At 40.0% G+C, this 121,896-nt stretch overlaps 1 protein-coding gene across 8 annotated transcripts; it reads left to right on the top strand.

The window, feature by feature from the left end:
- Window positions 1-518: 518 nt before the first annotated feature.
- Window positions 519-89,161, top strand: MELK (maternal embryonic leucine zipper kinase). 8 transcript variants are annotated; one of them, XM_027615712.1, is made up of 18 exons: window positions 519-648; window positions 7,930-8,025; window positions 10,141-10,226; window positions 12,704-12,820; window positions 15,463-15,606; window positions 17,257-17,325; window positions 19,079-19,171; window positions 25,217-25,315; window positions 44,000-44,068; window positions 45,514-45,612; window positions 57,953-58,039; window positions 65,679-65,810; window positions 70,674-70,796; window positions 73,664-73,895; window positions 77,574-77,670; window positions 78,688-78,856; window positions 86,391-86,494; window positions 88,640-88,817. In XM_027615712.1, the coding sequence occupies exons 2-18, from the start codon at window positions 7,968-7,970 to the stop codon at window positions 88,815-88,817; spliced, it is 1,956 nt and encodes a 651-aa protein (XP_027471513.1). In that variant the 5' UTR covers window positions 519-648; window positions 7,930-7,967. The 8 variants fall into 8 exon arrangements, with proteins under 8 accessions (XP_027471513.1, XP_027471515.1, XP_027471516.1 ...); XM_027615714.1 differs by lacking the exon at window positions 44,000-44,068 and having other exon boundaries at window positions 88,640-89,161; XM_027615715.1 differs by lacking the exon at window positions 57,953-58,039 and having other exon boundaries at window positions 88,640-89,161.
- Window positions 89,162-121,896: the final 32,735 nt, after the last annotated feature.

Genomic DNA, 121,896 nt, shown 5'->3' with positions numbered 1-121,896 from the left:
GAAAGACTTCCACTGTGAGGCAGGGTTGGTGTTTATGGTACCTTGAGTTACCGAATGGACAATTAATTTGGCCCCTGGGGGTTTTATTCCAGGTGGCAGCACATTTTAGTAAGATTTGGCGAGAGGAGAGGTATACTTGTATTTGATGGGTGAAAGAAGGGCCACTGGGCACGGAGAGGACAAAATGAGAACCGTGAAGGCTAGCAACTTTTCTGCAGATCAGTTTTAGGAAGCGGGGCGTAAGAAGGCTGAATTATGTGGAAACTTTGTACGTCCACGCCTCCTGGAGAACCTTCACATGCCCTCGGGTGAAGGCAGACCCAGACGGAAGACTAACGCCTTACGTCACCGGCCCTGGCAGCCCCAGGACCACTCTGCAGACCCACTCCCTGTCCAGGCCTTCCGGCTGCTGGTCCGAACGCAACCGCGCGCCCCCGCTTCACCCAGACCGGCGCCCCGCGCGCCCCCGCAGCGCCCCGCCCCTTCCGGCCCGGGAGGTTTGATTTCCTTGGCGGGCGGAAGCGGCCAGAACCCGACGATTCCAAGGCCTCCTCGGGACTTTGGGCACTCGCCGCTTCGCTCGGGACGGCTGGCCGGCTCCAGTGTTCTTCTACCCCGCCCCGCCCCGCCCGGCCCTCCGCCCCTCAGGTCAGTGTCTCCCCGGGTAGGACCGGGGTCCGGGCTGTGCGCCGCGCGGGGGACCGGCAGCGTGAGCTCAGCTTGCTCCTGGCTCGCAGGAGACTGGAGAATTTACCCGGAGCCCCACCTTATGAGCCCACTTCTCGGATGACATAGTCAGGCTTTCCGACCCCCGGTTTTCTCCTCTGTAAGTGGGGATAATGATCGTACCTACCTCAGGGTTATTGGTGAGGGGCAGGCAAAGCGTTTGCCACTAAGTAGGCTGCGAGAGGTGTGAATTCCCATTGCACGTTATGTGTTACCCCTCCCTCTTCAGAGTCCAAATCCTTACTCTTCCTTCGCCTTCCTAAAGTAGTGGCTTAAGAGGCTCACACTAAAAGGGATATATCCAGCCTGCCAAAGCAGTAAAAGAAGCAGCACCACCAAGAAACTGGTGGGAAAAAGAAACTCCCAAAGGAGAGCATCTCAAGAAAGCGATCAGACCTGTAGCAGCTAGCCTGAGTAATTGTTCTTGAGCCTCACCTTTGGTATTTCTCTTTGGTAGTGGAATGGGGGAAAGTGGCGGCGGGTTTCAGAGGTACCTGGAGTTTTGCTTAGAAGCCAGTGTTCCTTAACTTTTTTGTTCATAATATGGTTTCTGTTTACTATGTTTGGGAGAAATCGGAAACTCCCTTACTGCACCATCATGGACTTCTTTCACCAGCGGATCTTACTTTCTTATGTATCTACTGTGGACCAACCAGATAGGCAGATGAGTCCCTTAACGCCTTTAGGGTGCGTTAAGGAATGCCTCTTCGTTGGTGCTCCCAGCATCCTCTGTAAAGGAGCAGGAGAGGATGTTAATTAAATGTATCAATTACAAGGCCACCTTACAAGCCATTCTGTATTCTACTTCTTATTTGAAATATCCTCGACGTCAGTATCTTAACCAAGCTCATAGATGAGGTAAATGTATTACCCAGCAGGTAATAGCATAGCCCCGCAGATACCATTAGTAAGAAATTGCCCCCAATTTATTGCTCTTCTATAAAACTTAATGATAAATCTTCCATTATCTAAGCACTTCCTTGTTGCCTCAGAGAAGTTCAAGATCCCAAATGTACATGCCCACAATTCTGTTTAGTCACACTGAGAAGGACATTCAGGTATCTGATTGGGGTCTAGTTTTCTTCTTCATTATCCACAGTTGAGAGACTGCCTTCCACATTGATCATATACCTCCTTTAAGCAGCTACAAAGTTGGGTTACTCCAGTCCCATCCTTCCTGTGTTCTATATTTCTAAACTCTAGAGGATAAACAGGGCACTTAAGAATATTTAGACCAGCTCTACAAAATTTAAAAACCAAGTAAACTCTGCTGTCATTATAGCAGTTTGCGATGCAAACACCAGTTTCCTTCTACAGTAGCAATAATGATGTTCCCTGGATTCAGTAGATATAATTGAGGCCCACATTTGTATTACTCAACCAAAAACATGGTATAATTTGAGGGGGCAGGCGGTAGATAAAGAAAAAGGAAGAAAGAGAAAGAGAAGGTGCTTGGTTTTGTCTTACACTGGCACAAGTTGATCTCTGCTAGTTGACTTGAGGCCATGACCTGGAAGTTCAAAACTCATCTGGGAGAAATCTGTCAAGTTAATTGTGAATTCTTATATCTCTGATCTGGGGAAGTGAATTCCAACGTCATACAAATGGTTGTCTCCTTTTGAGTATGGCAACAAAGTCCAGTCCTTTGTATGGAATTTAGACACATGCGGTTGGCAATTAGGATTCTTATATTTTGTGAGGCCTTTGTCCATTTCCATCTCATGGTTTTTAAGCTTTGAAATGTCCTTTTGTGTTTCCTTTTTAGCCCCTGTGTTCTGAATACCCCAATACTGCCTTAGTTGGGCTTTGAACAGATTTATAGCCTGACATTCCCCCATTTCTAATATCTTGCTCTTTCTCTTCTTCCTCATCAGGATCCCAAAGATTTCTTTTTCTTTTTTTCCTTTCTTTTAGAGAGAGAGTGTACGGGAGCAGTGGGGAGGAGCAGAGGGGAGAGAGAGAATCCTAAGCAGGCTCCACGCCCAGCACGGAGCCAGATGTGGGGCTAGATCCCATGACCCTGAAATCATGACCTGATCTGAAACCAAGAGTTGGATGCTTAACTGACTGAGTCACCCAAGTGCCCCCCCTTTTTTAAAAAGAGATTTTACTTTTAAGTAATCTCTACACCCAATGTGGGGCTCAAACTCACAACCACGAGATGAAGAGCTGCATGCCCCAACTACTGAGCCATCTAGGAGCCCCAGAATCCCAAAGATTTCTTGTGTTGACTTGTACTTTTACTGCTGTTGTTGTCTGTTTTGAAATTTCTTAGTCATATGAGCCCTGTCTTTTTGGGGTGTGATTCCACTTCATTCCCACCTTTGGCCCACTGACAAATACTCTTTATTTTTTATTATTTATTTATTTATTTGACAGAGAGAGACACAGTGAGAGAGGGAACACAAGCAGGGGGAGTGGGAGAGGGAGAAGCAGGCTTCCCACACAGCAGGGAGCCCGACGCGGGGCTCGATCCCAGGACCCCGGGATCACGACCTGAGCCGAAGGCAGACGCCTAACGACTGAGCCACCCAGGCGCCCCTGACAAATACTCTTTAAAAGATTTCTGAATTAGTACTGCTGTTAAGGATATTTTTAATCCTATGCCTCAGGTGCCGGTGAGAATAAATATGACCTCTGTGATGTCTCCTTGCCTGGAGTAACTTTTGCCACTGCAGCAGAAGCAGAATATTTTATATCCCAGCTTTCTGTGACCTGGCTTTGCTTCTTCCGTTGCCTTACCCCATTCATGCAGGTTCAGCTAGATTAAAAGTTCAGCCTAATTAAGTTGGCCCAATGCCATCTCTTCCTAGGAAATAGCTACTATTTATTGGATCAGAATGTCTTTTGTCCATGATCTTTATCTTTCTTGCTATAATAGCTTTGGCGTTGAGATTGAAACTGTTTAGTTTTTTTTAAGGCTGATATTTTCCTTGAGTTTTAATTTTCCTTCCAAAGCTTCTGCTCTAGTGTTCTGTTCACCGACCAAATTTTTGAAGGATTTTTACTTGCTGACAGTAATTTATATTTTATCTCTAAGTAAAATGATTCATGGAATCAGAGTGCTTTAGGCATTTTAAAAGGAGATTTAAAAGGATATTTTGAAAAAAATATCTTTTGCAGCTCTTGGGCTTTTGATTATTTCATTGACAGTTTTTTCTCTACCTCAATTTAAGAAGGTGCCCCATCCTCACCGTAGTAAGGATTTCCCCTTTTACTGTTTTTTTTTTTTTTTTTTTTTTAAATAAACTCACCACACTCCTGAGGTAGAACTTGCATTCTAGATCTTCCAAAGTCATGACCATTTTTAAGGCTTAGTAACATGCTGGCCACTCAGCTCTGGATGAGCGAGGAAGAGGAACAGAGAATATGAAGGTAGTCAACATGGTGCTGGCCACTCATCAATCCCAAGCCTTTGGCAGGGTTGTTAGAGCTCTGCCTGTTGGTGAAGGGAGACTATCTGGCCCTAGAAATGAGCATTAACACCAGGTTTCCACTACTGAGAGGCAGCAATCAAGATGGATAAGCTTTGCCCTTTCCAGGTGGAACTTAACTTCCCAAGTCCGAGTTGGATATGCATGTACTCACTTAATTTTTCGAGATGTTAGAGAGAATGGGGTCTGAGGATCCAGAACCCTATTCTGCCATAGGTAGTCCGCTGCAGGTGACCAAGGAAGATTTTTGCACAGGGGTCAGGCCAGCAAAGGAGGATTTCATTACTAGCTGGGTATTGGCCTCAAACCCCTTTGTGAACTCTAGAGTCCTGGGGTGCTGTGCTGGATTAAATGGGAGATTCTTTGTGCCTGACTCAGTGACCTCTACTTCCCTGGGCTTCCTGATTCCTGCTTGGCTTTCTAAGGGGTGTTGGGACATCTCTTCCCATGGTTGAAATCCCTAACCCTGTCGTTCCGCACCAGCCTCTGAGAAGGAGAGCCCCTTAGAGAAGCCATTTCTGTATAGGTTCAGAGATCTTTCACCCCATGTCTACCCATAAAGAAATCTCCACTTTGCAGTACTGAGACTCATGTTCTAGGACTTGACCTATATATGAACACTTTTAGAAAATTTTAGAAATCTACTTCCTCGAAACTTTCTTTTACTCATTTTACTTTTTTCTTCCTTCTTGGCTTCCATGAAACTATATTCTTCTAATTCTTTTCTTTTTCCTTTTTGCCTTTTCCCACTCTTAGCTATGGGACTGGTATGGGTAAGATCTTAGCTGTCTACATTTTAAAGATTTGTCTTTCACTTTTAAGTCTTTACACTAACTGTAATTGATTTTGTGTGTGGTATGAGAGATCCAGTATTCTTTTTTTCCATGTGGCTAACCAATTGTCCCAGCTCCAAATCTGCATTTCCATTTGCTGGTACCCCTAAAAGCAGTTTCAGTTCAGTACATGTAGATTTTTTTGTTGTTGTTGTTTATTTTAACCCTTGGAATCTTTGCACTTAAATTCCCTCTTTTTGGAATACTCTTTCTCTCCTTTTTGGGCTCACAACTCCTGTTGAGGCCTACTGACCAAAGACCACTAAACACATCTGGACTAAAAACATTAGGAAGCTTACCTGATTTTTGTGTTTTTTTTTTTTCCCATAGATTTATTGATATATATTAGCTTACCTGATTTTTGAAAAAACAAACAAAACAAAAACATTAGGTTTTCTTAGCTTGCTGCAGCAAGAGAAACCATACTCCCTAGGAACCGAAAAGGGGCTTACAGGATTTGAGCTGTGCTGGTGATTTTAAGAAAGGATTAGAGAAGCAAGGACCAGTTTTAGAATGGATATTGTCAAAGAGCTGTGGCGTTTCAGCAGGTGGGTATCTTAACAAAGCAGGATGTGGGAGGACAACATCGGTCAGAAAACACCAGTCAGTCTAAGAAAGGATCATTATCATTTTAATTTTTATTATTATTTTTTAAAGATTTTATTTATTTGACACAGAGAGAGGGAACACAAGAGGGGGAGTGGGAGAGGGGCTCATGACCTGAGTTGAAGGCAGATGCTTAACCACCTGAGCCACCCAGGCGCCCCAGGATCATTATCATCCCTCCAATTTGGTTACCTGAGGGCTGATTTTCTTTTTCTCACTTTTCATTCTTTGAATTGGATCTTGGCTTAAATATTACCTTCTCAGCAATCCATTCTGACCACTATTGCCTATTTCTTTCCCAGTATTTATGACAACTTTTAATTATTTATTATCTATTTGCTTTTTGTCTTCTCTGCTGGAATGCAAGATTCATGAGGGCAGGGACCACATTTCTTTTCTTCTCCATTATAGAGTTAGTGTAAAACACAGGTCTGACACAGCATAGGTGCTCAGTAAGCACATCTGTATGATAAATGAAAAAAAGAAAATGCAGGGTTCATAGTCTGATTGCAGTAGCACTTCTGCCTGATATACTGCTAATCTCTAGTTAAAGTCAACTAACAGCATATCCTCCACAAATGGGACAAAGCTGGTATGACTGTGACCTTAGATATTCATGTACACAATAGGGCCCTACTCATCCCCATGATTTTTTGTAATTCTACTTAATTTTAAAACAGAAAAAAATCAAATAATATCTACCTAAGACTTTTTTTACAGCTAATTTATATATACTTTTTTTTTTTAAAGATTTTATTTATTTATTTGACAGAGACACAGCGAGAGAGGGAACTCAAGCAGGGGGAGTGGGAGAGGGAGAAGCAGGCTTCCAGGGGAGCAGGGAGCCTGATGTGGGGCTGGATCCCAGGACCCTGGGATCATGACCTGAGCAGAAGGCAGACGCTTAACGACTGAGCCACCCAGGTGCCCCTATATATACTTTTTGATACATACTTAAAAGTATGTATCAACATGGTTTTGAAATGTGCGGGTCCACTTATACATGGATTTTTTTTTTAAAGATTTTATTTATTTATTTTTCAAAGAGAGAGCACAAGCAGGGAGAGTGGGAGGCAGAGGGAGAAGAAGCAGGCTCCCCACTGAGCAAGGAGCCTGATGGGGGACTCAGTCCCAGGACCCCGAGATCATGACCTGAACCAAAACCAAGAGTCAGATGCTTAACCGACTGAGCCACCCAGGCACTCGTCTTATGATTTTCTTAATAACATTTTCTTTTCTCTAATTTACCTTATTGTAAGAATTTAGTATATAATACATATGGCATACAACATATGTGTTAATTGACTGTTTATGCTATTGATAAGGCTTCCTGTCAACAGTAGGCTGTTAGTAGTTAAGTTTTGGGGGAGTCAAAAGTTATATGTGGATTTTTGACGGTGCAAGGAAGTCCTTGCCCTTAACCCCTGTATTGTTCGAGGACCAACTGTATATGTAACACATGTAAATTGTGGAGCATAGTAATAAAATATGTATCTATCTCATTATATGTTTCTTAAAATTGTTTATCATTGGAATCTTAATTTGCATTTTCCCAATGACTAATAAAACTGAATGTTTTTTCATGTTTTTATTGGTCATTTGTGTTTTTTTATGATATGCCTTTTTGTTTTATATGCTTTTTTCTTTTGGGTTGTCTTTTTCTATATTATATATAGTATATTCTGGATAAAAATCCATTGTTTATAAGTGTTAACAAATATTTTCTCACATTTATGGCTTTCTTTTTTTTAAGGTTATCTTTAGACATGCAAAAGTTCTGAATTTTAGGGGCACCTGGGTGGCGCAGTCGTTAAGCGTCTGCCTTTGGCTCAGGTCATGATCCCGGGGTCCTGGGATCGAGCCCCACATCGGGCTCCTTGCTCAGTGGGAAGTCTGCTTCTCCCTCTCTCCCTCCCTCTCCCTCTGCTTGTGTTTCCTCTCTTGCTATGTCTCTCTCTGTCAAATAAATAAATAAAATCTTAAAAAAAAAAAGTTCTGAACTTTAATGTTTAATGTATGATTTTTTTATGATTAGTACTTTCTATATTTAAAAGTTTCTCTTCTGTCTTAAAATCACACAATATTCTTTAAAAATTTTTAAAGGTTTATCTTTCATATATAAGTCTTTCCTTGATCTGAAGTTGATTTTTATATATGGTATGAGATAGGAAGCCAGTTGTTGTGTCTTTTTTTTTCTTAACCATATAGCCAATCAGTTTTTCTGGTATCATTTATATGCCTATGATGTATTTATATGTACACTTATAAGAGTGGAGGAGATAATCTCATAGTAGTTCCTTTTTTCATCATGTACTATTTCTATCTTGCAGGTTCTTTTTGTAATATTGTATAAACCTCCAGGAAGACTATGAAAGATTATGATGAACTTCTCAAATACTATGAATTATATGAAACTATTGGGACAGGTAATTGTTATTTTTTTCCCTGGAGGCAGAGGACAGATCAACTATTTGAGATTATAGTGCATTTGGGCAGTCATGAACTTTTCAGTTTAATTTTAAAATTCTTAAACCTACTTTAGAAAGAAAAAGTAGAGCAATAGAGAGGAGAGTAGTAGGAGAGGTCTTGTGGGTCCTTTTATTTAGAATAAAGGTCACTGGAGAGTTTTGAGCCAAGGAGTGATCTATCTGACCTTTGTTTTTTTTTAAGATTTTATTTATTTATTTGAGAGAGAGAGAGAGAGAGCACGTGCACCAGTGGGAGAAGGGAGGGAAAGGGAGAAGCAGGCTCCCTGCTAAGCAGGATCATGAGCTGAGCCGAAGGCAGATGCTTTTTTTTTTTTTTAAATATTTTATTATTTATTTTGACAGAGAGAGAGAGACAGTGAGAGAGGGAATACAAGCAGGGTTGGGAGAGGGAGAAGCAGGCTTCCCGCTGAGCAGAGAGCCCAATGTGGGGCTCGATCCCAGGACCCTGGGACCATGACCTGAGTGGAAGGCAGATGCTTAACGACTGAGCCACCCAGGTGCCCCCTGACCTTTGTTTTTAAGGGTCACTCTGGCTGCTTGGCTGTGAAAAGTTTGGGCTGGGAAAGGCAGGGGCAGAAGCAGAGAGTTGTTAGAAGTTTATTGCAATAATTCAGGTGAGTGATGCTGGAGATGATGGGGACTTGAATGAGGGTGATAGCAGTAAAGGTAGTGAAAGGGTGGGATTCTTTACACTGTGTGTGTGTGTGTGTGTGTGTGTATTTTAATTTATTGGTGTGTAACAAAATATACAAAATAAATTCGTCTTGATGGAGTTTTATGTACACATCCACCTACATGTTCCCTGTTCAGATTAAGACAGAAAGTTTCCAGTCAGTACCTCCCTCTTTCCCCCAAGGTAACACTGATGTGTTTTGAAGACAGAGCCAATGGGATTTGTTGATGGGTTGGATACGGAGTGCGTGACAAAAGAGAAGGGCTAAGGATGGCTCCTGGGTTTTTGGAAAATGTTGAGTTGCCATTTACTGAGATGGGGAAGACCATAAGAGGGACCACCAGGAGCTTCTTTTTAGAAATGTTACATTGGCAATTTTTTTTTTAAGATTTTATTTATTTATTTGACAGAGGGAGAGAGAGCACAAGCAGGGGGAGTTGGCAGACGGAGGCAGAGGGAGAAGCAGATTCCCCGTTGAGCAGGGAGTCTGATGTGGGACTCGATCCCAGGATCCTGGGATCATGACCTGAGCTGAAGGCAGTCACTTAACCAACTGAGCCACCCAGACACCTTTTTTTTTTTAAAGATTTTATTTATTTATTTGAGAGAGAAAGTGCACAAGCAGAGGGGGAGGGGTTGAGGGAGAGGGAGAAGCAGGCTCCCTGCATAGGGATGGATGTGGGGCTCCATCCCAGGACCCTGGGATCATGACCTGAGCTGAAGGCAGATGCTTAATCGACTGAGCCACCCAGGTGCCCCAAGTTGGCAATTTCTTTTAGATACTGATGTATAGACATTTATCCAGCTTTTGATCCAGTTTTGAAACATAATATCCTGCTTTTGATCCAGTTTTAAAACTGAGAGGCTGTTTCCTGTTGTCTTTTTTCTCAGCAACTTTATATTGTGTTCTATTAGTGTTAATTATAAAACGAATTTAATTGCAATGTTAATTGTTAAGCAAATTTCTAAGCAGCGAATTCTGTTTTCCTGTTTTCTTCAACCCAAAGTTAAAGATACTATCATGGTAAAAAACAATCTTCAGCTAGGCATTGGATGAGGAGACGTTAGGGTCATGGCTAACACTTTGGAAGCAACAGGAAGAAAGAGCCACAAATTTCCAGGAAAATCTGGATTGATAGAGCCTTTTAAAAGCGTATGGAGGGGTGCCTGGCTGGCTTAGTTGGAGTGTGCCACTCTTGATCTTGGGGCTGTGAGTTTGAGGCCCTCATTGGGTATAGAGGTTACTTAAACATAAAATGTTAAAAGAAAGAAAATAAAAGCATATGGAAAGAAATTTGTGCCTGAGTCCTCTGGTTGCTCTGATGATGATTTTAGGTTACTCTTGCTTATCTCTTTATAATACATTTTCCTATACTTAGGTGGCTTTGCAAAGGTCAAACTTGCCTGCCATATCCTCACCGGAGAAATGGTAGCTATAAAAATCATGGATAAAAATGCACTAGGGGTAAGTTTAAGATTATTTAAAAAATATGTATAGATCAGTTTTGTAAATTAACACCTGAATTTGCTCAAATGTCCTGGTTACTACTTTTATGAGAATCATCTTTCTATAGCTTTTCTTTTTTTGGCTTTTTAAAAAATTGCCAGTTATGTATAGAGTAATCTGGGGGAAGGGCAATTTAATTTTAATGCTGGGCAGTGGTACACATCTGGAGTCGGTAGGATCCATTTTCCTGCAGTTGTTTCATAGTCATACATGTGTTTCTGGATATTAATATCTCCCCATGACCCCCGTACTAAACATTGATCTCTTTTTACTGTGGATAGGTCTTGTCCTAGAATTTTATTCAAAGTGACCTTAGAAGTTATCTCATGAAATCCTTTTTGTAATCAGCCTTTTTCTCTTCTACACGGATGCTTCCAGGATTGAGCTGCTCATTACCTCCAAAAGCAGCCCATTCAATCAGTATGTGGTCTTGGTTTTAATGTACCTAAAGTACCTAAAGTTTTTTTTGTTTTTGTATTAAGGGAAGACGTGTCTCTTTGGATGGTCTTTTTGGGCCTGTTTTACCCTTTCTAGTGTTTGAAGTCACCCTGAGTGGTCTTTTGTTTCTAATTCTTTTACCATCCCACATATGGTTTGGTTTCTTTGTTTTTCTTTATTCTGGTCTCCTTCTGTTTGGAATTCACTAGTCTCGTGGTATGGATCTGTGGCCGTTTCTTTTTTCAACGGTGAATTAGAAAACTTTAAAAATCATTTTTTTCTCTAACCAAAAATCTCTGAGTGTTAAAATGTTTTTTCTTGTGGATTAAGTTAGCATTATAATTATTAGTAGTGTACATCTGAGTAAAACAGCACAAACATTTTATAAATGTTGATAATTATCAAACATAAAAAATAACAATTTACTGAAAATACATTTTAAAATTAGTCACATTGAACTTCTTTTGGTCTCCCTTGTTGAAATGAGACAATTTAACATTAATTATTACCTTATTTATTTTTATTTATTTTTCAACATATAAGTGCTGATTAACATACGTAAATAAGTCAGAGGGAACGTGAGGAGTTTTAGCATAGCAGTGTCACTCAATTCTTTGAACTCCTTCCAAGATAAATGCCAGAATCACACAGCGACCTAATCAGAACCTATTTTTAATAATCTATCAACCAACAATTCAGGTTCTCCTTCAGTATTTTTGTTTTTCATTGTTCAATATTGTATAAATAAATTGGATAGATAAAAAGGCATTTAAAACCATTTTTCTTGAGCATTTAAAGCAGATTACAAATCTGATTAATTCCTTTAAGCAATTTAAACTTCAATTATAACTTTAGTATGCCTTATTCATGTGAACACTACAAATGCTTTAATAGCAAACAGAATATGAACTGTTTGTTACAAAATGTATTACCACACTGATACTCAAAACTTATTCTAAAGCATCAATATAATGATGTTAATTCATTATTCCTACTTGTTTTTGTATTTTTTGTTGTTCGTATGCTTATTTTAATTGCTTCCTGGGACTTTAATAATGTTTTTATTACTCCCAGGGTTTTAGTCATCAGACTCCCACTCCTCCCAAAAAAGACAAAAAGATTGTCATTTTGAAATAGTCAAAGTTACAATTGATCCTGGTCAAGACCTGACATCTGTGGGGCGCCTGAGTGGCTCATTCGTTAGGCATCTGCCTTCAGCTCAGGTCATGATCCCAGGGTCCTGGGATCGAGCCCTGCATCGGGCTCCCTGCTCGGTGGGAAGCCTGCTTCTCCCTCTCATACTCCCCCTGCTTGTGTTCCCTCTCTTGCTGTCTCTCTCTCTCTGTCAAATAAATAAATAAAATCTTTAAAAAAAAAAAAGACCTGACATCTGTCAGGTCCTACCTAATTGGATGTTAAGCCACTGATCATTAGATTGAGCCTCTTTTTACAATAAAGTTTTACTTGTTATTTCATGGATATCTAGATTTCTGTCTTTAATATGGACTTGGAAATTTTTTCAACTTGGCTCTTCCTCCTTTCCAACTAACTTTTTGTTTTGAAAATTTTGAAGCCCATAGAAAAGGTGGAAGATTGAAACAGTGAAGACCTGTGTGTCTTTCACCTACGTCACCAGTTTTTAGCTCAGCATGCTTCTTAAGGGATGCTGCTAAGACTGAAAATGGTAGTGCAGGCATGTCTCTGTTATTTTCCTTGTTTAGAATGCTAACCTTCTAAGGGAGTCTGAGACTCTCTTGATTTTTCTGGATGTTGTACTATTGACCCACATCAAACTAGTCTTTCATAAAACCCTCAAGGCTTTTTTTTGTGTGTGTGTATGTGTACATAAAATAATTTTTGTTATATTTTTCTATGCTTTGAACAGTTCGTTTTGAGGCTGTTGGTTGTTTTTGCTACTCAGTATTAAAGCTGTTGATATTAATGCTTGGTGTACTTCCCAAATCGGTTTATTGCTCATGTAATGTGTTTTGTCACAGAGTGATTTGCCCCGGGTCAAAACAGAGATTGAGGCCTTGAAGAACCTGAGACATCAGCATATATGTCAACTCTACCATGTGCTAGAGACAGCCAACAAAATATTCATGGTTCTTGAGGTTAGTAGTATGGTCTAGAGATCTAAAGGTATTTGATCACTGTCTTAGTCTGTTTGGGCTGCTACAACAGATATCACAGATTGGGTAGTTTTTTTCTCACAGTTCTGGAGGCTGGGAATTCCAAGATCAAGGCGCTGGCATGATCAGGTGATGGCCCTCTCCCTGATTCCTAGCTGGTGCCTTCTTGCTGTGTCTTTACCAGTAGAGGGGCCAAGGGATCTTTCTGGAATCTCATTTATAAGAGAATTAATTCCACTCATGAGGGCTCCACCCTCATGTCCTAATCACTTCCCAAAGGCTCTACCTCCTAGAACCATCATCTTTTGGGGGTTAGGATTTTGACATACCAATTTTGGAGGGAAATCAAATATTCAGACCATTTCCATTCACTTTATCAATAGTTAAGGGAAAACTATGTTTCACCTAAAAGATTAAAATAAATGTTAAGCAGCTTACCTGTTTGAGTTCTGTCTATAACAATTTATTTCTTTATTTATTTTAAAGATTTTAAAAATTTATTTGAGAGAGAGAGTGAGCGAGAGAGAGCACAAGCAGAGTGAAGGGCAGAGGGAGAAGCAGACTCCCTGCGCAGTAGGGAGCCCGACATGGGACTCGATCCCAGGACTCCAGGATTATGACCTGAGCCAAAGGCAGACGCTTAACCAACTGAACCACCCAGGCACCGTCTGTAACAATTTAGATTAAGTAGACATATATAATAAGTTGGAGATTCATTGTAAATGCCCGCTTTCCAATATACTCCTAATGGAGTTAGGATTAATGAACAGAATATGTTAGAATTTGTTCCTAGAGGGAAGGATCCATTTCAGTTTTATATGACATATTAGTCTAGGCTGCCATAGCAAACTACCACAAAGTTGGTGGTTTAAAATGACAGAAATTTATTGTCTCACAGTTCTAGAAGCTAGGAGTCTGAAATCAAGGTGTGGGAAACGTTGGTTTCTTCTGGAGAATCTGTTCTGTGCTTCTTACCTAGTTTCTGATGGTTACTGACAATCTCTGGCATTTCTTAGCTTGTACCACTCCAATCTCTGCCTGTCTCTAAATCGCATTTTTTTTTTTTTTTTTAAGATTTTATTTATTTATTTGACAGAGACACAGCGAGAGAGGGAACACAAGCAGGGGGAGTGGGAGAGGGAGAAGCAGGCTTCCCGTGGAGCAGGGAGCCTGATGCAGGGCTCGATCCCAGGACCCTGGGATCATGACCCGAGCCAAAGGCAGACGCTTAACAACTAAGCCACCCAGGCGCCCCTCTAAATCGCATTTTCTTATCTGTGTGTCTGTGTCTTTGTCCAAATTTCCCTCTTCATGTAACAACACAGTCATTGGATTAGGGTTCACCCTGACCCAGTATGACTTCATTTGGACTTGATTACATCTACAAAGACCTAAATAAGGTCATCTTCATTGGTACCAGATGTTAGGATTTGCACATATCTTTTTGGGGGACATAGTTCAACTCATAGCCTATAGGTAGCTTTCAACACATGTGTTGTATGAATCAGACTCTTTTCAAGTTTCAACTGCCCTTTTGGGGCCTGAAACGTAAAGTCTTTAGAACTTCCATCGTTTATCTCATTTCATTTTCTTTAGTCTCACCCAAATAATTTGTAACTGCATATCATTTTCATAGATTAGTTCCATTTCAAAAGCACATTTTAAAATTCATAATGTTGGGGCACCTGGGTGGCTCAGTTGGTTAAGCAGCCAACTCTTGATTTCAGCTCAGGTCATGATCTTGGGGTCCTGGGATTGAGCCCTGCATCAGGCTCTGTGTTCAGCAGGGAGTCTGCTTGAGGATTCTCTCTCTCTCCCTCTGCCCCTTCCTCTGCTTGCATGCTCTCTCTCTCTCAAAAAATAAAAAAATAAATAAAAAGATGAGAATGGGTTTTAGTACTTTGCTATAGAAATATAAAACCCAGAATGGATTTAAAAATCACAGTGTTGGAGTGCCTGGGTGGCTCAGTCATTTGAGTATCTGATTCTTCTCTCTCTTTTTTTTTTTTTTTAAAGATTTTTATTTATTTATTCATGAGAGAAAGAGAGAGAGAGAGAGAGGCAGAGGGAGAAACAGGCTCCCTGCAGAGCAGGGAGCCCGATGCAGGACTTGATCCCAGGACCCTGGGATCATGACCTGAGCCGAAGGCAGACGCTTAACCATCTGAGCCACCCAGGCGCCCCTTGAGTATCTGATTCTTGATTTCAGCTCAGGTCACGATCTCAGGGTCTCTGGATGGAGCCCTGTGTTGGACCTCACACCCCGTGGGGAGTCTGCTAGAGATTCTCTCTCTCTTTGTCTCCCCTCCCCTGCTCTTGCGCTCTCACTCATTCTCTCTCAAATGAAGAAATCTTTCAAAAAAAAAATCACAGTGTTGGTTGGTTCTACTTCTACTTACTGGTCATAAAACTGCTTGAGACCAATAGCTATTGATCTCTTTCCTCGAATAATTGTTGACTTGTTTGATTTTGAGAGGGTATTTTTGAATATGCCTCACTTGTTTTCCTTGCCTTTAAGTTGAATTAATAATATCTCTGAGTTAAGTATAATTTTTTGTTTTAATTCCCCTGAAGTGATTTTTCTAGGTAGTAACAATATCTGTGTGTCTCTGTTGTTACTGAAGTATTGCCCTGGAGGAGAGCTGTTTGACTACATAATTTCCCAGGATCGCCTGTCTGAGGAGGAGACCCGAGTTGTCTTCCGTCAGATAGTTTCTGCAGTTGCTTACGTGCACAGCCAGGGCTATGCTCACAGGGACCTCAAACCAGTAAGTGACTGTCACACATGCTCTCCTGAGAGTTCAACACCATTTACTAGTAATTACTAGTTTTCCAAATGTTCTTCTTTTTATAATCTATCTTGGCTTTTTTTTTCTTCCACTCATAATGGATCACTTTTTTTTCCTTTTTTTGTTTTGACTGCTGGTAGGCTTTTTTGGATGTACTCGATTATTGGCATTCTAGATATTTGTCAGTTGTGGGCAACATTATGAATGTCTTTGTAATCAGCTGGGGAATATAAACCTCAGGATTTTATCTCTCGGAAAGAAGAGTTTTGAGTATTTTCTTCGAGAATATTGTCATTGAATATTTTCCCTTCCATACTCTTTTCCTCTCCTCATTTTCCTTTAATTTTAATTCCATTATGCCTCAGAAGGGAACAGTCCAATGGAATGGACAGACTCTAATTTTCGGGAACAGACTAAAAATGTGAAGTCTTAAGTCTGCAGGCTCTGACTAATACAGATGATGGTGAACGTGGATTTTATGTTACTTGATATTAGGGTCAGGGACCTAGAATTGGTTGGCAAAATATGGCAATGTTACTATCCTTTTCCCTCTGTTTATACCCAACCCTTTGATTTGAGTTCATTCTTTTGGTTTGGCACATGTTGTGTTTGCTTGTAGTTGAACCTGAGAGCACCAAGGAGAAAATGGTTTATGCTAAAGTGTCTTGAGGGGAAGCAGGACAGTTACCAACATTCCTCTTCTTTCCCCCTCTATACTTCTTGTCATTTCATTCTTTTTAAATGATTTTCATTCTGTTGTTCCCTGGCTGTGTAATATAAACAATCTTTAATCTTATTTATTGGTTTTGCTGCTGCCTGGTACATATATCACACAGAACCTTCAGTGGCAGGGTCTGCAGGCAGAAATGTAACTGTGACAAAGGGTTTTGGAAGAGTGGAAAATGCTTATATGGAAGCAGAGGCCTGCATTACATTTACTGAATTTGGAAAAATGCAAAGTATTTGTAACTTTCTTGTTGAAGAGCTAGATAGCTCTGCTCTCATCAACCCACTCCAGTTCTGTTGAGAATCTCAGATGGCAAGCCTGTCTGGTTGTGAAGCTTTACACCTGTGTGGTGTAAAGCTCAAAAAGTCTGTAACCTTGTTGGCCAAACTCTAGGAAAACCTTTATTCCTCAAAGAAGAAACAAAAGAATGGGAAGGCTAAATGGATGACACCCCACTCGTCCAGATTCTCAAGTTCATTAACTGCATAATAAAAAACGATAAGTGCAAAATATGCTGCTTCAAAAGTATTTATAACTCTTGAAGTAAAGGGGAAAGAGAAGAAAAAAAAAAATCTCTGAATTTCCAACCAAAATATATTGTGTTTCATCTTTTTATTTTTATACTTTTTATAATGTTTGTTTTTGTTCCGAATATATATACTATATAGTATATAAAGTGTTTCTCCCCCCAAAATCTGTCAATCCTTGAATAAGGTCCCCCAGAATACCTAAATTTCCTTTCTATTTTTAAAAGCTTACTATAGGAAATACTGTGGAAATAAATGTCTTATATGTGGAAAAAAATCTTATTTATTTAGAAATCGTTTTTAGAAATGGCTAGAGATAGGATGTGATATAAGGAAGTCAATACACAGTTAATGAAAATATCTTTGTTTTCCCAGGAAAATTTGTTGTTTGATGAATATCATAAAGTAAAGCTGATTGACTTTGGTCTCTGTGCGAAACCCAAGGTAATTACAGAAATCAAAATGCATTTATTTCCTTTGTAAATACATCTCTTAGGATGTTATCTTGCAATGACTTCCACTTAGCCTTTATTGAGCCTGGTTGCATCCATTAAAAATGTTAAATTTCATCCCTTTTAGAAGTTCTCTAGATGATTCTAATATGTAGCCAGGATTGAGAACCACTGCTCTAGGTGCAGGGTGGGTCCTGCTGGAGATCCCATGGGTGTGCTGTGAGAGAATTTGCAGTGCCGAGGTGACAGGAGGTCATTACAACATGAATTCTGAATTGATCATGTGTTTGCAGTTTGAGTATGTTGCCACTAGATGATGCTTTTGTTCATTTAAATAGGAGTTTTGGGAATTTAGTGCAAATCTTTCTTTGTTATCCAAATGGTTATATACTAACAGTTACATTTTGAGAGACAATCCGCTTTCTTTATAAAAGAAGAAGGAAGAAGTGCATGTGCACTTTTAATTTATACTGTTATATATTTCCTTAATTTGCACTCCACAGTTAAGCACTGGTGTTCTCCAGTGTATCTCCTCTTTGAGGTGACTTTGAACTTTCCAGCTGTGCTGTCTGCAGAGCTCCTGTGTGGCTGCCTGTTGGAGGCTTCCTCCTGAGTTCTCTAATGATGGCACTCACAGTCTCTAAAATGAGCTGTCTACACTCATTAAGAATGTTGAAATTGCAGACCTGTCTCAGCCCTTTGCAGTCCCATGATTATTCAGAATTAGCTAAATGCAAAAGGAAGCAGATTTTGCCCCTTCAGCTGAATGTTTGATTCTTTCTGATTTTCCTCTCCTTCCCTTGGCTCTTCAGAGATTGTCAGTGGAGCCTTGTGTCTGGGAGCCAAATGCTGTAAGGCATTTTTTTGATCGGCAGCCATATAAAGATAAAACATACTTTAAGCAGATAAACTGGTTTAAGTCATGTTCTCCACAGGAGGCAGTGGAGAAGGTTTGTGACAGACTCTATTAGCTGTTATTTGTGGCTGCCACAGATTCGACCCACACAGACACCATCTAAAAAAAGCAGGGTTGGCTGGGAGAGGATTGCCTCCACTTTCTGCCGAGGAGTTCACTTTTGGGCATGTGTTTGCAGTTGTAAATGAAATTTTGCAACTTCCCAAGTCGTTTGCAAGTTGTAAAATTACACAAGCGTTGGGTAGTTGTATCATTTTCATTATGTCTCGATATTTCTGTGGGAGAGCAGAGGATGTTGAGCAGATTCCTCATTTTCACAGGTCTGGAAGCTCAGGCTGTGATTTGCATTATAACTGGGTCTAGAAAACAGACTTCTAAGACACTATTCTATGCAGCAGATTCCTCTCTCCCCTCTCAGGGAGGAGAAGCTTCTGTATTTGTAAAGATTTGGTATTTGAGATAGGGTCCAGGAAAAAAATAGTCCCTTTTCTTTGAGTACTTGGGAGGTGAGAAGACATGGGTGCTTGGATGTCTGCTAAGCTAATTACTATGTGAATGGATGTCTAGGAAAGTATGAACCTGACTTGATTGAGCTAAGGAGAAAAGGATTTTGTTCATGCCAGGTTGCAGTGGTATTGGAAATCCAGAGAAGAGGGAACTACATGTGTGTGCGTGCATATAGGCAGAGTTTTGGGTTGGCTGCAGAGTCTCTTATTCTTTGGGGTTAATTCTTCATCTAGCTTCTCTTTGTGCTGAAAGAATGTTTATCAAGGTTTTAATTTCTTAAGTGCTGTAATTAATGAGTCTTTCATTTTTTTCTTATTGGCAGGGTAACAAGGATTACCATCTGCAGACATGCTGTGGGAGTCTTGCTTATGCAGCACCTGAATTAATACAAGGCAAATCCTATTTGGGGTCAGAGGTAATCATTCATTGATTAATTCAGTATATAATCTATATACATTTATTGGTGACCTATAGTAAGTCAGGCATTGTGCATTGGGGATATTACAATAAGGTAAGAAATAATCTTGTTCATCAAAGGGTTCAGTTTATTCAGAGAGTAAGATGTAAAGTAACATATGAAATGAATACCTTGCAGTATATAATAATACATAGTATACTTATGAAGAAAGGATACATTTCTGGTGTCCTTTTTGTGGTTGCTTTTGTGTTAAACTGTACCATAGTTTAGACTGGTTAGTCCAGCCAGGTAGAGCACGAGGCCAGGGTTGTAGGCTCAGTTTTCAGAGATGCTGGCTAGCCCTGAGAAAACTTGTACTTTGTTCATAACCAACTATCTGAGGCCACAGTCCTGTGTAGGAGGCCCAGGCTCAAAGGCTTGGGAATTGCCTCTTTTACTTACCATTTGCTACTACAAGCTAGGCAGTCCTTTCCAGTCTCTGGAGTACTAATTTTGCTGATATTAATATCATAAGGCAAACAAGGTTTAGTTATCAAAAGCTCGGGAAATGCTAGATTGAACAGTTTTCTTCAGTTCAGGACATCTCCAAATTTTTTTTTTTAAGTTTTTATTTATTTATTTGAGAGAGAGAGAGAGAACATAGAGGATAAGAGGCGGGGGTGCGCTGGGCGGAGGGAGAGGGAGAAGGGATGCGGGACCCAATCCCAGGACCCTGGGATCATAACCTGAGCTGAAGGCAGACCCTTAACGAACTGAGCCACCCAGGGGCCCCTGGACATCTCCAAATCTTCAGTACGTTCTTGTACAATGTTGTCCTTTGGGGAACATCACAGAGAGCAGCTGGTCATGATTTGCCTTGCCTACAGAGTCCCCTTTTTATGTGGAGCATCTTTTGGAGCTAGTGTTATGTCAGAGAAACTTTGACATGTGTCCATTTACTTAATTTATAACGAGAAGATGGGAACTGACTTGTTTTGGTGACTTTTTATTTGGATATAATCTCAAACTTTGAGAATAGTTGCAGATGTGGAATGAGGAACTTCTGTATACGTTTAGTCATATTCACAGTTGTTTACATTTTTCCCTATTTGCTTGATCATTCTCTATGTTTGTATATATGCATATTCTTTTTTTGAACCAAATGAAAGTGTTAGACCTCATACCCCTTTATCATTAAGTACTATATATATTTCCTAAAAGCGAGGACCTTCTCTTTTATATCCATACTTTAGTTCTCAAAATCAGGAAATGTAACATTGATGCATCTTATTTAATCCATAATTCATATTCCCATGCTGCTAATTGTACCACTGATGTCCTTAGCTATATTTTCCCTCCAATCCAGGATTCAGTTCAGGATCATGTCTTGCATTTAGTTGTTGTGTTTCTTTGATCTTTAATCTAGAAGAGTTCTTTAGCCTTTCTCCATCTTCTTTGACCTTGACGTTTTTGAGGAAGCCTGTTATTTTGTAGAAAGTCCCTCATTTTGAATTTGTGTATGATTAGATTCAGGTTATGCATTTTTGGTAGATACACCACAAAGGGGATGTTGTGGCCTTCTTAGTGAGTTGTAGGAAAAGGAACAAACTTTTACTGAGCATTTAACATAGTTCTGAATCATGCTAGGTCCTTTTCTTTTTCAGTTGTGGTAAAAATACATATAACATAAAATTTACCATCTTAACTTTTTTTTTTTAAACTATCTTAACCATTTTTAAGTGTACAGTTGATAGTGTTAGGCACGTTCATATCGTTGTGCAATCTCCAGAACTCTTTTCATTTTGCAAAATGAAACTCTACATCCATTAAATAATTACTCTCTATTCCTCCCTCCTCTCATCACTGGCAACTACCCTTTTACTTTCTGTCTATGTGAATTTGACTACTCTAGCTACCTTACATAGTGGGGGCATATAATATTTGTCTTTTTTGACTGACTTATTTCACTTAGCATAATGTCTTCAAGGCTTATCCATGTTGTAGCATGTGTCAGAATTGTTTTTCTTTTTAGGGGCGCCTGGGTGACTCATTTGGTTAAGCATCTGCCTTCAGCTCAGGTCATGATCCCGGAGTTCCAGGATCAAGCCGTTCAGCGGGGAGTCTGCTTCTCCCTTTCCCTCTGCCTCCTCTCTGCTCCTGCTCTTTCACTCACTCACTTACTCTCTCTCTCTCTCAAATAAATAAAATCTTTTATAAAAAGATTTTTTTTTCCTTTCTAAGGCTGAATAATATACCATTGTGTATATATACCCCATTTTGTTTATTCATTCATCCATGGATGGACACTGGGATTGCTTCCACCTTTTGGTTATTATGAATAATGCTCAGAGGAACAAATATTTCTTTGAGTCCTTGCTTTCAGTATTTTTAGATATATACCCAAAAGTGGAATTGCTGGATTATCTGGTAATTCTATTTTTAGTTTTTTATTTTTTTAAGATTTTATTTATTTATTAGAGAGAGTGTGTGCACAAACTGGGGAGGGGCAGAAGGAGTGGAACAAGCAGACTCCCCTCTGAGCCGGGAGCCCATCATGGGACTCAATCCCAGGACCCTGAGATCATGACCTGAGCTGAAGTCAGATACTTAACCGACTAAGCCACCCAGGTGCCCTGGTAATTCTATTTTTAATTTTTTGAGGAACTGCCATACTGTTTAACATAGTGGCAGCAACATTTTACATTCCTACAACAGTCTACAGGGTTCCTTATGCTAGATACTTTTTATAATTTTCGTTTATATCCACAAAAATTCTGGGGTACCTGGGTGGCACAGTCGGTTGAGCTTCCTACTCTTGGTTTTGGGTTAGGTCATGATCTCTTGGTAGAAGGGTCCAGCCCTATGTCTGGGCTCTGCACTCAGCGCAGAATCTGCTTCAGATTCTTTTTCCCTCTCCCTTTCCTTTTTTTTTTTTTTTTTAAAGATTTTATTTATTTATTTGATAGAGAGAGATGAGAGATAGCACAAGAGGGAAGAGGGTCAGAGGGAGAAGCACACACCTCGCTGAGCAGGGAGCCCGATGTGGGACTCGATCCCGGGACTCCAGGATCATGACCTGAGCCGAAGGCAGTCGCTTAACCAACTGAGCCACCCAGGCGCCCCTCCCTCTCCCTTTCCTGCTCTGCTCCTCCCTGCTTACGTTCAGGACACATGTTCTCTCTCTCTCTCAGATAGATAGATAGATAGATAGATAGATAGATAGATAGATAGATAGATAAAATCTCTTAAGTCCACAAAAATCCTTTGGAATGAATACTGTTACTCATTTCATTGAGATAAAGAAGTTGAAATAGGGGCATCAGGGTGGCTTAGTCGTTTAAGCATCTGCCTTATGCTCAGGTCTTGATCCCAGCGTCCTGGGATCGAGCCCCACATTGGACTCCCCACTCAGCAGGGAGTCTTCTTCCTCCTCTCCCACTCCCCCTCCTTGTGTTCCCTCTCTCGCTCTCTCTTTCTCTCTCTCTGTCAAAATAAATAAATAAAATCTTTAAAAAAAAAAGTTAAAGAAATTGAGGATCAGAAATTAAGTGCCTTCTCAGGGTCACACAGCTGGTAACTACACGTCAAGATTTGAACCGAGTGAGGCTTTACTGCGTACCCCTACTCTCTCTCTCTTTTAGTATATAGTAACTTTTAAAAAATTATTTATTTATTTGAGAGAGCGAGTACGAGTCAGGGGCAGAAGGAGAGGGAGAAGCAGACTCCCCGCTGAGCAGGGAGCCCGATGAGGGGCTTGATCTCAGGACCCTGGCATCACGACCTGAGTGTAAGGTGGATGCTTAACCGCCTGAGCCACCCAGTTCCCCATAATAATATTTTAATAGACTTTTTTTTTACATTTTTAAAAAGTTTTTAATTTTAATTCCAGTATAGTTAACATATGGTGTTATATTAATTCCAGGTGTACAGTATTGTAATTCAGCGATTCTATACATTACTCAGTGCTCATCATAAGTGTACTCTTTAACCCCCTTCACCTATTTCACCCATCCCTCCACTCACCATATACCTGTATGTTTTCCACTGTTCCATCCAGTCTCCCAGGAGGAGTGGTAATCATATGCCTAATGCTCACAAGATTCCTAGGGGACTAGTGATGAGGCCTTGCTGGTTTGAATGCCTATGAGAGTTTCCTGTAGGATTTTCAGGTGTTTTCTTGTCTACTTTATTTTATTTTAGAGAGAGAGAGAGAGAGAGAGAGAGAGAGAGAGAGAGAAAGCAGATTGGGGGGAGGGGCAGAGGAAGAGGGAGAGAGGAAACCTTAAGCAGGCTCCACATCCTGTGCAGAGACCAAAGTGGGGCTCATTCTCTCAATCCTGAGACCATGACCTGAGATGAAATCAAGAGTTGGACGATTAACTAACTGAGCCACCCAGGCACCCCTTTTGTTTTAGTTTGACTTTCCATCCTTCTAGGACAGTGTCCCAAGGAATTGTCTGAGGCACTTGTTAAAAGAGGTAGAGCTCAGTGCTGTATGCTTAACAGATTTGGTTCTGTTTCCTAAGGTGGGGCTTACAAAAGAAAAAGAAAAAGAAAAAGAATCTTCATTCTAAAATAAGTACTTTAGGTAATTCTGTTGTTCATGGTCCAGATCATGCTTTAAGGAAAGTCCCATACATAGTAAAGATCTCTAATTCCTTCAGGGATTTCTCACAGGAAATGGTTTCAAACCCCTCCTCCCTCTGATTATTTTTTTTTTCTTATTTGGCAATTAGTAGCTTATGGATTTACTTGCATTTGCTTTGGTTTATGATTTTACTTGATTAATTTATTCTCATATCCAGTTACATCAGTGAGGGGAAGGTGTTTGGATGAGTTAACTGAGGAATACTTTTTCTGCTTTTTTCTCTCTAGTAGGCTTTGGTAGATTTCTATGGGGATGTTACTTTTATTTTCCTTATCTTTTTATTTAACCTCAGACATAATCTCTGTTGACCTCTTACGGCATTTGATGAAGCCATGCTAGCCCACTTGTTCCTGTGCAGCCTCTTTGCTTTGAATTTAACACCCTGATCAGGAGTGCTATGCTATCAAGGCTTAATTTATAGATTATTTGACATCTCTGAGGCATAAATGGTTAATTTCTGACCACCTGCAACTTGGAAGAAAAAAATCAGGTGTTTGCCTGAAAGTAGATTATTTACTTGGGACATCTTAATAATTTGATGTGATTTGGTAGACAGCACTGAGTTAGATTTGGGTTACTTAGTACAGGCACTACCTAGATGTGATGCTGCTTGAGTTAGTTTAACTGTTTCTCTCCTCTGCCCGACCCCTCCTGCCTTAAAAAAAAAAAGCTACCCTTTTTACTTCTTAAAATTTTCCTAAGGCTCAAACGAGGGTGGGAGCTGTGACTTGTCCTCAGCCAACAGTGGTGTCATTATTGACTAAGGCCAAATACCGCTTGAATAAGTAGTTAGTGCTTAGGACTCACGGGACACACGGATATCTTATCTAAAGGTTAAGCTCCTTTCTGGGATTTTGAGATTTGTAGGGGTGTTTGTGCTGGCAGGCTAATTTCTAGCCTCTGTATTTGAGAAGTCAATCGTTGAACTTTATTAAGGTTTCTTTACATAGAGAGGACTTTACAGCACAGTTTAGTCACATTTGCAGATTATCAAGAGTAAATTTTAAGGCTTGTTTTGACGTCCTCATGCATGTTTATATAATCCTTACATGTAATAAGCCCTCAGTAGTACTACAGAATTGTCTTTCAGAATCAGACCTGGCTTTATCTCCTTCCTTCATGTCCAATCCAGCCTAGCCAGCTGGGAATTATTTTCTCTTAAGTGTTAGAATCCAACATTGGAAGAGAGTGCACTGAACTGAAAGTCAGGAGACCCAGCCGGGTGGCCTGCCATTGACTGGGTGACTTTGAACAAGTCTTCCTTTCTGGGCTTTAGGTTCACTGTCTGTGGAATGAGCACGCTGAATTGGATTGTCTCTGTGCTCTTTTTCAGCTGTGAAGATTCTGTGATTCTGTTAAGTGTACTCATTCTGTGTTCTAAATTTTTTTTTTAATTATTTTTTCTTCCCTCTCAGGCAGATGTTTGGAGTATGGGCATACTCTTATATGTACTTATGTGTGGCTTTCTACCATTTGATGATGATAATGTCATGGCTTTGTACAAGAAGATTATGGTGAGTATTACAAGGCGTAGAATTTCAGTGTAAAAGTTCTATACTACATACTATTTGCTTCTATCCATAAAAGTACAAAAATAGGCAAAAGTAATATATGCTTTTAGAAGTCAAGATAGTGGTTATGCTTTGGAGGAGGGAATGAATGGAAGAGGAGTGTGGGGTGGTTCTGTTCTGTTTCTTGATCTGGGTGCTAGTTATACTTGTGTATTCATTTTTTGAAAACTTGTCCAGGTGTACCCTCATACTATGTATACTGTTCTGTGTGTATATTATACTGCTTCAGTAAATAGCTCAGCGAGACAATAACAAATGGGGAACTAAACATGTGAGATGATTTTTCGGCTGAGAGTTTTTATTTTGTATCCTGAAATGATGCCTTAGTAATTTACTGGGTTAAATCACATTTTCCTATTGAATTCTGGGAAAATAAGAGAAACTGTTTCTTTTTGAAGGTAACATTTGGCTTTAAGGTATAATAAAACTACAGTTAAGAGTACTGTTAGCTTTGTTAAAATCCTTTCAGAGACAGGAAGCAGATTTGTGGTTGTAGGGGTTGGGGATGGAGTGGCAGTGAGGGAGTGACTGCTAGTGGATATACGGTTTATTTTTGGGGTGCTGAGAGCATTGTGGAATTATATAGTGGTAATGATTGCACAACTTTGTGAATATACTAAAAACTACTGAACTGTACACTTTAAAAGGGTGAATTTTAGGTTATATGAATTATATTCAATTAAAAAAATCCTCAAAATCACATATAGCAAGGAAAACAGTAAAATTCTTTTTAAAGATTCCATGTTCAAAGCAAGTTAACACAAGAAGATATGTAAAGAGGAAGAAGGAGCACCACTTTGTGTCCCTGGCAAACCAGTCAGACCAGCAGGGCAGCTTCTCTCCATGTAGTTTGAATTCAGTTCTGTTGAGCAAATATTTCCAAAGGTCGTCTTTGTATGAGATACTGGAAGGCATGGACAAGGATCTGTGGAACTTCATCATTGTCCACCAGGGCCTGCTTTCTTGTTGGAGCAGATACAAGGCTTTCAAAAAAGGGGTGAAGTGCTTCAGAAAGGGATGTGGGAGAGAGCATGCTGTTAGTGTGAGCAAAGATAGATGGGAGAAGCATGGGGGAAGATGGTCGGACGTTTTCTGTGGCTGGACCACTGGGTCGCTAGCACCCTTTTGGGAGGGAGACTACCTAAATCAGCTCTCATTCTTGGGGCGTGGTACACCGAGTTGAAAGTGGTAATCCCAGTTGGCTGATTTTTTGCTCTGTAGATTAAGGGCACTGAGTTCAATCTTCAATTTTTAAATTTATTTGACTTAATACTCATTTCCTATATCCCACCTTGGAGAAACCTTTATAATCCATGCGCAAATGACAAAGAGTAGTTTTGGGAAGAGATGGAATCGTAGTAGTTCCAACTCTTTGAAGGCTAAGGAGCTCTGATTCTGCAGTCAAATGGAAGTCGGTTCACAGTAGCTGTTCACACTGCTTTGGGGAACCGTGTGGGCCCATGCTTCTCCTTGGGAAGCGGAGATAGATGGGGCAGTAGACTGGCAGCCGGCTTCCTGAGACTGGCTGTGGAGGTAGCCAACAGCCTGTATTTCCTCCTCTCCCTTCTCAGGAAGCTTTCCCTAAGCTTTGCAGGGTAGCAGTGTTTGCTTTGGTTCTGCTAGCTCACTGTGGCCGCAGTTTCTGACTACACAGAGCCACACCCTACTCTGTCATACAGGAGAGAATAGTGTTAGGATCGCTTTATAGCTTCAGCTTTGCTTAAAACTCAAGTGGAGTGGGATGGAGGCTGGTCTTGGGCAGCTCAGCAACACTTTTCTAGCTATGCTTTTTAAAAAAAGAATTAGGTTGGACTCCTCAGTAATTCACTCTTTTTGCTACTCTTTTCTGTAAAGTAGTTGAGCTATGTTTCTCGTTCTGAGAGTAATTTTAGTACTGTAAGCTCCTAGTATATTTTACCCCCCTCTTTTTTTCGGAATTCCATGCCAGAGAAATAAACTGACAGACAAATTTCTCCTAAGATGAACTAGAATTAGATCTGTTAGGTGGTATAGCACGAAATCTTATACCATTTAGAATTCTAGAAAGACAACATGGGGACACATAATCATAAAAATTCACTGTTGGAAAGGATCTTACAAATCATGTTTTCTCACCTCTGCTTCTTGTTTCATATTTAAATCTTGACTAAAACATCTGCCTTGGCTATGTCCATGTAATTTCTCTGCATATCAGCATCATTTGGAGTGCTTTAAAATATATTGGGTGCAGCCCCCAGAGCAATTAAATCAGAATCTCATTGGTATTTTTAAAATCCCAGGATCTCTGCTTTCTGTCTGTGGACAGAATATGGCAAATTACTGAGCCTTTCTGAGTCTTAGTTTCTTCCTCTGTAAAATGGATGGAATGATAGTTTTTACAATACAGGGTTGTTAGGATTAAGTGAGTTAAGCTGTGTGCTCAATAAATGTTTGCTGTTATTATTCATACACATGTCTAAATTTGGTTTGCCAGTATTTTCTCCAGGACTTAAAATTTGTTCAGAGATTATTATGTACTTTATTTTCTTAAACTATTTTATTAGTTTGTTTTTGGCTTCAGGATTTTACTAGTCACATAAAGTTAATTGAAGGGTATTCTTCCTTTTGCTGTTTCGTTAAACTGAACTCCTGATCATCCCAAATGAGTTTCAGGAGTTTCACTTTTGGACACAAAGAATGTGCCCATTTTGTCTAATTTCTCAAAGTTATTGGTATAAGATTATTTACCGGTGTCAAAGTATAATATCAGATTTTTATGTATTTTTTCAGATTATACATATTAAGGAATTTTATATTGTATCTCTTTATGCTTTCCCTTTCCAATTTTTTCACAACACATGAGTGGAAATTTCCTGAAGTTATGGCTATGCTAGGGTCAAAATGACTGTCAGTATACCTGGAGCTAGGATTGACATTCTTTTGTGAACATGGAGACTTCTGAGATACTTGACTTCTTGATGATGAGTGTATGGGAGTCTTAGTAAGACATTATGCCATAAAAGATCACTATAATAATTGTATCCAGGAAAAGTTTTGAATATTCACCTTGGCCATGCAAAGGCTCAGTAAAGATGTCTGACTTTGAAGAGTCTAACTTCCATATACCCCATGGATATCCACCTGGTAAAACAAAATGAGGTACTGTATGCATTTACCAACTATAAACTTCTATTTTAGAATAATTATATCTCTTTTTTATAGTGATGATTAGATAGGCTGTAATCTTTCATTTGCAGTGTTAAAATGTAATCCACATGTAAGAAGACTACTTGGCAGGAGGACGTGCATTCAGCTCTCCCAAGTAATACCGAAGCAGTAGGGACAAGTTAAACAGAAGGGGTAGGTGGACCAGGGGTTGAGGGCGGGATATGTTGTTGTCTTATCCTATTGGAAATAGTAGTTGATCTGTAAGGAAATTGTTCCTACCAACTCTGACTCATGAGTTAGTAGCATGATACACAGTTCTTACAGATGTGTGAATCGCTAGGAATCTGTGCTGAGGTTAAAACTTCAGTCTTCTTGGCCAGGTGATATAGAGGTTGGCAAACTGTGGCCTACCAGCCAAATCTGGCCTACCACCTGTTGTTTAAATAAAATTTTATTGGAACATAGCCATACCTGTTTGTTTATATATCGTCTGTGGCTGCTTTTGCACAACAGTTGGTGGAGTTGAGTAGCTGTGACAGAGATTGTATGGCCCACAAAACCAAAAATATTTACTATCTGTTCCTTTTCAGAAAAAGTTTGCTAACTCCTGGCTTAGTGTTCGTGATCTGTAGTAGAATGATCCTCCCCAGAGCCTGCCTGCTCTCTTTCTAGAATATTGGTCTAAAATACCCAGGCTTGTAGTTTATCAAGAAACTGACATTCAGTTAATTGTTTTTATAATGAAAAACAGAGAATGTATGGTGAAAAGCTAAAACATTACTAAGGAGTATATAAAAAAAAAGAAAACCCCCAAACAAAAAAACTTCCTGCTTACCTAACCCTCTGTTTTCTTCCATAGAGACAACTATTTAGAAATTTCTTTTATGTATTTGTAGGAATTACCTGTACTTAATACAAACCTTTATATATCTGTATATATCCTTTGGAATTGTATAATCCACACAGTGAATGGACTTCGCCCCCTTCTCCTTTCCTCCTTTTTATTTATTTTTAAAGATTTTATTTATTTATTTATTTTAGAGAACGAGCGAGCAGGGGTGGGCAGAGGGAGAGGGAGAATCTCAAGCAGACTCTGCACTGAGCACGGAGCCTGATGTGGGGCTCGATCTCACAATCCTGAGATCATGACTTGAGCTGAAACCAAGAGTCTGACACCCATATGACTGAGCCACCCAGGCTCACCCCCCCTCCTTTTAAAATTAATTAATTAATTTTTAAAGCTTTTATTTATTTGAGAGAGAGAGAGATAGCGACAGAGATAGTGAGAGAGAGAGCAGGATCTGGGAGGAGAGGTAGAAACATGCTCCCGCTGAGCAAGGAGCCTGATGTGGGACTCGATCCCAGGTCCCTGGGATCATGACCTGAGCTGAAGGCAGACACTTAACTGGCTAAGCCACCCAGGTACCCCACCTTTTTAAATTTAATGCTTTACTTTGAATATTGTTTCATATCAGTACATAGCAACATGTATAGATTTTCATTGTTTTTTTAAATGGCTGCATAGTATTTATTGTGAAATTTCTTGTATTCCAAGTTTGTGTACATCATTTTTAAAAATTAATTTTTAATTACACAGTTACACAAGTAGTGCATAAAAATATTCTCTGTATAAAGAATTAAAACACTATAGATAACTGGAGTTCTCTTGACCTCTCACATAGGTAATTACTATTATCACTTTGATTCTTTTGGAACTTTTATTTTATTTGTAGTATTTTGTATTTTTTCTTAACATAAATGGTATCATACTAATATAATTCTGTATCTTTCTTTACTCAACAGTATGTGCCATTGTACATATAACATTAGGTTATTTTTACAAATAGTTTATATAGCCATTTTCTTTTTTTTTTTAATTCTTTTATTTATTTATTTTTTAAATTTTTTATTGTTATGTTAATCACCATATATTACATCATTTGTTTTGGTGTAGTGTTCCATGATTCATTGTTTGTTCATAACACCCCGTGCTCCATGCAGAATGTGCCCTCTTTAATACCCATCACCAGGCTAACCCATCCCCCTACCCTCCTCCCCTCTAGAACCCTCAGTTTGTTTTTCAGAGTCCATTATCTCTCCTGGTTCGTCTCCCCCTCTGACTTACTCCCCTTCATTCTTCCTCTCCTGCTGTCTTCTTTTTCTTTTTTCTTAAACTATGTTGCGTTATTTGTTTCAGAAGTACAGATCTGTGATTCAACAGTCTTACACAATTCACAGCACTCACCGTAGCACATACGCTCCCCAATGTCTATCACCCAGCCACCCCATCCCTCCCACCCCCGACCACTCCAGCAACCCTCAGTTTGTTCCTGAGATTAAGAATTCCTCATATCAGTGAGGTCATATGATACATGTCTTTCTCTGATTGACTTATTTCACTCAGCATAACACCCTCCAGTTCCATCCATGTTGTTGCAAATTATATAGCCATTTTCTTGTTGAATATTTTAGGTTATCTTCTAATTTTTTCACTAATATTTAAGTGATGCTCGTTGAGCATCCCTGTGCATATCTTCTTGGACATATGTACCAAGTAGTGGAATTGCTGGATCCTAGGGTATAATATTTGAAAAATTAACAGATACTGTCAAATTGTGCTCCAGCATTTTTTTCCACATTACACTCCAAGAGAGTGGCTGTTTCCCCACACTGTCTTTAACATTGTTATTTACAAAAATTTTGGATCTTGGTCAATTGAATGGGTGAAAATGGGATCTGATTTTTTAAAAATTTATGGCATCTGATGTGTTCTTCATGTGTCTTTAATAATTAGAGTTTGAACTTACTTTAAATGTGTGTGTATGTGTGTGTGTATATATTATATATAAAGTTTATTCTGCAAACTGCCTGTTCATGGCATTTGCTCATTAAAAAAATCTTTTTCTTATCAAATTATAAGAATGCTTCTACAATAAGGAATAATAATAATTACTATCATTCATTGAGTATTTACTGTGTGCCCAGTGTTGCTCTATGCATTCTACATGGATTAGCTCATTCAATCCACACAGTAGTCCATTGAGGCAGGTACTGTTATCATACCCTTTTTAAAGATGAGGAAAGTGAAGCAGAGAGAGGGAAAATAATTTGCCTGAAGTTATTCAACTAATTATTGACAGAATTGGGATTTGAACTCAGGTGGTATGTATCCAGACGCTGTATTCCTAACTACCATGTCATAGAGCATCCCAAGGAAATTAACGTTTTGTCTTGTGTGTAAAAATCTGTATATTTCAGGGTTTTTGTTTTTTTTTTTTTTAAAGATTTTATTTATCTGTTTGTCAGAAAGAGAGAGAGAGAGCACAAGCAGTGTTGAGGGGTAGAGGGAGAGGCAGGCTCCCTTGCTCAGCGGGACTCGATCCCAGGACCCTGGGATCATGACCTGAGCTAAAGGAAGCCGCTTAACTGACTGAGCCACCCAGGTGCCCCTATATATCTCAGTTTTTTTCCTTCATGCTTTTTTCTAGTATTGTTAACTTTTTTTTAAAAGATTTTATTGTTAAGTAATCTACACCCAACATGGGGCTTGAACTCACAACCCCGAGTGTGAGGAGTTGCACATTCCACCAACTGAGCCAGCCAGGTACCTCAATACTTTAAAATTTTTTAAATACTAATTTTTTTATCTACTAGAAATTAATATTGGTGTAAGAAGTAATAGAGACCCAGCTTTTTTCTTTTTCAGTACAATTTTTATTTTTATTTATTTTTAAAGATTTTTTAAATTTTTATTTATTTGACAGAGCACAAGCAGGGGGAGTGGCAGGCAGAGGGAGAGGGAGAAGCAGACTTCCTGCTGAGCAAGGAGCCCGATGTGGGGCTCGATCCCAGGACTCTGGGATCATGACCTGAGCCAAAGGCAGTTGCTTAACCAACTGAGGCACCCAGGCACCCCAGTACAATTTTTATTTTATTTTATTTTATTTATTTATTTTTAAAGATTTTATTTATTTATTTGAGAGAGAGAAAGAGAGAGAGAGCACATGAGAGGAGGGAGGGTCAGAGGGAGAAGCAGACTCCCTGCTGAGCAGGGAGCCTGATGCGGGACTTGATCCTGGAACTCCAGGATCATGACCTGAGCCGAAGGCAGTCGCTTAACCAACTGAGCCACCCAGGCGCCCTACAATTTTTATTTTAAAATAGTTTCAGATTTACAGGAAAGTTGCAAAGATAGTACAGCATTCCCATATATCCCTCGCACAGTTTTTCCTATTATTAACATCTCACATTACTATGGTAGTTTGTTACAACTGAACCATCATTGGTACATTGATATTAACTAAATTCTGTACTTTATTCCTGTTTCATTAGTTTTTCTTTAATGTCCTTTTCTATTCTAGGATTCTTTCAGTATACCATATTGTATTTAGTTGTCATATCTTCTTAGCCCTCTCTGATCTGTGATAATTTCTAGGGATCTTTTATTTTTAAATAAATAATTATTTATTCTAAAATAAGTAATTGGTTGTCCCAGGACTGCTTATTCAATAATCCTTCATTTTCCCATTGATTTGAAAGGATGTTTTTATTATATATTAAATTTCTACATTTACACTTTTCTTTTTCTGGGCTTTTTATTTTATTGTACTTTTGTCTATTTTTGTCTGATACATAATTGTTTTAGTTGCTGTATCTTATATCATTTATGTCTGGTAGAATTAGCCTCTTCTTATTATTCTGTTTTTCCTCTAGAATTTTTCTGGCTATTCTGCTATGACTTTTTCCCCTGGTGTACTGTTTCAATGGAATGTTTGGAAAGCTAATGGGTCCATAATTTGATGGAATAAAGTCTATTACATTTTAAAAAGGGATGATTTGGTAACATATCTGTGCTATTAATAATGGAAAATGAATGAGCCAGGATTGCTGACCTGGCCTTGGGTGTTCTTTCAGTTGTATGAAATTCCAGTCCTTTCAGAGGGTCTTTATTTTCATAGCCTAGAAACACACTTGTTTACCGCTTGTCCATGTTTTTATTTCTTTTTTTTATTTTTTAAGATTTTATTTATTTATTTGACAGAGAGAGACACAGCGAGAGAGGGAATACAAGCAGGGGGAGTGAAAATGGGAGAAGCGGGCTTGCCGCTGAGCAGGGAGCCTGATGCAGGGCTTGATCCCAGGACCCCAGGATCATGACCTGAGCCGAAGGCAGACGCTTAACGACAGCCACCCAGGCGCCCCCATGTTTTTATTTAATTCTTTGTGTGTTTGTGAGTGTTATTAGTGCTTTCTTTTTCTTTTGAAAAACACTAATATTGGGTGCCTGGGTGGCTCAGTTCGTTGGGCAACTGCCTTCGGCTCAGGTCATGATCCTGGAGTCCCTGGGTTGAGTCCTGCATCGGGCTCCCTGCTCGGCAGGGAGTCTGCTTCTCCCTCTGACCCTCCCCCCTCTCATGTGCTCTCTCTTTCTCATTCTCTCTGTCTCAAATAAATAAATAAAATCTTTAAAAAAAAAAGAAAAACACTAGTATTAAATTATAGTACATCTTTGTAATAGAATATTCTACAGCCATACAAATAAACGAGGAAGCTCTTTAAATACTGATATGAATGATATCCAAGATAGATTGTTGGGGGAAAAAGCAAGGTTAGAACAGTATGTATAGTGTTCTGTTATTTTTGTAAAAATGAAAGAAAGGGAGGCATATTTGTATTATTTACTCACACATTGAAAGGGACACGAGTAGTTAATAGTTGCTGTTCCTTTTGGGGAGAGAAATTGGGAGAGGAATGGAAGGGAAGACTTTTCATTCTACGCTCTTTTAAATTTTGAATCATGTAAAGTTTTTACTTATTGCCTAATTGTTCTAGCTAGGACTTCCAGTACTATGTTGAATGGAAGTGGTGAGAGTGGGCATTCTTGTCGTGTTCCTGATCTTGCAGGAAAAGCTTTCAGTCTTTTCCCATTGAGTGTGGTGTTAGCTATGGATTTTTCATTTACGGGTTTTATTATATTGAGGTAGTTTCCTCTTATTTCTAGTTTATTGAGTGTTTTTATCGTGAAAGGGTTTTGATTTCTGTCAAATGCCTTTTCTGCATCAGCTGACATGGTCATGTGTTTTTTGCTCCTTCATTCTGTTAATGTGGTATATCACATATATTCATTTGTGTATGTTGAACCTTTCTTGCATTCCAGGGACAAATCTGACTTGGTGATGGTGTATAATTCTTTTAGTAGGCTGTTGAATTTGGTTTGCTAGTAATAAGTTTTTATTTATTTTTTTAAAGATTTTATTTATTTATTTGACAGAGAGAGACACAGCGAGAGAGGGAACACAAGCTGGGGGAGTGGGAGAGGGAGAAGCAGGCTTCCCGCTGAGCAGGGAGCCCAATTTGCGGCTCGATCCCAGGACGCTGGGATCATGACCTGAGCCGAAGGCAGACGCTTAACGACTGAGCCACCCAGGCACCCCACTAGTAATAAGTTTTTAAAAAGTGGAAGGATGAAGTTCTGTGTGAGTTTTGAACCCCTAAAACTGCTGTGGGAAGTGGGGGAGATGCCTTCTCCAGTGAAGTCTGAGTCTGTTGGTAACAGTGGAGTTGTATGTATGTGTGTATGTATGTATGTATGCTGAAGTCTCTTCTGTCTAGAGTATCCGCATCAATCTTTTTGTTGTTGATTTTTTTTTAAAGATTTTGTTTTTTTAGGTTATCTTTATACCCAACGTGGAGCTTGAACTCACAACCCTGAGATCAAGAGTCACGAGCTTCACTGACTGAGCCAGCCAGGTGCCCCTTGTTGATTTTTTGTGCTTTTTTCCCCCTACTCCTCCCCTTTTTCTTTTCCTTCCAAGGAGATAGAGCATTCTGAAATGTGTATGCTTTGTATTTTCATGACTCTTTCATGTGGATTCTCAGAAAAAAATAAAATGTTTGCTGGCACGGATATTCTTATTCTGTTACAAAAGTAGTACTTAACATTCATGAGCTTCTCTTGTCAGATTCTAAGTGGCGTAGTTACTATTATGGTACCCCTCTTATAGATGAGGAATCTAAGGGGCAGAGACCTTAAATAACTTACTCAGAGTCTTTTGGCTAGTAAGTGGCAGAGAGATTTGAACTCAGCTTGTCAAGCTCAGAGCTAGTTCTCATAACCATCCTGAAATACTGTTTCTCAACTTTGTAGTTACTAGTCTCAAGAGAATCATAGACTCCTCGGTGGGAAAGTGACCCCTATCCCAAATTTCTTTTTGTGTCCATTCATTTGGGAATATTTTCAGACACCCCAACTTGTCAGATTTACCAAGACTACAGGTTAATTCTCCTAATTCATATTATTGTTCGTCAGCTTTTTTACTCACTTTAGGTGTCACTCCTGGCAGAGCAACTTAGGTGGGTCCTTGTTTTCTTCAGTAGTGTTAGAGCCTTGCAGTCATCAGTCATTTCAAGGTCCATTCCAGCTCTGAGTAGCTGTAAGTAGTCTGACTTCTCTTTGTTCACATTTGGGTTCTCTTGTTTGTTTCAGCCTAGCATTTCTGTTGAAATTTTGAATCTTGATTCTGCTCTCATGAAATATCAGCTGTCTCTCCCAGCATTGTGCCACTTTGCTCATTTCTTAAATATCTCTAATCCAAGTTGTCAATTAAAAAACTGAATAGAATAGGTGTTTTGAGAATTGGGTTTTGGTTTCTATCAGGTACACTTAACCAAGGTTTTGTGGTCTTATCCACAAAGATAAACTGAGTGACTGTTAATGCCTTACGGAAATTGAACTACATTAGATCCTTGGTGTTCCTCATTTACTGGCTTAACTTTAAGCTTTGCTTTTTCTTTCTTTCTCTCTCTCTCTTTTTTTTTTTTTTTAACCTGTCTGGACCTAGGTTACCATACTGTCTGTTTGACTTCACTTGCTGTTACTTCAAGTTCACATTCATATGGCAGCCATGGAATCAATGCCCTTGATTATTAATATATTATTTCTCCAATACAAGGTGAATATACCAACATACAATCTTCAGTGTTCTCTACATTTATTTGTTTGTATCCTTTGTGGGGGTATTTTGATATTTTTGGTAAATCAGATATTTATGCAGTGGAATGAATATGGTAGAAAATATCTAATTCTTGTTCAGTAGAGATTTAACCTTCCTAATTAATATTATTTACTAATACTGTAGATTCTTTGTTTCTCCTACTCTGAATTTCATTTTTTAGTTTTTCATGTATTTGCAAGTTGAAAATTGATTCAAATTAGGACTTTTATGCATTATTGTGGAATTTAATTTCACACATTATAGATTTTGAAATTTATTGTAATCTTGGCTCAGAACTATTGTTCCGAGGCACAGTGTAATACAGTCTGCTGGTTGAATCTAATTAAGGTGTTGTATCACTTGCATGCAGTATGTATCGTTGCCTAGAATGTCCTAAAATTCCTCACTTGGGAATAACACTTCCTTCAGTTCTTCTTGGTCTGATTGAAAAACCCAGCAATATTTGACACACTGTATGTAACTCTTGTTTAAGAGGCAGACTGTGTTTATCTTTTGCATTTGTTGACTTATTTTAACCAAAATGCTCAATCGCAGTTTCTAGCATGATTACCAACAGATTGGGTATTAATCTTATTAATGTCACCTATATTCATTTACCATCATTTCATTCAAAGACAAGCATGACTGTACTCCAGTTCTGGGTACACACATATTAAGAAAGTATAAATAATTTAGTAAATGAAAGTTGAATAGCTTGCAAGTAAAATTGCTTTCTAACAAGTATAATTTATAATTTTAAAGAAAATTGGCACATTATCTTTTTATGAGATTATATTTTACAATTATTGAGTTGACTATATACTGTAATTATGTGTTGGAGAGATCGCCTGCCTTTCTTAGCTTTCAAGCTCTCTAGAATTCCTAGGATTGTTTTGCTTAGCCCACAGGGTTTTTTTCCCCCCTCCTGCTTGGTTTCTGTCTTCTATTACCCATTTCTTGCTCTCATTTGCAAGGTAATCGTCCCTTAAATAAACAAGAATTCTCTAAAGACTGAGCAGAAACCAGGGTTAAGTTTCACAGCCCTGGTTGACAGAGGGCCTTTTATGGAGATGCTCTTCCCCAACAGAATTGCTTGTTTCAAGGTCTTTTCGATTAGATATTTGGGTATACTTCCAATATTGAAATAAGGAGCCTTTCTCCCCGTTTACCTCTAGGCTTTCTTAGACTTTCCAGCACAGTACAACAGAAAAAGAACGGTATATCTCTTCTAGTCCCATGTCCACCCCTTTTTTGCTCTGTAACAATGTTTTTCAACTTCGGCACTGTTGACATTTTGGACTAGATAATTCTATGTTATGGGAGCTGTCCTATGCATTGTAGGATGTTTAGCAGCATCCCTGGCATCTACCCACTAGATGCCATAGTAGCTCCCAAGTCATGACAATAAAAAATGTCTCCAGTTGCTAAGAGAGTAGATCGTAAAAGTTTTCATTGCAAGAAAAACACTAAGCGAACAAAACTTGTAAATATGTGTAGTGATGGATATGCTCTAAACTTTGGTAATCATTTCATAATATATACATATAATAAATCCTTATGTTGCACACATGAAAAGGTCTCCAGACACTGCTAGATGTGTACTGGGAAACAAAATCACTCCCAGCTGAGAACCAATGCTGTATAATATTGAGCAAGTGCTTGATTTCCCTGGCTGAGACTTAGTTTCCTCATCTCTGTAATGTGGTTAATAATCCTTGCTTATGGGGTGCCTGGGTGGCTCAGTCGTTAAGCATCTGCCTTCAGCTCAGGTCATGATCCCAGGGTCCTGGGATCGAGCCCCACATCAGGCTCCCTGCTCGGCAGAAGCCTGCTTCTCCCTCTCCCACTCCCCCTGCTTGTGTTCCCTCTCTCGCTGTGTCTTTCTCTGTCAAATAAATAAAATCTTTAAAAAAAAAAAATCCTTGCTTACGGCACAGGATAAAATATTTGTGCAAGTGTTTTTTTAAAGTATTATGTACAAGTAAGAGGTTGGGTTAAGCCTGGCAGTAGAACTCAGCTCTGAATTCTATTACTGTCAGTATCTCAGTGCAGAGAATGAAGCTGAGGATGTCAGGTCTTGGTGATGGGTCACAGGCCTCATGACTTACTGTAGATGGTATTCTACAGGGCTGTTCTGTCCAAACAGGGAAAGTGGGTGGGTATACTTCAGGATGTAATGGGAGCAGGGCTTGACTAGATGAAATGTTCCTTACCAGGCAGTCCTGAGGCAGCTGCAATGGGGGCATACCTCCATTGGGAGGACATGTGGCATTCCTCAGAATGACTCTAACTTTTCTTACAGTACTGAGCATTTAGCATTCTGGCATGCATGGTTTTGGCTAACATACCCATCTCTGGTCTGTTACTATTTTGGGCATCCCTCTCTCCCTCCTGTTTCTTTCAGATACAACAAACATTTGTTGTCTCTTATGTGCAGGGCATTGTATTGAGTGCTTTCACGTATTCACTTTTATTCCTTTTAGAATCCTCTCGGTGGAATTACTTGTTTTACAGATGGCAGCGATAGTAATAGTAGTAGTAGCATTAGTCGTAGAGGCAGCAGTAAGAGAACTAACATGTGGAGTTCTTACTGTGTGCCTGGCACTGTGCTCAGTGCTTTATATGTATTAAATCACTGAATCCTAGCAACATTTTTTGGAGTAGGTACTATTATGTTGCTTCTTTGTACAGATGAGGAAACTGAGGCACAGTGTGATTCAGTAGCTCATCCACATGACTAGGAAGTGGTAGATTCTGGATTTGAATCTAGGAAATTTGTCTCCAGAGACTGCTGTCTTAGGAAACAGGTCCAGAGTAATTAAATAACTTGTACTAGTTCATGGAGCTCCTAAGAAGCAGGCTGGGATTCACACGTAATGTTGACTCCAGTCCATCACTCTTTCCAGTGTGCCAAGCACCATGCTTCTCATTGCCCCATTCTTGCTTCTTTCTGGCTAGGATAGCTTCGGTGGTGCTAACTTAGTGGGGGAACTTAGGATAGCCCAGTAGGGGGATCTATTAGAAGATACGTCATGGATTCGAGATGGGATGATAAAAGGGGTGATAAAATGAGGCAAAGAGGAACTTGGAATCAGTCTGGTGGAGCTTTTCTTATTTAGTACTTTGTTCTGAATATTTCTTTTTACATCTGGTTTCTGTGGAATACTGCTTCTTTTAGTTAAGAGTACTTTTGTCTTGGGTGGTACTTTCTGAATTTAAAGGCATAACATTTGTTTATTTATTTATTAAGATTTTATTTATTCATGAGATAGAGAGGCAGAGGGAGAAGCAGGCTCCCAAGGAGCAGGGAGCCTGATGCGGGACTCGATCCCAGGACTCTGAGATCATGACCTGAGCCGAAGGCAGAAGCTTACCCATCTGAGCCACCCAGGCGCCCTCTTTTATTTTGATAGATCTGGTGATGGGCCTATTATCTGTGTTGGAGCAGACCAGAAAGGGCTAGAACCTAGAACCAGACTTATCCTTGGGGTAGGCAGGTGCTGGTGGGAGAGAGGTATGTGAGGAGTTAAACCCTTATAGATGGTATATTAGTTTCCTAGGGTTGTTGTAACAAAGTACTACAAGGCAGTGCCTTAAAACAACAAAAATTCATTCTCACATTTCTCGAGGCCAGAAGTCCAAGTCAGGTGTCAGTCGGGTCATGTTCTCTCTGAAGGCTCTAGGGGAGAATCATTCTTTGCCTCTTTCTAGCTTCTGGTGTTTGCTGGCAATTCTTGGAAAGCGTTGAATTGTAGATGCATCACTCCAGTCTCTGCTTCTGTCTTCACATGGCCTACTTCCCTGTGTTTGTGTCCCTGTGTCCCAGTTTCCCTCCTTTTAAAGGACACCAGTCATATTGAATTTAGGGCCCACCCCTACTCAGTATGACCTCATCTTAACTTGATTACATCTGCAAAAGACTCTATTTCCAAATAAGAGTGCATTCACACGTTCTGGGTGGACATGCGTTTGGGACTGCACCCAGTGCAGATGGTGTCCACAGAGTAAGCAGCAAAAGGCTCCACTATCAGCATGAGGGGAGACTCCCAGAGTTCATGGGGATTCTGACCAGTGAATGAAACATGACAGAGGACACTGTAGGTATAGGTTGTGGTTGGAGATCTGGTAGGTCGTAACCATTTGATCAGTGTAAGCAGATAGGAGAGTCCTTACCCTAGGCTGGTCTCTTCTTTCTCTGGGACCCTGGCAAAAGCAAGCCAAACTGTTTGAGAGCGCGGGCAAATGGTCAGGTTGCTAAGAAAGAGAAGAAGTTAAGAGACCCAGGATTTGAATCATGAGAGGCCTTGATCTCAGGAGTAAGGAGAAGCTCAGATAGGAGGGTGGGGCGAGCTAGGTCAGGGCCAGTCAAACAGCAACTGTGACTTACTGCTCAGGCCCAGAGAGTTGGTTGAAGCATCTAAAAATGCCCCCTTTCTAGGGATAGGCCTGCACAGAGCAAGGAGAAGTGAATTAAAGGCTTTATCACTGTAATTCAGTTTCCAGCACTGGCTAGTGTTAAGGTGCACTGGCAAGGTGTAAATAAGAGTGGGTTCTCTGGATGATATTGAGTGCTCTGGATAAAGGACATTGAAAAATTTAATAACATTAAATGTCATTTGTAAATGGAAGAAAGCTCTTGCCCTTTCTGGGAAACACTTTGTAGGCCAGCCTCTCTGCTCTCATCAGAGAGGCTGAGTCAGAGATTGAATTGTTTTGACATTGACACCTTTTCTTTTTAAATTTATTGCTTGATAACGCTTCTTTGGCATTCTGCTTATTTCTTTAACATAATCAAAATCCAAACTGCCATGTAGTCCTAGGACTCTGAGCAACCCATATGTGTCTGTTTTTCTCCTTGCCTTGGAACTGGGCTGATTTCTGTGAGGATGATGTCCTAGACAGTTTATAAGAACAGAGAGCCCCAAGGCTTGGGCTAGTGGATGGCTTCTCCATCTACCTGTCTCCACCCTTCTAGCCTTCTTTAACTGCTGTAGGTTTTATGCATGCACACATGTGTCCATGTGTGCTTACCCTTGTCTCCCTGGACCTATATTGTATTTCTGACTCAGGAGCCTTATTCAGTGCCTTTTGTCTTCCGTCATTAGTTTTGGGGACCCTCTGGAATTTGCCAGCAGACTGTGTTCCTTTGTTCCCACAGTTATCACAAACAGTTCTCTGATGAATGTTACTGTTCATATATTTTTATATGCCAAATTATTTGCTTAGGATAAATTGCTAAAGTGAAATTGCTGGATCAAAGATATGCGATTTTGAATGTTTTTTATATGTATTTCTAAATCATTCTCCAGGAAAGCTTATATTCTCTAGTTGTATATATAAGCACTCTTGTCCCTGAACTCTTATTAACCCTGGATAATGTTTTTCTTAAGTTTGTCAGTTTGATAGACAACAGATGGTATCGTATTTTTGTTTAAATGAATTACTTTTTTATTACTAGATTAGTTGGACATACTTTCATGTTTATGGCCATTTGAAAGTTCTTTTTTTGGAAATTATCCATGAATATTCTTTGTTCATTTTCTTTTGGAGTGTTTGCTTTTCATCCCATTCCTTTATTTACTACACAGATATTAATTGAATACCTTTTATATGCTAGGGCCAGACATTGTTCTTGGAAAACAGTACTGACAAAATCCCTGTGATTAAGGAGCTTATGTTCTATTGTAGTAAGGCAGAGAATAAATAAGTAAATATGTAATATGATGAGTGGGGATAAGGTATGAAAGGGAGGTAAAGAATGATTGTGGGGGATGCTATGTTATAAAAGAGGCCTCACTGATACCACTAGTGTATAGTGGAGACCTGAAGATTAAGGCCAAAGCTCTGCTGGTGTTTGGGGAAAGCATTATAAGGCAGAAGAAACAAACAGTGCATAGGCCCTGAGGTTGGACTGTGTTTGACATGTGACTGTAGTTTGGTGAATGAGGGGAAGAGCTAGGAGGTGTCTGAGAGGTAGCAAGGAGTTGGGTGGATGTGGGGATATGGAACATGCATGCAGGGCTTTGGAACCAGAATAAGGTATTTGGACATTATTCTGAGTGATCTGGGGAAGCATTGGAGAGTTTTGAGTGGTGAAGGGGCATGACCTGAACCTATGTTTTAAGAGAACGTGGGTGGTGGTGATTGGAGACTAGCCTGGGGGTCGGGGAGGGGCAGTAGTGGAATCTGGAACATCAGTTAGGAGTCTCTTGCAATATGCCAGATGGGAGATGCTAGTGGCATGGTGGAAATAGTGACAACTGGTTCTGGGTAGATTTTTAACATAGAACCAATAGATTTTGCAGATGGATCAGATGTGAGGTTTGAGAGAGAGAGGAATTAAAGATGACTCTATTTTCTGGCCATTAGTAGAAATGGGGAAAAATGTGGGCAGCACAGGTTGGCTGGTTGTGAAATCTTAGTGATTTGTAAGAGCTTTTTATGTGATGAAGTTTATTAATATTTAGTCATTTAGGTGGAAAAATTTTCTTTCCTCTGTTTTTAGTTAACTTTGTTAGTGCTGTTTTGCTATATAGAAATGTCAACTAGTCTTTATAGTTTTTGGGTTTGCTGTCATGTTTAGAAAAATTCTAAAAATAATCACCTCTTCTTTACTTAAGTACTCTATGGTTTTGTATTTCCATTCCCTCTTTAATCTGGATGAAATTAATTTTGGTATAAACTGTGAATTTAAGTTCAATCTTAATTGATTGAACTTTCAATAATTAACCTGTTATCCTAGCACCATTAAACAATTTGTTCTTTGTTAAGAGAAATGGTTGTATCATTTCCTCTGAATTGTGAAAGAGGGGTATGTGGCAGGTTGTGTAAAAAGATATGCTATTACATATTAGTGTTTAGCACAAAACCCCTGGTTTTGTCTTTGGTTGATGACTCGGTGACTTTAATTTCTGAGTATCCTAGATTGTAAACATTCGTCTCCTGAACCTCTTCCATTCCCAAAACATGTACTTGACTTAGAAAATGGCCTGCATCAGTTTCCCTCAATGATTGTGAATTCTGTCCTATGGATGATATGTGACCTGTTTTTAACCACAGCCTATGTCCTGCCACTAAATGTGTTTTCTGCTACTTCATTTTGTCAACTGATAATTGTTCTGAGAGAATAAACTAAAATTTCCTTTAGCAATACGAAAATTGACTACAGTGTGTACTGGCTGTCCATTTAATCACATTACAGATCCCAAAGCCCTCCACATTTATGTATTCCAGTTATATTCTCTGTGCTCTAGTCCTTCTCTGATATGTGGATAATGTGGAGGTGACGTGACGATATGTAATTTGTTGGATTTTCTTCTTTAGGGCAAAAAATATGTTTCTTATGTTGTTAATAATGTTTACCAAATCTTATATTTGGGTTAAGTCTTCAAGCTTGGAAGTAAACCTCCAGGATTTTGTCATCTTAGAAATTGATGCCAAGGCTGATTGAACCTCAATCTCTTAAATGTTTCTTTGTTTTTTGTAGAGAGGGAAATATGAGGTTCCTAAGTGGCTCTCTTCCAGTAGCATTGTGCTTCTTCAACAAATGCTACAGGTAAACTTTGTTACTTATTTTTTAAATGATAGAAGTCTACTGCACGTGTTTGATCCAACTGTAAGAATTCTGTGGTCCTGCTACATTTGGAGGACAGTGCTGTTTTTCCATTACCTTAACAAAATTCCATTCATTATATCTACCGCCCTTCTCTAGATGCTGTCTTAATTGTGTTGCAAATGCATTTTCTTTCATACCTCTACCGTGTCTTTGCGGATGTGATTTTCCTTCATTTTTTCTTGAGCATCGTCTGTTTTCTCTGACTAGCTCTTGCTCTACACTCTTCCCCTTTCTTGCTCCCACTCTTGCACGTTAGGTGTAGAGTAGACAGGGAGTACATGCTTGAATGAGCTGATGGATAATCGAGTGGACCCCATGACCTCATGCAATGGTTCTCAAACTGTAGCATGTATCAAGATTGCCAGATGGGCTTGTTAAAACACAGATTGCTGGGTGCTACCCTGAGATTTCCCGATTCAGTAGATCTGGGGCAGGACTAGGGGATTTCCCTTTCTAACAAACTTCCGGATGTTGCTGATGCTGCTGGTCTTGGTACACACTTTGAGAACCACTGATTTAGGGGAATGGCCTCTGAGGGCTAAAGGTAGGAGTGCTGAAATCTAGGTATCCACCCTGCCAATCAGTAGGCATGCCACCTAACCCGGTTCTGATTTGTCAAATGGGGATTCTGAACCTGGCCTCACTGCTGTGTAGTGTTATGAGGATAAAATGAGATAAATAGGAAACACTTTGAAAATATGAGTACCTTATTAGTGCAATTTTTTTCATTATTATGTATTCAGAGGATCTTCCAGTTTTCCTATCTATTAAGCCATCTCCACTTTTTATTCAGAATTTACCTCAGGCTCACCCACCTTGATTAAGTAGGGCCAGACCACCAAATCTCCATAATGAGATTGAAAACACCTCATCCTTTCTTCTAAACTCCAAAAAACTTAATCTTTGTTGATTAATTTTCCTCTCCTCACATTTGAAAATTACAAATGGAAAAGAAAGGTGTGCTTTTCGACTTGTTCTATGTGATTGTAAGCTCATCGGAGGTAGAGATTGCATATTCACTATGAAGGCCCTGCATTGTGGCTGCTTGAATATTAAATTGGTGAATATTTCCTGTGAATAGGTTTTCCAGCAAAGACTATTACATCATACAATAGATTGACTGAACTTCATGAATAATGTCCATACCAATGAAGTTCATGTTTGTTAAACATTTATCTTCTAAGCACATGTTGGTTCCTGTAGTTTCTTACCTCTGTTGCCTTCTTTAAAGAATTTATTCCAAGGCCATTTTAAGGTCTTTGACAGCATTATTGTGATGATAAAGTTTATATCTGTTCTGATGAATTTTGAGTTCTCAGGAGGAAAGGAGTTCTGTGTTCCCTATTTGAAATGTTAATCTCTAGCTACTTCTCAATGGCCACTAGGTGGACCCAAAGAAACGGATTTCTGTGAAAAATCTACTGAGCCATCCCTGGATCATGCACGATTACAACTGTCCTGTTGAGTGGCAAAGCAAGAAATCTGTAAGTAAAATGAAGTCCAGGAGAATATTTCACAAAAACTTTGTTTGATCTTTGTGTGGATTCAGGACCTACAGTGATGGTTTAAATATAAAAGAAAATGTATTTTGTAGACTTGTTTATCAGATTGGGGTTTGTGAGGCTTGTAACCTAATTAATTATACATATACATTTGCCGGTTAATCTCTAGGACAGTGGCTCTTAATTTGGGCTGCACGTGAGAATCATTGGGACCTTAAAAAAAAAAAAATGCCTGTGCTGATCCCAGAACAATTAGTGGTTAATTTAAAAAGTTTCCAGGTATTCCTTACATGTAGTCAGGATTGTGAACAGTGCTCTGGAAATCACAGGCAAGTCGCTTAACTCTGCCAAATCTATTTGTTCGTCTGTAAGAAGTAGATTAACAGTTCTGTCTACTTCCCAGAGGAGTTATAAGGTTATAGTGGTTCTCAAACTTTTAAGTCTGAGGACTCCTTTACACTCTTAATATTTATTTATTGATTCATTTAAAAGTAACAGTAGTAAACCTATTACATTTTATCTCAAGTTAATTTTTTCATGAAAAATAACTTTAAAAATAAATTTAATGAGAGGAGTAGCATCTTTTCAAATTCCTTTAAAGTCTAGCTTGATAGAAGACACTAGGATCTGTATTCTGTCTGTTTTGATATGTTGTTTTGATTAAAGCATATTAAAAAAAAGCCTCACACAGATATGTACTAGGAAAATGGATTAACACTTTAAAAGCTTTTTTTTAAATATTTTTTATTTTTATTTTTTTTAAAGATTTTATTTATTTATTTGAGAGAGAGAGAGTGAGAGCACGAGAGGGAAGAGGGTCAGAGGGAGAAGCAGACTCCCCGCTGAGCAGGGAGCCCGATGTGGGACTCGATCCCGGGACTCCAGGATCATGACCTGAGCCGAAGACAGTCGCTTAACCAACTGAGCCACCCAGGCGCCCAACACTTTAAAAGCTTTTTAAGATAATTAGGGATATTCCTTGATAGTCCATTAATACTTAACAAATAGTGGTTTCTTAAGGGTTAATTGCTTGTGGAATCAGTGAAGTTATTGTACTCTATTACATTAAAATCCATTGGCCTTTCCATTGGATCTCTTCCCCACGTAACATTATGAATTGGCCATTTGGAAAATATTGTTTCACTGAGTTATTCAGATGTTCCAAAAGTTAACACCTTTCATTATACATTAGAAAAAAACCCTCACATTCCTTAAAGTCACTATTGATCTCATTAGAAGAGTCTTTAAGCATTGGAAAACTGTAAAAAAAGAATTGGAAAGCTGTTAAACTAATGGTGGCAAGTACAAATTTTCCAAAATCCTAATTTTCTTTTTAAAGATTTATTTCTTTAGGTGGGGAGGGGCAGAGGGAGAAGGAGAGAGGGTCTTAAGCAGACCACGCTGAGCATAGAGCCCAACGCAGGACTCGATCTCATGACCCTGAGATCACGACCTGAGCTGAAACCAGGAGTCAGATACTTTGACTGAGTCACCCAGGTGCCTCCCCAAGTCCTAATTTTTGATTGAAAGCCCAAATTATATTATTAGCAACAAATACTGTCAGTTGTTTGTTTTCCTTTAAGTGACAAGTTCCTTTTGTTCATTTTTGAGAAATGCTAAATATCCAAGTGTAACTATATTTTGTCTTTCAAGTGAAAATGGCATTCCAGGAAGAGAACAGGTGATTCAACTAATAACTCAGTTGCACAGGTGCTTCTCCTCTAAATGGCCACCATATTTTGGTGCTTGCAGAAGTGCTTTCTGCATGCTTCCCACTTTGTCACACAGAATATCAAAAACACGTGTCCTGGGGCACCTGGGTGTCTCAGTCGTTAAGCGTCTGCCTTTGGCTCAGGTCATGATCCCAGGGTCCTGGGATGGAGCCCCGCATTGTGTTCCCTGCTTGGCGGGGAGCCTGCTTCTCCCTCTCCTCCTGCTTGTGTTCCTTCTCTCTCTGTGTCTCTCTCTGTCAAATAAATAAATAAAATCTTAAAAAAAAAAAAGTGTTCTGAGTGGCCAAATTAGTACTTTTTCCTACTTCATCAATGATATTCTTAATTGAAACTGGCTTAAAAATTTTTCTTTGAACTGTAAGTGCATGACCAAGAATATGGTATCCTAATATAGTTTTGTGTCACTGCTTTGATTCATACTAAGGCACCAGCAGTGTTACTCATCATTGCGTTTGCACCATCACCCAAATGTTAACACTGTGAAAAATGAGAAACAGTATTATAAAAATAGGTTTGATCTTGGGGATCCTCAGGGCTCTGTGGACTATACCCCGAGAACTGGTCTAATATATATATATATATATATATATATATATATATATATATGAAAAAACCGTTAACAGTCTTATTCGAGTTTAAGCAGTTCTTTAAATACTTATTCTTGCATTAATGTTTAAATCTCTCCTTTTTTAACAAATGGCAACTTGAACTTAGCAAAAGTGTGAATATTACTAAAGGATATGTATGTTTTGATATTAGTTAACTATTACTGTGTAAAATGAAATGTCAGAATTTAGTGACTTAAAACAATAATCACTTATAATTCTGTGGACCAGCAGTTTGGGCTGGCTCAACTGGGCAGTTCTTGTGCAGGCCTTACCTGGAGTTGTCATGTGGTGACTTGATCGTAGCGGGATGTAGTTGTTTGTACCGTCTGTCTGTTGGGCTACATTGCCGCAGGCTAGTCTGGGCTTCTTGAAATCCTGCCTGGATTCCAAAAGAGGCAAGAAAGTGGGCAAACTCTAATCCTTCATTTTTCAAGCATTTTTCAAGCCTCTGCTTGCATCATGTTTGCTAATAGCCCATTCACCAAAGCAAACCACATGGCAGAGCCTGGAGCCACTGTGAAAGGTGTCTCCGTCTAAGTTAGTACAATTCATATCCCTAAAATATAGATAAGGAAATCAAGAAATTAAAAATAACAATTAAAAAAATAAATTTTGAAGAGTGGCATCACTTTACATCTTTGCAGATTACTTTTAAACCTGGCTTAATAGAAGACACTTAGATACTTACTTGTTTTTGCATTCAGTCTGTTTTGCTATGTTGTTTTGATCAAAGCATATGAAGAAAATGTAGCCTCACATAGATATGTGGTTAGAAAAGTAATTTAATACTTTAAAAGAGAAGTATTTTAATGCCCTTTTCAGATAATTGAGTACGTTCTCTGATAATCCACTAAAATTTCTGCAGTGGAGGGGTTATGTGCATGGGTCAACAGAATAGCTTGGAGGTTTTTCAGACATGCCACAATGCCACGGACATGCCACTTAGTAGAGTTGTGAAGTATTTGCTTTCTGGAATAATCACACTAATAAATATAAATACTCTTCCCAATAGCCAACTAGTCTTGGAAAAACAGAGTAAGCTTGTTTTTAGCTCCTTCTCATTAGTCTGCCCACTGTTATGAAATCCCTTCTAATTCTCCTTTGACTGCCGGCTCCTAAAATTTCTCTTTTCCATATTCCCTTTGGTCCTCCATGACATCTTTAGTATCTACTAAGCAAATGCAGTTAGAGCAGCAACTTGATTTTTTTTAAAGTTTTTATTTAAATTACAGTTAACATATAGTGTAATATTAGTTTCAGGTGTACAATATAGATTCAGGACTTCTGTACATCGCCTGGTGCTCATCAAAACAAATGTACTCCTTCATCCCCATCACCTATTTCATCCACCCTCCCGCCAACTTCCCTTCTGCTAGCCAATTGTTTGTTCTCATCAGTTCTGCTAACCATCAGTTTGTTCTCTAAGAGTCTGTTTCTTGGTTTGCTTCTCTTTCTCTCTCTTTTCCCCCTTTGCTTGTTTGTTTTGTTTCTTAAATTCCACATATGAGTGAAATCATATGGTATTTGTTTTTCTCTGACTGACTTATTTCACTTAGCATAATACTCTCTAGCTCCATTTATGTTCAAATGGCAAGATTTCATTCTTTTTTATGGCTGAGTAATATTTCAGTGTGTGTGTGTGTGTGTGTGTATACACACACACACATATATATACACATACACCACATCTTCTTTATCCATCCATCGATGGATACTTGGGCTGTTTCTATAATTTCGCTATTGTAGATAATGCTGATATAAACATAGGGTGCATGTATTACTCCCTTAAAAAATTTTTTTAAGATTTTATTTATTCATTTGACAGCGAGAGAGAGAGACAGTGAAAGAGGGAACACAAGCAGGGGGAGTGGGAGAGGGAGAAGCAGGCTTCCCGCGGAGCAGGGAACCCGATGTGGGGCTCGATCCAAGGACCCTGGGATCATGACCTGAGCCGAAGGCAGACGCTTATTGACTGAGCCACCCAGGCGCCCCTATTCCCCCCTTTTTAAAAAAATATTTTATTTTTAAGTAATCTCCACACACAATGTGGGTGCTTAAACTCACAACCCTGAGATCAAGAGTTGTATGCTTCACTGACTGAGCCAGCCAGCCCCCTTTTTGAATTAGTATTTTTGTATTCTTTGGCTAAATAGTGTGATTCCGGATGGTAAGGTAGTTCTATTTTTAAGGTTTTTTTTTTTAAGATTTATTTATCTGAGAGAGAGAGAGAACACGTGAGCAGGGGGAGGGGGAGAGAGAAAGAATTTCAAGCAGACTCCCTGCTGATCGTGGAGCCTGGTGCAGGGCTTGATCTCAGGACCCTGAGATCATGACCTGAGCCAAAACCAAGAGTCAGATGCTTAATCGGCTGAGGCACCCAGGTGCCCCTTATTTTTAATTATTTGAGAAACCTCCATATTGTTTTCCAGAGTGGCTGCACTAGTTTGCATTCCCACCAACAGTGCAAGAGCATTCATTTGCCTTTTTCTACATCCTCACCAACACCTGTTGTTTATGTTGTTGATTTTAGCCATACTGAAAGGTGTGAGGTGATAGGTCATTGTTGTAGTTTTGATTTACATTTCCGATGATGAGTTATGTTGAGCATCTTTTCAGGTGTCTGTTGGCCATCTGTATGTCTTCTTTGGAAAAATGTCTATACATGTCTTCTGCTCATTTTTAATTGGATTATTCATCTTTGGGTGTTGAGTAGGATGTTCTTTATATATTTTGGATACTAACCCTTTATCAGATATATCATTTGCAAATAAATATATTCTCCCATTCCATAGGTTGCCTTTTAGTTTTGTTGATTGTCTCCTTCACTGTGCAGAAGCTTTTTATTTTGATGTAGTTCCAATGATTTATTTTTTATTTTGTTTCCCTTGCCTCAGGAGACATCTAGAAAGAAGTTGCTATGTCAAAAAAGTTACTGCCTGTGTTCTCTTCTAGGATTTTTATGGTTTCAGGTCTCACATTTAGGTCTTTAATGCATTATTGAATTTATTTTTGTTTATGGTGTAAGAAAATGGTCCAGTTTTATTCTTTTGTATGTTGCTGTCCAGATTTCCCAACACCGTTTGTTGAAGAGGCATTCTTTTTCCCATTGGATATTCTTTCCAGCTTTCTTGAAGATTAATTGACTATATAATTGTGGATTCATTTCTGGGTTTTCTATTCTGTTCTGTTGATCTATGTGTCTATTTCTGTGCCAGTACAATACTGTTTCGATTACTACAGCTTTGTAATATAACTTGAAGTCCAGAATCATGACTTCTTGGCTACTTGGGGTCTTTTGTGGTTCCATACAGATTTTTGGGATTGTTTGTTCTAGCTCTGTGAAAAATGCTGTTGGCGGTGCCTGGGTGGCTCAGTTGGTTAAGCGACTGCCTTCAGCTCAGGTCATGATCCTGGAGTCCCTGGATTGAATCCCGCATTGGGCTCCCTGCTCGGCAGGGAGTCTGCTTCTCCCTCTGACCCTCTTTGCTCTCATGCTCTCTATCTCTCATTCTCTCTCTCTCTGATAAATAAATAAAATCTTTAGAAAAAAAATGCTATTGGTATTTTGATAGGAATTGCATTAAATGTGTAGATTGCTTTAAGTGGTATATACATTTAACAATATTTGTTCTTCCAATCCATGAACATGGAATGTCTTTCCATTTCTTTGTGTCATTTTTGATTTCTTTAATCAGTGTTTTATAGTTTTCAGAGTACAAGTCTTTTACTTCTTTGGTTAGGTTTATTCCTAGGTATCTTACTGTTTTTGGTACAACTGTAATTGGGACTGATTACTTAATTTCTCTTTTTTTAGAAATGATTTTATTTATTTATTTGAGAGAGAGGAAAAGAGCACAAACAGGGGGAGCAGCAAAGGGAGAGGGAGGTCAGCATTACCCTGATACCAAAGCTGAGCAGGGAGCCTTACGTGGGGTTTGATCCCAGGACCCTAGGACCATGACCTGAGCTGAAGGCAGACACTCAACTGACTGAGCCACCCAGGTGCCCCTTAATTTCTCTTTCTGCTGCTTCATTATTGATGAATAGAAATGCAGCAGATTTGTGTACATTGAATTTATATCCTACAAATTTACTGAATGTGTGTCTTAGGTCTAGCAGTTTTTTGGTGGAGTCTTTCGGGTTTTCCACATAGAGTATCATGTTACTTGCAAATAGTGAAAGTTTTACTTCTTTCTTGACAATTTGGATGCCTTTTATTTCTTTTTGTTGTCCAGTTGCTGTGGCTAAGACTTCTAGTGTTATGTTGAATAAAAGTGATGAGAGTCAACATCCCTGTCTTGTTCCTGACCATAGAGGAAAAGCTGTCAGTTTTTCCCCATTTAGGATGATGTTAGCTGTGGATTTTCATATATGGCCTTTATTATGTTGAGGTATATTCCCTCAAAACTTACTTTGTTGAGGGTTTTTATCATGAATGAATGTTGTACTTTGTCAAATGCCTTTTCTGCATCTCTTGAAATGATCATATGGTTCTTATTCTTTCTCTTAGTGATGTGATATAACATGTTGATTGATTTGCGAATATTGAACCAGCCTTGCAACCCAGGAATAAATCCTACTTGATTGTGGTGAATGATTTCTTTAATGTATTGTTGGATTTGGTTTGCTAGTATTTTATTGAGAACTTTTGTGTCTATGTTCATCAGGGATGTTGGCCTGTAGTTCTTTTTTTTTAGTGGTGCCTTTATCTGGTTTTGGTATCAGGGTAATGCTGACCTCATAGAATGAATTTGGAAGTTTTCCTTCCTTCTCTTATTTTTTGGAATAGTTTGAGAAGAACAGGTATTAACTCTTCTTCTTTTTTTTTTTTTAAGTATGCTCCACGCAGACGATGGACTCTGAAAAACAAACTGAGGGTTCTAGAGGGGAGGAGCATGGGGGGATGGGTTAGCCTGGTGATGGGTATTAAAGAGGGCACATTCTGCGTGGAGCACTGGGTGTTATGCACAAACAATGAATCATGGAACCCTACATCAAAAACTAATGATGTAATGTATGGTGATTAACATAACAACAACAACAACAACAAAAGTATGCTCCACGCCCGGCATGGAGCCCAACGTTCAAGATGTCAGCCTCTTGAGCTTACAACCCTGAGATCAAGACCTGAGCTGAGATGAAGAGTCATATGCTTAACTGACTGAGCCACCCAAGCGCCCCTAACTCTTCTTTAAATGTTTGGTAGAATTCACCTCTGAAGCCATCTCATCTAGTCCTGGACTTTTGTTTGTTGGAAGTTTTTTGATTACTGATTCAATTTCTTTGCTGGTTATTGGTCTGTTCAAGTTTTCTATTTCTTCCTGTTTCAGTTTAGGTAGTTTATATGTTTCTAGGAATTTATCTATTTCTTATAGGTTGTCCAATTTGTTGGCATATAGTTTTTCATAAATAATCTCTTATAATTGTATTTCTGTGTTGTTGGTTATTTCTCCTTTCTCATTTGTGATTTTGTTTATTTGGGTCCTTTCTCTTTTCTTTTTGATAAATCTGGCTAGAGGTTTATCAGTTTTATTAATCGTTGTTAAAGAACCAGCTCCTGGTTTCATTGATCTATTGTGTGTTTTTTTTTTCTTTAGTTTCTGTATCATTTATTTTTGTTCTTATCTTTATTTCCTTCCTTCTGATGCCTCTAGTCTTCCCCTATTGTTTTTTCTGTAGCTGCTTTAGCTGTAAGGTTATGTTGTTGAGCAGCAGCTTCATTCTAGCAACTATCAGTGCTGAGCCTCAGAACAGCAGAGTGTGCAGGTATGTGAGCAGTGCATTAGCAGGGCCAGGCAAGCGGGTATGTGTCCCTTGTGAGCGGGGGGACTGGGTGGTGCAGATGCCTGTGTTCAACCATTGGGGGTCATCATTTCTCCATGTGTGGGAGGGCTTTGCATGTCTTCTCAGCCATGATCCTAATAGGATAGGATACACTACTGCTTGTGGGAGAACAGATGCCAACATGAAGAAGGTCTCTGATTTTACCAACACAAAAATTAGTTTAAATTTGGGTGCAGTATAAAGTAAAATATATGGTTTTGAGTGTTCAAAAAAAGTAGATAATTTTCCTTATATCTTAGTGTAATAATTGCTAATATTTACTGAATACTTACTATAATTGAATAGTGTGCTATTACAGTAAGAACTCTATATTATACTAGAGTATAATATAGAGCACTGAGGATATTACCTTTAAGAGTCAGGTGCTATTCTTTTTTTTTTTTTTTAAAGATTTTATTCATTTATTAGAGAGAGATCACAAGCAGGGGGGAGGGGTAAAGGGAGAAGCAGACTCCCCGCTAAGCAGGGAGCCTGATGCGGGACTCCATCCTAGGACTCTGGGATCATGACCCAAGCTGAAGGCAGATGCTCACCCGACTGAGCCACCCAGGCACCTGAGAGTCAGGTGCTATTCTATGGGCTTTGTGTTTTTAATTCTTTTCACTCATTTAATCTTCATACCAACCCTCTGAAGTAGATACTGTTGTTGTCTCCATTTTGCAGATGAAGCAACTGAGACACAGGTTGTAAAGTAATTTCCCCAAGATCAAACAACTAGTAAGTGTAGAACCAGGATTTGAACCTAGACATAAGGGCTCCAGAATGTGATGGATCTGACAGGTCAAATTATTCAAATCTAGGGCCTGCATCCTATGTAGCTGTGACCTTTGGGATGAGGGTTGCTTGTCTTGTCTCTATTAAAATAGCTAATGGAACAGAGTTGTGGAGAGGTGGCATTGTGGTTCAGTAGAACAAACTCTGTGCTAGTAATGAAAAATGCCAGTCTTGGGCACATTGCAGGAATTTTTCCGAGTCTTCATTTTCTTATCTCTAATATGGGTATTCTGCTGTCAGCCTCTTATGTATGTTTGGGTTATGTTTGCCATTTATAAAGTGCCTTTATGTGTTATGTCGTTCATCTGTCTTGCCTGCCTTACGGTACTGCTTTGGGGATCAAATGAGTAATATACAGGAGAACTATAAGCAATGATTGTTGCTTTTCAAAGTATTTGCTTTTTTCCCCTCGGTTTTCTGTTTCTTCAAGAGTGAATTATAAAAAATAATTCAGATTTACTTGGATATTTAATGTATAGGTGCTATTCTATAACTCTGTGCATGATCTCCTTCTGTCATTTTCACACATAGCTCTAGTACCCAAGTATTGTATCAAATAGAAGTTATATTCAGTTCTATTTTCTGCCCTACTGAACAGGAAATGTAGTAGGCACGGATAATCCAAAATAATTGGTTAGCTTTTGGTATTCATTTTTGTACTTAATTTAACTTGAGTATGTGTGGCTGAGAATTCAGAGTACAGATCTTCCTTGACTTAAGGGGTTACATCCCAATAAACCCATCGTACATTGAAAATATCGTAAGTCGAAAATACATTTAATGCATCTAATCTGCTGAATGGCATAGCTTAGCCTCGCCTCCCTTAAACATGCTTGGAACACTTACATTAGCCTACAGTTGGGCAAACTCATCTAACACACACCTATTTCATAGTAAAGTGTTGAATATCTCATGTAACTTATTGATTACTGTACTGAAAGTGAAAAATGGAATGATCGTATGGGTACAGAATGATTCTAAGTGTATTGGCTCTTTAGTCTCATCATCTTGTGGCTGACAGGGAGCTGCAGCTTGTTGCTCTGCCCAGCATCACAAAAGAGTATTATACTGTATATTATCAGCCAGGGAAAAGATCGAAATTCAAAATTTGTAGTATGGTTTTTACTGAATGCGTATTGCTTTTGCACCATGGTAAAGTTGAAAAATTGTAAGTTGAACCGTTTTAAGTCTGGGACCATCTATACTTAGAATATTGAGTCCCTTTGGAAAACCCAGCTTGTGATAAGCCATGTGGTTCAGACTTTGGTGTCTTGTCCACCTCACTCTTTATTCTTGCCAGTTCAGGAGTCCAGCAAAGAAGCTAGCACCTTCTTCCTACCCTTCCCTCTTTTCCCACACACACCTTGTGGTAAAGGCACAAAGCAGGAGGCTAGGGAGAGAGAGAAAGGGTTTTTTTGTTTGTTTTTAGGAGAGTAACTTTTTTTGAGATTGAGAGAGAGAGTAAGAGAGAGCAGATCAGGGGGAAGGGCAGAGGGAGAGGGAGAGTGAGAATCTTAAGCAGGCTCTACAAGTGCGAAGCCTGATGCGGGGCTCAATCTCATGACCCTGAGATCATGACCTGAGCCAAAATCAAGAGTTGGACACTTAACTGACTGAGCCACCCAAGCACCCCTGTTTTTAGGAGAGTAACATTAAGATTATGGAGGGAACCCCAGAAATCTTCTCACTTGAGCAGTAGTCACTTAATTGGTGTCAAAGAAGATGCCGAACTGGTGGTAAAGTGTATGAGCTTCTAAGGTTGGGACCTTCCTGAAGGGGGAATCTACAATAGGGGGAACTGCTAAGGTCAAAGCAACATAATGAAAACTTATCTTAGCATTTTGGACTTTTATATAGTACCATTGGTATAAGTCTCTGTGGTCTCCACATTCTCCATAACCCATGAAGTTGTGCTTACACCAGCCAGTGATGCAGGTCATTGTTTCTAGTGTTCCTCTGTGTTCATGATGGCAGCATGACTTTCTCTTGAATCCATTACTATAAGGGTGGTGTCCAGAACAAGGGAAGGTTCATGATATTGCTCTGTTTTGTGGCGGGCAAACCTCTCCTGGTGTATTATGTTTGGTTCTGAACACTTCACGCTGAGGACCAGTGACAACCTAAAATGTGCGATCTAAAGAAAGGGTCAGAATGGTAAGGGGCGGTAATCATTGAAATGCTGGTTAAAGGAACTGGAAAAGAGAAAATTTGGAGAGGACAGGTTGTCTATAATAGGGATATTCAAATTTCTGAAAAGCTCTTATACCAAAGAGGAAGTAAAATTATGACTGTTAGTAAAAATAGTTAACCATTTTTTGAGGGTCTACTCTGTTTAGATGTTGTACGAGGCTCTCCACATATGTTACATGTATTGCAAGGCAGGTTCTATTTCTGTTTTACAGATGATGGAACTGAGGCCCCGAGAGGTATAATAACCTACTCAAGGTCATATAGTTATTTAGTGATTTCACAACTCAAACCACGGGCTTCCTAATTCCAAAGCCTGTTAGCTGTCAGATTGTACTGACACTGAATGGAGATCATAGGCAGGCAGACCGTAGGGGACAGGTGGGAGAAGCTAGCCGTCCCAGTTGTTCTGTTCCTGGGAAAGGAGGACTTAGGGCAGAAAGTGAAAGATCACTGATTGGGGTTGTTGTGAAGAGAATTCATACATGGCAAAGATGAGTTTAAAATCACATTCCTTATGAATCTCTTCCACTGTGGTCTTCTGAACTTCTGTTCCAGGTCCAGACTAGGCCTCTGCGGCCTTTTGGTTCTCACTGATTTGGATTTGGTTCTCAGAACCTATTTCTGGCCCCTCATGCATGGGTCTGAATACTTGGATGATTTCTCTCCTTAAGCAAAATAAAGCTTGTATAGAGACTATCTCACTTTTTAAAATTGTGCTTTGCCAGTACCCTCAGCATTGTGAGGACTCGCTGGATTGGTGCTAAACCCTAATGTAGCTTGAGGTGCGCTGCACTACAAGTCTGAGCCACTCTTTTGCCAGCCTGTTGTAGAGCCACTGATGTTAGTGCCTAGTGACTGTTCCTTGATGAAGATGCCATGCAGGTCTTACGGTGGGAAGGAGGACAGAGTGCCTTGGCTACATAATTTTAACAATCAGGTGATGATGGGATGTGAAGGGCTAGGCAAGAGCTCCTCTTCGTGAACTGCTTATTGTCACCTGCTGACATCTTTAAAACTTATGGAGAATGTTTATTCTCACTTAAGAATTTGATGAACTCATGTTGTTTTTACACATTGGTACTGATTTTACAAAGTAATTATGCTAACTTTAAGATTGGAAAACACTGAATATATTTGTAATTTTTTGTTAATAAAGTTTATATTTTTTTGTAGCTTATTCACCTTGATGAAGATTGTGTAACAGAACTTTCTGTACATTACAGAAATAACAGGCAAACAATGGAGGATTTAATTTCATCGGTAAGAAATACAATGTGAATTTGAGACTAATATCTTTTGTTTTATTTTTCTTTATTGATACAATAAATGTACTGGTAAAGTACATTAAAAATAGTATAGCATTTTTCAGACGTAGGATTTTATCATGGGTGTAAATATTATAATTATGTATGATTTTCACTCAATTCTTTTCTCATGTCTGCTGGATATCCTCTTAAAAATGACATTGATTAAAGAAAAGTATAGTGGGGAAAAAATGAAGAAACAGAAGAAACTAGTCCACAGAGAACTGATAGAGTTCTGATTTTACTCCTTGAAATTCTCTAACATGATTCTGTTTGTAGGAATAGGTAAACACAAAGCACTTTTCTTCTTACCTAAAAGCAATCCCATGGCATCACATCACCCGTAAGCTTATGAAACAAATACAAATATCATTATCATGATTTCTGTGTTGGATCATTTTAGCTCTTTCAGTTGCTTAATCTCTAGATTTTTTCGTAGGGATGGAGGCACTCACAGCTGACTCTGAGTATAATCTAACCTGATAGGGATTGTGCCTAACTTTGCTCCTGATTCAGTACTGTGTCTTTTATCATCTATGATTTGTATTTTTTTTTCTTTTCTAATTTGCAAGATAAAGGCCTTAAGCAAAATTTTTTTTACTAAACAAAGCTTTGCTAAGCCATAATTCTTTTTAGTGAGGAGGTATAAAGGATTTTTTTTGAATGACATAATAACCAAGTTTCTAGAATGTGTCTGGAAAACAGAATGACAATTTAGTTTTTCATGGGTAATGCCTTTATTTTATTTTATTAAAGATTTTATTTATTTATTTGAGAGAGAGAGAGAGAGCATGAGTGGGGGGAGGGGTAGAGGGAGAAAGAGAAGTAGACTCCCCACTGAGCAAGGAGCCCAATGCGGGGCTCAGTCCCAGGACCCTGAGATCATGACCCAAGCCAAAGGCAGATGCTTAACTGACTGAGCCACCCAGAAGCCCCAGATAATGCCTTTAAAGACATGGCAAGAATTGGGAATTGTTGCAGGGTCTTTTATGATGAAAATCTGAAGTTTCCATTGAAGTAACTTAAAAAAAAAAAAAAGAATGACTTTTTCTTTAGGACGATCTTTAATAGACTATATTTCAGATACATAAGATTTCTTTTAAAATTTTTACTTTACAAGTTTTCAAACACCTTCAAAAGTAGAATAGTTTAGGGCGCCTGGGTGGCTCAGTTGGTTAAGCAACTGCCTTTGGCTCAGGTCATGATCCTGGAGTCCCAAGATCGAGTCCTACATTGGGCTCCTTGCTCAGCAGGGAGTCTGCTTCTCCCTCTGACCCTCCCCTCTCATGTGCTCTTTATCTCTCTCTCTCTCAAATAAATAAATAAAATCTTTAAAAAAAAGTAGAATAGTTTAACAGTGATCTTCCATGTAATCATCATCTAGTATCAACAGTTAATGACATTTTTCCAGTTTTATCTGTATCCCAGCACCCTCTCCCATCTGCCCTTTTAAACTAGGATATTTCAGAGCTAGTCCTAGACATCCTGTCATTTTATTGAGAAAAAATTTGGTGTGAAATCCACAGACTTAAAATCTGAATCTTAAAAGTAATATACTTGGTGGGGCACCCAGATGGCTTGGTTGGACATCTGGCTCTTGTTCTCAGCTCAGGTCTTGATTTTGCGGTTGTGAGTTCAAGCCCCAGTTGGAATTTCAACAACTATTGAAAAAAAGTTCTTAAAATAATATCCTTTATGTTGTCTTTACATACAGTTTTCAAACTTAAAAGTGAAATGGAAATAGGAATTGTTTACTTCTGATACAGAAAAAGTAGATAATGAAGCATGATAGAGATTGTTTTCTGGTGTTAATCTTTCTAAAGAGCTCAGTGATTCTAAAAGCTAGACATGAACAATATCAAGAGTGCTGTGAAGAAAGTAATAATTTTTTTTCTTTTGTACTCTTCGCTCATTCTTATATACCTGTTTATACTTAGTTTCCAGTCCTAGGGATGAGTAGTATACAGGCTATGCATTCTAAATGTGAGCTTGTCAACCTTATCTGAACACCAGAGTCCCCTGGGTACTTTAAACTAATCCTGATGCCTAGGTCCTACCCCCAGAGCTTATGATCTAATTGGTTTGGTGTGTGGCCTGAATATCAGAATTTTTAAAAGCTCCCCAAATGATTGCAATATGTAGCCAGGAGTTGAGAAGTACTACTCTAAATTCTTGCTATTCAAAGTATGTTCTGACCAGGAGCATTAGTGTCAGTTGGTGCTTGTCAGAAATGCAGACTCACAGGCCCCACTTCAGACCTACTGAATCAGAATCTGCATCTTAGTAAAATCCCTAAGTGATTCACATGTACATTAAAGTTTGAGAAGGATTGGTCTAAGTCAGTGGTTTCCAACTGGGAGTGATTTTGCCTCTCGGGACATTTTTGGTTGTCACAACTGGGGTGTGTATACATGCTAATGGAATCTAGTGGTTAGAGGCCAGGATTCTGCTAAATATTCCACAACAGCACAGCCCCTCACAAGAAAGAATTATCCATGGGGTGCCTAGGTGGCTCAGTCGTTAAGCATCTGCCTTCAGCTCAGGTCATGATCCCGGGGTCCTGGGATCGAGCCCCGCATCAGGCTCCCTGCTCCGCGGGAAGCTTGCTTCTCCCTCTCCCATTCCCCCTGCTTGTGTTCCCTCTCTCGCTGTGTCTCTCTCTGTCAAATAAATAAATAAAATCTTAAAAAAAGAAAGAAAGAAAGAAAGAAAGAAAGAAAGAATTATCCAGGCCAGAGATGAGTAGTGTTGAGGTTGAGAAATCTTGGTTTAGGAAGTCCCAGAGAATTCACGTTGGTCCTAGGTACTCTCCAGTTTATTATTTTTTAATTTAATTAATTAATTAAAATAGCTAGTGTGATTTTTTTTATTAACATATAATGTATTATTTGTAAATTACTTGGTACTTTCCAGTTTAAATAGCCTCAGGGGACCCAGATTTGAGGTCATCTATGGTCTGTCACACTTTCTCTGGCACTTTGGGAGCTTTGCCTTTATTTTGGGGGCTGGTTAGACTGGACAGGGAGAGATCAGTTTAGTGAGATCTTTGCTGGTATGGTGCTGCTGATCTTTGTGCAGAGAGAGAAGCAATATTATTTTCAAATGTTTGACTCCTAGAACTCCCACTTGTGTATCATATACATGAGCACTCTTTTTTTTTTTTTTTTTTAGATCTTATTTATTTATCCGAGGCAGAGACAAAGAGAGCTAGAATGAGTGGGGTTAGGGGCAGAGGGAGAGGGAGAAGCAGACTCCCACTGAGTGTGGAGCCTGACTCAGAGCCAGACCCAGGCCTGGATCCCAGGACCCTGAGATCATGACCGGAGCCAAAGTCAGACACTTAACCGACTGAGCCACCCATGTGCCCCTAAACATGAGCAATTCTAAACTGCTTTTTATATGCAGAAGTTAGAGTTTCATATGTGTTATGATTTTAAGATATCTCACCGTAGCCCTCTTGAGACTCCCAGTAGTGATGCTAGAGCTTCCTTCCACCTGATTGCTTTCCTTACTTTCTTCCTATTTTTCCAGCTGTGAGTGGCTATGAATTGTGGGAGCAGACAGTCATCTGGTAGGGGGACTTCATTGAGGGTTACATGTGCATATGAGAACCTATTCAGACCAATCCCTCCCTCCGCCACTGCAGTACAAATCTCCCTATATTCTGGTGGCAGAAGTTTAACGATTGAGGGCCTCACAACCAAGGTCAGGGGAAGGATAGTGAGCCATTCTTCAATTTCTCAAACGCTCTCTACCAGTAACTGCCTGCCCTCAGCCCAGGTGCCTGGGCAGCCTGTGTGAACAATAACTGGGGATTAAATTTTTTTTTTTTTTTTTTTAAGAAATGGAGTCTTCTTTATGATAGGTAAACCTATTGCTTTACTTTCAGACATTTGACTTTCAAAACAGGGAGCTGCTTAAAAGATGAGGGAGACATGGGCTGTGTTAGACTTGGGATTGACGTCACCTGAAAGTGTAACTAATGTGCTGATTCGTCTGTTATTGAACACACAACTCCCCCATGTATCTAATTGTAATGAGTAGTGTGAAGTGGCTATGGCAAAAAAGTTATTAAAAGGATGTTTTTTGCTTAGGGATAAAGAGGGCTTAGAGTTTATAAAACTCCTATGCAGGTTTAGAGGACTCCATCTAAAACTGTCCAGGTATTGCTTATAATGCCTGGATTGTGCCATACTGTTGTTGATAAACAAGTGGCAACTTGTTTCAGAACCATTGTCTGTAATCAATTTATGGCATCTCTTTCAAAAAGGTAGGACTGTCATAATGGAGAGTGATTGTGACTGCTTAGTTTTTACCCAGTTCCCGAGTACCTTCTCTATGAAAATTTTTCTGCCCTTCCTTCCGACCCATCCTGTCTGGATTAAAGGCAACGTTCTGTAATAATTTATCACAGTGTTTTATACTTCTTCCACTAGATTGATAGGTCCATTACATAGATTTAAAAGCACACATGATGATTGTGGCCATCTAAAATATTAACATAAAATTTATTAATAAAAACAGTTTTTATTTACACCTTTTTGGTTGTAGGCCTCTTTGGATTATGTGCCTTGTGAGGAGATACATGCATTAAATATTATTTAACATTATTAAAATTTAACACCCTTGTAGGATAGAGAGTCACCTAGTCTTATGAGTCCATTATTTAGAAACTTTCAGTTATACATAGTGGATTAAACAGGTATGTTTACATCCAACCCTTCCCTAAAACCTCACTAAAATAATAAAGGAATAAAAAGATAAAATTCACAAGGATGTTGAGGATATAAGAGGAGACAAAAGTAATGTCAGTAAGATTTGAGGAATTATAAAATAGGTTAAGTGGCATCTGACATAGCACTTTAGAGAAAGCTGAAAGCTAAGTGCCTGCAGTGGGAAAAGAAAATAAGCAAATTGTTTAGAGCCCTAGGCTCCAGAAAGGCTTAGGAATCAGAGGTACTAGGAGCCTCTGAAGTTAGGGAAGTAAGTAGGGTGGAAAACAGGAAGATTGGTTGAAAGTCTGTACTAGAAGCAGTTGGATCCCAGGTTCCTTTCTCTACTTTGTGCTGTATGATAGCCACCTTTTCCTTACCCCAGCAGGAGATGGGAGACACTGGACAAGGGGAACTTGTGTACCATACGCAGCTCGGGTAGGGGTGATGAGCCATTCTGAAATGGATGAATGGCCACCTGCAGTCTTCATATTCAGTAGTGAACCACTATCTCTAACCACATTCCCTATTCAACTCTGAGAATCCTGGAACCAGGATTTTATCCTGTTTGCAGTGGGGATGGGGAAAATGTTGGAAGATTAAATTCTAGGGAAAAGCCAAGAGAGAGGACCTGCTATACCAATGGTTGGGAGTTCAGCCTCCTGTCTGTTCACCATAGAGAGAAGCCCCCAAGGTGATGAGCAGTCTCAAACTACACACAGAGCCTTTAATTAACTGTGCTTTATAATTCCCCGTCTTTAGGGATAGGCAGCCAAAGCTTATCAGACATTTGAGGAAAGCCTCTAACATGAAAATCAGAGATCAAAACAAATGGTGGGGGTGGTGAGGTGGGGGAGAAGGAAGAAAAGTAAAGATACTGAGGAATAAAAGATAATGCAGGGAGTGGAAGAAAATGGCTAGAAGTGATAATTAATATTCCCAGAGATAAGAGAAGCTGTTTCTTTTTTGAAATAGGAATAAGATGACTAAAAAGGAACATTTCAAGAGATAGCTCTTGAAAATTTAAGATATGACCACAGAAATAAAGAGCTTAGTAAAAATGATTGAAAGTAAAATTAAAAGAAAATCTCTCAAAAGTAGAATCTAAGGACAAAGAGATGCACAAATAGGAGAGAATGGGTAAGAAAGGTCCAACATACAAATAATAGAAGTTGCAGGAAGATAAAATAGAAGAAAGAAGGGAAGAAAGCATCAAAGAAATAATACAAGAATAATCCAGAACTGATGGTTTCTAAGTTAGTAGAACTGAGTTTTTAAGAAAGAAGGGGCTTAGCCAGGGTTTGGAAATATGGATGAAAAAAGGTCTACACAAGGTGAAATTTCAGAAAACCGGGGGAGAGAGAATATCCAAAAAGTTTCCAGGGACAAAAAAAAAAGCCCCCAAAAGATCATAAAGAAAGGTTTGGAGTCAGAAAGACTCTGGATTTTTCAGTAGCTATACTAGAAGTGAGAAGACCATGGAACAATTTTTTCAAAACTGTGAAAATTATTGTCATCCTAGAATTCTGTACTCGGCCCAGCCAGAATCAAGTGTGAGACGGGAATGCAGTCATTTATCAGACATGCAGGATCTCACAAAATTTACCTCCCATTCATCCACCCTCAGAAGTTACTGGAGGATATATTCCACCCAAACAAGAAAGTAACCAAGAAAGAGGAATATTTAGGATCTGGGAAACTGGGGATACATTGTAGAATAGAGGTGAAGGGAATCCCTAGACCAGCAGTTGAATTGTAGGTTGAGAAAGAAGCCAGTCCAGAGTGGAGCGTGGAATGCAGACATCAGGTAGAATGTCTCCAAAAGGGCAATGGAAGAGGGAACAGATTAGCTGGTGTGTGTGGACATGCTGAGGGGAGGTGAAGAGTGCTGGGGAGTGTGGAGTTGAATTAGTAAGATGAGCAACTGCCTCTTTTTTATTTTTAACTTCAGGAAAAACCAAGATACAAAAGAAGGAAATGCAAGGGTAGTATCCCACGTGGTTTAGCTGCAGTTCCATACTGGTTGTTAAGATATTAGAATATTTATGGGGTGCCTGGGTGGCTCAGTTGGTTAAGCGACTGCCTTCGGCTCAGGTCATGATCCTGGAGTTCCGGGATCGAGTCCCGCATCGGCTCCCTGCTCAGCAGGGAGTCTGCTTCTCCTTCTGACCCTCCCCCCTCTCATGCTCTCTGTATCTCATTCTCTCTCTCAAATAAATAAATGTCTTAAAAAAAAGATATTAGAATATTTATCTACTCATTAGTAAAGAACGCCTACTCTGAGTGCCCTCCCTGTTGTCCATTACCTCCCTTAGGTCCCCTGGGCACCTTCCTCCAGTCTCCCCTGGGACCCAGTGATTAAAAGTGGAATAATTTTCATGGTAGGGATGCCCCAGGACCCTACTCACCTCTCAGCCTCTGTTCTAATTGCATAGAATCAGGGCACCAATGAAATATTTTGAACATTACCCCTATTGAGTTGTGAACTAATTTACATAATCATAATAGTGTAAATACTGATTTAGCTAAAAATTGTGATAAAAGTATAGTATGTGTTGGGGAGAGGAAGAATGTGTGGGGCAGGAAGGAGTTGTAGTAGAGCTAAATCCTTATTTTCCATACTAGGAAATTCATAGATATTATCTGAAGCTGAAAAAAAATTTAAAGCTGTATAAGCAATGGAGAAACATAGAAGAAATAGCTAAAAGTATTTAAAAGTGGTCCCCTCTGAGGAGTAGAAACTGTGTGTGAGAGAGAGAGAGAGAGAGTTGGTACAGGGGATTGCTTTTTTTTTTCCTGAATGGAAAAAAATTAATGTAAAATAAAACGTTATTTCTAAAAACAACTTTAGTCTTCTAAACAACTTGATTTTCTTTTTTCCAGTGGCAGTATGATCACCTTACTGCTACCTATCTTCTGCTTCTAGCCAAGAAGGCTCGGGGAAAACCAGCTCGTTTAAGACTTACTTCTTTTTCCTGTGGACTAGCCAATACCACCCCATTCACAAACATCAAGGTAAATTTTAAAACTTTTTTTTTTTTAAAGATTTTATTTATTTATTTGATAGAGACAGAGAAAGCACAAGCAGGGGAAGCTGCAGACAGCGGGAGAGAAATGTTAGGACTTTTTGTGTGAACACCTACTACTCTTTTTTTTTTTTTAAGAGGGGGTGCAGAGGGAGAGGGAGGATCTTTTCTTAAATTTATTTATTGTATATATATAGAGAGAGTGAGAGAGAACGCATGGTGGGAGGGGCAGAGGGAGAGAATCCTTAAGCAGACTCCCTGCTGAGCATGGAGCCCAACACAGGGATCCATCTCACAGCCCATGAGATCATGACCTGAGCTGAAACCAAGAGTCATACACTAAATGGACTGAGCCACGCAGGCGCCCCAAACACCTACGGCTCTTGCCTTGTGCTGCTCCATTCATGAGTGGATACACCACTGGTATCAAGGAGCCAGAGGCAAGACATTTTATGATTTAAATTTTTTGGAGGGGGAGATAAAATTTAAATAAATAAATAAATAAAATATTTTTGGTGAGGAAAATGGGAAATTCTGAACTTGAACTCTAAAAATTTGAATGTAAACATGGCATTGAAATAATCCTCTCCTCCCCTCTGTTTTTCACAAAAGTAATTTCTGATTGTTGCAGAAAAATTTTAAGCCACAGGTAAGCCAAAGGAAAATAGAACTTATCTATGAACCTACTGCTTATGGGTTTTTTTTGACTGTGTCTTTCCAGTCTTTTTTAGTATGCTTATTTATATAATTTACGTATATTCAAGTACTTTTAAAAGATACCATATTTTTGGGTTGTGGATAAAAATTTTAAATATTGTTAGGACTCAGATTTCTGAAAGAGGATATATTATACTTTATATGACATGAAATATTTTATTTTTTTTAATGATTTTATTTATTTGACAGAGAGAGCACAAGCGGGGGGAGCAACAGGCAGAGGGAGAGGGAGAAGCAGGCTTCCCTCGGAGCAGGGAGCCTGATGCAGGGCTCGATCCCAGGACCCTGGGATCATGACCTGAGCTGGAGGCAGACGCTTAACTGACTGAGCCACCCAGGCACCCCAACATGAAATATTTTAATGAATATTTTGATACTCATTTATGTTGATTGTTTAGGTTTGTTTTGAGCTCATGTAACTCAAATTCCCTGTATGAGTTTGTTGTGACCATATAATTTTTTTCTATTTTTGTCTTCTTTGTCTCATTTTTCTTTGTCATGAACATTTAGAATGGTAGAGAAGCTTTACATTTTTGGAAGCACCATGTCATTCCTAAGAGTTCACATCAGTCTCTGTCTTCTGTCTGATTCTTTGTTATCTAAAATTCTGCTTTCCGAATCCTTTGCTGGCTGGGTGTGGAACTTTGTAATGCAATAAGTCTTCCCTTTGATTAATTTAGGTTGCAATTTAAGTTATTCTAGCACTAGGAAATTGTCCTTTTATTATTCTCAGAGAGAGGTAGTTAGCTGTCTTTACAGAATCCAGTACAGCCCAAATGACTATGTAGATGAGGTGATTTTATTTCTTTAGGTCTCAAACCTCTGTTAAAAAAAGCCATCTTGGGGCGCCTGGGTGGCTCAGTTGGTTAAACGGCTGCCTTCGGCGCAGGTCATGATCCCAGGGTTCTGGGATAGAGCTCCGCATCGGGCTTCCTGCTTGGCGGGAAGCCTGCTTCTCCCTCTCCCACGCCCCCTGCTTGTGTTCTTTCTCTAGCTCTCTCTCTGTCAGTTAAATATAAATAAATAAAATCTTAAAAAAAAAAAGCCATCTTTTTCATGATCTTGTTTTGAATCTCCCTCCGACCCCCCTGAATTCCTTTACTACTTCATTTAGATCTCTTTTTGGCACTTGTCAATCGTGCTGCAGATATAGGGGATTTTATGTTCTTCCAAGACCCTGCCAGTCGCTTCTTCCCTCCCTAGTTGATCTCTTGATCAAACTAAGCACTAAAAGTGTCAGTAGCTGTCATGGAAAGGAATCTTGGAAGTGAGATAATGTCATTCCTGAGTTGGTTTTCTAGCCTGTTCTTGGAGAGTTTTATTGGATTGGTGAATACCCCATACCCAGACAGATCTTTTACCCATGGACTTCATGAGTTGTCCTGTCACTCATCCTGCCCACATTGCCAGACCCTAAACTGAAGTGAATACCTTTAGGTCCAGGAGGACACAAAATCATGAACTCTTTTTCTGATCAAGGTAGTTTCAGAAAGGAATTAGATGTCTGTATTTATAATAAATTTTAATCTTAAATTATATATAAATTATGCACATTAAATTATAATAAACTTTATTAATAAACTTTGGCTAAATTTTTACATTTATGATACCTTAGTTAACAGGCCTGAGACATTTTCTTGAGCCATTGAATTTTCTTATATTTGGACTGGCCTGATCTCAATTTATCTGCTTTTATAACATTTATGAAGTATTGAAATGGAAAAGATCTGGGAAGATACTTAATCTTCTCTCTCTCTTTTTTTTTTAAGATTTTATTTATTAGAGAGAGTGCAAGTGAGAGAGAGAGAAAGTACAAGCAGGGTGAGGGGCAGAGGGAGAGGGAGAAGCAGATTCCCGCTGAGTGGGGAGCCCAATGCGGGGCTCGATCCCAGGACCCTGGGATCATGACCTGAGCTGAAGGCAGACACTTAACTGACTGAGCCACCCAGGCACCCCTTATTCTTCTTTTCAACTAATGAACTTTGACCCTGATCTTGTAATTATTTGGGTATTTATGTTATTTAATCAATTTTTATGATAGGTAGACATTTTAATGACAAAAAATGGAGCAGAAATAAAATTTGGGATTGTTTTCTGATTTTGTGCTAATCAATGAAGCTTGAAACAAGGTTCCTTTGTACTCTTCTCCCCCTTGATAGAATCATCCCTTTTCTCTGGGGTGTTGTTTATGAGAAGGTAGGTAATCCTGAACTATTATTAATCAATAGATGACATTTTCAGTGAAACAATAATATAGTCTGATCCAAGAATCATAAAAGACTACATCATCGGGTGCCTGAGTTGCTCAGTCGTTAAGCGTCTGCCTTCGGCTCAGGTCATTATCCCAGCGTCCTGGAATCGAGTCCCACATCGGGCTCCCTGCTCGGCGGGAATCCTGCTTCTCCCTCGCCCACTCCCCCTGCTTGTGTTCCCTCTCTCACTGTCTCTCTGTCAAATAAATAAATAAAATCTTAAAAAAAACAAAAAGACTACATCAACAACATATCATTAGCATTTTCAGGCCCATGCTTGCTCTATAACAGTTAAGTTGAGGCAAGACATACATAACGATAGCACTACATTGGAATAATAGATGATTGGTGCCAACAAGGGGCTAGAGGTGTGCTCTAGTGGCTTTAGGAAGGGAGTGATCACCATAGGTGACCCAAACTGGATCTATAGTCAAGTCTAGAAAAAAATGGAAAAGAAGGAACACATTATTCAGGGCAGGATAAATGAATTAGCAAAATCTCAGGCACCTAAATGTGTTTGATACATTCTGTTGGCAGTCATTAGACTTTGGTTAAGATGGAGAGGTCAAGTAGGGAAAAAGTGAGAGGAAGAGAGGGAGGCAGTGAGCTGGGGGTAGGTGAGATCTAGATTGTAGAGAACCTTGAAATGTCATGTCAGAAGGGTTAGACTTTATGCTATATATATGGGAGCCATTGATTTTTGAACAAGATAGGATAAGTCACTTACATGATTGTAATTTAGGAAAATTTATCCAGATTTGTTCAGTTAGGGATGTGTGTGCTGTTACTCCCTTCTGCAGTGCCCATGACAGCCATCATTCATACAACACTATTCTTTTCCTCACTGAACCTAGATTTAACTTTAGTAATTTTTCTCCACCTAGCACTGCATGTAGGTAGTTCTAGTTCATGATAATTGGAGAGCTCTGTCATTTCTGGCTGAGAGGGTGGAAACATTGGTGGCACAGACCATACCGTCTGTTTGAATAGTTCAGGTCTGAGAAGATGTGTTCATGAATTAGAGCAACAGCAGTGGGGCTGGAAAGTAAATGATGAGAGATGAAGAATTCAAGTAAAATTGGCCAGCTAAACTCGATGTTGAGGGGAACGGAAGGAGGGAGAAATAAAAACATCTGATTATACTCCATAGACTTAGGATTTAGGGTGTGTCTAGTATACCCTTAGTTTGTAGAGGGGGAAGAATGAGGGAAGATAACTAACTCTAGTGGTATTGTTAGCACAGGACCCCAAATATCCTGTCCCCAGGAGATGTTTCATAAAGCTAGTTTATTCTTAGGAGAAATTGCTGCGTATTCTGTATGTACTTACAATGAAGAAACCTATATTTCAAAGTCAGGTTTCCCTTCTGTTTTCTACTTTGTCAGAGCTTTTTTTTTTTTTTTAAAGATTTTTTTATTTGAAGTCGGGAGGGGCAGAGGAAAAGGGAGAGAGAGAGAATCCCAGAGCAGACTCCCGCTGAGTGAGGAGCCCAGTGCAGGTCTTGATCCCAGGATCCTGAGATCGGGACCTGAGCCGAAATCAAGAGTCAGATGCTTAACAGACTGAGCCACCCAGGCGCCCCGTCAGAGCTTTTTATTTGTTGTCTGGTGTTATAGTGATTATCTGATAATAATAAGCTAAATAGTATGGCATATAATGTAAAAATGTTCCAAGACACGTTGTTTGAGAGTCAAGAGATTCTCCTATGTAGTAATTTGTATTAGCATTTTGGACTTCCTATTTTCTGTCCTGGATGGTGAGCTCCTTCAATATACTATTTCTGCTTTGTTTCTGCTTCCAGGACCTTGCCTGTGCTTCAAACATACTCTTTTAAAAATTAAATCATGATGGTGTTGTCTCTAAGTTTTTCTATTTTTCAATAGTCAAAGAATCTGAGTCTAGAAGATATGACGACAAGTGATGAAAACTATGTGGCTGGGTTGATAGACTATGACTGGTGTGGAGACAGTTCATCAACAGGTGTGGCCACTCCTCAAACACCACAGGTTGGTTATTTGTATTATTATTATTATTTTTTAAAGATTTTATTTTTATTTATTTGACAGAGAGAGACACAGTGAGAGAGGGAACACAAGCAGGGGGAGTGGGAGAGGGAGAAGCAGGCTTCCCGCCGAGCAGGAAGCCCGATGGAAGCCCGATGCGGGGCTCGATCCCAGGACCCTGGGACCATGACCTGAGCTGAAGGCAGACGCTTAACGACTGAGCTGCCCAGGCGCCCCTATTTGTATTACTATTTAAAGCAGTGTATGTTGTCTTAGTTTTAAAAACATCCAGACTCTAATGTGAGTATGTGTAGTAGCTCCATGTAATATGCAGTATTGTGTATGTGCTTGCAAATCTACTGAATTCCTAATTCCATTGAAAACATTAATGAGAGATTGTTGGAATATGAATGAAAGAGAAGCCAGTTATTTCCAAGTTGAAGAAAGCCAAGATTCCATTTTGGAGCACTTTACTCCTCCTCGTTTCACTTTTCTTGTCCTTTTTCTCTTCCCCTCTTCCCCTTCCCCTCCTTCCACGCCTTCCCTTCCTTCCCCTCCTTCCCCTCCTTCCCCTCCTTCCCCTCCTTCCCCTCCTTCCCCTCCTTCCCCTCCTTCCCCTCCTTCCCCTCCTTCCCCTCCTTCCCTGCCTTCCCCTCCTTCCCCGCCTTCCCCTCTTCCCCTTCCCCTCCTTCCCTGCCTTCCCCTCCTTCCCCTCTTCCTTCTCCTCCTTCCCCTCCTTCCCCGCCTTCCCCTCCTTCCCCGCCTTCCCCTCCTTCCCCTCTTGCCCTTCCCCTCCTTCCCCTTCCCCTCCTTCCCCACCTTCCCCTCCTTCCCCTCCTTCCCCGCCTTCCCCTCCTTCTCCTCTTCCCCTTCCCCTCCTTCCCCTCCTTCCCCGCCTTCCCCTCTTCCCCTTCTCCTCCTTCCCCTCCTTCCCCACCTTCCCCTCCTTCCCCACCTTCCCCTCCTTCCACTCTTCCCCTTCCCTGCCTTCCCCTCCTTCCCCGCCCTTTCCTTCCCACCCTCCCATTCCAAAAATGAGGTATAGCTTGCATGTAGTTAATTATTCACCATTTTAGTGTACAATTCTGTGTGTTTTGACAAATACATACAGTCATGTAACCACCATCAAAATCAAGAACAGTTCTATTGCCCCTCCCAAATTCCCTCATGCTTCTTTGCAGGCAACTCCTTATCCCCCCAACTCAAAGAAGCAACTGATCTGTCTTGTTCTTTAGATAAGCCCAGTTTACTATTTTTTTAACACATTGCTGGGCTTAGTTTGCTAAAATTTGTTTAGGATTTTTGCTTTTATGTTCTTAGATGAAATTGTCCTATAACTTTTTTTCTTCTGAAAATTTTAATTTTATTATTACAAAAGTAATACATGGATACATTCATCCTGCAAAACATTCAAACAACATAGAACAATGTAGAATAATGAGTGAAAGGCTTTCTTCTCCTTTTCTTTTTTTTTTTTAAGATTTTATTTATTTATTAGAGAGAGAATGAGAGATAGAGAGCATGAGAGGGAAGAGGGTCAGAGGGAGAAGCAGACTCCCTGCTGAGCAGGGAGCCCGATGCGGGACTCGATGCGGGACTCGATCCCGGGACTCCAAGATCATGACCTGAGCCGAAGGCAGTTGCTTAACCAGCTGAGCCACCCAGGCGCCCTTTCTTCTCCTTTTCTTGCATTCCATCCCATTTTGTATTAATCTTATCTGATTTTGATATTGTGATTATATTAGTCTTTTAAAATGAATTGGGATGTGTTCCTTTTTTATTCCCTGGAATGGTTTTTTAAGAGCTAGGGATTATATTTTCCTTGAATGCAGGTAGGACCATGCAGGTAGTATGAATTTTGTTACCAAACCTATATGAAATTACAAATTATTAAAGGAGACTTTTGCTTCTCTAGAGCTAAGGTCAGGACAGACACATTTTTGCACCAAACTCCTTTCCAAGGCAGATTTATATTTAATTCACCCTTTCATTTTTAGTGAAAGCCCCTTCTGGCTCTTCTTGAGAGCTTTGGTTCTAGGTCTAGGGCTTCCATGGTTGTTGAAACCCATGCTGTCAGTTTTCCAAGATAGTAGGTAGATGCCCTTAGAGCAGTGGACAGTTTCAGCCTTCATTACATCTCTGGATTCCTGCTCCTCTTTTCTATTCGGACTCTGAGCATTTTCCTTACTTTTATGGCAAGTTCAACCATAAATTCAAAAGGATTAATAAATATTTTGTACCCAACATTTCTTTTTTTTTTTTTTAAAGATTTTATTTATTTATTTGACAGAGAGAGAGACAGTGAGAGAGGGAACACAAGCGGGGAGAGTAGAGAGGGAGAAGCAGGCTTCCCGTCAAGCAGGGAGCCCGATGCAGGGCTCAATCCCAGAACCCTGGGATCATGACCTGAGCCGAAGGCAGACGCTTAACGACTGAGCCACCCAGGCGCCCCAGTATCCGACATTTCTTTTAGAGTATTTTAACATGCTTTTTCTGCTCTAATCATTGACTAAGCTTTTATTTTTTGGTACATCTTGAGACAAACCATGGCAATCTAAACATGGGAAACAATTTTTAGGATTTATTTGTGGCCATTCTCAGTATTGCCTGAGATCTGGGTATGTTTAACATTTAACCTGAAACATGTTGAAATGATCTGTCAATAGAACAGACTAAAGTGATCTACATGTACTAAAGAGAACTGAATATTCCATTTTCAAATTTCCTGATATTGCCAATAATATCCTTTTGAGAGTATTTCATTTTAATAAAAATGGTGCAAGGTAATTTGCAAATGATTAAAGCATGTTGTAGAGAAATTGACTTTTCTTCTTCGTCAGTGTGCTTTATCCAGGAACTTTTTTTTCCAGTTTGCCAAGCATTGGACAGAATCAAATGGTCTGGAATCTAAATCATTAACTCCAGTATTATGCAGAGCATCTGCTAATAAATTAAAGAACAAAGAGAATGTATATACGCCTAAGTCAGCTGTAAAGGATGATGACTGCTTTGTATTTCCTGAGCCAAAGACTCCAGTTAATAAGAACCAGTATAAGAGAGAAATACTCTCTACACCAAATCATTACACTGCACCCTCAAAAGGTATTTGCTATGTGGACTAATCAGTGGTAAAATACTTTAAATTCCATTCTTCTTACCATCTAAATAAACATAACAGGTCAGAAATGATTAGCATTGCTCTCAGAAATTTCTGCTTTTTTATCGTATGTTATTTGCATTGGCTGAAATGAAAGCATATTAGTCAACTTCTAATTTTTCTTAAGTGATATTTTTTTCTCTTTTTCACATATATAGAGTTGAATTTTAGCATCATAGAATATCAAAGCCAAAAGGCAAGTTAGAGCTCATTTCATCCACCTGCCTTTTTCACAGCTGAAGAACCTGAGACTCAGACAAGTGATTTGCCCAAGGTCATATATCCAGGTTTAGACTTTGCTTTCTCCTTTGCCCCCACTTATCATGGCTAAAGCTAAAGTCTCTGCTAAGCCCTTCTTACTCATATAGATCTCCAGTTCTGGTATCTGATCCTGCTCATGCCCATATCCCAGCAGACAGGCGAGACCTGTGATGTCCTTCTGGATATCTAGATCTGTGTCCGGATATTACAACTTTCTCATTGCCCTTGGTTTCCTTGTCAGCTCCAATTATGTAAGCTGTTTCCTTTATGACACCTCAGTGTTTTCTTGCTGGCCTCATTTGAGCACATTCTATTTTGTTAACATGCCTCTTAAAACACAGTGCTTAGAACTGAACCCCTTTTTCTAGTACCGGGTCTCATCTGGATAAGGCAGTAAGTGTTATGAGAGTAGAAATTCTGTCTGCCATGTTCATTGCAACATTGTATAGTACGTAGTAGGGGCCATGTTTATTGTCTGGTATATCGTAGGTGCCCAATGCATTGTGTATGGTAGGGTCATATCTGTTGAATGAAGGAATTAATAAATTAGAGGGGTTTTATTTTTTATTTTATTTTATTTTATTTTTTTCAAGATCTTATTTATTTATTTGACAGAGACAGACACAGCGAGAGCGGGAACACAAGCAGGGGGAGTGGGAGAGGGAGAAGCAGGCTTCCCGCCGAGCAGGGAGCCCGATGCGGTGCTCGATCACAGGACACCAGGATCATGACCTGAACTGAAGGCAGACGCTTAAGGACTGAGCCACTCAGGTGCCCCAGAGCCTGAGGGGTTTTATTTACCAAGATATATAGTCTATGTCACTTTTTAAAATGACCCCTAAACATTTTTGGCTTTTTTTCCAGCAATTGTGATATACTTTTTTTTTTTTTTTTTTGAGAGAAAGAGCTTGAGCCCACGGGTGAGTGGGGAGAGGCAGAGGGAGAAGGAGAGAGAGACTCTCAAGCAGGCTCCACGCTTAGCCTGAGATCATGACCTGGGCTGAAATCAAGAGTCAGAGGCTTAACTTACTGAGCCACCTAGGAGCCTTTATGTTAAGAGCCTCATGAACCGAAATTCTGAAACATTGCCATGTGAACTGCTGCTAAATCACATCCTGCCATTGTGCTTCCCGTTTACTAGTGGGCCTGATAGCCAATTCCAGAGCTCTATTTCTTATACAGATAGTATGAAAAACTTTGTCAGAATATTTACTGGAAGTTCTATTTTTATGTTAATGGCATTCTCTCGTTCATCAACTCAAACAATACTTTCCCCAGAATTGTGAGGCTAGTTTGGTGTGATAAGCCTTTGTGGCTGCCTGGGGTTGTTATGAGGGGAGATAAGTCTGGATATAGTGGCACCTTGTTGTAGCTGCTACTGCAGTTTTTCTTAATGGGGTTGTTTCTCTTCTGTTATTTGTTAATATAGCTACAACATCCTATGTGAGTCAGGGAGTTGGGTAGGGAGATAAGTGGACTTCGGCTCATTGAGGGCTTTTTTTTTTTTTTTTTAAGACTTTGATGCTTATAATCCCTTCTGTTACTGTGTGTGTGTGTGTTTTAACTTCAAAAAAATTTTTAAGGATTTATTCATTTATTTTTTAGAGAGAGAGTGTGAGTGTGCGTGTGTGTGTGTATGCACACGCGTGTGGTGGGGGAAGGGGCAGAGGGCGAGAGAGAATCCTCAATAGACTCCTTGCTGAGCACCGAGCTTGACATGGGGCTCAATCCCAGGACCCCGAGATCATGACCTGAGCTGAAATCAAGTTGGCTGCCCAACTGACTGAGCCACCCAGGAGCCTCTGTGTTTTTTAACTTTTTATGTAATTCTGAAGGTTTTGACATATGGATAGTTTGGAATTTATAGTGTTAAAGTGTCATCAGTTTGCGTATCTTGCCCCTGTGAGAAAGATTGTGTTGGTCAAAAGGAATTATTGGCTATTTTTCTTTATTTTATTTTTATTTTTTTTATTTATTTTTTTTAAAGATTTTTTATTTATTTATTTGAGACAGAATGAGAGAGAGAGAGAGAGAGTACATGAGAGGGGGGAGGGTCAGAGGGAGAAGCAGACTCCCTGCTGAGCAAGGAGCCTGATGTGGGACTCGGTCCCGGGACTCCAGGATCATGACCTGAGCCCAAGGCAGTTGCTTAACCAACTGAGCCACCCAGGCGCCCCTCTTTATTTTATTTTTAAAGAATTTATTTATTTGAGAGAGTGAGAGCATGAGCAGGGGGAGGGACAGAGGGAGAAGCAGACTTCCCACTGAGCAGGGAGTAGGGTGTGGGGCTTGATCCCAAGGACCCTGGGATCCTCACCATAGCCCAAGGCAAATGCTTAACCGACTGAGCCACCTAGGCGCCCCTGGTTATTTTTCTTTAAACATAAGAGCCACCTGTGGAAGCTAGTGGTTGAAGCCCCAATTGGTAGCTTCCATTCGTGCTTTGCATTTGACTTTGACTCTGAGTCATTTTTGATATTAGCAGTAATCACTTTACTGAATCTTGTACAATCCAGTTAGTGACAATTTGTCAAAGAATGTGTGTAGTAGTAGATACTCTTTGTGTACAAAGATGAAAACTATTTTCAGAGATATCCATGAGTGATCTTATTTTCTTATTCTTGTAGAACCAGTAAAAACAGTGCTGAATAAGTCATAAACAAAACAACACCTCTAATGTCTTTTTAAAAACTTGATATCCTATACGTATTATAAAGTTATTACTTCTAAAGGGCATGTAACTTTTAGATCATGAACAAAAAGTTAACTAATCAGTGGTAGCCAGATTTGTTATTGCGAATTTGTCACGAACTGGATACAAACACCCTAGTAGAATCAAACACAAAATTCTAGAATAGGGAATATAAAAATAACCAAAGCTCACAGCTGTTTAATAACTTTTGTCAAGACTTCACAGGGACTGTTCTCTTTGCCTAACAGGAGTTGAGTAGGACTAGGAATTGAATTAACACCTCTCAATACTGTTTCACTTAAAAGCATAAATTGGATTCTTGTATAAATACAGATCGACTTATTTATAGAAAGGAGAATCAGTAGTCATAAAATCTGTATTTATATGATCTATTTAAATTTGTCATATAATATTTATAATAATAATTTTAAGGATGGCCTCAGTTTTGCAGTGAAGGAAAAAGGAGCTACACATGCAAAGTAAAATGATTTTGTTTTTATTATAAATCACATGGAAACATTTCTTTAAATAATTAGAGCCTTAACAGCACTGGCCAAGTGATTACAGTATTTCTGAGTCAATGAATAAGTGATGTATGTGTTATTGATAGAAGTTTTGAAACTGTAGTATGTCACCTGCATGTGGTTTGTGTTTCTTGTTTTTCTAATAGCCAGAAACCAATGCCTGAAAGAAACCCCAATTAAAATGCCAACAAATTCAGCAGGAACAGAGAAGTTAATGATAGGTGTCATTAGCCCTGAGAGGCGGTAAGTGTTCTGTTTTTTAGGTTCTTTGATCTTCAGTATATGTAACCTGATTTCCTTTTTTCATGTATGATAAACCCCATTAAGGTAACAAACCATTGTATAAATTATGTTGGAGACTGTAGGAATGTCTAGCTGAATGACGATGGTCTGTGTCCATTCCTGGAGCCATTGCTGCTGCCTTCCTCATAGGGTAGAATTCTGAAACTCTTCGGGAGTAGGACTGGCACCTTACCATATGGCAGGCTGGGAAGACAGTGGCGCTGGCCCCAGCCACATAGTACCCTTTCTGAGGCCCATCTCTTCCTATGCTTCTGCCAGTAGAATATAGATATCCACTAACAGAGAGCAGTTACTCAAATAGTAAAGATACCAACGAGTGTTTCAGAGAAAACTCATTCCTCTTGTATGGACAGTTCTGCAGCATTGGTGACCCTTCCTTGTCTTTTATAGCTATTTTTTTTTTAAAGCAGTATCCATTTTGAGGACAGATGGGGAAATTAGACCATAAACTAGATATTAGACAGTACTATGGCATTATTATTAATTTTCTTGATGTCATGTTGGTGTTTTGGTTATATAGAAAAGGTCCTTATTCATTGATTATGTATGCTGAAGTGTTTCAGAGTGAAGTCTCATGATATCTTCAGGCAGGTTACTTTCAGATGGTTCAGCAAAGATGCACATATATTTAATGTATTTACTTATCTATATACGTAGAGAAAGCAAATGTGGCAAGATATTAACAACTATTGAATCTAAGAGGATATATGGTTGTTTGCTATACTATTCACTCAACTTTTCTGTATATTGACTTTAAAAAAAAAGGCTAGGGGAAAAATAATTTTGCCAAGTGGCAGTTGGCCGAGGGGAGGAGTGATGACTACGTTCCAGTGGGAGATGGCTTTTGTACTCCCTGGGGAGTGAGGTGGTCCGGCCTTGGCATGCTCGAGTGGCCTTTGAGGGCCCCAACTGGCAGGAGGCCCAGCTTTACTCATGGATTTTTTTTTTTTTTTTAAGATGTCGCTCTGTGGAACTGGATCTCAACCAAGCACATGTAGAGGATACTCCAAAGAGAAAAGGAACCAAAGTGTTTGGGAGCCTTGAAAGGGGATTGGATAAGGTTATCACTGTGCTTACCAGGAGCAAAAGGAAGGGCTCTGCCAAAGATGGGCCAAGAAGACTAAAGGTAAGTGGACTGGAATTCTTTAATATGGATTTCTGAAGCTGACTGCTAACTGGACTTTTTTTTTTCTAAGAGAAGTACTGAATGAATGAATTGATTATTTTTTATTTTATGCATTTTGATGCAATGGGGTTTGAGAGTGCAGAGGTAAATTATATATACTTGCTCCTTTTAAGGAGCAAATAACTATAATTAAAATACTCAGAGCGATTAATCACAGAGGCAACATGGAGGTGGGGAAGCATGGGGCAGAGATGAGGAACTGAGAGCTGCCTTGAGGATGGGGACTTGAGCTTAATTGTCATATCTCTGGCAGTAGGAGAGTCCCTGACACATGGATACCTTTGTAGGCCCTCAAAAAATATTTCAATGCATGGGAAGTGAATTTGAACTTTGAATGTGGTGTATGTGAAGAAAATAGTGAGCAGCGGACTGGGAAGGTAGGCCGAGAGGTCCTCACAGGCCTAAGAGATTTGGACCTTATTTGATAGTCCTGTTATGCTTTAAAAGGCTTAATGTGTCAGTGGTGTGGACAATATGGTAAATATTGGTAAAGGAAAGGAAAAAGAAGTTATTAGTGGATATAAAATACTTCTTACTCTCTTGGATTCTCTCAGCATTCCTTCAGACATCTAATGAATGACATGTTTGTTTGGGGGAAGTAAGAGGTAAAGATATGAATAAGACACAGCCCATGTCATTGAGGATCTCATATAGTGGCAGTGAAGACAGGCAGGGATGTTGCTCTGTGCTGTAAGAAGAACATGTCCCAAGAGGTGTGGGGCGTGAAGGAGGGCAGAGAAGATGGCAATGTTCCCTGTGGTTTGGGGAGTGGGTCTGTGTTTAGTTTTTGCACTGAGACTCTCATTGAGAGCAAATCTGGGCAGGTTTAGGGAAGGAAAATGATGAGCTGTTGGGCAGAAGCGTGTTTCAGGGGAGAATGTTCATTTATGTCCTGGTTAAAGTGGAAGAAGATAGGATTTCTCCATTAATATTTGTTGCCTTGTTGAACTTGTATAATGCACTGAGAAGTTTTGCACTGTCCTTTTGTTCTAAGATTTCTCTAGATGGAGACAGTTATGAAATATTTCAAACCCTGACATTGGGATTAAGAAAACCATAGTGTCATTTCTCTGAAAAACATTAGATAAAATTAAGGAAACATGTCCAATCATATACATTATTGAGAGACTAAGCAGTATCAAATACTGATGGATAATATGCTAAAAGTGTTCACCTATGTAAATTGTTTGGAAACTGAATGCATTTTCCAGTAGGAACTACCATGTTAGTTGGCTTTCCATGTATTCTCTAATACTTTCAGGATATAGGTTGGGAATGAAAAGACCTGGGTTCTAGCCTCAGCTTCATACTGTGTAGCTTGGATAAGTCATTTTATCCTTGACTGCCTCAATTTCCTTATTTGTAAAAACGAGATAATTTCTACCCTGGCAATTTCACAGAGCTGGGGTGTGTAAACAAAGCTGTCTCTGTGAGATGAACATGAAATGCTCTATTATAAAAGGCGCTCCAGTGTTGAGTAGCATTGTTTCTATCCATGTTGAGCATTTTAACCCCAGTGGAGTAGAACCACAGTCCTAATTAGCACACACCTAACATTGGAAACTTGACTAACTTTGGATCTTTGACTCTTTATAATGCTTTAAGTTTTTGCAGAACTGCAGAGCTTGCTTTAGGAAATTAGTTTCATTTTTTTCTTCCTACCTCTTGTATTAAAAAATTATAAACTTACAGAAAATTTAAAATGATGGTACATGGTACAAAGAACACTAGGTTGTTAAGAGAGCAAATCATATGTAGTTAAGCCCTCTTTGTAGGAAGCAATCTGTAAAAATCTGAAATTTAAATAGATTACGATTAATTCTTTATTTTATAAAAGGAATCACTAAAATTGTGATTTATAAGCGTTCTGCTTATTATCTTGACAAAGCCAACTTAGTTTGGTGAAACAGCCCTGGGTGGGAATCCAGCAGATGGAGGGTCCTATAACTTTTTTTTTTTTTAAAGATTTTATTTATTTATTTGAGAGAGAGAGAATGAGAGATAGAGAGCACAAGAGGGAAGAGGGTCAGAGGGAGAAGCAGACTCCCTGCTGAACAGGGAGCCCAATGTGGGACTCGATCCTGGGACTCCAGGATCATGACCTGAGCCGAAGGCAGTCGCTTAACCAACTGAGCCACCCAGGCACCCCAGAGGGTCCTATAACTTGAAGCTGGGTTCCTAAACTCCAGTCATTTAACTCACCTTCATATTGGCATATCATCTGCAGTGTTATTTATCTGGCATTTTCTTTATACTGACTCTTTAAAAAAAAAACAGATTTGGTGTGCCTGGGTTGCTCAGTTGATTAAGCCTTCGGCTTGGGTCATGATCCCAGGGTCCTGGGAGCCCGCATCGGGCTCCCTGCTCCTGGGGAGCCTGCCTCTCCCTCTCCCACTCCCCCTGCTTGTGTTCCCTCTCTTGCTGTGTCTCTCTCTGTCAAATAAATAAATAAATAAATAAATAAATAAATAAATAAATAAATAAATAAATCTTAAAAAAAAAAAAAGGCAGAGGGAGTGGGAGAGGGAGAGGCAGAGGCAGGCTCCCCACGGAGCAGGGAGCCCAATGTGGGGCTCGATCCCAGGACCCTGGGATCATGACCCGAGTCAAAGGCAGATGCTTAACAACTGAGCCACCCAAGCGCCCCCAAGATGGCTAACTTTTTAAAAACTTGAGTTTATTTATTTTTTATTATTTATTTAAAGATTTATTTATTGTAGAGAGAGAACATTTGTGTGAGTTGAGGGGGGCACAGGGAGAGAGAAAGGAGAGAGAATTTTCAAGCAGACTCCCCGCTGAGTGGGGAGTCAGATGCGGGGCTCTATCTCACAACCTTGAGATCGTGACCTGAGCCGAAATCAAGAGTCGGACGCTCAACCGACTGAGTCACCCAGGCACCCCTTGAATTTATCTTTAAAGAAACTATATATTATTAGTGTCTGCTAATTACGTTTTTCCAAATCAGATTGGAACAAATACATAAATACTAAAATAAAAATACAGTTGACCCTTTGAACAACATGGGTCTGAACTGTGTGGGTCACTTATATGTATATTTTTTTCAACAAATATATAGGAAAATTTGGGGGGTGATTTGCGACAATTTGGAAAAATCAAAACCCACGTAGCCTAGAAATATCAAAAAAATTAAGAAAAAGGTATGTCATGAATGCATAAGATATATGTAGATATTAGTCTATCTTATCATTTACTGCTGTAAGATATAAACAAATATATTATAAAAAGTAAAATTTATCAAAACTTATGGACACAAACATACCGTACATGGCACCATTCGCAGTTGAGAGAAATGTGAACAAACTTAAAGGTGCAGTATTAAATCATAATTGCATTAAAATCACCTGTAATACATATCGTATTACTATAATAATTTCATAACTACCTTCTGTTGCTCTTGCTGTGAGCTTGTGTTTCGAGTATCTGCTTAAAACACTGTGTGATGTGGGGCACCTGGGTGGCTTGGTGGGTTAAATGTCCATCTCTTGATTTCGGCTTAGGTTGTGATCTTAGGGTCCTGGGATTGAGCCCTGCGTTGGGCTCCCTGCTCAGGGTGGAGTCTGATTGTTCCTCCCCCTGTGCCCCCCCCCCCCCCCCGCCTGTGCTGTCTCTCTCAGATAAATAAAAAAATCTTAAAAAAAATAAAGTTAAATAAAATCCCATGAAAAACACTGTGTGATGCTAATCATTTCCATGTGAGCAGTTCGTCTCTTCAGTAAATTGCGTATCACAATAAAAAATGATCTCTGGCGGTTCTTGCATATTTTTTCATCATTTTAGTGTAATGCCATAAACCTTGAATAACGCTAGGGGACCCATATGAAATGCTGCTAGTGATGCTGGAAGTGCCCCCAAGAAGCACAGAAAAGTCATGACATTACAAGGAAAAGTCATACTATAGATTGAGGTCTGCAGCTACGGTTACCCACCATTTCAAGATAAATAAATCCAGTAAAAGGACCATTGTTTAAAAAAAAAAGGGGAAATTCGTGAAGCCCTTGCTGCAGTTATGCCAACAGGCACAAAAATCTTGCACTTTTTGCAAAATGCTTTTTTTTTTTTACTCTCATATTGAAAACGCAGCTTTTATGTGGGTGCAGGATTGAAAGGCAGATAGAAAGCCATACCTCTAAACTTTAATATGATTTGAGAAAAGATGAGGTCCTATTATGACAACCTAAAGCAAAAGGAAGGTGAAGTATCTAAAGTTGGAGAATTTAATGCCAGCAAAGGATGGTTTGATAATTTTAGAAAGAGGCTTGGTTTAAAAAAAGTCAAGATCACAGGAGAAGCAACTTCTGTCGACCAAGAGGCAGTAGATACTGGTTCCCAGATGCCATTAAGAAGTCATTGAGGAAAAAGGATATCTTCCTGAACAGGTTTTTAATGCAGACAAAAATACCCTATTCTGGGGAGAAAAAAATGCCACGAAAGATATTTACTAGTAAGGAAGAAAAACGAGCACCAGAATTTAAGGCAGGGAGGGATAGGCTAGCTCTATTGTTTCGTGCAATGCAGTCAGGATTATGATCAGGACTGCCCTTTTTTATATAGCTGCTAACTCCCAAGTCTTGAAGGGAAAAGATGCCCACCAGAATGCCTGTACAAGCAGGTCTGGACGAGAACCCTTTTTCTGGATTGATTCCATCAGTGCTTTGTCCCTGAAGTCAAGAAGTACCTTGCCAGGAAAGGAGTACCTTTTTTTTTTTTTTTAAAGATTTTATTTATTTATTTGACACAGAGAGAGAGATAGAGAGAGAGAGAGAGCACAAGCAGGGTGAGCAGCAGGCAGAGGGAGAGGGAGAAGCAGGCTCTCCGCTGAGCAGGGAGCCCAATACAGGACTCAATCCCAGGACCCTGGGATCATGACCTGAGCCGAAGGCATCCACTTAACCAACTGAGCCACCCAGGCGCCCGGAAAGGAGTACCTTTTAAAGTTCTTTTGATATTGGACAATGCTGCTGAGTCACCCGGAACCCCATGAGTTCAACACTGAAGGTGTCCAAGTGGTCTGCTTGTCCCCAAACACAATGTCTCTAATTCAGCCTCAGGAAAAGGGGATCATAAGGACCTTTAAGGTTCATTACACCCAGTACTCTCTGGAAAGGATTGTCAGTGTTATGGAAGAGAACGTCATGAAAGTCTGGAAGGATTTCATCATTGAAGATGCCATTGTTTTAACAGAAAAAATCATGAAAGCCATGAAGCCCGAAACAATAAATTTCTGCTGGAGAAAACGGTCCACATATTGTGCATGACTTCACAGGATTTACGACAGGGCCAAGCAAGGAAATCATGAAAGAGTTTGTGGATATGGCAAAAAAAGATATGTGTGGGGAGGATTTCAAGATATGGGCCTTGGAGAAATTCAAGAGCTGATAGACACTACACCAGAAGAATGAGCAGAAGATGAGTTGATGGAGGTAAGTGCTTCTGAACCAGTGGCAGATAATGAGGAAGAAGATGTAGAAGCAGCAGCGCCAGAAAACACACTGACATTAGGCAATCTGGCCGAAGGGTTTCCATTATTCAAGACTACTTTGGATTTCTTCTATGACATGGACCCTTTTATGATATGAACACTGAAACTAAAGCAAATAGTAGAAGGAGGATTGGCACCGTACAGAAACATTTTTAGAGAAATGAAAAAGCATAAAGTCAGACAGAAATTACGATGTATTTCTAAAAGTTCCACCAAGTGTGTCTGCCCCTCCTGCCTCCCCTTCTACCTCTTCCACCTCTGCCACCCCTGAGACAGCAAGACCAACCCTTCCTCCTCCCCCTCCTCCTCCTTCTCAGCCTACTCAACATGAAGATGAGGATGAAGGCCTTTATGATGATCCATTTTCACTTAATGAACAGTAAACAACATCATGCCGTACAGTTAATAAACTTACATATTGTGTGTGTGTGTGTCTTTGTGTGAACATCTAATAGCTATAGAAGGATCATGAGACATTTTTTGTCACCATTATTATCTAAGTATTCATCATGTAGAACATCGTGTGCAGGACTCAGAGGTGGATTGTCTGTCTTTACTTAGACATAAGGTGAGTGATACTTAATATAAAATTAATAATGTATTTGTTTTCTTACTGTTGTATAACTTTGCTTTCAAAGAATGTTACTGTTCAGTATGCTTCTCTTGAGATTGGAGAAACTGCTTATCAGCCTATCATCACCAGCAGGTAGTTTAAAAAAATATCTAACAAGTTTCTAATACTGTATTATGAATATGACTGTATTACTGTATCCTATAAAATTTGTAAAACCATTTATTCATTAGTGTATAGGCTAAGCTACTGTGAAGCAATCATTTTGATTATACTAGGCTACCATGAAGCAATCCTGTTGCTGCTTCTTTGTTATCAAGGCATGAATCACTATACCTGTAAATAAATACAACTTTGTTTTTCACATCTTTCATTTTTGATATCTAGTGTTAGTAATACATATAATATCTATAGTGTTTTGTGTCATATAAGACTGTTGATGTAGGTACTAACAGATGATAGAAGATTCATCTTGTAAACATACAATGTAAACTTACAATATTGATAAATTTAGTACAGTACTGTAAATATATTTTCTCTTCCTTATTTTCTTAATAACATTTTCTTTTCTCTAGCTTACTTTATTGTAAGGGTATAGTATATAATGCATATAGGGGTTCCTGGGTGGCTCAGTTGGTTAAGTGTCCAACTCTTGATTTCGGCTCAGGTCATGAACCTCAGGGGTCGTGAGATTTAGTCCCGCATCAGGCTGAGCAGGAGCCTGCCTGGGATTCTCTCCTCTCTCTCCCTCTACCCCTTCTCTCCCCCAAGCCCATGCTCACACACTCTTATCTCTTTCTAAAAAAACAAAACCAAACAAAACAACAAAAGAATACGTATAACATACAGAATATGTGTTAATTGACTGTTATGATATCTGTAAGGCTTTCGGTCAGCAGTAGGCTATTAAGTTTTGGGGGAGTCCAAAGTTATATGTGGAGTTTTGACATTGTAGAGGGTCAGTGCCCCTAACCCTTGTGTTGTTCAAGGGTCAATTATATATACAAACCACATTTCCTAGGGCATTTGTTTCATTTCCCACAGTTTACATTTTAGGACTATTACTATCTCTAGCATAGCGTGGGAAGGGAGAAACGAGCAAAGCTCATACAGATATAATAATTAATATTTATGTATTTCTTTAAAAAGATTGGTAGGAGAGGAGGATGGAAGGTTAAAAAGGTTGATATGGATGGAGTTACTAGTGAATATTATTTCTCCAAGCTCTTCAGTGCCATCTTACTTCAGCTTACCAAGAGTTGTTGGAAATTGTTTTTGTATTTTTCTGGAAATGTTTCCCTTTGAACTGGTACTATAATGAGTTTGGGATCTCTCAATTAGGTAGAATGGTCTTTGTGTTGATGTAAAGATTTACTTCTTACCCCTTCTTTTTCTTTTTTAAGCTTCACTATAATGTGACTACAACCAGATTAGTGAATCCAGATCAACTCTTGAATGAAATAATGTCTATTCTTCCAAAGAAGCACGTTGACTTTGTACAAAAGGGGTAAGAAGCACGCTTAGAAGCTGTTGCATTTATTGCTTGATGTCTTTTGAACTTTGAGAAGACATGTATTGATTCTTCACTTCTCTTTTTAAAAAATATTTCTCCCACCTCATTTTCATCAAAAAAGCTTTTATGCTAGTGTCATTGTTCATAATTTAGTCTCGTTGGTGTTATATGAGCTAGCGCCATATTGTCACCACTTCCAAAGTTAAACTTTTCAAAATAGGAAAAATCCGAACTTCTTCCAGTTTTCTTTTCAATCCTCTATTTTCCTCTGATGTTTTCAATAATATTTATAAACTGCAATCTAAATTTATGGGATACCTCAAACCAATTAGGGATTTATGTAGAACCCTTTCCTTTATGACTTGCTATTGGACAGGACTGGGTTTTCAGTGAAAAAATATCAAAGTTTTTCACCTGAACTCTCTCCCACTGTTGAGTGAGCTGTCAGCAAAGCCTCCGTGGCTGTGATCTCATGGTCTGAATGGCAAGACCTCTTCTCGTTACCTAAGATGTTCATATTTCTAAGCATTTCCAGTTATGTCTCTTTAAAATTTCATTATTAAGGCAGATAAAAAGAGCCACTAATAGATATAACAAAATATTTAACTAGAATATTCAATGTAGAGTAAGATTTTAAGAAACAATCTTTTGCAAAAGTAATTTTATTTTTCATTATCTGTGAATGTTGGCAAGCATTCCTTACCTGAACCCTGGCTTTCTTCTTTTGGTGTCATCAGAACACATATAACTCATTCTGGCTCATTCTTCATGCTTGGGCTTTAGCAATGCTTCCAGAACCTCTAGCCAAATCTATATCAGAAAGCTTTCAATAATCTTTCCCTCAGCGTATAATCTCTCTTTCCGATCACCAACTAGCTGCTAACCAATAATTTATTCTTCTAACTTCCTGATCAGCTGCAAAGTCTCTGCCTTGATCCTTTTTTTTTCCTTTTTAACTTTTCTGTTTGTTTTTAACTACTTTGTGAAAAAGCAGAGCAATAAAAGCTAAGTTTCTTGGTGGTGTGATGTTACTAATCTCGGGTATATTCCTTTATGATCTTTTTCCAAGCCAGAAGAATTGGTTTTTCTCTTCCATAGACTGAATTGCTCTATGCTTCATCTTCCCATCTGGAACCTTAACTATAGGGTACTCCTTTTAGTACTCCTATTTCTGATAATGATTGCTCATTTTTAAGAGATCAAGACCCCAAACACAGATCTAAATTAATAAGAAAAAGGATGATGTGTTGTGAAACCTCATAACAGATACAAGTAATTTGTCCACACTTCTGTGGAACACTGCCTAATCATAAATATTTAGGGAACTAAAATTTAAAATTGATCTTATTGTTTATTATTTATTGGAGATTAGTAAGACAAACTAAAATATGCAAACTAATTAAAAATTGATTTACATGAATTCAATTTATCTAACTTTGCAGGTACGTACCTATTTCTTAAGATGTGTTTAAGGCTTCATTTGGACTGGGCCCTTCCATCATCAGAGTTGTTATGTTGCAGTTCTAGTTATATTTACCACGTGTTTCAACCATGGGAATATACCATCTCCATGGGCTTTCTGTTATAATTCTGCCATAAAGTATGACCATCATAACCTCTTAGTACTATTAGAAAAATCTCAAAAACATATGCCCTTCTGACAGGTTGGTAGCTTCAGCTTTATTTATATGAAAGACAGAATTTTCTGATGAGGTGCACACAAAAATATACCTTAATCTTCCCTGCACTTTCCTTTGTTGTGAACATTGTGGAAATGGCCTAATGTTCAAAGATTACACTGTTGAAAGAGATGCACAAAGAAGGCCAGAAGATTTCCTGAGCATGGATGGCATGGGTAGCTATTAAACGAAGGGCTTTTCTTTGGACAAGGGAAAATGATAAAGCCTTTCATCTTTATTCTTTCTTGAGATCCTAGTTCAGCTTCTGGGAAAACACCAGTCATGCTCCATGACTAAGGTATAGCTAAGTCATTTGGAAACTGTAAGCAGTAATAGATTGCTTAATGTGAAATAATGGTTCATTCTCTCCACTGGCCTCCTGGAGGCTTAGAAATCTCTTATATTATACAGAATATTCATGATGCTCCTACTAACTGGTATCTTATCTTGTTTTTCATAGCTATACACTGAAGTGTCAAACACAGTCAGATTTTGGTAAAGTCACAATGCAGTTTGAACTAGAAGTATGCCAGCTTCAAAAGCCCGATGTGGTGGGTATCAGGAGGCAGCGGCTAAAGGGTGATGCCTGGGTTTACAAGAGATTAGTGGAAGACATCCTGTCTAGCTGCAAGGTATAATTGTTGGATGGTTTCCCCCCTCGCTGGATGAATATGGGTGTGACACAGCCTATGTGGAGACTGGTGTGACTGGTTTGATTTTTAAAGTTCTTTGGAACTACAGACTTGTTTCTGAAGAGCTGTCTTAAAGACCAATATCTTTTTGTTTTTAAACAAAAGATGTTTTGCAGATGAATCTAAGGTGTGCCCAATCTGTCATTATCTATTACTGTCTTCTTCAATCATGTGGTTTTGTATATTAATAACTGTTGACTTTCCTAGATTCACTTCCATATGTGAAAGTAAGCTCTTAACTATGTCTCCTTTTAAATGTGTAATTTCTTTCTGAAATAAAATCATTTGTGAATATAGCAGGCTTCTCCTCTTCTTTGTATTTGATTTTGATCCAAATAAAACCTCAAATGGCTTCCTGACTATTAAGTAGAGACTATTTGGAGATGTTTTATCTGTTATCAAATATGCCTTGGGCAGAAAAACAGATAAGAATTCATTTGCATAATTTTTTCCTCCGTCTCTGATTTAAGTAGGATTTATTGAGATCGTTAACTAAGTCACAGCTGTGGTTACCAGAGTTAAACAACACATTTAATATGTTGAATAAAAGACTATTGACTTCAGTAAGTGTGTTCGGTCAACAAGGATAAGTATCTGAACTATGAACCCCCATGAAATGTTACTTTATGGTAATTTTCCTTAAGTCTCAATGTTGGCCCCAAATTTGTATTTTTATTTCATTTTATTGGTCTCTAAAGGCTAGCCTTCAAGTTTTATTTGTATGGATTTTACCAATTAAACTAGTTGGAGAAAAATAGCACTACTTCTAGTCAGTAGTGAGGGAGTATTTTGTCACTCATTTATTCAGTAAACATTTACTAAGTGCTTACAAACATTAGGTTCAGGGGCTGAAGATGATACTGTCTAGTAAACTCAGGGAGCTCAGAATCTATTAGGGGCAGATGCAGAAACTTGTATTTATAGCGTAGAGGGGATGACCAACTTTGGAGGAGTAAGGGATAATTTCTTGGAGGGAACAGTATTTGTTCTTAAAGGATTTATGGGTATTCATCAGAAAGAGAAGAGGGAATATGATATTCTTGGCAGCAAGAAGAGTATGTGCTAAGGCGTGGAATTATGAAATGGCATGCCTTGTTTAGGGTGGAGGCAGAAGGTGGTGCAAGGGGGAAATAGCTGGAGTTGAGGGCTGAACATTTAGCTGGAAATAAGTGACAGAAGAACTTGAAGGAACTCAAATCCTCCACTAAACTGTTTTGGCAAAGGGAAGCTCTCAAAGGGTTTTAAATTTTTTTAGAACAGCTTAGTGAAATATAATTCACATACTATAAAATTCACCTCTTTAATGTGTATAATTCAGTGGGTTTTATTCACATTTGTGCAGCTCTCACCACAATCTAATTTTAGAACATTTTCATCACCTCAAAGAGAAACCCTGCATCCATTAGTGGTACTCCCTATTTGCCCACCTCACAGTTCCTGGTTCCCACTAATCTACTTCCTGTCTCTGGATCTGAGTATTCTGGACATTTCATGTAGAGGGACTCATACAATTTTGTGGCCTGTTGGGTCTGGCTTCTTTCACTTAACATAATGTTTTCAAGATTCATTATGTTGTAACATGTGTCAGCACTTCATTCCATTGTTACAGCTGAATAATATTCCATTGTATGGATATACCACATTTTATTTATCCATTTATCAGTTGATAGACATTTAGGTTGTTTACACTTCTTGGTTATTTTGAATAACGTTGCTATTAACATTTCCATACAAATTTTTGTGTGGACATGTTTTCAGTTCTCTTATGTGTATCTTGGAGTGGAATTGCTGAGTCATTTAACATTTTGAGGAACTGACAAACTGCTTACCATTTTATGATCCCACCAGTGATTTATGAGGGTTCTAATATTTCTACATTCTCTATAACATTTGTTATTGTCTGTCTTTTTTATTTTAGCTCTATGAAGTAGTATCTCATTATGGTTTTGATTTGCTTTTCCCTAATGACTAATGATGTTGAGCATCTTTTCATGTGCTTATTGGTCATACATCTTTTTGGAGAAATATCTATTCAGACCCTTTGCCCATATTGAATCTGGTTGTTTGTCTTTTTATTGTTGAGTTGCAAGAATTCTATAGTCCTAGCTGTAAGTCCCTTACCAAATATATGATTTGCAAATATTTTCTCTCATTCTGTAGGTAGTCTTTTTACTTTCTTGATGGTGTCTTTTGAAAAACAAAAGCTTTAGATTTTCTAAAGTCCAATCCAGCTATTTTTATAAAACATAAGAGAAGAATCACTCTTGTATTCCTGTGTCAGATGGCACAGTCTGGAACAAAAACTTTCAACCATGAACCACAGTAAGAAGTCCGTTTTACTTTGGGATGCATCACACATAAATATAAAACACTGCTTAGCCTTACTATAAATGTGATACTATTTTCTATTTTCTTTTGTAAACATCTAGTCTGACAATTGCAGTCTTTACATTGGAGTTTTTAGTATACTTTAAAAATTAAAAAAATTTAAATCTCTTTTTTGGGGATTAATTCAGCCTAGAAATGTTATTATTGACTCTACTACCCATCAGACTGGATCAAGTAAAAAATAGGTACCCTGACTGCTATTTAAACTAAATCTTGCTTTTCTTTTTTCTTTCTTTCCTTTTTTTTTTTTTTTAAGATTTTATTTATTTATTTGACAGATACAGCGAGAGAGGGAACACAAGCAGGGGGAGTGGGAGAGGGAGAAGCAGGCTTCCCACTGAGCAGGGAACCTGACGTGGGGCTCAATCCCAGGACTCTGGGATCAAGACCTGAGCTAAAGGTAGATGCTTAACGACTGAGCCACCCAGGTGCCCCTAAATCTTGCTTTCCTTTAAGGACAAATAAATGTTAATGGTTGCTATAGCATCTAAAATCTATCACTAGCTCTAATTTTATAGAGCCATTTGGAAAATTAAAGGGGTATAGTAGGGAGTTGTAAATGAGGCTGGGGTAGTTCCTAAGAGGCAAATATGGTTTAGATTGTTGACACTAAATCTGCATAGTTTTAAGTTGGCTTCCCTTTCCATTGTGCAGCCACACGTGGACTTCTTTGGAGGGTGTGTGTGAATTTTATGTCCAGAGGATGGCAGTGTGAAGAAGTGATGAAGGAACTTGTGAAGAATGGTTGAAGGAATTGAAAGTTTGGAACCTGGAGAACTCTTAAGGCGTTAAGCCTCAAATACCTGAAGGTCTATCATGAGGGGAAAATAGGAGACTTGTTTTGGTGATAGTAGCAGGCAAAGAAAGTCCAGTGAGAAGTTGGAAGTAGAGGTCATATCTTATTCATCTTTGTGTTCCTAGCATTTTAGTAGTGCCTAGAATACAGCAGGGACTCAGTGTATACTTATAAAGTTGAACCATATTGAAGTTAAGCTCACAATAAAGAGCTTTCAGAAAAACTCCAAGCTACCTGACAAGAGAGGGTGCCTAGGAATATAGTAGCTTCCCTGTCACTGGAGGTGTTCAGACATGTTGGACAGCCATTCATAAGAAAGGTCACAGAAGGGATTTAAGTACTGAACTGAAACCAATAGTCCTAAAGCTCCTATCTGTCCAGTAACAGTGTGGAAGATAATCAGTTGTTTGGATATTGGGAGTAGAGTGACCACAGAAGCTTTAGCAGCAGCATTTTAGGTAATTTTGAATATTTTGCAAATTGGGGATGATAGAATGGTGAGTGAGTTGAAGGAGCAATAAAAGGTTGTGTTTCTTGGCTGTGATAGGGAGAAATAAAGCAATGATCATAGTAACTACCTAGGATTGAACACCCACCATGTGCCAGACACTGCACTGGATGATTTATATCAGGCATCAGCAAACTATGGCCTGTGGACCACCCTGTAGCCCTGTAGCCTTTTTTGGTAGTTTTATTGGAACACAGCTGTGCTCATGTTATCTATGACTGCTTTTGTGTTAGAGTGGCAGAGTTGAGTAAATTTGACAGAGACTGTATGACCTGCAAAGCATAAAGTATTTACTATTATAAAGTATTTACTACTGTAAAGTATTTACAGAAAAAGTTTGCTGACCCCATATTTAAATAAATGTTTTCAAATCATATACATATTAACTCAGTCTTTGTACTAACTCTGCAAGGTTGGTGGTATCCCTTTTTACAGAGGAGAAAGCTGAGTATCAGAGAGGCAAAGTAATAACTCTCTCAAGGTTATAAGTCTTGTAAGTGTATTGGCTTTGAATCAGGCATGACAGGCTCCAAAGTGCATGTTCTTTCCTGTACTAGAAATAGGTGTAGTACCTCTCTCCTGAATTGTGCCATATAGAAAAGCATGATTACATATTATACTCATCAAAAGATTGCTTTTTTAAAGCAGCAATCTTACACAAACTGGTTAAGATGTAGGAAAACTTCACTAATCCAGACCTTATTACAGTTGAATTTATTGTGTGATTCCTAATGAAAATAAGAAATTCAAAGTGTCTTCCTCTGCATAAGAAGAATATAGTCTACCAAGGAAATAGGAATTGAAAGACTATCAGCTTCTTGGTTCCACAGTGATTTTGTACATTTTAAAGAGCTTATTTTTATGTCTATGATTATTATGTAATATAGGCCTATAGAATTATATATTAAAAAGCCTTTCTGTAGGCTCTGGGTTAGGGTCCATTTCCTTGCTTTTTCTAATTTCTGGAGGCTGCCCACATTTCTCAGCTCATGGCCCTCTTCCTCCCATCTTCACACAAAGGCAAGTTGAGTCCTTTTCACATCATATTACTCTTTCCACAGTCACATTTCCCTCTGACTCTGAACTCTTCTCCCTCCCTCTTCCACTTTTAAAGACTGTAATGATTACATTGGGCCCACTCACGTCATGCAGCAACCTAACCCTGTCTTAGAGTTAGCTGTTGGGCAACTTTAATTCCATCTGTAAGTTTAATTCTCCTTTGACATGTAACATATCGTATTCATAGATTCCAGGAATTAGGATGTGATGTCTGTGGTGTAGGGGCATTCTGCCTATCACAATGGTCAACTGATTTTTGACAGATACCAGGACAATTCAGTGTGGGAAAGAATAGTCTTTTCAACAAATGGTGTTCAGGGGCACCTGGCCAGCTCAGTCGGTAGAGCATGTGACTCTTGATCTTAGAGTTGTGAGTTTGAGCCCCATGTTGGGTGTGGAGATTGCTTAAAAATAAAATCTTAAAAAAAAAAACAAACAACAAATGATGTTCAGATAATTGGATATCCACAAGCAAAAAATGGAAGTTGGACCCCTCCCTCATACCATATAAAAAATTAACTTAAAATGGATCAGAACCTAAATATAAAAGCTAAAATGATAAAATTCATTTAAAAAAAGTGTGGGAGTAAATGCAGTCTTGGATTAGGTAATGGTTACTTAGACATGACATGAAAAGCACAAGCAACAAGTGGAAAAATAGATATACTGGACCTCACCAAATTTAAAAACTTCTGTGCTTCAGAGGATACCATCACGAAAAAATGAAAAGACAACCTACAGAATGGGAGAAGATATTTGCTAAATATATCTGATAAATGACTTGTAACCAAAATATAAAAAGAATTCTTAAAACTCAACCAGAAGAAAACAACACAATTTAAAAAATTGGCAAAAGATCTGAACGTATTCTTCACCAAAGAAGATACACCGATGGCAAATAAATGTATGACAAGATGCTCAACATCATTTGTCATTAAAGAATTTGAAATTAAAACAAGATACCACTACATACCTATTAGAATGGCTAAAATCCAAGAAACTGACAATACCAAATGCTGACAAGGATGTGGAACAACAGGAACTCTCATTCATTGCTGGTAGAAATGCAAAATAGCACATCCACTTTGGATGACAGTTTGATAATTTCTTACAAAGCTAAACATAATCTCACCATATAACTCAGTAATTGTGTTCCTAGGTCTTTGCCCAGTGGATTTGAAAACTTAGGTCCACACAAAAACTTATGTGTGAATGTTTATTCATAATTGCCAAAGATTGGAAGCAACAAAAATATTCTTCAATATGTGAATGGTTAAACTGTGGTACATCCATACAGTTGAATATTTTTCAACAATAAAAAGAAATGAGCTATCAAGCCTTGAGAAGACCTAGAGGAACATTAACTGCATATTACTAAGTGAAAGAAGCCAGTCTGAAGAGACTACTCACTGTACAGTTATAATTAATATGGCATTCTGGAAGGGGCAAAACTAAAGAGACATTGAAAAAATCAGTGGTTGCCAGTGGGATGGGAAGGAGTGTTGAATAAATGGCCCTTGGGAATTTTTAGGGTGGTAAAACTATTCTCTATGATACAGTAATGGTGGGTACATAATATTATGCATTTGTGAAAGCCTATAGAACTTGATAGCACAAAGCATAAACTCTAGTTGTCTGAATCCGTTCAGGCTGCGATAGCAAAGTACCACAGACTGGGTGGCTTAAATAGCACTTATTTCTCACAGTTCTGGAGGCTGAGAACTCCCCAAGATCAAGGGACTGGCAGATGCCTGCCTCCTGGTTCAGGCAGCTGTCTTCCCACTGTGATTTAACATGGTGGAAGAAGTGAGGGAGCTCTCTGGTCTCTCTTGTAAGGGCATGAATCCCATTCATGAAGGCTCCAACCCTCCACCTGATCACCTCCCAAAGCCCCACCTCCAAGTACCATCACATTGGAGATTAGGTTTCAGCATATGAATTGGGGATGGGGGGCAGACACAAACATTCATTCTGCAGTATTATTGTACGTGAATTAAATCATTTAAGAAGTTGGGATATCTCAGAGAGGAATGTATACTGTGACAAGAGAATCTAGCTATTAAAAAATGTATGAAATAACCTCACTGAAGGGGGAGGGGGGAAAGTTGCTGACCTGAGTAACTTTGGAAATAAAGAGAGTGCGTAAGACTCAAGACAAAAGGAACCACACATAAGCATTGTACTCTAGGTAATACAATTGTTTCCCTTGAGAGGACAAGTTAACAATTCTGGAGCTTGTATACTGGAATTGAAGTAAATGGATGGTAGATGGTAGAAGCTAGATCTCTAACTGTTGGAGTGGGAATTTACAGATAAGCAGGGGAAGGAGTCTAGAATGATCCATATCCATGTGGTGATGGATTAGGGAAGGAGACATCAGTAAGAACTCATTTACTTTTTTCTTTTAAGAGAGGGAGAGTGGGGGAGGGGCAGAGGGAGAAATAATCTGAAGCCGACTCCACGCCCAGCGAGGAACCCAGCACCGGGCTCAGTCTCACAGCCCTGAGATTATAACCTGAGCTGAAATCAAGAATTAGACCCTTTAACAGACAGAGCCACCCAGGTTTCCCAGAACTCATTTACCTTAATATAGATACAGATGGTTACATATAGAGATGTTTATAGATATGTATATATATACAACTTAGCACATATATTTCTTTTTTTTTTTTTGTCAGCTGAGAAGGTCTGAAAGATACCCTGGTAGCAATAAGCGGACCCAGTGCCCAGATCTTGTTTCTAATACCATTACCATTCTCCAGTAAAAGGAACCAGGACTCCTTGGAGAAATAGCTGGTTCTATCTAGGACTGGAACAGGAAATATACAAGATGAGTCTGGAGCATAGTGCCAGGAAGTAAGGAAGTGCTAACAGCCACACTCACATTGATGGGAATATGTCATCAAGTGGAGAGAACTTGGAGTTGTTGGCAGATTTTTTAAAATCTAAGTTGTTTGAAATAGTAGTTACTGTAAAAGCTTCGTTATGTCTGAGCAGAGAGTGTTTGGGCGCTTGCTTGGCCTTTGAAAGCTTCAGGTTCTCAGCTGTTAAACAGAAAAAACAGTGCCCTCTTCAGGGGGAAGTTGTAAGAATTGTCAGAATATGTGTGCACTCATGATACTGGGTCTGTCCAAAGTCAGCCCAGAAGATGAGCTTCATAGTATCCTTCTAACTGGGCTCTTATGTCGAGTGGTCTTGTCAAGACACAAATCTGGTATGTATGCCCAGTCCTTCCACTACTAAACCTAATGCCCCCAAATGATTAGCCAGTTGACACAAGGCTATTTGTTGAATATGTGTTCATTCTTGACTTACTTTTAACTTCATTTAGTTCAGTTACTCAGTCAACATTTGTTGAATTAGAACTTCATGTTGGTGCTAGGTGAGATATGGGAAAGAATACATGTATTTTCCTGCCATCAGGGTGCTTAGGGTCTCAATGAGAAATCTGTTGGGCAGCAATAAGATGCATTGAAGTTCACACGTGGAGTTTGGGGAGTCACTTTTCCACATGATCCTCTAAGCCAACTTTCCAAGAGGCAACTGTTTCTCATAGCATATGAGAAAAAGGGTCTAGGGTATGACCTCTTATTCCTACATTAATGCACTGTGAAGACTTCTCTAAGTCCAGCTGTAGCTTTTTGTACCACTATCAGAAAGACTGTGCACTTGAGTAGGAAGAGTGCTGGATTCTGGGACTCAGGCCTTTGGACTCCTGAGCTGATTCTGTTTATGACCTTGAGTAAGTTACTGGCCATCTCTGGGTTTGTTTCTATAAACATGACACACACATGCAAACATATACAAACCTCTTTTAGGGTCTCTCCTAGCTGATACCACAAATGACGTCGAGGTTTGATGTGTAGTTAGGAGTGGTGGTTTCAAGTTTTGGCTAAGGTAATTAGCTCCAACAGAGTAGCTACAAACACCTCACCATGTGACGTAAGTATATACCCAAAATACAACACTCTTTACAAAGGACACTGGCCTGGACAACACTTCCTCCTCTATATTTAGGTGTTCATTCTGCTGATCTGCTGATCTGCTTGGTGTTCTGGATTCCCAATCTGGTTTATACACTCTGAGAAGCCTCAGGCATTCACTTGATGGAGAGAAATAACTTGCACAGAAAAATATTTAGAATTACCAAGCACAGAGTTACAGAGCAGAAAGATTTAATTCCAAGGGAGATTTTCAGTGAAGTTTGGTGGTTAATGGGAAATTTCTTGCATTTGTCTTAAAAGACCTAAACCATCCAGAAGGCCAGGGTGTAGTCAGAGGTGAGAGTGATACACTTTGATATTTTCGCATCAGAGGTGCAAAAAAAGACCTTTGAGGAAGAGGGTATCTCTCAGGATTTAATATTTTTATTTTTATATTTTAATGTATTTTTAATGTTAAATTTGATTCTGTTTTGGGCTAGATATTAGAATGAGGAAATATTGATTTATACAATTTCAGAGCTGAAAAGGGCCCTTGAGATAAAAGACTACTGCCCCTCTCTCCACCCCACCCTGTCCCTGCCATGTCCTTAGCTGAGAGGAGGATCTTTTTTTAGAGAGAGAGATAGAAAGAAATCATAGGGGACAAGTCCAGGGTGACAAGATCCACTATCCATCATGGCTCCTGACCACGAACAGTTGGAGCCTTTCTCTTTACTCTGTGGTTTTTTTTTTTTTAATTAACCTTTTTTCATTTTTCCTACTTTAGAATTTCACATTATAGTCCTTTGTTCATTCTCCTCTTTTCTCTCGATAATGAAAATGGATATAATATGAACTTAAACTCACTTGCCCTGGGTCATTGCCAGTGCTTAATAAAAGTGTATTAGTATTTGTAGTAATGATAATAACCCACAGATAATGATGTCGCTAAAGACCAAAGGGTCCCCTTGCAGAGAAGCCCCCCCCTTCCAGTCGCCTAGCTTTGCTGGATTTAACGGAGACCTTGACTGCTTCAGATAGTCATTGTCCCTTTTAAATTATCAAGGTTTCATGGAGACAAGCATTCTTCACTTAAGGGTTTTCCAGACTGTCTGATGTGCTGGGCTCTGGATAACCTTGTTCCTATGTCATCATATGTCATGCTGCCTCTCAGAAATTGTTCCTTGATGTTTGCAAAAATGAACTACTTAAAGGAAAACCAGAAGAAATTCCCTTTGTTCACTTACACACACACACATACACACACACACACACACACACACACACACCCCTTCACTATTGGAAGTGGTTACACCTGGATAAGTGAGTCAGGATCATGAGGAGATTTGAAGCTGTGTGATGTGAGGAATGGCAGGAGGAGATGAGACTTTATGTAGATGAGACTGAGGAGGAGATGTGACAGGCATGTTCACAAATCTGAAGATACGTGGAAGAGGGACTTGAACTTTTCTGGGTAGTCCTATTGGGTATAAAGAAGACCAAATTCATGGGTATAATAAGCTGGATTTGGTTTGATATGAGGTAGGCCTTCTTAGCTGTCTAAGAAGGAAACATGCTTGCCCAGGAAGTGGCCAATCCCCTATCCCTGGAGTGCTCCAGCAGCAGCAGGGGAGTCCCCCAACTGGGACTGTTGAGGAGGGATTGTAAAGATTAAGTGATGTCTGAAATGAATCACTTGAGGCTCCTTTCTATTGCCCCTTCTCAAGGGGCAATAATTCTATGAGGTTCTTGATATGAGAATCCTTGATCCCATTTCTACATTGTAGAGTGGGAGTCCCAGGTGTTTCTTGATAGAAAGCTCAAGTCTAGGATCTGGCTTTAGGAAGGGGAAAATGGCCTTTTCCAATGGCCCAGCATCTCCAGCTGGGCCCAGGGCTATATGAGTGGCTCTAAGCCCCAGGCAAACTTCAGCCATTGTCAACTATACATCTGAGGAATAGGTGAAGGAGCTGGAGACCGGAGAGGAAACAATTAGTCATCAAAGTTAAGAGAGGAAGCCTTTGAAAGAGACATAGACAGCAGTACTGGAGGCTGTTGAGAGGTCAAGGAGGCTAAGGAATGAGAGGGGGCATTGGATCTTTTAAGTAGGAACGCAAGAGTGTGCTGGGGCAGAAGCTTGACCTCAGGAACACAAGAGAATTGCTGAGAAGTAGAGGCAAAAAGTTCAGATTCCATACTCATGGATTTAGCTGCAAGAGTGATGGGATGGAGGCTAGCCAGGTCTTCATAAGACCTATGAAGATGAAGGTCGAAGGCAGGTGGGGAGGGGAATAAAGATGAGGAGAAATAGTTGATGTTGGAGGAAGAAAGGACGTTGGGTAGGGGAGAGGGAGAGGGGGAGAGAGAGAGAGAGCGCATCTCTGTTTCTCAGATCCACAAATAGACTCCAGGCAGATGGGACTAGGTTTAAAGAGAAGGTGAGAAATCCTTTGGTTTACAAGGGATATTGAAGTGTGGCTGTAGAGGGAACTGCCCAGAGGTCAAGTCTCTGAGGGTACCATTGTCATGCTTGTAGCTGAACTCAATGACTGTGTTAGTGCTTCCTGGCCCCTGACACTGTTATCCATTTCCTCCATTTGGAACTCTCTCTGCTTTTGATTTTGTTCCCTTCCGGTTTTCCAACCATGCCTCAGCTTCTTCCTCTGTCTGCCCCTTAGATGTTAATTCCAGGCTTCTGACTCTAGCCCACTTCTCTTCCTGCTCTTCACATTTGTCTAGATGTTCTCATCTATCCTGTGGCTCATGATGGCTCCCAAATCTGCATCTCTGGCCCAGACCTCTCCTCAGCTCTAAGTCCCTTCTACTCAGTCCACTTTCACTGTACAGCTCCATTTGGATGACCCATAGGCACCCAAAAGGCAACATATCTAGACCCAAACTTATACCCCCTCAGACTGTTTTTTCCCCACTGTTCCCATCTTTAGGGTGACCATACATCCCTGGTTGCTGAAATAGTCTCAGTTTAAGCCTGTTGTCCCAACATAATTATTAATAATCTCCCTTTTCCTCTCAGAAATATTCTGGTTTGAATGATACATTATAAGGTAACTTTATCCATTTTTTTAAAAAGATTTTATTCATTTATTTGACAGAGAGACACAGCGAGAGAGGGAACACAAGCAGGGGGAGTGGGAGAGGGAGAAGCAGGCTTCCCGCAGAGCAGGGAGCCCGATGTGGGGCTCGATCCCAGGACCCCGGGATCATGACCTGAGCCGAAGGCAGACGCTTAACGACTGAGCCACCCAGGCGCCCTCACTTTATCCATTTTGGATAGTAGCATGACCAGTCACTTAAATGCCCATGCCAGAAACTTCATATTTATCCTACACTTAGGATAAATTTGCTTAACTCCCACATTCTGTATTGTTTGTCTTATTCCAGAGGACTGAGCCCCTGGGCAGCAGGGACAGAGTCTTATCCACTGTGATATTCTAGTGCCAAGCACAGAACCTGGTCTATAGAAAATGCTCAATAAATGTCAAGTAAAGGATATGAAGATGGAGTTAAGGGATGGAATTAGAAGCCATAGAATATTAGAGCTGGAAAGGGTGGGCCCTTAGGCCTATCCTCTCGTTTTATAGATAAGGAAATTGAGGCCCAGTATGGTGCATGGACTTGACCAAAGTCATGACCAGTTAGTGGCAGGTCAGTACTGGACCCCAGATCTGCCAAAACCTATCAAAGGCTCTTTTCTAGGTGTTTTAAATCTTCTTCATTAAGTAGAGGGACAACTCAACAGTCTGCCTTCATTAGACCCTTTGTGTGTGTGTGTGTGTGTGTGTGTGTGTGTGTGTGTGTGTGTGTGTGTGTCCTGAGGGTTTGGGGATGTGGTATGGAGGGGAATAATTGATATTCTTGCTTCCAACAGTGTTCAAAGAAGCTGAGGAGACCCATCAAGGCTTATTTGAGAGGCATTATACCACTTTTCTCTTGGAGATATTTTCACCTTCTTAACATTGCCAGACCAGGTTAAAATAAAATCTGATCTGACAGTAGCTCAGGTGGTATCTTTTGTCATTGTTTTTAAATCAAGATGAGAATCAGATGCTGTGAAACACAGCCTCAGCAAGCGGGTAATGGAAGGCTAGCATATCGTTTACTGCCCGATCTGACACCTCGTTGCTGGACATGGGGATTCTAAAAAAGAGGCCGCCTGCCTTCAGTGGAGTCTTTCCTCCTTCTTTTAGTTCACCTCCAATTCTTCTCTGAGCCTGGTCTTGGCGAAGAAATCATTTGATTTTGAAAAAATGATCCCTTTTTCCGATCTTTGTGTTCCTTATTTGTGAAATAAGTAGGCTAGACTAGAGACTCATGCTGTGTCTAGCCCTGCATCCCATCATGTTAAGGGTCCTCTGCCCATTGCTTGGAGCAGACTTGGACATTCATGTCTACCATAGGTATTTCTAATATAGATACATTTACGCTATCAAAATCCGGGTCTCTGCTTTGTTCTTGGCCAGACTGAATCTCTCTTTACATGATACTTAAATTCATCATTCCTTAAATGTCCAGTCCTCTTTCTTTTTAAAACACTCTAATATGCTTATTATTTCAACCATTTATATTTAACATTAAAGTTTAATCATGAAGTTGTTAACCATAGAAAATTATTAAATAAGTGAGTTTGGAATGAGCATGGAACAGCTGAAAAAAAAATGAGTGAGTATTTCAGAATGAGCACTTTGGAAAGGAAATTTATGCATAGAAAACAATGGAGAATTACAATTAAGAGCTCTGGGGATCGCAAACTGATTTGTCCAGCTATTACATAGTCATTTCAATTTAAATTAAAATTGTAACTATTTTCTAGTCTACTAAAAATATGAGGTGTCACATTAAGAGTTTTAATGGTGCGTTCTCTGGGGAATGCAAAAATGCAAGCTTGTAGCACATAAATAACTATGTAGAGAAGAGTGAATAAATTCTCTGCCAAAAATGAATATGATAAAAACAGAAATGACAGTGGATTATTTTATTCCCTCTAGTGAAGCGCAGCTCACACATTAGAGCAAAGAAACAGTTCCTAGGGTGTCTCAGTCCATATCACTTTGTCAGAGCTGATGAAAAGAACAACACAAAAAATCTTAACTGGTTGATGAACTCAGGCATAAATGAGGCCATATATTTTGTTCCCAACGTAAAAAAAAATTTAGCCACAGGAAGTAGGTTGATATTAATATTTGATAGCCCTGATTCATAGAAAATTGGATTAGTCAAGGTTTTAACCACTGTAGAACATGTTTAAGGCGATCAAAAACTTCTGGAGGGGAAAAAAAGATTAAAGTCAAAAGCAGGAGATGTAGCTACCCGGAGTAGGCTAAATCCTGGTGTGTGTGTGTGTGTGTGTGTGTGTGTGTGTGTGTGTGTGTGTGTGTGTGTGTGTGTGTGTGGTCGTGTATGCTAGAATGGCTGGTCAGAGTGGTTGGTAGAACACAGAAGATTTGGGATTTTATTGTAATACATGTGAATTATAGATAAAAGAAGTGGTATCTGGACATCTGGTTAATGGAGAGAGTTAACTTAGGTAAGAACCAGTTGCAAGAGAGTTACTATAACTAAGTTTGGTTGAGCTTCCAGGTAGCCAGGATAAAAAGGAAATCAGTAGGTTTCATACATCTTGTTGTCATTATCAATGTCTTCCCGTTCCTAAGTTCTTGGAGGAATCTGTTGTTTGAAGCAGTAGTTCTCAGACTTGAGTACACTTAAGAATTATCTGGCCTCTGGAGATTCTGTTTAACTTGTCTAGGATGGGACGTGTGCATCAATATTTTTTTTTAAAAGCTCCTCAGGTGGGTTTGATGCACAGCCAGGCTTGTGTGTTAGTGGTGTAGAACCTTACAGAAAACAAATGACTAATCGCTGTTCAGCAGAAGATACAGAAACTCTTTATACAACCAATTATCATATTGATTCTTAATATAAGAGGAGTATTGATTTGTAGTTCAGTGAAGGCATTTCCAAAACAATTCAAATCCAGTTTTCCTGCCACATAAAATTACAGGCATCTGTACTTTGAGTAATCCATTCCTGAAAAACCAGACATTTTACATACACATGCTAGCTGGGAGCCAATTTTTATTATTTTATTTATATTTATTTTTAAAGATTTTATTTATTTTTTGACAGAGAGAGAGAGAGAGACAGTGAGAGAGGGAACACAAGCAGGGGGAGTGGGAGAGGAAGAAGCAGGCTTCCCGCGGAGCAGGGAGCCCGATGCGAGGCTCGATCCCAGGACCCTGGGATCATGACCTGAGCTGAAGGCAGATGCTTAAGGACTGAGCCACCCAGGTGCCCCCAATTTTTATTATTTTAAATAGGAAAAAATTACAATGTATTAAATGCAACCCAAATCCCTCAACTAAATTTTACTGAAACAGTCAAATTCCTTTATAAACTTAAGTTACCAAATTACCACATTAAGATGTAGAAAGGCTTACAACATTCCTTCCTGTCATTAAATGTTACATAGGTTTTTAACGGTCATTTGTGCGCAGTGACAAAGCTTCTTTTAGGACTAGCCCCATCTGAGACACACCCTTTTTATTGTTTCCTGATGCGCCGTTCAAAATTTTGTTTGATTCTGTTGGTCTGCCAATTATAGTTGGAAGAAACTTGAGGCTTTTCTCAAACACAATGTCACAGTTTTTGTGATATATTTTTTAATGAATGAAAAATTTTTCCTTTGTGAATATTGGCTTAAATATTATATTGAAAGATATGTATATTCTATGATATTTGGTCATTCCTATTCTGAGGGGCATTCTATCAGGGAAATGCTAAACAGGGAGATATTCTACTTAAAAATGCATTTAGGGGGTGCCTGGTTGGCTAAGTTGGTTAAGCGACTGCCTTTGGCTCAAGTCATGATCCTGGAGTCCCAGGATCAAGTCCCGCGTTGGCCTCCCTGCTCAGCGGGGAGTCTGCTTCTCCCTCTGACCCTCCCCCCTCATGCTCTCTCTCTCTCTCATTCTCCCTCTCTCAAATAAATAAATAAAATCTTTAAAAAATTAAAAATGCATTTAGGGTCACCTGGGTGGCTCAGTCGCTTAAGTATCCGACTCTTGGTTTTGGCTCAGGTCATGATCAAGCCCTGCGTCTGGCTCTGCACTCAGTGCGGAGTCTGCTTCAGATTCTTTCTCCTCTCTCTGGCCCTCCCTGCTTGCTCTTGCTCTCTCAAATAAAATCTTAAAAGAATAAAAATAAAAAGTAAAAATGCATTCAAAAAGTCCAAGGTGGATAACCAGGCTTGAGAATTGAATTAGTAAGGATATTTTTTGGCTGCAAGTAACACAATACCCTCCTCCCTCATTAAAGTGGGTATTCATGGCAAGAAGTCCAGAGATGGATGGTCACAGAGTTGGTCCAGCAGCGTAATGTTGTAATCAAGGGTTATAGCTATTCCCACCTGCTTGATGCTTTACTCAACTCACGGTGTTGGTGATGTCTCCCCTCGTGGTCACAAGATGACTGCAGCAGCCCAGATACCATGCCTTCTGTCAACAGAGTCCGGAAGTAGGAAGGGACGGCAGTGAGAGAACTCCTCTTATTCAGTCTCTCTTGATATCAGGAGCAAAATCCTTCTTACAAGCCTTCAAGCCGAATTCTAACATCTCATTAGCAGAAATGGGCTATATGGCCATCCATAGCTATAAAGGAGGCTGGGAGAATGGTTATCTTGCATCTACAACCTCCATCATGCGGGAAAGATGGGGGAGAAGAAAGGCCGGTGGGAAGGTCAATAGAGTCCAGATTCTATCATTAATGAGCTGTGTGTCCTTGGGCAGGTCTCTTGCCCTCCATAAATTGATAGGGTTTTCTGACAGAGCACTTCTGCTTGCATTTTAAGATGTTACTTATAAAGGTTTGTCTTGGTTGGAAAAGAGAATGTCTTTGGAGATTGCCAGGGCACCTTGGCATAGAAAAATTGCTAACAAGTTCTACAGCAAAGAGAACAGTTTACCTATCCAACCCAGTGTTCCCAAGATGTATTTGACCATAGAACCTTTTATATAAACCAGGAACTTGTGCATCCAGTATTCTGTGGAACTCTCCAGGAAACACTGCCCTGTTAGATTGAAGTTTCTTAAAGATAGGGTCTTCATCTTTAAATTTCTCAGAGTACTCAGCAGAGTTTCCAGATACACACTGCTCATCCTTCATCAAGGCTTTAACTTCACTTCCTCAGGGAAGACATCTCATCCATCCAAACTAGGTCAGAAGATACACATGTATATTTCCTGACCTATTTTGGCATGTATCCTGTATAAATATATCCTATCCTCCTCCTATAATGTATAGATACCTCAATTGCAAAAACTTGTAATTTGTTATCATGAGTATATATGATCTGTCTTGCCAATGGACTTGTATTTATGTACAAGGTGGTTTTGAGGATCAAATGAGTCAGGAGGCGTAAATGTGCTTTAAAAACTGAAATAGAAGGAATCTTTTCAATAAACCCAAAATATGCAGTTGGAGATGGGGGGAGGTAAAAGCCTACAAAGAAGCCAAACCACAGGCATTACCATGAAACCTGATGGCCATCATTCTGCAGCCATCATCATCCCCTCGAACACCCAGACCTCTGCCTTCCCTGCAAAGAGCGCTCAGCCCCACGCTGCCACAGCACCTGGCTCATCTGCACTCTGCAGGTGTGTTCAAAGTCATTTTGCTCCTTGTTCCTTATCTGCCCTACCTGGAGACACTCTCAGACTGTGTGAAGGACACCATCAGGGCCACTGTAGGGTGACTCTGGTGACTGAATAATGCATGAAACCAGCAGTGGCCAAGGAGGAGCCTTCCCAAGTGGGTGGTAGGTTGAGGACAGGGTCTGGTCTCCATCTGTGGGGACCCGACTTTCCTATCCATGGGGTCTTTCAGATTGATGGCTCAGTCCATATGGATGAGGTTCCTTTAGTAGGTTTCTTTAAATGTTTATTAACTGGAAACAGGTATGGACTGACAAATTAGACAACAGTGCTTAATGGTTTACAAAGGATGCCCATGTCCTTCCCATTCATTTCACTGGGGCCTCACAAATGCTCTGGGAGGTAAGAGGGGTCAAGGGTTGTTATCTATCATCTATTGACAGGGAAACCGAGACCCCAAGAAAGCATGATTTGCCTAAGAGAAGATCAGTCTTCTGGGTGACTTATTATTATTATTTTTTTAATGTTCCTAGATTAACTGAATCCACAGTATTTTTCTGTTCTTAAGCCAAATTGGAACGTTTTGCCTGCTCTCCTATTCCTATTTAAAATAAAAACATGGGGGGCGCCTGGGTGGCTCAGCTGGTTAAGCGTCTGCCTTCGCCTCAGGTCATGATCCCAGGAGCCCCACATCAGGCTCCCTGCTCAGCGGAAAGCCTGCTTCTCCCTCTCCCACCTGTCCCTGCTTGTGTTCCCTCTCTTGCTGTGTCTCTCTCTATCAATTAATAAATAAAAATCTTTAAAAAAAATAAAATAAAAACATGGAGCACCTGGGTGGCTCAGTTGGTTAAGTGTCTGCCTTCGGCTCAGATCATGATCTCAGGGTCCTGGGACCGAGCCCCTCATTAGGCTCCCTGCTCAGTGGGGAGCCTGCTTCTCCTTCTCCCTCTGCCATTCTGCCTGCTTGTGTTCTCTCTCGCTCTCTTTCTCTCCCTGTCAAATAAATAAACTCTTTAAAATAAAATAAAAACATAACAAATTTATCATCTTAACCATTTTTATGTTTATGATTCAGTAGCATTAAGTACATTCACAGTGTTGTACAACCATCACTTCTAATTCCAGAACTTTTTCATCATGTCACACAGAAACTCTGTACATTAAACATTAACTCCCCAACCTCCCCTCCCTCCAGCCCTTGGCAACCATCATTCTACTTTCTTTTTCTATGAATTTACCTATTCTAGGTACCTCATATAAGAGGAATCATACAATATTTATCTTTTTGTATCTGGCTTATTTCACTTAGCATCATGTTCTCAAGGTCCATCCATGTTATAGCATGTATCAGGATATCCTTCCTTTTTAAGGCTGAATAATATTCCATTGTATGTACACACCACATTTTGTTTATCCGTTCAGCCATTGATGGACCGTTGGGTTGCTTCCATCTTTTGGCTATTGTGAATAATGCTGCTGTGAACATGTGTACATCCTGTTAAGAGTCCCAGCTTTCAGTTCTTTTGGGTATATGCCCAGAAGGGGAATTGCTAGATCGTGTGGTAATTCTGTTTAACTTTTTGAGGACCTGCCATACTGTTTCCTTAGTGGCTGTCCCATTTTACATTCCCATCATCCTTTTCTATTTTTAAGCCGAAATTCATCCTCTGCCTCCAGCATCTCCCATTCATCTCCACTCCCCAAACATCCACCCTGTGTACAAAGCGGATGTGCCTGTCCCACTTATTAGAGGGAAAAAAAAGTTGCATTAATAGTTAAAAGTGTGGTATTACGCCGGGTCTGGCAGTAGGTGATTGATGGCCTCCATTACACCCCATTAGATATTTTATTCTTGTTAAATGAAGAGCAGCCAACTTTGTCAAGTATTTTTAGTTCCCTCTGGTCTTATTGGTCCGATCTATTCTTTAGGACGGCCTGTAAATGGCCACATATGGCTCAGTGTCTGCAGGACGGATGGCCATGCAGCTGGCGTTCATTGGCCACCAATTTACCCCGGCCCCCTTCATTGTGAGCCTGACAGCGCCGGGGAGCCTTGTAGATCTAACCAAATATATCTATTTTCTAATTGTCTATTTATCACCTTCTGGGGATTTGTGGGCCTCCTATCTGAAGGCAAAGGGGGGATGGCCTTGAACAATGATCCTTGTCAAGGCTCTCGCTCGCTCTAAATTAGGGCCTAGTTGCTAAATAACTAATTTAGTCCTGCTATCAAGCTGAAAAAGTGGGTATTCAGCACAAAGTGCCAGCTGGGGAATTGATTATGTCTTCTCTCAGCGAGTGTGATAAACCTGCCGCCGAGCCACCGTGGAAGGCTGGAGATGGCTCCCCCGGGGCAGCGGCATTTCATCATGGAGAATTGGCAGGGGTGCCAGGTCCACTGCCCGAGTGGCAGCTGAAGTCTGGGGCACTGGACCTGCCCCGCCATGGCACCTGCAGGGAGTCTGGCCAGCACGGCACCTTCCTGCTCCTGTGGCTTCTGCCTGGAGCCATGGGGATGGTGGCATCTGTCAGAGACGGGACCAAGGTGAGAATTGGGGAGGGGACGGGAAAGTCATCCTGACAGTCCCAATTCCAATTAGACTGAGATTATTGAAGGGAGCTCGGCCTGGGGTGGGGAAGGTGGGAGGGAATAGGATGTTCTTAGGAAAATGTATTAATAACTGCCAAATTTTGAACAGAGAACGGGGCCAGAGAGTTATGGATTACTGCCTGAGAAATCTAAGGACGACAAAAACAATAACAGCAATCAATTACTTAGCCCTCCTTTGGGCCAGGCACTGTGCGAGGAGTCTTCAGATCTTTGATCTCTTTGAACCTTCTTAGTATCCAGGCAGGTCAGGGTTCCTACCCCAGTTGGTACTTGGAGAAAAGGAATTTCGGAAATGTTACCTAATCAACTTGTTGAAGGCTGAACTCTGCCCCATAAATTTCTCCCTTACCCCAGTTTTTGTTTTTGTTTTTTTTTTTACAATGCCCAGAATGCCTCTATCGTTGCTTTACTCAACTGGTCTGGGGGCTGGGGGCCAGAGTGGAGATTCAGTCGGACCAGACCCTGCCTTCATGGAGCTGATCTGTCAGAGGGGGAGTCAGTGAGGGAGACAGACCACACCAATACAATACAATTCTCAATACAATCAGACCCAAAGGCCCCTTTGTAGCTCAAATCTTTTGAATGGCTCCTTTATCATCCTGAAATTAAATTCACAGATAATACATAACACTTATTTGCATAATTAAAAAAATCAGTATAGCATCTTCACTGTAATTTAATGAATAAATGAAAGTAATTGTAATAAAATAATATGTATTTCATTATTCAAATGTTTGGTCATAAGTACACGAGAAAACATCATGAAACATTCGGATGCTCATACTTATGATGAATGTTTGAATTTAAGAAAAAAGAGATAATGCCCAACTGAATGTTGATGACTTTTTCTCTTTCTCGTTGACAATTTGAAATAGGGCTAAAAAAAAAAAGATATTGGTCAATATACTTAGAATCGCTTGGGATGTGAAAGCTCCAAGTGCAGACTGATACAAGACTCAGATACCATGAACGGTGCCACCGTGGGTGATGTCATTTTCTGAAATGAGAAAACTCCAAATTGAAGGAAGTAAAATAATCTTTGTGTTTCAATAATGGTTGCATTCCTGGGAAAGTCAGTGTAAATTAAACCAAGCATGCTGTCCTTTGTGAGTTTGAGTCTAGATTTAGAGTACTATAAATGTTTTTTGACCCACACAGATGTCTGGTTATAATTCGGATGTTGTAAGTTTGCAAGACAACCTATGCCTTTCCTCACTGGGGGTTGGTTCTGCCCCACTGAGAATCACTGGACTATATAAAAGACAAGTAAATAAACAAGAAAATAATAAATTGTGATAATAACAATCAAAATGAAACAGGGTGATGGGTTAGAGAGTATTTGAGGACTACTCAGATTGGGACGCCAGGGTTTCTGGTTTGAGTTAAGGGGTCCCTCTAAGGCCAGATGTTCCTGGGGGGCAAGAGGGAGAAGAGATACAATCATCCTTTGGAGGATTCATTACTCCATGAAGGCAGCGGTGGGGAAAAGAGTGTCAGGAAATTGGTCTGGCCGGAGGCCCAGAAGACCCAGGTTGGGAGATGCTCTACCAGTTACTGAGCGACCTTGGGCAAGCCACTTTTTTCTTCATGAGCCTCAGTTTTCTCACCTGTCAAATGGAAAGAGTGATGATCTCATTGCCCTCTTTCCAAGTTAATGAGAAGATCCAAAGTGATGGGAGCAAGTGCTTTGTACACCATAAAATTTGAACAGGTTTTAATCTGCGATAGGAAACGTTAGAAACTACTCAAAAACCTCCAAAGAAAGGGGACTGGAAACAAAGGCATGGCAAATCACTTAAGAAAGCATTATGTAATCATTAAAATGTTGTGAAATAATAGTTAATGTGTAGAAAGATGTCCACAGAGTGAGAAAGCAAGTGACAGAATGATACGGAGAGTATGCTCCTTTGCAATCAGAAGAGGAAGAGCAAGCAAACAAAACAACCAACCAACAAACAAAAAAAGAATTGGAAGGATGTATACCAAAGTACCAACTGATGTTATCTCTGGGAATTAGAGTTGATTGTAATTTTCTTTTTGCTCCACTGTATAATGAACTGTATCATTTTTGTAATAAGAGAACCAAGCCACAAATTTGGATTTTAAGATGCTTGTCACACACCAAGACCCATGCTAGAATCACTGGTGCTGTGTCTGGCTGGGGGGCCAGGGTACTGTCTTTCTTGGCATTTCACAAGAGAGAAGCATTGCGGCCGCTTGCTGTCCAGGGAAAGCTGTGTCCTTCCCAGGAGCAACTGGTTCTCTTTTTGTATTATCCTCTCTACCCTCAGAGCTTGAGTCAGGCAGCTCCAGGTTCTTATAGTCAGAGCTTATGATGATGTCCCAGATTCTGGGCTGGGTACTATTATTTGAATCCTCATAATAACTATGAGGTAGATATTATCACCTCCATTTTATATGTCCAAAAGTAAGACCAGATTAAAAGAATCACCACTTGTCATATATCTTCTAAGTGGAAGGACAAAGTTTTCAACCTGGGATTTCTAGTTCTGAGCCACTGGGCAGACATTTGTAACCACTTGGGAGAGTAACTATTGGCAAGACAAGTTTCTGTGTCTCTATATATGCAGTTGAAAAATGCCTAGAGCTTCTATTTTCTATTGGCTAAATGTTGGTAAACGCCCACCTCACAACCTGGCTGGGAGACAGTAGGGTATTGTAGGAGAAGGCTGCAGTCCTCTGTGTGTACAGAGGAAGGACGTGGTTAACATGATTTCCTTTCTCTGGCTTTGGGCAGTGTTGGAATTACAGCCCTGCCACCCATCTCCCTCGGCCCAAACTGGAACCCATCATGCTGGTGGGTTAGTTGGAGGAGATTCCAATGAAAGAAACTAGGGACCTGGAGGGTAGCCCCTATTGAGTCCCAACCTTGGGGGGGCGGTGTCTTGAATTCTAAAGACTCCAGTATCGCACTGTTCATCCACCCAGCCAGTCACCCATTATCATCTCTCAGAAGAGGGAGATTTACTTTCTGTTCAAGTCCTTCCTAAGTTTCTCATGTTATGGGGCTTGTTCTCATTTAATTTTGACCCAAAAGCACTATTTGGGGATGACATATTCATCCCCAATAACTTCAATCAATGCTAGGCTTCCAACGCTTATAAAGGTCACTTATGGAGTAAAACTGGAGACAGAAACACTAAGCAGAGATTTAGTCATTTTTCCATATAATTGCAAGTGTTGGGTGTTATAAACAAGCCTCTTAAAGATCACTTTAAAAAACAATACACTAAGTGTTTCCTTTGCAGAGCTCATGAATAGAGAATGCGTACTTGGGGCTAGGAGTGTAATTTCCAGTGACAGCATCATCCACGGATGCAAAACATCCTGTAACTTAAATGATTTGGATGGAAGTGAAGGTGATGTGCTCTGGAAAGTGGTGTTGGGTGACTTGCGAAGTGGCTCTAGTGGTGACAAAGATACCAATGTCAAAGAGGCATGTGAAGAGAATGAATATCATTGTTTCATGGATTCAATGTGAGCTTGAAAAAAAGCAATGTTTCTAAATATCCTTCCAATTAATATGAGACTTTATATTAGTATGTTAAGTTTCAATTAATATATTACTTATAATTACTACATTGGTATATTAATATATTTTATATAAATTACTTTGTGTGAAATTAAAGTTTTAAATTTATTAAATAGGCAGACCTTTGACTATCCCATCTATATTCCTAAAAGTTGATACATGCAAGTTGGTCAAAGCTTTGTTTTGGAACTTTCTGTTGGCAAAAGGCAGATCTCTCTATACTTGGGGTTTGGGCCTACTATGTGCCAGGCATGGTGTGGAGGAGAAACCGGAGTTCTAAACCACCATCTGAGTCCTGAGGGTCTGTGTGGGAAGAGGCCTGATGGAACCCCTTCATCTTCACCCTCCCAAAAGGTGATATGTGTTCTGCTGTGGAGAGGATGCATCCACTTGCTGGAGCAGGCTGGTGTCTAAAACGGGGTTGAGGGGCGCCTGGGTGGCTCAGTCTATCGAGCGTCTGACTTTTTTTTTTTTAAGATTTTATTTACTTATTTGAGAGAGAGAATGAGAGACAGAGAGCATGAGAGGGAGGAGAGTCAGAGGGAGAAGCAGACTCCCCGCTGAGCGGGGAGTCCGATGCGGGACTCGATCCCGGGACTCCAGGATCATGACCTGAGCTGAAGGCAGTCGCTCAACCAACTGAGCCACCCAGGCGCCCAAGCGTCTGACTTTGACTCAGGTTGTGATCACGGGGTCCTGGGATCAAGCCCTGCATCAGGCTCCATGCTCAGCAAGGAGTCTGCTTCTCCTTCTCCCTCTGTCCCTCCTGCTGCTTGTGCACTCTCTCTCTCTCTCTCTCTCAAATAAATAAATAAAATCTTTAAAAAAAAATAAAATAAAATGGGGTTGGCATCAGTGGGGTTAACCATTTTTGCTCAGTGTTCCCTAAAATAATCTATGTCCCTACTTGAACATTTTAATGTTGACATCTAGAATATAATAAACCATTTTAAATAAAGAGTTTTAAATAATTACAAAGGATATCATGTCTGGTATATTATAAATATATAAATTGTGAGATAAAACTCTCACATTGCTGTTTAAATGTGTCCAATAAAATACACATATCATAGCAATTTGATACCCACCACCATCCTTTTAAAAAATACATGAATGAGCTCTTATTTAACAGTAGGAAATTGTATTTCCAATCCACTTCCCCCACAGAATTTTATTCTAATGTAATGTATTTTTATGCTTGAAAGTCTTTTATTGATTTTCCTATCATACTTTTCTGCAACAAAAAGATGTATATAAATTGAATTTTTTTATTTCCTATGGCCATAAGCCTCTAAGAATAAAAAAAAGATTCTTTTGGATTGAGTTATCATTTCAACTATCAGTAATACAAACCTGATAAAAATAACATGAATGTACTGCAAATTTTGATAATTATTAAAGACTTAAAAATTACCAGAAAAGCTTCTCTTAATGAGATGGGTGGGGGCATATAGCCATGTTTTCTGTGCACTACAAAACTCCAGGGAGAGATGTTCACATAGACTGTGATGTAGATGGCAACCCCTGGAATTATGCAGTGAACAACCTGCACAACCGTATGTGGTGGGCCTGGATTTGGACTGTGGTGGTTATAGTGCCTTGATTAAAGGTGACATTGAGAACACCATTTGTTGAATTGTCCCTTTATTTGATGCCCCAGAATTTTTGGCTCAACAGGACAACATAACCATAGTAATATTCAGGTGAAAAGATAACATGAGTCTGTTTGTACAGTAGAAGAAGGATTATAGAAGGGAGGATGGGAATGGAAAACTGGCATGATGTTTCCACCAAAGGCAGATCAGTTTCAGGAAAGAATTCACATGGAAGTTGGGAACCAGGAAATTGATTCCCTGCTGGATATTCCCTGAAAAGTTTTTATACCCCTCAGGGGGCTGTGAATCTCTGGGGTATCTCCACAGTCCAGCCAATGGTACCTGCAGAGCTCTTTGTCGTGCTGGCCAGACTGGAGGCATTCTGCCATTAACCAGAAACTCTGCCTCTTGGTCTTGGCAGGCCCTCTCAGCCAGGATCCCCAAATCCACTGAGCCCACCACAGAGCCCAACCCTGTCTGTGGCCCTGGTAGATGCCTCATACCATCCTAAGGAAGAGCATAAAAATAGTACCCACTTGTTTAGAACTGAGTAAATTCCAGGCAGTATTCTCTGCATTTTACTAATCTCATTGTATCTTCCCTCAAACCTAATAAAGTAAGTTCTATTATTCTCATTCTACAGACAAGAGAACAGAGGCTTACATCTATGAAATAACTTGCTCAAAGTCACACACATACACACGGAGAAGGGAGCTTTCAGACTAGTCCAGGTCAGCGAAGTTCTGAAGCCTCAGCCTTTTCCTATCCCACCATGTCTCTTTAAAGCATGAGAAGAGAATGGAACTATTGTACTGAGGAGCCTACTAGGAGCCAGGTGCTTTGCACATTATCGCATTTAAATCTCACTACCATCCTGCAAGGTACATACTGTTATCTTTTTGTTGCAGACGAAGAAAATGAAGCCCAAGGTAATAAGCAGGAGAGCTGGAGTTTGACTCTAGGTCTTTCCATCCCAAAGGAATAGCCTCTTTCCCCTCCTGGAGGCAGCTTCCTGGGCTGGGATGCCAGCTCTCCAGCCACTTGCCAAGCCCATGACTGAACAGAGCCCATTACCTTTCCTCTAAGCTCCTTGGTATGAACTACCTTGGATTTCCCTGCAAAGAATAAGGGATATAAAGACAATAAAACCACTGTTAGAAAATTTGGCCTCTGAGTCCATCTGGTCCAGCCCCACATTTTCCACAATTATTTAATTTAATGCTGAGAATACTTCTGAACCCTGGCCATGTGCCAGGTACCCAACTAGATGCTGCTGAAGACACTGGACACGAAGGGAAAAGTGGTCCCTGACCTCAGTTGTTGTCACTTGACACTCGGTCTTGTCTTAAATTCCATAAAGACAGTGGTCAACATGGGGTCACGGGAGGTGGAGGAGGCAGTTGATTGTGATGGGGGTATCGGGAAGACTGTATGAACGTGGCAGAACTTGAGCTGGGGTATCACTGCTGTCTAGTTAATTCAATCAAAACAGGCGACAAGGTCTGAAGAATCTAGAGAGATGTGGCCATATGGTCTTAGCCTGGAGTGCCTGAGCCTGTCTGACGTGCTGACTGGGAGTTCCTAGCTCATGTCTGTGCAGAGCGCTGAGCATAATAGCTCATCGAGCAGTATACTATGAAGCTCTTCACGGTATTATTTTGTGAAAATAATTTCAGCTAAATACACTTTGGCTTCTCTCGGGAATAGGACAAGAATTCGTTCTTGACTAGGCTTCTCTTCTCATTTCCCTTGCAAGTCTGATTACTTAGGGGCCTCTGCCAAGTGGAGTCACTTCAGGGCTCTGCAGACCTCAGGAGCCCCACTGAGTGTTACCTCACTTGACCTCCGCAAAATCCTACGCCCTAGCCAGACAGCCCCTCCAGGACTGCTGCTGAGCCGGCCCTGGGAGGATAGTGCCTCCCTGGTGCCCCCTGTGGTGGGAAGTGGAGCCTCCTCACCAGGGCCCTTCCTGCCCCTTTTCTGTGAACCACACCCAGACAAGTGAGCTCCACTCCCCTGCAGAGTGGGAGTGGCCAGTTACAGGGGCCGTGTTCTGTAGAGGCACCCTCGTGGAGGTCCTAGTCCTCAGGAGTATCTCAAGAACCTAGCTGGGAAAGAGTTGCTAGCACTTCCTCAGGCAAGACCCGCTGTCTGAGTGTATTTTTTCTGCAATCCTGGGTTATTTGACTTCTCTGAGGAAAGATAAAGTGTTGGACCACACTTCATTCTTAACTTCTTTCTGTCAAACTTCTAGTTCTGTCATGATTTTTTTCCCCTTTTATTGCCATTAATTTTTTTTTTCTTTTTGGGTAACTGTAGAATTGTAAGGTAATGGATTTTGGTCATGCCTATGACATTAGTGCCATTTACTGAGTTCCTACCAAGTACTAGGTACTTTTCCTGGGATATCGCATTTCATTCTGCAAAGAAGGCTATGTTGGCCCCATTTCACTGATGAGACTGAAGTTCAGAAAGATGGAATGACTTACAAGATCACAGCTGGTGAGTGGTAGGGTGAGAATTTGACCCTAAAACAGTGACTAACTCTAGAAAGTATGTTTTCTGCACAGAGAGTCTTGAACTAGGCTTGTCTCCTACCTGCCAGCACCCTCTAAAATAAAGCATCTGTAACTAAACACAGCTCAAAGTAGATGGAACCACAATTAGATCCACATGTGGCATTAATGCAACATAAAGACTGGTAGCCACCTTGCTGTGTGGCCTTGGGCAAGTCACTCACCCTCTCTGGACCCGAGGTTCCTCAACTATAGAAAAAGAGCAAGGAATGGATGATTTCTCAGGGGACTTTGTACTTCCAAAATCCTGTGCTTCAAATGCCACAGTAAATTTAGGGGCTTTGTGGAGCTGCAGCCCATCTGATAGTCTCCCCAACTTGACCTTTTCTTAAATTCATTTCATTAATTCTCTTATTCATAAGAATGCATTTTCATTTCATGGTTCCTATGTTTAGTGCTTTCTCCTGATGATGCTTCTCTTCCCCGGTATAATTTTTTGTTCCATTAATTTCCAAGGACCATTTTGCCAGATCAGAGTGTTAAGAATCATTCACACCTCTTCCGTTTGTCTAACCAACCGCTCATCCATTTCTCTCTAGAAATAATTGTATATGGTTCAATAAGTTTATTGTTCAAATCTGTTTATACTTCAGAATGCATCTCATCAGGATTTGCTATAAAGGGTGGAAGCCAGTTTCCAATTATTATTATATCTGTTTCTCCAAGTTTTCCAAATATACTTTTGGAGCTCTTTAAAAAATTTTTTTTAAGATTTTATTTATTTATTTGAGAGAGATAATGAGAGAGAGAGAGAGAGCACATAAGACGGGGAGGGTCAGAGGGAGAAGCAGACTCCCTGCTGAGCAGGGAGCCCGATGCGGGACTTGATCCAGGGACTCCAGGATCATGACCTGAGCCAAAGGCAGTCGCTTAACCGACTGAGCCACCCAGGTGCCCACCCTTTTAAATTTTTTTTTTAATTTTATTTTTCTTTTATCCCAAAGACAGACTTTAAACAAAAAAAGCACTAATTCTTTTCAATATTTCTGTGCCTCTATTTCCCTGACTCACCAGGGCTAGCAAATCACCCGGGAGTGATGGTGGGCTTTTTCTCTCTCCAGCACTACTCTGCCTTTATTTTGAGAAGTTCCCCATTAAGGGCTCACCGGCTCTTTATAACTCTCTCGGGCTGCAGAAGACACCGTGGGCAAGGGACGTCTGAGAGGGAAGAGAAGAGAGAGAGGAGAAAAAGAGAAGCAGAAATGGAACTCTAGGAGCAAGAACAAGAGAGAAAATTTGCAAGTGAAGACACTGCCTGGATTCGGGACAGGCAGCAAACCAGTTCCCAAAGCAGCCCCGGGTCTGGCTGTTCCCGAAGCCTCCCCGAGGCAGAGGTAGAGCTTGAGGGCTTGAGAGCTTGGGGCCGGCAAAATGGGGTCCAGAGCTGTTCTGCCAATTAGTAGCTCGTCAGTGTGAGTCCATTCCTTTAATCTCTGCCTCAGTGCCTCAGCTGTAAAAGTGGGGATAATAGTTCTTGCTTCGTGGGTTAATGTGGGGATCTATTCATATATCCATTTATTCAGTTATTTATTAGGTTCCTGCAATGTGGCAGACTCTGTACTGAGAGCTGAGGAGAGAGTAGGGAGCGAACCCCAGGCCCCATCCTTGTATTTACGGAGTTGGGCTCAGGGTGGGGTGACATGTATCAATATATTCATTATTCATGTAAAATTTACCAGGACTACAGAGAGTCCACGATGCGCTTCGGGGCACCCTGGGGGTTTACCGGGTGAGGAGAGGGGAGAGCACGGTAGGCAGAGGCAGGTGTGGCTGCGGGGCAGACAGTGCGGGGAGCCCAGGTCCCATTGAAGCTGGTGGGACAGAGCACTGAAGAGGCCTACCTGTCACAAGTAAAGTAACGCTCAGCTCAGGTAGCTGTTCTCCTGAGTACTTGAATTGTGGCTGCAGGCTTCCCAGGGGCCACAGCTGTTGGCCCCTGAGTGGGAAAGGAGCTATTTAATGCTCCTGTCCAACCGTGGGGAAAGCGCTGATAGACTCAGGAGGAAAGAGCTGGGGTCAAGTGTCCCACCGGCTGGGGCACTCGGAGTCTGGACCCACCTGAGTGGGGGCCCAGCTGCAGGAGAGCTTGGCGTGAGGTGCCATGAAGCAGGGCCATGAGATTTTCTGTCCCTGTCCTCAGCTGTGGTTCATCACTCAGCATGTATCAGAACCACCAGGGGAATTGACTTCAGAAGCAGACGTCTGGCCTCCATTCCTGGAGGCTGGTTTATCAAGTTTGGGCCAGGACCCAGGAGTCTGCATTGTAACGAGAGCCCCAGGTTGGGGTCCCCCAGAGAAGCCCTACCCAGTGGTGGCTTCCAGGTGGAGATGTTTTCTAAACCACAGCCACAAAACCAACCCTGAAGTGTAAGTACATCTCTGAAGAGTATGGCCGGTATCCTGTGTTCAGTGTAAAACGTCACAGTGTGAGGCAAGGCTTCAGGCTGTGTGGTGTGCGGGAGAGAAAACATGGGTAGACCTCTGAGCCTCATGAGGCCCTCCTGGCTTTGCCCTTCGGGGATCCCGTGGGTTACAGGGTCACAGCAGCCTCCTTCCCAATTCCAGGAAGCGCTTTCTACCAGTGAGACCGGCTGGGGGGGTGCAGCCCGCACTCACTGCCAGCTCCAGACTGGGAGGGTAGTGACAGGTGTCAGAGCTCCTCTGGGATTGGATGGGAACCAGTGAGAATGTCCTGCCTTCTCCATCTCTTTGTTCCCACTGCGGTTGTCTCTGGAGAAACGCAGGTGTTTCCCTTCCTTGTCTGGTCTCTTTATGGGGAAATGGCATCAGCTGGCCTCCAGAACTGATCCGTAGAACCCTAACAGCACCCCTCTCCCCCTTGTGTGCTGATCATCTTCCTGAAGAGGCTCCTGGAAGGTCAGGTGCTGGGGCGTTTGGCCCTGTCATGAGGAAGAGGTCAGGGAGGGTGCTGGGTTTCACCTTGTAGCTCTGAGTCAAATGCTTTGCGGGTCGGGGGAGCCCCAGGCTGAGAATGCTGTTTGCTAGGAGAGCAGCACGAGGCGTTCAGGGGCAGCTTTATGTAGTCTCAGTAACGGGCACGGGTGCCGGCAAAGAGGGAGAGTGCTCAGCGTGGCCTGAGAGTGGAGCCACCCTGGGGTCTCTCCTGCTGGAAGTCTGGGGTGGTTGTGGGGGCGGAGGGACAGAATCAGAAGCCCGTCCCAGGACCCTGGGATCCTGGTGGAGGGTGGAAAGTCGTTCCTGGTTGGGGCGGGGGGAGGGCTGGAGAGCTGCCCTGGTAAAGAGGCAACCCTTGAAACTCTACACTTACTGTGGGGTTTTTCCCTGATGTTTTCTTGTTTTTGTTTTGTTTTGTTTTTACTATAGAAAATCTGGGAAAAATACAATGGAAAAATAAAAGAATAAAATAAAAATCTGGCAACCCCTACAATCCAAAGCCATCCTTCAAAATTCTGGTGTATTTTCTGTCAGGATCTTTTTCTAAACACAGGCCTGGGCGCCTGGGTGGCTCAGTCTGTTAAGCATCTGACTTCAGCTCAGGTCGTGATCTCAGGGTTCTGGGGCTCAAGCCCCGAGTTGGGCTCCCTGCTCAGCGGGGAGTCTGCTTGTCCCTCTGCCTGCCACTCCCCCTGCTCATGTTCTCTCTCCCTCTCTCTCAAATAAGTAAATAAAATCTTAAAAAGTTATTTTAATTCAAAAATATGCAAAATTATTAGGATGAAAAGGCAAAATTCAAATTATAATTAGTAAATATTAAAAATTTAGATCAAAATTATTTCAATAAAGCTGGTTTTAAATTTTTAAACAGTTGATTAAGTTAAATATTAAAAATATTAAAACTGTGCTTTTTTTTTTAAAGATTTATTTATATATTTTAGAGAGTGAGGGGGGCCAGGGGAGGAGCAGAGGGAGAGGCACCAGGAGAGAATCCCAAGCAGACTCCCTACTGAGCATGGAGCCCAGTGCAGGGCTCCATCTCACCACCCTGAGATCATGACCTGAACTGAAATCAGGAGTCGGACACTAAACTGACTGAGCCACCCAGGTGCCCCAAAACTCTGCTCTTTTAATAGCCAACATTCATCTAGTTGTCAATGTAAAGGGTTGGTATTATGCTTCATCCATATTTGTCTAAATCTACATATATACAAATTTAAGGGTCAAATGAATTATTTGATATTGCAAAATATTCCTAAGCTATTATGTACAGCTGTTGCAAGTCTTGTGATAATTAGTACGTCTGGAACCATGAATTAGAACATGAAGAAAAGCAAGGAGATGGACACTTGGCACTACTGGGAGATGATACTAGGTTATGCAAGAAAGGTTTGCATTTCATGCTATCTAAGAGAAAATGTTTGACAAATTCATTTGTCTTTTCTCTTACTTCAGCACGTCCACCACTCACATGTTCCCTGCACTCTGCAGTGGTGTCTGTCTCTGATGTCAGTGGCAGCACGGTCCACCCAGTGTTGTGGCACTTTTGTTTCAAGGACAGAGGGCAAGAGGTGGAGACACATTTCCTGGGGCTTGAGTGATGTTAGTGGAGAGTTGATGTTTCAGGTTATGCTATGTATGCGTTGCTGGGCACCAGATCGTAAGTAACAGAAGTGCCCATGTCTTCTGTAATAACTATTTGTGTGTACGTGTCTGTTTATGAGATGCAGAACACCCTCAATTGTGGGACCCAAGGCAGGGATCACCCTTGCTCAGGTATAAAGTCCAAGGATATATATGTATAATAATATACATATAATAGTGTGTGTCTTATTTCCCCAATTTTTGGTCATGAACATTTTCTTTATAAATATTCTTCTGAAAGTATTTATTTTTAGCAATATTCCATACAACAGATCTATCATCATTTCTTAACCAGACCCCTACTGTTGAAATTTATGTTGTTTTCCAATTTTTCTCTCTTATAAACAACACCACAATGAACATCCTTATGCATATATGGGGTACATGTCTGGAAGCATCACTAGGTCAAAGGGACATACATTGTGTACACAGAATTAAATCAGGAGGGGCCCCTTTAAAAGTCACATGTTAAATTGATAAGCTCTTTTATCATGTGTTAAGGATGGGTCACAGGAAGACCGACAGCGTGAGAATCAGCCTGGGGAATGGAGTCTGGAGCTCTGGATCCTCACTCACTGTGTGAACTTGGGCAAGGTTCTTTCTGTCTGGGCCTGTTTATCTGTACAAAGAGAAGTTGGACTAGATTTTTCCCCCCAGAGTCCTTGCAATCGGAAGCACTGAGATTCTGCAACCCTTTGCTTGCTGGGTGTGCGTGGAGCCAAGCTCAACCCTGTGGGGCTCCATCCATTAGGCCACACTGCCCCCTGCTGGCCGGTTACCAGATGCC

Source organism: Zalophus californianus, chromosome 13, assembly GCF_009762305.2.
Source record: "Zalophus californianus isolate mZalCal1 chromosome 13, mZalCal1.pri.v2, whole genome shotgun sequence".
In the NCBI taxonomy this organism is placed as follows: domain Eukaryota; kingdom Metazoa; phylum Chordata; class Mammalia; order Carnivora; family Otariidae; genus Zalophus; species Zalophus californianus.
This window is presented reverse-complemented; position numbering and strand designations above follow the sequence as displayed.

Excerpts from the sequence above, each read along its gene's own strand:
- MELK (XM_027615713.1), top strand. The coding sequence starts at position 7,968 with ATGAAAGATTATGATGAACTTCTCAAATACTATGAATTATATGAAACT. Across the intron at positions 44,069-45,513 it reads TTCTTCAACAAATGCTACAG|GTGGACCCAAAGAAACGGAT; the intron begins GTAAACTTTGTT and ends AATGGCCACTAG. Across the intron at positions 73,896-77,573 it reads TTACACTGCACCCTCAAAAG|CCAGAAACCAATGCCTGAAA; the intron begins GTATTTGCTATG and ends TTTTTCTAATAG.